We start from the raw sequence: 122,100 nt of genomic DNA on the forward strand, positions 1-122,100 counted from the left end.
TCCCTTTTCCCCAGGGAAAGGCTGTGATAGTGCTGGGGACACTGGGGACAAGCTGTCTCTGTCTGCAGTTTCTTCTGCCCTGGGTGCCTAACTTTTAAGGTGCTCACGTTTGCTGTTGTCAAATAAGGACATTTTGGAAGTGGTTGGATGGCAGGGCAAGGGCTGCAGCAGCTTCCCATTGCACTGATGAAACGCTGCCAGCCCACCGAGGGAAGGAGCAGACCTGCTCGAGTCCCCCGAGGAGCGAAGATGCTGAGTGTGTTCACGCAGGGTGGGTTTAAGCCTGAGAGGGAAAGTGCACTTTGCAGAAGTGGCTTTGCCTGGCATTGCAGTTCATCTTGTTAATAAGTCTCGTGTAACAGAGCCCCTCAAGAGCCCAGCTAACCGGGGGAGAGACGAGATCAGAGATAAGCCTCCTAATCCATCATCAGCAAAAGCAATCGGACTCCATCTGCTAACAAAGGCCCCTGCAACCAGCAACTGGGAGCCAGCATCCCCTGCCTGCCTGCGCAGATGCTTGGTCGCCGCTGTGCCTTTGCTGTCTCTCTCTGGGCTCAGCCTGGTGGTGTCTTAGATAAATGAGCCTGTGTTCAAAGCTTCCTCTTGGAGAGCCAGGTAGAGCTGATGGGCTGAAGTGACCACATGTACCTTGGTTAAGAACCCAGTGCTGGGTGGTTTAGAGGCTTGTTCAGCTTACTGCTGTCTGCTCCAGGGTATAAATAAGATCCCCTTCTTTGCCAGGATTGCTTTTGGAATGTCTGCAGGAGACAGCACTCTTGTGGTGGATATTTACTAATGATGTGGGTGGGAGCGCTTGCTTTCCTTTTCTGCTCCCTCCATGTCCGAGCTCAGACCTGTTTGGATGGGAGCACCAGCGCCCTGCGGTGTGCGGCTCCAGCACGTCAGCTCTGTGGATGCTCACAAGGCAGAGTCCTGCCTCAGAGGAATCCCTGGTCTGAGCTGAGGACCCTGTTTTGCAGGTAGGGCACAAAGACGTCCCCTGACTTCTCAATGGCACCTCAGCACAGAGCTGAGATCTGCAGGTAGGGCTGTAGTGGGCAGAGTTGCCTTTACTACAAGACCTTCTTTCCTGCTCTCCTGCTTCTTGGGTTCATCCTAGAATCACGGTTTGTGTTGGAAAGGACCTTAAAGCTCCTCCAGCTCCAAGCCCTGCCACGGGCAGGGACCCCTTCCACTGGAGCAGCTTGCTCCAAGCCCCTGTGTCCAACCTGGCCTTGAGCACTGCCAGGGATGGGGCAGCCACAGCTTCTCTGGGCACCCTGTGCCAGCGCCTCAGCACCCTCACAGGGAAGAGCTTCTGCCTAAGAGCTCAGCTCAGTCTCCCCTCGGGCAGGTTCAAGCCATTCCCCTTGGCCTGTCCCTACAGGCCCTGATGAAGAGTCCCTCTCCAGCATCCATCATCATGAAGAGGGCCTCTGGGGGTCATCACCCCCCGCTGAAGCAGGGCCCCCCCCAGCAGGTTACCCAGGACTAGCTCCAGGTGGGTTCTGTGTGCTTCCAAGGATGGAAACACCCCCACCTCTCTCCTCAGGTGATCGGCATCAGCTGTGTCTGACTGCATGACCTTGCTCACGGCACTGACCCTGCTTTGTGCCAGCTCTGCGGAGGCTTTGCCTCCATTGGTGCCCCTCATTTATCTTGGTGGTACCAATGGAGCAGTGGTGGGCTGATTTACTGGAGATCTGTCATCAGGGATAGAGCCGTGTGGGCATGTTTCAGTTTATTCCAACCACGCCGTGCTCCCCTCCAGCCACATATGACGGTTTGGGGACCTGCCAACACTTCCTTCTTTCCCTCTTCCTATTTCCTTTGAAGCATTCATTATTCAGAACAAAACCTGTCCCAGGTAGTTTCAGGATTCAACTTGCTGCATAAAACGAGCGAAAGAGCAAGAAATAACAGCGGGTAAAGAATGGTTGAATTCAGTCCCTAATTCTCTATGAAGTAATTATTCCTTTAAAAACCTGGGATTTGCTAAAAGCGCCACAATTACTTCTTCCATTATGGCTCCAGAATGAAGCACCCATTTAATTAGTAAACATTTGGCATGCCTTTCAATAGGTTTTTAATTACATTAAAGGACACTGTCAAGGTGGCTTTCATCATTTTTAATAGCCCTGGAGGTTTTTTTCCCCTCGCAGCCGAGTGCAGTTCTTTGGGTTTCATTGGCTGCTCCAGACAAAGGTGGGAGAAGCCTTTTCCCTAGGAAAGATAAAATAGGAAAGGGCTCATGTGTAGGTTTGGAGCTGAGCTGTGGTCCTCCTGCCTCTTGTCTCGCAGCCTGCAGGCAGCAAGGCTTGTAGCCCGCTTTGTGTTGTGCTGCAGGGAGGTGGGGGTGTCCCCATCCCTAAGCACTGTGGCAGCTCTCCAAGGGTCCCCCCGTGCTGTAAACCCTGTTCTAAACCAGCTTAGGGCCTGTAGGGACAGGCCAAGGGGAATGGCTTGAACCTGCCAGAGGGAGACTGAGATGAGCTCCTAGGCAGAAGCTGTGGCTGCCCCATCCCTGGCAGTGCTCAAGGCCAGGTTGGACACAGGGGCTTGGAGCAAGCTGCTCCAGTGGAAGGGTTGGAGCTGGGTGAGCTTTAGGGTCCCCTCCAAGCTATGCTGTGATTCTGTGATAAACCACCCCGTGCTGTTCACCGCTGCTCCCTGGTGAAGCAGATGCCTTTACCACAGCCTTATGGCTTGCAGCTGCTCCAAGGAGTAGCTCTCCTAATAAATCACCAGTCCTGTAACCAGGCTTGATGTGAGCTTCCAGAGGGAGCTCAGCTCTGGGTGAGTCCCCAGGCTCCTGTTTGCTTTCGGATATGCAGCGTGCTCTGAGATGCTGTTGGCAGAGGCCAGCCTTGATTAACCCCATCCAGTGATGGAGGGGGGGTGCTGGTCCCCTGCTGGGGCAGGGAGCCTGGGCATGCCCGTGGCGCTGGTGGATGATTAATGAGGCTCTGAGCAGCAGCCCCAGGCATGGCAGAGGCTGTTTGTCTGCATCCCCTGCTCTGCTTCAGGACCTGAGCTTTCTGGCCCTTTCTTGGAAGGGTTTTCTAATTGCAAGGGATGGACGGAGGCTGCTGCAGGCAGAAGCAGCCTGGCTGGAGCAGGATTCCTGGTGTGTCCCTGAAGGGAAGGAACAACAGCACAGAGTGTGCTGCTAGGGAGGCAGCAGTGCTGGTGGCATCTCCTAGGGATGGCGGGCACAAGAGCTGCCTGGGGACGTGTGCTGCTCCTTTCTGCCCCTCTCTGCTCTGCTCCCCAGGCCTTTTACAGGCTGAACAACTCAACTGAGATGCCTCTGGTTTAATTTCTGTTTGTGTTTCAGACACTGTTGCTGTCCTCTGGGGAGCAGGAGCTGCGGGGAATTAACATACTCAGTGTCTTTGCTTTAATGGCATTGGCTTTCTGCTCTGCCAGGTACCAGCAAGGCTTCCCTGCAGCCACAGCCTCCTCCAGCATGGTCTGAGCACTTCTCCTTGGGTTCCTCAGGGTTTCCCCTTATTCCCACCTTTCTCCTCTACCCCACCCACAACCTTCCCCTTCTCCTGCTCCCCCTTGGCTCCCCACAAAGTTCTTTGCTTCTCCTGCAGTGACTGTCGCACCCCTGCATGGCCTTGAGTGAAGGCACCAAGTCTTCCTGACCCTAAAGCAAAGGGAGATGTGGAACAATGGGGAGATGTAGGGATGGCTCATGTCCCCCCACAGCCTCGGGGGCTCTGAGCGGTGTCTTGCCCACCACCCCTCAAGGCAGGCAGCAAAGGGGCCATGGCCTTTCATCCATCCCCCTTGTTGGAAGCAATTGCTGTGCAGCTTGTCCAATCATCTTTCCTACAGGGAAGTGATGCCCCTTCCTGTCTCCCACCTCAGCACTGGCTCAGATCCCAGGGAGACATCCTCTGGGAAAGCCATGGAGGGCTGGAGCTGGCAGGACTGCAGAGCCCAGCCCCAGCTGATGGGTGCCCATGGGGGCCCCGCTACCCCAGCAGGAGCAGCTCCCAGGAGCAGCTCCTGTCTGTCCTGCTCAGCATCACTGCAGGAACTGACCCTTGGGTCCCTCCTTGGGGCCATGGAGCCTCTTTGCCCTGCAGGATCAGCCCCAGAGTGCCTGGCCCTGGAGGTACTGGGGCTGGATGCTGGGATGGAGGGTAAAGCACAGCCTGTGCTGGTGCCCTGGCAATGCGGCTGCCCTGATGCTGCTCCGTGCCCTGTCCCCACTGCCATGGGGCACTGAGGTCTCTGAGGTGTAACCTGCACCCAGGCCTTGTCCCTGCACCCACCACTGATGGAGACTTCTGGAAGGGAGCAAACGGTTGTGAATACGATACCGGCTTTGCAAGACTTCCACCAACTACGAATGCATGATAACGTCTGCATAAATTATTCAAGCTAATCAGCACGGGGGATATTTCCCTGGCAATTTCATGTGGGCCCCTGAAGCTTGATTGTCGCTCCTGCTGGCTGTGCTCCACCTCCTGCAGCACCAAGGGAAGGTCCTGAGCATCCCAGGCCTCCCAGCTCCTCCTTAAGGCTGCAAACTGTTCTCCCTCCTGCCTGGATGCACTTCCCCCAGCTCCCAGCGCTATTAACACCTCTAATTAAAGCTGCTTATTGATGTAGTGCTGTTTGTGTAAGTGCAGCTGATGAAGGCAGAGGAGCCATCAAGCTTAAGTGAATCACACCTCCCCACCTCGCAGCACAGCAACCTGCACACCCATCACCCTGCGCCTTAGGGCTGGGGGGGACAAGGGGACAAGAAGCCAGGTAGGAAAGAAAGCACAGAACAAGTATGTGCTGCCAGCCATGGCCTTGCCTCACCTCTGTGTAAGTGGCTCCAGGTATTCCTGGCATATCGCTGTGTGTGCAGTATCCACTGGGAGAAGGGTGTCCCTTGTGTGTGTGCCCATGTTCAGTGTCCCACCACCAGGACTGCCTTGTGTCAAGGAAAATACCCATCAGTACAGTGGGTGCTCCGAGGAGGTGTGTTCTGGGCACTTACAGAAGCACCCTCGTGCGGTCACCCAGAAAGTGGACCCAGCACCCAGGGATGGATGGATGGACAGACAGCTGGGTGCTCATTTGCAGGGCAGCCAGGAGCACAGGGGGCTCATGGACATGAGCATCAGGGCAGGATCCAAACTCCCAAAAGCAGCTGGGCACGGGGTCTACCCCCATGGCTGGGGGACACGATCCTGCTCTCTCCTCCCAGCCCAGGTATGTGGGAGAAGCTTGGGTGTTTGCCCTTCTGTTAATGTCATCCCCAGGTAAGAGCAGTTCCTGGTGCTGAGGCAGTGCTCTGAGGATGCCTTGAGGATACTGAGGATGCTCTGAGGATGTGCTGAAGACTCACTGCTACTGATGCAATGAGAGAGAAAGGAAGGATTAACATAGCACCGTGTAAACACGCTGGAGCTGGCAGAACTGCACAGTCCAACCTCAGATCACGGCTGCCCCTCTGCCCCAGCCTGTATCCCACCCAGGTCCCTCCTAGACCACTCACACTGACAGCACTTGCCAAGCAGCTGAGTGCTGCAGGAGGCAGGATGCTGCTGTCCCTGGAGCACCCGCTGGTACCTCAAACCATCAGACATTCCAGGGATGAGGTGGAGAGGGTGATGCACTCCAGAAGGAGCATTTCCCTTCCCCCTCGCCGTTGGGTTTTATTAATTCCTCATGCAGTGAAGTCTCTATTAATAATGGCTCCAGGAGCTGGCTGCTAAGCTGGGTAATGAGATTCTCTACCTGCTGTTCCTGCGCTGCTGTGATTGTGTTTGGAGGACAAAATTCTATGTGGATTAATTAAAATGAAAAACAAAAGGAAAGGAAAAAAATAAAGCGAGGGTTTTGTTTGAATTATTTACTAGTTTCCAGGAGACAAAGCAGTAATTGCAAGTGCCTTATTGCAGGTGTTTGGAGGGGGATGCTCCCTCCTCCGGGCGAGAAGCAATGTCTGGTTATTTACTGATGCTGGAGGAGATGTATCAATCCTCACGGATGCCAAGCACAGCCCCGTTGCTCCTCGATTTGCTGGTTCTGATTCGCTCCTCTTGGTTTTGGAAATGCAGAGGAGACAGGCTTCGAGACAGCTTTGCCATGGGGGAACGTAGGAAGCTGTGGGGAATGTGCCAGCAGCTCTTCCCTCGTGTGTAAGGAAATGTAAGGGGGAAAAGCTGGAACCATCATACCCTGAGGAATGACTGCTCTTGGTCAGCTTTCCATCCCTGCCAGGCCCCTCTGGGCCACACAAATGCTGCTGCGTGTTCCTCATGGTGCCCCTTTCCGGATGCCCATCGTGCTGGGGGGATTCTGAGCCTGAAGCAAGGCGAATCCCTCTGGGATGGGGACAAGCACCTGAGCCTGGTTGAGTCTGAGCCTGGCTGAGGTCTCATCTCTAATGGATGTGTCTGGGTCCCTAATCCATGGCTGGATCCAACCCCAGGGACAACCCACTGTGCTATGTCACAGCTCTCCCACTGTTCTGGGGTCTTACTGGGGGAGCTTCAGCATGGCCCAGCCTCTGTGGGGTCGGGATGGAGGGCTGGTATCAAACCAAGCATCGAGGTCCTTCACAGACCCTCTCAGCTGATGGATCAGCAGCATTTTAGGGAATTGCTCTGCGGTTTTAGTGCTCTTTTACTCAGCTGCTTCTCCCCCCGATTGCCTTCGTCCACCTCCTCTCACCAAGGTCCTCGGGAGCTGCCCAACTGACTTCAAAGGGAACAGGATTTGCTCGACATTGCATTCCTCAGCCTCTGTGACAGAGTGCCTGGGGACCCCAGCACCAGCTCCCGCAGCACTGCTTCTTCACTGGTTTGTGATAGAAGAACAATAGAAAGAAAAATGAAAGGAAAGAGTGCAAAAAAGTCCATTCCATTGCGTGATCAATTTTCCTTTGTCTCCACATTCAAATTGTGAACCCTGCTGAGGAGGAACAAGTGGAGCTGCCGCGTTGGAGATGAGAAGGCGATCTTTGAAGCCAATAAAGATTTAGGATGGTGTAATTGCTTTAAGATTTGATACTTTAGACTGTTCAAACTTTCAGGTTTGAACCCAATCGCATAGACCCTTGGCAACGGAGAGGATTCAGGATGTGAAGCAATGACACGTTGGTGTCCTGTAGGTGATGCTGTGCGCCTTGGGATGCGCACCTCGAGGTCACTCGTGGCTCAGTGGTGGTGGGGAACATGTGATGTGGATGCTGCCTGTCCCCAAAAACATGAGCAGGGAGTGAAGGTGAAGAAGAGTAAGATGGGAAAGAACAGAGAGAGGTGAAGGAGAATGCACAACGTGAATGGAGGGCAGACCCATCCTGGGGCATCGAGGATGGAGGAGGCGGAAACACTTTTCTCCCTTTGCCATTGTCTCCAGTGGGATGAAGGGGCAGGAGCCATCTTGGAATCAAACCACACAGCAAAGCAAAGCTAACGAAGCCTTTAGTGAAGGGCAGCCCCGATGTTCATCGTCAGCCCAGGCTAAAGCATCCTGCTGTGGAGGAGAAGGCTGGGATCTTGCTCTAAGCACCCTCTAAGAGGTGGACCAGCCCTAACGGGATCACTACAGCACCCTTCCCTTTCCCCTTCCCCTTTCCCTTTCTCTTCCCAGTGGGATAGAATTAAATCCCAATAATCTCTGCCTCTGTGATTTTACAGTGTTTATATGGGAAGGCAGCACATTAGTGATGAGGCCCATCATTATGTGCTTATATTATCAGCAGTAAAGCAAAGTCACGTTTAATCCCTAATTCCACCGTTGTCTGACACATTTCTCTCTGAGTTTTCTATTCATCCATATGTTTTTTTTTCCCTGGGTCTCCACTAATAGGAATTGCTTTGTTGCTAAACTCAATTTCACTCTTGACTGGATCGGAATATGCTTATTTCCCTCCTAAAATAATAATAACAATCTAAACTGATTTCCACTCATTGTGTATGAAAAGTGAACATTTCTCTTCCTATGGCCCTGTCAGGCTTCAGCATTGAGGGTTTCAGAGGTAGTTTTTAATGGTCTCAATTGCCTGATCTCAGCCCGTAGCTGGGGGCTTCCAACTGTTGCTCTCTGAGTTTGAACACGACAGGGCAAGATCCGATTTCCTTGGTGTCTTTGGGGGGAGATGCTGCAAAATGAGACTTCTCCCACTTTCTGCCTCCCGCTGGAGCAGCATTCAGCACAGCTATGGGTTGGTGGCACCCAAAGACACCGCCTTGAGCACCCTCCTGTGCTGGCTGTGGGCTGATGCCCCCTCCTGACCCCAATTGCTCTGTGCTCCGATGATCCTCAGCACCACCAGCTCCTGAGCTCAGCTCTGGATGGGGCTCAGAGGGTGAGGAAGGTGCTCACCAGGTGCTTTGTGTGAAGAGGGGTGGTTGAGCACAAAAGCAACCTGTGCGCCGTGTCCCCGTCTACCTCCATCAGCTCTGGGCTGGGTGCTTGGTTTGCCTGGTGCAATCCTGCTGCGGTGCTCAGTGCCCAGCGCGGCTGCTCTTGCTGTGGGTTTAGGGGCTGTTGGGGTTCAATAGCTTGAATGAGCCCTATGAGATGTGTCTGGGCAGCACGGCAGGGGCTCTGTCCATCCCGGCTCTGTCCATCCTGAAGGGATGACTGGAAGGAAAGCCCAGCAGGAGGTGGGCACCCCCAAACCCTGCTGCAGGCTCCTGATGCAGACAGGGCAGCCAGGGAGCTCTGCCTCATTCTGGGCTCTCCTCTTCCCCTGCTATGTCCAAAACAGGACCCATCCCAGCGCAGGATTGTCCCAGGTGTCCCCAGGATGCATCTCTCTGAGTGAGATGAGGCTTGGCTCCTTCCTGGAGCCAAGCACTGGCATTCCCGCTCGGCTCTGGCACACTCGGGCTGTTCCTCCCCATCTCCTCCCACCAGCCCCCAGGGATCAGCAGCAGCTGAGCCCTTTTCCCATTATCCATGTGAAATGGGAGCCAAGAGGGGAGACGCTGGGGTCAGTGCTGCGGAGATGCCGTGTGTGAGCTCTGTGATAGTTGTCCTGCATTACTAAGCAAGGCAGGAGCCTCTGGAGCTGGGCTGCTGGCAGGGCTGCATCACCTCCCTGTTATAATGTGCTGGGCTCTGCACCCTCCCCTGCTCCTTTCCAGCCAGGGAGAGAGGAATGGGAGCTGCCATGGAGCATCCCAGCGCTGCATCCCCCCCAGCTGCTTGGGATGCAGCAGCCAGGGCTTTATTAGCCAAGGAATAAGGAGGGTGGGTTGATGAGATGTGAAATGAAGGGGTTCAGCTCCAGCACAGAGGGATGTGCTTGCTGCTGGGTGCATGAAAGCAGAAGGGCTTTGCCTGGGGACTTCGGGGGAGCTTTGGGGCTGCCTTGGCTGAGACAACAGCGCTTCTCTCCCCTCCGATGGGATGCAGGAGATGGGCTAGGGGGGCACAGGGACACCTGCAGCTCCCCTTTGGGTGTGCAGAATGCGGCTGCCGGGTTCTGGGACACTGTGAATGGGGGCAGAGGCAGCGAACCACAGAGCCCCCAGCAGGAAGGGCTGTGAGTGCTGCTCTGTGGTGCATCTCCTGCAGTAATTGAAAGGTTGGGGCAGCTCTTGCTCCTCTAACCCCTGACTTTATTGTCTGGGCTGAGAGCTGAAGCTTGGCTTGCCTCGTCCCTCTTCATGTGGCTGATGCTGGTACAAGCCTTATGGCAGCGCTGCTAAATCCCAGGTGTGTTGCAGAGGGTGCAGGTGTCCTGCCCAGGCTCCTTTGGACTGTCAGGGTGAACCCTGGGTCCCAGGCTAAGGCCAGGTACATTGAGGGGGGGTTACAAGCTCTTTTTTATTCCCAGCCCTGTAGTGCACCATTGTGCATCCCCCCTCTTTCTTGAGCTCAAACACTTCTCCAAATGGTGTGTGTTGGTGCCACCAGGTCAGTGAGCTCCTTCGGCTGAGCCTCGGGGCCATGGGGATATAAAACCCATCCAGTGGGATGGCTGGGAGGGCACTGGTGGTCCCTGGACCCCCCCTTCCCAGGCTGGAGGAGCCTCCCAGGCTTATTATCACCTTACACTGAGCTCCTGCCGCAAGTGCTGCCTCCCCGGCTGTTTCCATTTGAGAGCCGTGGTTCAGCATCTTCCTCCCTGCCCTTGGCTTGGTCCCTCCTTGGTTTCCTCTTCCCTGGAGCTGGGCAGAGCTGCCCGCAGCAGGGGCTGTGTTCCAGGGGAGCTGCAGCCCCCTCAATGCACCGCAGTGATACAAGTGCACCTCCAGGACCCACCGCACAGCTCTCCCTCGCTCCTCAATTCTTCATTGCTGCTCCTGTTTCCTCTGGGCATCTCCCTTTGCAGCACTCGGGAACCGCTGCTGCCCGATGGAGCTGGTTCAGGCTTCCCCGTGACCCTTTTGAGGTTTATTCATTGATGGTTTTAATTAAAACTGTGACAAAAATGCACCGATTTCTTTCGCCAAGGAAGAGAAAGGGGAATTCAGCTTCCGTTCTGCTCACAAAACACTTAATCCTACGGAGAGCTGAGGAGCGATGCTTACGTCTCTTTCCTTCACTGCAAGTGACTTAGCAGCTAATGGAAGTGAAGGATTCACAATGCTGACAAGCTTGCAAGGGCAGGAGCTTCTCCAGTTCCCCATGCAAGGCTGTGCTGACACTGCCCTGTGCTGATGGGAGCTGTGGAACCCTGTGTTTTACACCTGACCTGCCTGTGCACCTCCAGCAGGTACCCAAGCACTGGTGCTACCGGCCATGCAGAGAGCCCCAGGGCCCCCGGAACAGCCCCAGGGCCCCCAGAACAGCCCCATGGCCCAGAGAACAGCCCCAGGACCCTCCTGATGGGCAAAATACCCCCTGGGTAGTGTCAGGTGCCCTCTCACTGCCTTTAGCTGAGCAGCACTTCAAGCTTTGAAGGGGAATGTTGCATCTTCTGGAGGCTGCAGTCACAGGGACTCACAAGTCCTCAACATCCACGGCTTCAGTGCTGTGGCAGCAGCAAAGCCATCCTCACTGCTTGCTGCTGGAGATATCCCATCAGCCACAGTCCATCCCAGTGTCGCTTGGTCCCTTTCAGCAGCCTTATGTGTGTAACGCTAATGTGGCTCCTGAGCACCCTGTGCATAGGGATGCAAAGGTGGCTTTAGGATGCTGCCATCCCCTCTCTGCTGTTTGCCTGGTGCCCTCCCCAAACACCAACATATGAGCAAATTTAAGGCTGGTTTTGCTGTCCCTGGGAATAGGCAGAAAGCCTTGGTGGGGTGGTACAGTGAGAGCATGCTGTGGCACTGGCAGGCAGCTCTGCACCCGTGATCATAGAATCACAGACTGGTTTGGGTGGGAAGGGATCTTAAAGATCACCCAGTTCCAACCCCTGTGATGCTTGCTGGCATGGGAAACTGGTACCAGGCTCAAATCCTTTCTGCCTTGTTGCTCAGAGATGGACAGAGGCGTGAATGCAGTAATTGAGGCTGAGCCAGTGATGGAGCTAAGTTGTTTTACATCAATAAAGAGCGCCTTGTACCCAGCAATGTCGCTTGAGGGGGATGGAGAAGTTACTGTGACTAAGTGATCTGATGCCCAAAGCATTTGGGCATTGCAGCTCCTGCAATCAAATCGTATTGCTTTATCTCAAGGGCAAAACTGCCTGTGGGGAGAAGTTGAGGAAGTAGCTTGTCATAGCACATTGCAGCTTGCGTGGTGTGTGCTTTGTTTGCTGTGATCCTCCTCTGTGACCATTATTTTTCCATGAAGACCCAGTATCCTGAGGCTCAAGAGGAGGCTTCAAGAAGAAGCAAGAAGAGTCGAAGCCCCAGGCTTTGGGAAGCATTGAGGAAGGGGGCTCTGGAGGGCCCTGGGGTAGCTGTGGAGCCTCGGCAGCACTTGGGCATCGCTCACCAAAAGCCAACAGGAATGCCGTCACTGGGATATGTCTGGAGATGCCCATGGCTGTGCTGCCTGCAGCTGAGCAGTGCTGACTGGCGTGACATTTTAAGCTTTATCTATGGTGGTTTACAGCCCACTTTGCAATCATAACCCCTTTGCTCCAGTTGTGGTGCCCTGAACCGTCATGTTCTGCCCAGCGATGGCGGAGGATGCTCTGGTGTTGGAGCTGGCACCGTGGCTCTGCCCTGGCTTATGGGCAGTACCATGGAGGTGGCTGTATGGAGCCCATCCTGAAGATGCTCCATGTCTACCTCTGGCCAGGGAAGGGTTCTGACTGGTGGAAAGCTGGTTTATATCGTATCAACCAGCTCCTGAGTTGGTTCCTTCCATTCCCTGCTGATGCCTGATTTGTAATAACAGCACACACGGGCGTTGTGTGTACGTATAACTTCAGCACATTGATTTTTGGGGCCATTGCTCCTCGGCTGCCGAAGAAGATAATTCACAGTTTTATTACCATCCTTGGATTTTAGATTTATCCCTCTAAACAGGCACTGAACTGGTAGTTAATTAAGCTTTTGTTTCAAGCAGCAGCACAGGGAAGGGACTGTGCTGCAGTGCTTTTCCTCAGGGATGAGGACCCTGGCTGGGGCAATGAATGCCACGTTCCTGCCTGGAGGGTGATGGATCCTGTTGGACAGAGCTGAGAGCTGCCGAGGCACCGGGCACTGCTCCCTGCTGACCCCAGGCCCCTGCCAGGACGTGTCTATGGGACAAACCTTCCAGCATCTCCAAACACCCCTCTCCCAAGTGGCCTTGTGGACTCGGGATGAGGCTGAATGTCCCACAGCAAGGGGAGCAGGGGGCTCTGGTGGCCTCCTTTCCTTTCCTGGCCATGGCGGTGCCCCTGCACACTGGGGTTCCCCACTAATCACCAGGTTTACAGGGGTTTACACATGGCTAATGGGGCTGTTACAGCACCACTAACGCCCATGTGCTGCCATGCAGGGGAATGGAAAGCTGCTGTCTAATGTGGAGGCTGGAGCCAAAGTATAAGCTTGTTGAATGGAGGTTGCCAAAAGCAGATTTCTGCCTTTTATTTGATTCAATTTTGTATTGTTTTCCTGGCCGGAGCTGCAGCAGGTGCCTGCAGGAAGCCAAGGCTGAGCTGCTTCTGCCTTTGGGGGTCTGTTTGCAGCCCAGGGTCAGCCCTGGAGGGAGGTGGGGGGAAAAAACCACCTCCTTCCCCCGATACCCTCACCCCTGAGTCTTACAAAACTGATGTGTTGGGTCTCGCCATACCCCAGCCTCTTCCTGCTGGGATGCTGCTGCCCCAGGGAAGAGCTGCCCCTTGGCACGACGCAGAGCTTGTGGGATGCGCAGAAGGACCTTGTCACCATCCTCATGGAGATGAGAGTCTGGGCTCCTGTCCAACAGCCAAACTCTCCCCGCACTGGAACTCCACAGCCCCCTGCTCTGCACTCCCACGATGGGATGCTCTGTTGTCCTCCCAGGCTGGCTCCTTGCACACGTGAGGCAATGATCTGGCTGCTCCGTTGACCGCTTCATGCTGTGTATTTACGTGCATTAGGAAGGTTTCCAGCCCATTGTGCTGAACTGGTCTCAGAGCGAAAGGCTCTGGCTGCAGTGGTGCTCTTGAGAGCAGCAAGTGGGGAAACACCGGGCTTTAAGGTGGTTTTTAGAGCTCAGAGGACTCGGGGTCTCGTGTCAGAGGCAGTGGAATGGGAATGAAGGGAGCAGGCAGGAACAAGATGGATGGCAGGATCCCCACAGCACCTTCATTATTAGTTTGCTGCTTCCCTCCTTGCCCAAAGGCTGGGTTAGGAAAACCAGGTGGATTTTTCAGAGAGGGTCAGAGATGCGCCAGAAAGCTCCCAATTGTACCCAAAACAGCAAAGGCCGAGGCACCCCAGCTGGGGTTTGGTGTCTGTCCATCCCAGCAGGTCTGCATGGCCATGGCCATGTGGTACCCATGGGATGAGCTCAGGGAGCGGTGTCCTTGCCAAGATGTTGGCTGCCTGTGCTGAAGATCAGGGGGAGCCGACCTCAGGGTCGGTAGATCTGGCTGCTGCTTCTGAGGCACACTTTCTGCAAACCCTCTGTCTGGGCGTCCATCTGCCTCAGCCTTGTGCTATCCTGCTCAGCATCAGTGTGCCAACCACTCTTTCCCTGTCCCCTGCCCATGAAAAGTGTGGATGAACACAAAAATCCTTTGGTGTTTATGAAACCCTAAAGGATTTGGGTTTTTCTCCTCACTTCTCCTTGGCAGAAAGTGCTGCTTCATGGAGAGAAAATGCTGTTTTGTGGGAAATTTCCAGCTGTCTTTCGTCTCTGCGCTCGCCTGTGGCTGATGCTGTTGCAGCATCTGCTACCTGGAGCTCTGCTGCCTGAAGCTAACCCTGGTTTACAGCAGGGAGAAGGAAGCAGAATGGGATCCCTGTGGGAATTGGAGTTACAGTATCACAGCAGTCGCAACACAGCGTTTCCTCTTCATCAGCCTCATGGGAAAACACCAGGATTCTGCACGAGCAAAGGAGCCCATGGTTGGTCTATAAAAGGGCTGGTTGGCTCCTTGGTGATGGGGAGGCTTTACCCTGACAGAGAGGAGACTGAGCTGAGCTCTTAGGCAGAAGCTCTTCCCTGTGAGGGTGCTGAGGCGCTGGCACAGGGTGCCCAGAGAAGCTGTGGCTGCCCCATCCCTGGCAGTGCTCAAGGCCAGGTTGGACACAGGGGCTTGGAGCAAGCTGCTCCAGTGGAAGGGGTCCCTGCCCGTGGCAGGGGTTGGAGCTGGAGGAGCTTTAAGGTCCCTTCCAACACAAACGAGACTGGGATTCGATGGAAGACCATGAAGAAGAGTGGCAAAGGAACAGCTTTCCCTCAGTGTCACCACTTTACGGTGCCAGCTCTCTGTGATGTTGTGCTCACCCCATGGGGTGATGCGTCCCCTCCCTCACCACCGGTGGGGTGTGCCCGTGCTGATGGGTGCCCTTGGGTCAAGGGCTCGAATCCGGTGTCCTCTGGGCTCTGTACACATTCGGCTCCTTTAAGTCCCAAGCTTTGGGAGGGTTTTTGTGCCTGTCACCGTTCCTGAGCCAGGAACACCTCTGCTGAGCTCAGCTTCTCCTGCCTCAGCTCTTATGGCCCCTTTGTCTTCCCAAGGGCACCTCCCTGGCCCTTCCCACAGCACCCAGGGGTGCCTGGGGACACTGAGAAGCCCCGTGGGCTGTGACAGTGACCCCCCTGAACCCAACACAGGCTGATGGGGAAGCAAAGCTGCAGGCGGCTGCTGTCACAGCCAGACTCCAGACCCCCTTTGCCCCTTGCCCTGCTCCTTTGTAGCCCCCCCAAAGCCAACAGCACCGGCGGGGGCTGCGCGGTGCCGGCTCCGCTTTGACCCCCCCCCCCATCCCCACATCACCTTTCCCCAACGAAGCCACCACTCCAGGGGTGTCACCTGCCCCCCGAAATGCGCCTGGTGGGGGGAGCCCCTCGGTGCTAGGGGCCGCTAGATGGCACAGCGCGCCCGGCGCAGCCTCCGCGGGGCGGTGCGGGGCGGTGCGGGGCGGAGCTGGCTCCGCGGGGCTGCGCGGAGCGGTGCGGGGCAGGGCAGGGCAGGGCGCGGCGGCCGCACGGAGCGGCGATGGGCTCGGCCGGCTGCGGGTAGGGGTAGGGCGGGCGGGGAGTTGCTCCGCGCCCCGCCATGCGCCCCCGCGGAGCTCCGCGCTCCGCCCGCTGAGCCCCGCTCGGGGGGGACCTGGGGTGGGGGGGGGTGCGGGTGTTCGCCCCCTCCCCGCTCCTCCCTCAACTTCGAACGATGATCACAGTCAACGCGGATGGGAAGATAATGGTCAGGAGATGCCTCGTCACCTTGAGACCCTTTAGGTAAAGTTGATGTTTTCTCGCCTTCCCCCCCTCCCCGCGGGCTGGGATGCGGTCGTCGGAGCACGTTTAGCTTGGGGCGGTGGGGCTGAGCCCGCATGGGCATGTCAGGGTCCAGGTAAGTTTGCCTCCAGGTCCTGCAGCGCTCGCTGCCTGGCGGCCCCGATGCACTCCTCACACAGTATATTGGGGGGGTTAAGTACGGGGCTGTTCGGCACTGCCATTTGTGCGCCTTTCTGAGAGCTGTTGGTACTTAGGGAAAGGGGGAATGGGTTCCTCTGGTTTAAATCTGCTAGTGCTGACGGGGGCTTTGAAACCCACCCTGAGCTGGGGCTGCTGTCCAAGCCTGAGACCCTCCGGCTCCAGCATGCCCGTGCCCACCTACTGCCTTTCCCCCCTTTTTTGCCTCCATGCATACGCTTCTTCTCTCCAGCCCTTTCTCTCCAGCTTCCTTATCGCACCGGAGATGCGCTCTGGTTGCTCCCAAGCTTGAAACCCACGGGAGATGCTCGTGATGGCTTGGATTTTCTATAGGGAGAGGGACCAAGAGCCCACAGAAGAGGATAGTGCTGGAGGGCAAAGCACAGGGTGAGCCCAGGCCAGTGGCTGCCAGCACTTCCCTCTGTGCTGGGGAGCTGGGGATCACCTGGGATCACCGGAGGGATCTGCCTGATGCCTTTTTGCTCAGCCCATTCCCGGCCGGGGCTGGCTGCAGCAATGGGGCTGTGGTTGTGCTGTTTGCTCGTGCTCACACTTGGAGACGTCTCCCTCTCCCTGGGAGCTGCCCGGCTCTGCTCTGCTTGCCTGGAGGGGTTCCTGCTGCTGGACCCCGAAGCAGAGCCTTGGGGCTGGGGAACTTGGCCAAGGGGGTGTCGGAAAGAGGTGGTGGAGCAGGAGCATGAGGGTCTCCACAGCTCGGGCTTGCTCCGAGCGTGGGGAATGGCTGTGAGAGAGGTGGGAAGGACTCGTGCACCCCAGGGGTACGCTCTTTGCTTGGCTGTTTGCTTCCTTGAGTGGATTTAAAGTCTGGTGGGGAATTGACTGTCTGGAGCATCCCTCTTCCCCCTGCCCTGGGCATCACCCCTGGGGCAAGGGAAGCCCCTCTTGAGCATCAGGATGGGGGAGCACCGGGAGTGAGCTGCATGGTGGTCTCAAAGTCCCATTGAAGATGAGGATGTGTGCGGATGAAGGGTTTGTGATAGCAGGAGAGCACCAGGCTGGAGGGTCCCTGGTGTCTGTAGCAAAGCACCTGCACCATCCTATCTGCATGCCTTAAGGTGGCTTCTGCTCTCAAGCCATTGCAGACCCACTTGGGTGCCAGTGGAACCAGTGGGGTTACCCTGCTGTTAACAAGTCAGGCTTCCCACCTATGAGAGGAGAAATTCCCAAGGCTCTTTCCTAGCTGTCCTGCAGCGTCCAGCCCTGCACCTCCTCCATGCTGGCGTGATGCTGAGCGTGACCCCTCCACATCACAGCCCTGTGTCACCTTGTTCGCAGCCCGTTGACACTGCCCAGCTGTGACCTGGTGCAAATCAGTGCTGCTCCTCTAAAATCAGCACGGCACATTCTCAGCTGATGTGAATCAGAGGTGAGCTACAGGAGTGCGAGAAGATGCTGTCAGCCAGGATGGGTCCTGTAAATCCAGCGCTTGTTGATGGCCGGGTAAAGCCTAGGGAAGCTGTGCTGTGGTCCCCTGCCTGGTAGAGGCTCCTGGCAGCGGTGCCATCAGCAAACAGCCATCAGGAAACCTGACCCTTTGCACCAAAACATTTCATTAACCATGCTCCAGACATGCTTACAAAGCAGAGCAAAGCCCTGAGCTGTGAAAGCGCCTGCAGCAAACTGAAGGGGAGAGAGAACAAATCAATGTAGAAACCATTTGTGGAGATGCCCAAGGATGGCTCTGACTTCACCTCAGCAGCAAAGGGGGTTTCAGTTGTGACAGGGCTGCATTCGGGCAAGGATTCAACTGTGGAGCCCTGGACCCAGCTCTTGGGTTTGCAGAACATGGGGAGTTCAGGCAAGTTTGCAGCTGGAAACCAAAGCCAGGCTTTGTGTGTGTCTAGAACACCGGCCAGTAAGAGAATTCACCCTGGTCCCCTCTGTGGGGGACGATTCCCATGGCTGAGCATCGCTTTGGCAGTGCTGTGGTGGTGTCGGGCTCTGAGCAAAGCCAGGTTTGTGGGAGAGAGGGAGCATCTTTTATTAGCTTGGCTGCTGCTGCTGTGAGAAACCATGGCTGGGGTTTGGGGCTTAAAGAGATCTGGGTGTTGAAAACTTGTCCAATAAAAGCTGTTACCGGTCTCTGTGGCCTTGGTTTCCTCATGCACCTGTGTAATAGTCCCCTTGTGTGGGTCCCTGCTGGGTGCTGCAGCCCCAGTGTCACAGCCCCATCCCACTGGGTGCTTCTGGCCCTCCTTCACCTATTGCCTCCCCCTCATCACTCAGACCCTCCTGTCCTCATCACACCTTCAGTTCCATGGGCCCAGATCTGCAGTGACTGGGCCATCACTTCCCATTTCCACTAACGACTCAAAGAATTTGGCTTCCTCCTCCTTCCGGCACCAAGCCATGCCCGGAGCTGTGAACGTGTCAGTTTGGGGAGGATGTGGAGGGGGACTTGACACCAGAGCCATGTCTGGGTGATGAAGTGAACGTGACGAGGGATGGCAGGCAAAGCCAGCAAGCAGAGGAGATGCTACTTGGTCATTGGAGCTCTGTGCTCTTCAGCGGGTTGGACTGGATTTGCGGGGCAGAGGACCTGGTGCGTCTGATGGGCGGTTTGGAAGATCTGGGGCCTGGTGTGTTCTACCTCCTTCATGGTATTTGCTTTCTGCATGAGGAGTTTCTGCTCAGCTGAAGCTGGGCCAAGCATTTTTATTCACCTGGTGAAGATCAGCACTAACTAAAAGAGATGGGGTCCTTACACTGAGAGCCCATCCCTGCATCCTCCCTGCTCCTGGAGCACTGCTGCTGGGATGGTTCTGTTCTCCTAAGCACATCAATCCCAGTTAGGCTCTGATCCCTCTTTTCTACTTTTTTTTTTTTTTTTCCAGGGAAAAAGCATCCTGTGTCTTTCCTGCTCTCTTTGTAATCCAGTCAAAATGAAAACGATTGTGCCTCCTAATGAGACACCTCTGTGTCTCTTTCTTTCCTTCATCCTTTTCTTTCCTTCCTCTTTTTTCCCTTCCCCTCGCTGTTTAACCATCACTCCTTGCCAAGGTGTAATTACGAAGATGAAAGGTCTTGCATAATGATGAAGATGTCAATAGAAGGGGTAAGAATGAAGAGCAGCATCAGATCTGATTATTTCATCAGGTGATGCTTTGTTAAAGTGCCCCTTGGGGAAGGGGCAGCTGGCAGCAGGAAGGCGCCTTTGGGTGGGTTTTGTGCCATGAGGTGCTCCTAGGGAGGACCTTTGGTTGCAGGGCATGGCTGGGCTGTGACCTTGTCTCCAGCTTGGGCCTCCTTCACTGTGCTGTTGTCCTCTCCTGACGAAGAGGTGCCACAAGGACAGTGTCCCCCCCTCCTGCTCTAAGGATAGATTCAGCCCTCCAAGGCCAAGCTGGATGCTGCAGGCTCCAACAGTCTCTTCCAGATCCAGCGCTGTGCTGTGTGGCTGAGCACAGGGTGTGATAATGGGAACAGACTAATGTCCCCAGATCACCCCCTCTCCAAGCCATTTATAGGCCACCACCTTGCTTTGCAGCATCAGGGATGCTTGGCTGCCTCTGCAGTCACCTCTTTGCTGGACCACAGCCCTCTGGAAACCCTTCTTGAGGTCTGCTTTGGGAGAGGGGCTGAGGTCTGGAGTTACCTGTGTGTGCAAACACTGCCGCTCTGGGCTCACCAGCATCTGGGGAGGGAATGGCTGGATGAGCCGAGCGCATGATGCTCTTCAGAGCTGATTTCCACCTCCCAGGGCAGGCTCATTCAGAAATAAAGGGACTTGAGCTGCTTCACTCCCCAGGTGCCTCCGCAGGGATGCCGGGCAGTTCTACTGATGCACTTGAGCATCCCCTCTCCCTGGCTGTGGCTCTCCAGAAGGGTTTGTGCTGGTGTTGGGGGTGCTGCTGGCAGAGCAGGTTGGTGCTGGTGAGCACAAGGTGTTGCTTCTCCTCTTGAGTAGGTGGGAGGTGAGAAGGGGGTGAGGAGCTGCAGGGTGCTGCTGGTCCAGCACCCATGGCCAGGGGACCCTGATCTGCTGGCACCCAGCTGGGGATGGGGCAGGGCTGCCCTGGGGTGTGGATGGGGGTTCCATGTCTGTCTGTGGTGGGCAGGGATGATCCTCCTGGGAGCAGGCAGAGGAAACCCTTTGCTCTTGAGCTGCCCGATGCTGGGAGCGAAGCTGCCCTGGGTCTGGTGTGTGCTGCTGTGTGAGAGCAGCATTGGAGCTGATGGGATGGAGGTAGGGAGCTTGTGAAGGCTCCACGTCTTGTCCAGGAGATGTGGGCTGGCCTCTCTATGCCATGCTGAGACAGTAGTGACCTACCCTGGGAGCTCCTCCAGTAGATCTCCTTGGGGAAGCCCAGTCCTTGAGCTGCTTGATGCAGCTAACAAGTGCTTTAAAGCAAGTTACTTTGTCTGCCAGCCCTTTCCAGCAATAGATAATTGCAATGCTGGCACATCGTAGCCCAGGCTTAATGGTTGGCTCCTAATCCTCTGCCTTTTAGCTGCACAATAATGATTAGATGGAGGGTTGTGGTGTTCCTTTCTCTGGAAAAGCCCTCTCTTGGTGTTGGGTGGCTGTGCTGTGTTTCTGTGAGCAGCTCCAGAGCCCTGTGGATAATGCTGTGAGCTTGTAAAGGAGCGTTACTGATTCCTGTCCTCAGTGGCTTGCTTCCCTTTGGCTCGGAGCCCTAAGGGCTTGCTCAGCTCCTTTATCCCACATAGATTCATCTCCTTCTCTTTCTCCTTCTTGAGTCTTTCCTTGGGTTTGGCTGCTGTGATTGCTGGTACAGCCGTGGCTCTGAGCGCTGTTGTACACGGTGCCTGGCAGCAGCACTGCCCATGTGCCTGCTGGAGGATGCTGCACCTCTGTGGAGACTTGGAAGCAGCAGCAGCATCTCCAAGAGGTGGAAAGAGGCCAAGTGTCCGTCCCTCCTTTGTGCACAATAACTCTCCTCATGCGCAGAGCTCCTGCCTCCAGCCTTTTCACCCCCAAATAAAGTTACCAGCCTGAATTTGGCCTGAACAGGAGCAGTGCTGAGAGCTCCTGCCTCTCTTGTAGCTGGGGGTGACCATGAGCTTGGCTGGGGATGATGTGCGGGTCAGTATCCTGGCTGGTGTGTCCCCATGATACCGCTTTCCTGCCAGCCTGCATGAGCAAAGCAGCAATGGGATGCTCCCAGGTCACTGTGTGTGCCACCAGCACCGGTCCCTTCTCATCATGCTGTGCACAGGGCTGCCTGTGCCATGCAGGCGATGCCTCACACAATGGCAAATACCAGTGGCCTAGTTACAGCAGGAACAAAAGACTTTTCTTCTTAACAAAGATGTAGTTTGGGGTTTTTTTTAGATCCTTTTGGAGGAAGGCAAAGTACAAGGTCTTCTTTTCTCTGGACTCTCCCAGGAGGAAGATGGATATTGTTTATTGTAGTGGTTCCTGTGGTGTGTGTTATTGGGCTGGGTCTATAGAGCATCGTAAGGGCAGTCTTGGTTTGACTCAGCTTCCCCACCTAAGGTGCAAGCCCTCTGCTCCCCCTCGAGGCCTGCCATAGGAGCAGGCTGCAGGGATTTTGGAGGGTGTTCTCAGGCAAAACCCCCCTGCTCAGTGCTGGCGTTTGGGCAGAAGCATCTTGGGGCATCTTTCCCTGAAGCCTGTGTGGGTCTGGCTGTCATTGGGGTGAGGTGCTGGTGTGCTCTGGCAGGGCTGCGGCTGCAGAGGTGCTCCTTGGCCAGGCTGGATGGGCTCAGCCACAGGGATTGAAGCAGGGATTGTCCTGGCTGCCTCTTCCAGACACCCCAAAGAGCAGCTCCTGCTGCAGTGCAGAGGGGTCACCGCAGGGAGGTGAAGGATGGGGCAGCACCAGGAGCGAGCCAGTTCCTTGTCACACCTCTCTACAGCTCTGCTTTCCCTCCCACAGGATATTTGTGCTGGGCATTGGATTTTTCACCCTGTGCTTCCTAATGACGTCGCTGGGAGGGCAGTTCTCAGCCAAGCGCCTGGGGGACTCCCCCTTCACCATCCGGACCGAAGGTGAGCCCCGATGCCCGTCCTATCCCACAGGATGCTCCGTGCCCCCACGTGCGTGGTCCAGCTCTGACAGGCACCAGGGATGCAGGGAGGATGGTGCTCGGTTGCCTCCCTTCCCAAGGCTCCCTCCTGACCTGTTTCAGCGGTGTCAGGACAGCTTGGGATCCTTGTTTACATGGTGCGGGCACTTTGCAGCCGTGTGGCTAAAGCCTGGCTGTGTTCGCATCCAGAGGTGTTCACAGTGGGGATGTGCATCTGTTGGAATGTGGATGCTGACCCCGGCTTTGCAGCAGAGGGATGGGGAAATACCAGTGAGTGGGGCTGATGGCATTAGACCTTCAGCTGGAGGTGGTGTGGGTTGCATGGGCTGCACCAGGGCTGATGTGCTGAGGATGTGGCTTGGGTGCTTGGAGCGCTTTGGGCAGTTTTGGGCAGTGTTTTGGGGCAGTTTTGGTCTGCAGGGAGTGGAGATTGTCCCTTAGGGATGGGAAAATAAAAGGCATTTGTGGTTTCATGGAGGTACTGAAATGTAGAAAATAAATACCCTGATTTTTAGCAAGTGTGCTTTCTGGCTTGGTCAGCACACCATGGTCTCCTCCTCCACACCAGAAGCATGAATGGATTTGAGCTCCCCAGTTCACCTGCAATGGGATTTTCGGGCAATTTCCTTGCGATGCTGGAAGTGCTAGCTGCTTTCCTGCAGAAAAAGAAAACTAACGTGCTGGGTTCTGGAAGTGGAATGGTGCTTGTAAACTGCTCACTTGACTTCCAGAGAGATGGATGTGCAGCTGGCTTTGTTTTCTCCCCCATGGATGGAGCACATGGCAGCTGGCATTGCTCCCCCTGTGCTCCCCTAACTGTCCCCATCACCAGCTCCATTAAGCCCTTCTCCAAGGGACTGGTGCTTGCCTGGCTGACCTCAGGATTGGTGTTTTACCATGGTCGGGGTACCTGCTGTGTTAATGTCCCTGTCCCCATGCCAGGCACAGCTCCTGGGATGGCTGGTGGGTGAAGCCTGGTTATAGGGGCTGAGAAGCAGCTCATGAGGAGGGGGGAGCAGAAGGAGCCCTTGGACCACCACTTTCTCCAAAGCTGGCTTTTGAGGACTTGAGAATTGGGAAGATTTCTAAGTTCAGGATGAACGGTGCCGCTTGTTGCAGCTTCCCTTTGTCCCAGGAGAGCCCCAGTGCTCCCAGGGGGGTTGCAGACAGTTGGAGGAAAGGCAAATGGGTCCTGATTAACTGTGGGGCCAGCCTGAGCTGGGATGGCACAGGTTGTGCTGCAAGCAGCAGCAAAGGTTTCCAGAACCCCCTGGTCCCACCCCAGAGGACTCTAAAGTTGTGGCACCATGATGATTATTCAGCTTCTTTATCCCCTTTCTGGATGCTCTGGAGTGGAATAACTTTTCCCATCCTTATTCTTGTCTTCAGCTTAACCCACATTTTACTCCACTCATTCCCATCCTTACATGTCTCTTGTTTACTGGGCACAACGTTAGCACAGTCCTGGAGCTGGATCCAAAGAAACCTCCCTTCTCAGGCTCTCACACCTCTGCATCCCCCATGATTACTGCTTTTGCGATGAAATCAAGGGGTGTAAGTGGGTGTGAGGTGTGAAAACTGCCTTGCATCTGAGATGTCAGCCCTCTCCCAGCCCCCTTGGCTCTGCTAAGGGATGTGCTTTGTTGGGAAGCACAGAAATTCAATGTGAAACCATTTTTTCCCCTTATTGAATGGATTTGCCAAGCAAGGAAGTGCTTCCAGATGAATTGCTGCCAATTTGGCTGTTGCTGCAATTCTTGTTGGGGAAGGTTTGGTTCATTCATGGTCTTGCACACAGTTTCGAAACACGAAGCATCCTCTCTCCTGTCTGTGGAAGAAGGGATGCTGTTCTGGATGGTCCCCAGGTTCCTTGAACCCAGGAGTAACCTGAGAGGCCTTTTTCTAGCTCTGTAACACCAGGTTCAGGCTGTTGGGGATCAGCCTTCCTTGTCATACTGGTACACAGGGACAATGCACACTGGTCCCACTGGGAAATATGGAGTCAAAGCCTCCGGGAAACTGGCAAAGTGGAGAAACTCCCTCCTTGGAGACAAACACATGAGGCTGTGGGCAGGTCTAACCCCAGCTCTGCTCTGTGTGGAGCAGGAGGTTGGGGAAGGGACTCGGAGGTCCCTCCTGTCTGATGTGGTGCTGATCCCACGTGGAGGAGCACTGGATGCACATTGAAGCCAGTGCAGGTTGATGGGAGCAGAATTGGACGTGCTGCTTATTAGTGCTGTGATGTCTTAATAGGTCTGTGTGGATAACAAACTGGCATTTAATTAACACGTGTTATGGATCCCAAGGAAAGCCAAGAAATGCCGCTAGTTATTGCTGCTGGTAAGTGCAGTGTGGTCTGAAGGTGAGCGCAAAGGAGAGGGCTAATTTTGCCCGGTTGATCAGCTCTTGATGTAGGTAATGGTGGGAATTGGGCCAGTGCTCACACAAACACGGACACGTTCAGGGCTGTTGGCTTTGGAGGAGTTGTTGGGTGCGTGGCCTCAGGCCTGCCGTGTGTTGAAGGCTGGAGCATCTCCTGGTGTGAAACGCTCTGGAGTGCACTGGTGCTCCTGCCTGGGGAAGGAGCCTGGTCCCTGCTGCCGCTCTCCCCTCCACATGAGCTCATCAGGTGTTGGTTTAATGGGCCCTTTTGAGCATTATTCAGTAACTGATGAATTCTTCATGAGAAGCTCTCCCCGTGTGCCCTGGGTGTGGGCTGCCTTGCCCACGCAGCTGGTGTATTTAGCTGGGTATGCTGTGCCTAGCGAGTGTCGGCTCCAGTGGTCCTTCCTGGGGGGGGTGATCCTGGCTTTTGTGGCTCTTTGCTCTAGTCCTTGCTCCCATGAGTCCTGCCTGTCTCAGCAGTGATGCTGTGCAAGTGGAACTGCCCATGCCCTTAAATGTCTGCATTTGGGTTGGGTTGGGGCGGCTGCAAAGAGCTGGGGGGTCAAATCCAGCACCGAAGGGCTTAGAAATCATTTGCATCCAAGGAATACCATTTGTGGACAAGCGGTGAAGCTCATGGTTCATGGTCCCATCTAGGCTCGGGCTGTTCCTGTTTCTCCCTCGGTGTCCTGACCAGCCCAGCAGTGAACCTTGGATATTGCAATCCAAGGGGAAGCTGATGAAAATGCCCCACACTTGGCTTCTGAACTGGGTAAGCAGCCGATCAAAACCAAAATGAAGATGGATGCAAAGCAGGAGCCTGGAAGGAAGCAGTGGATAATGTCGGAGTCCCAGAGTTAATCCCATTCTAAATTTTACTTTTATATGTGAATCCCCTTCTCAGAGGCTCTCTCCAAAAGCCAACTTTCTCGGTGTGTGCCAGAAATCATGCCTCAGATGGGCTCTGTGCTCGGTGATTCGATGCAGCAGCAGCTTAAGGTCTTAACAAGAACTAAAGCACCCCTTCTGAAATGCGAGTTATTTTATCCTAATCCGCTGCTGTCAAGTAAACACAGACAAAGGTTCCTTTGTTTTGAAATGGCCACCGAGAGAGTTTGTTCTGCAAACAAAGATCCAGATAAAGGGGAGCAGACAAGTCGGTACTTTTGGGATGCGGGAGGTGCGCTGGGAAGGGCTCTCATTGAGTTTTCTGTGCCCTTTTCTCACCTCTTCCTTAGAAATTAAAATGTTTGGTTTTGGTTTTTTCCAAGCGTTTTTTACTTTTGTTTCACTGCTGGAGTCAAGCAGAGGCAGGGACTGATCCCCCCCAGTCTTTGATGGTGGTGCTTGCAGCGTGGCTGGGGAGAGGTTTGGCTGTGGTCCCTCTGCCCAGTGCTGTGCCCCAGGCTGGTTTTGGTGGTGATGTACATCCCGCTAGTGGGGCTTGCTGCTGCAGGGGTTTAGTGGAGGAAAATGGGTTGTTAAGTGTTAAAGCATGGTTAGATGGGGCTGGAATATTGCCTGCAACTGCAGTAGCTAGTTTAAAACATGGAAAGACTTCTGGTTTCTCCTGATCCTGGATGGTGGGGTAAGAGCTGCTGGAGGAATTTGCTGCAGGTGCAGGGGATGTGTAGGATAATTCCTGATGTCCCGAAAAGGCTGGAGCTGAGCTCTGCCCTTGCTGATTCTTGTAGAGAGGGCTCTGATTTCATTTCAGCTGACCTTGGTGGTACTTGGCTACAAGTGCTTTGGGTGTTTCATACAGATATATATGCAAGGATGCTGGAGAGGGACTCTTCACTGTAGTGATAGGACAAGGGGTAACGGGTTAAAACTTTAACAGGGGAAGTTTAGATTGGATATAAGGAAGAAATTCTTTCCTGTGAGGGTGCTGAGGCGCTGGAATGGGTTCCCCAGGGAAGTTGTGAATGCTCCATCCCTGGCAGTGTTCAAGGCCAGGTTGGACAGAGCCTTGGGTGAGATGGTTTAGTGTGAGGTGTCCCTGCCCACGGCAGGGGGGTTGGAACCAGATGATCTTAAGGTCCTTTCCAACCCTGACTATTCTGATTATAGATATATATAGATATATAGATATATAGATATATAGATATAGATAGATGAATAGATAGATAGATAGATAGATAGATAGATAGATAGATAGATAATGTTCCAACCCCCCTGCCATGGGCAGGGACACCTCACACTAAACCATCCCACCCAAGGCTCTGTCCAACCTGGCCTTGAACACTGCCAGGGATGGAGCATTCACAGCTTCCCTGGGCAACACATTCCAGTGCCTCACCACCCTCACAGGAAAGAATTTCTTCCTTATACCCAATCTAAACTTCCCCCATTTAAGGGGAATATCTAAGGGAATATGTTAAGGGGAATTAAGGAAATAATGTTAAGGGGAATAGATATCTATATAGATAGATATAGATACAGATATAATCTCAGTGTTTGGCCTGTTTATGCTGCAACAGCAGCTCTCATGCTGAGGTCCTTGATGCTCAACGCCTTTGGGAAGTGGTGGCCTGCTGAGCACTGGAGCTGTGTGTTTACTCTTCCCATAACTGCCTTTTCAACCTGTTTTCAAGTGTTTCCTGCCTGGGTTGCTGCTCAGCTTGAGCACTCAGCACCTGCCTTTTTCCACCCAAAAGCAGCTCCCAGCAGCATCTCCACCTGGTTCCTGTTGGTGACCACACTCCGGCTCCTGTGTTGTGTTTCCTCAACTGCTTTGGAAACAGGGTCAAGCCAGTACAGGGGACCATGAAAGGGCAAGGCTGGGGGAGAGCTGATTTCAGAGCACAAGCCTGGATATGCAAGAGAGCAGGGATGAAGCACATCCTCTGCCAGGCTGCTCATCTTGTCCTAGGCTGGTAAGAGGTGTTTTGGGATCTGAACTCCTCAGCACTGCAGGATACGAACCCTGATGGGATATTAAACAGCTTGTGGGCAGATTTCCTAGTCCTGTGCCACTGGGATTTTCTGCACCTGGGCAATGTTAACTTCTTTGGCCTGAAATCTGCCTGGAGGTGGGCAGCGAACAGCTTCTGCTGCAGAAGCCTCTGGGATTTGTCCATTTGCTTTCATTTTGTAGGGAAAGGAAAACAACTTTCACAGGTTATGGAGAAAGCCTGCTGGGGCAGCCGCCCTTGCTGCCTTGGGGCAGCTTGTCCTGAATGCAGGCTGGGGGAGAAGCTGAGCATCGCTGCTCCCTTGGGGAGCTGGAACAGCTCTGGTTTGCTATGTCGGGACTCAGGAGAGGTCCAGCAGACAGCAAGCAAAGCATGATGCACTGGAAACGGTGTTCAACACCCGCTGGCAGAAATCCTGCCCTGCTTTCCCAAACCCAGCACCCCATCTGTGTTCCAGCTATTGGAGTGCTCTGCCTTTCCCGCGGCTGTTGCTTGCTCCAGTTCCTGGAGTCTCACCTGCATAGAGCGATTTCTTCCATCAGTGAACACAGAAGAGGAGAGAGGGAGATACGGCACAGCTGTATCCCTGGGTGTCTGTGCTTCTGTTTCATCCCAGAGCAGCGATGTTCGTGGAGGGGTGGGAATTGTGCTGCAAGAAGGTAATGTTCGAGGTTGCTGGGGGTTTTGTAGGGCATCCTCACCGTTGCAGGGCCATAGTACCGTGAAGCAATGGGATCTCATGTTATTGCAATTCCTTGAATTGCTCCCCGAGGAGCAGAGCAAAAAGGGCAAATGGAAATGCGAGAGCCTACATAATCTCCTCGGAGGGGTCCTTTGCTCCCACTCCTGTCTCTGCTGGTTTTCCTTTTGCTCCAGCAGCATCCCCGCTGGGTTATCATGGCCAGGTACTGTCGCTGTTTGTTCTCTCTGAAGATGCAGAAAGGTCAAGCTCAGATTTGCTAATGATCAGAGGGAGCTTGAATAACCCTGCGCTCCTCTCTCACAGACACTGTGCTGGGAAGGGAGGAGGAGAAGGGGCAGATCTGTGTGCATGATCCTGACCCGCTGCATTCCCTCTGCGGGCGGCTCATCGTGAGGGAGGACAGCAGAGGAGGGAATGGCTTGGTTCAGCTCTGCCTGAGAGGTCTTGGCTGCAGTGAGATGCTGCTCAGCCCAGAAGAGCTTTAAAGCAAAGCACAGATGTGTTCATCCTCACATCCCAGTTCCTTCTGTCTGGGGAAAAGTAATTGCTGGACCCATTTGCAAACTCAGGTTTCTGCCACTTGTGGTAGATCCCAATTTGCTCCTGAGCTGTTTTTCAGCAGAGCACATAGTTCTGACAGGAGCTTGGGTTGCTTTGCCAATCCCTTTTCTTACCTGACCTTGCTGGAGAGAGTACCCTGGAGCAAGGGACTAGGCTGCTGCCTCCTTGAGACGTGATGCAGAGATGTGGTTCCAGGGATGCTCCTGTTCCCTTTGCTTTCAAAAAGTCAGGTGATTTATAAATTTGTCTTATTGCCTTTAATGCATGGTGAAGGTGACAGGAAAACCAGTTGCAAAGACTCGTGTAAGCAAGCGATGGTGATGAAGGGGCACGGGCAGAGTGACAGAGGGAGATGGGCAGACCCTGTCCTGCAAACCCAGCACTGCTTATTCCCAGTTGCATCCTAAGTAACCAACCCTCTCCCGGGCTGCTTGTGCTATATTTTGGTGTTGTCTGATGGGCAGCTCTGGATAATGTCTGCAGCAGCTTGGAAGCAGCTTGTCAGGATCTGCTGCTTGAGCGTGCCTCATCAGGCAGTGCCGGGATGCTTGTCCAGGAGCAGGGATGAGGCTGTTCTCGTAGTCTGGATCCAGAATTTGCCTATGGAAAACCCTCTTATAAGGCAGTGGGAGGTCTCCTCTCTGATCCCCTTTTCCTGCAGTGCCTGTGGGGCTGTTATCCACAGGGACTCTACAGTCCCCATGGAGAAAGTGTGGGTAAGTAAGTGCCTGTCACCCCCCTGAGAGCTGCAGATCCTGCACATCCCCAGTGCTCCATTATTCTGCTCCTGCATCCAGAGCTGGATTAGGGTCTCCTGGAGCCTGTGTGCTGCTGGAGGGGTGGCAGCCAGGGACACCCATGGGGAGGAGCATGCTGTGAGCTCTCCAGTGCCTGGGGCTCGTTTCCAGCCTCGCTGCTTCCATCCCATCCAAAGTGGCTCCAAGCAGCCTTGGGGCCCGGAGCAGCCAGCTGATGCTGTCACAAGTTGCCTGGTCGGTGCCAAGCCAAGCTGGTCAGTGCTGGGAGCACCTCCTGAATGAGGAGCTGTGCTGGGGAAATCACAGGCCTTTGATTTTTCCTTCGCTATTAAAATGCTGGGGCTGACTCCAGCCGGGCCAGAGATGATGTGCTCCAGCTCCTGCTGCGCAGGACTGTTCTGCTGCTTCCTCATGTCCAAGCATTGGTGGGGAGTAGGGGTTAATGGAGACCCCAAAGCAGAGCCCAGAGGCAGGGTGAGGACTTTCTGCCCATCCCCAGCCCTGCTCCCTGCCAGCTCCTGCCAGATGCTCTGTTGCTACAGGGGCTCTTTTAAATGGACAACAGCGCATGCAGCAGCAATAACAACTTACTCTGCTCTTCCTGTTGAGTACAGGGAGGCTTCCTTAATTACGGGCTAAAGTGTTGCTCCCTGCTGAGCAACGGGTGTTGGTGACCACGATGGGTGCTGCTGTGGGTGTCATCTACACCCTATTGTCATGGTTTAAGCAGCACCGTAGGGTTCAAGTGCTGTAACATGGGCAGCACAGGGGTCCCCTTATTTTTCATGTATTAGGGAGCAGACCATTGCTTCGCCTCGGTAGAGAAAGTGAGGGTTGTTTAAAGCCGCGTGTCATCTCCTGCTTCTTCTGGTGTCCCCATGGGCCACCCCGTTTTGGTCCCGGAGCGCTGCATCCCCCATTGGGTTGGTGAACGTGCAGTGTGCTCCCATCTCCAACCCACACTTGGAAAAGCGAGTTTAAAGTGGAAGTGTAAAACTTTACTGCTCTGATTAAATCACTATTGCAGGCAGCGAAATGAGTGCTGTTAAAATAAGGGAAATAAAGGGGTCTTTGGGGACTTACTGGGGTTAGTGAGGGGATGTGCTGGGGGGTAAATGCAGATTGGAGCTTTGCAGGGTACGGAGGGGTAAGGGCTGCTGTAGGAGTGCTGTAGCAGTGCTTAATCCACCCTGGGAACCGCTCTCTTCCTGCAGAAGTGCCCATTAGATACAACTGATGCTCAGAATTTCATGCCTGCAGGCTTGAAAACAAAACCCATAATGCCACCAACGTGGATGGAAAATGGAAGTGGGAATTCACCAGTCTTCAGCTGGTGGAGGGGAGAGGAAGATCTCCTTGCCCCCTTCCCTGCTGCTGTGTTGGAAGAGGGAGGAGCAGCATCCTGCTGGCCCCCGGCACTCCGTTATCTCCATAAGCAGCAACTCCCAGGGAATGATTAAATCAATTAATAGATTTTCTATAGCTCGTAAGGAAGTCAAATGGCATTTCCATCAACGTGTGACGAGCAAACACCCCGCCAGGCCGGGAGGAACGGTAACGGCTCTTTATGCTTTTATTGTCCCTTTTCACTCCTAAATCAAAATTCATCCCGAGCCCGCCAGGCAGCAGGTACTTCAGAAAATAAAACTAGCACAGTGGGAACCATAGCAGCCTCTCTAAGAGCTGGTTTTGCCACTGATTTATTTGTTTCTTGGGCTTAAATGAGAGACCAGGGCTCAGTTCGGCTCAGGTAGAGATTAGCCAAGGCTTGTCCTATGCTGCTGCCAATGACCTCAGCTCCTGGGGGCTCTGCTTTGGGCTGCTGCCCCACTCGGCTGCTGTTGGAGGGATCCAGCCACTGGGCTCAGTGGGTTTGAGGTTTTTGTCCATGGGGTTGGAGCACAGGGATGGTTTACCCATCCCTGGAGCAGAGTGGCAGGATGCCCGGCACTGTTTGGCCGATGGGTTTGGCTGAAGGAGAAATGGTAATAATTTTGAACATGTTAAATTAGTGAGTTCTGCTGTTCCTGAAACACAGCGTTTTGGGGCAGCTGTAAATAAGGCTGTGGGCTCCAATGCTGGATGTGCAGAGCCAAAAGAGCCCTGGTGGTGCCCAGCTTGCTGAAGCCTTCTTCTGCCTGATCTTGGGGTGGGCAAATCGTAGAATCACAGTCTGGTTTGGGTTGAAGGGACCTGAAAGCTCCTCCAGCTCCAACCCCTGCCACGGGCAGGGACCCCTTCCACTGGAGCAGCTTGCTCCAAGCCCCTGTGTCCAACCTGGCCTTGAGCACTGCCAGGGATGGGGCAGCCACAGCTTCTCTGGGCACCCTGTGCCAGCGCCTCAGCACCCTCCCAGGGAAGAGCTTCTGCCTTATGTCTAGCCTAAATCTCCCGTCTACCAGAAGAACTACTGGGGTTGTGCTAGAAGAACTAGAACTATTTGAGTTAAATACCCATGGAGAGGCACCTCTCTCATAAAGACAGGGAACTGAGTCGAGGGTTAATGATGGAGGGGTCTCCATCTTGTGGGGTCTGTGGAGCTGCTCTGGGACTGGTGCGTGCTGCTCCTTGCCTGGAGCCGGGGATCCCAGTTGCAAAGCTGGGTTCCAGTTTGCTCTCAAAGCCATCAGCATCCAGCCCGTGCAGGGTCCAGCTCTGCCCTGGGAGCACTGGTGTCTTCAGGGCTTTGCTACCACCAACTGCCCTGGAGCCAGCCTGTGCTGGAGCCGTTGTGTTTTAGGAAGCAATTTAAACTTGACGTTAATCTTGTGCTTTGAAAGCGTCGTCTGCAGCGTGAGGTGCCTGGAGCACTGCAGAACAGCTTTAAAATGCAATTTAAACCAGTGCTGGCTGGAAATAGGGGAGCAACTAAAAATACCCTGCTGGTACTTTGAAAGAAAACAAGTGACGGGGGATGAGGAGGAGGGAAAAGATGGGTTAAAAAGAGGTAATGAAATAAATAAAAGCTTGTGCTGGGGTTGTGTGCATCCATCACCTCTTCACCAGCCCATCTCCTGGGGCTGCTGGAAGAGGAGACCATAACCGAGATCATTTTGCTCACTTGCAGGATGATGGCTTGTGGCAGGCCCTGTGGCACTGTCCCCATGTCCCACAGGGGACACCAGATCTCTTATGTGTGTGTGTGTGGAGGTAAGAAGTAACGAAAGTTGGTGGAAGAGCCCTGCGCTCTCCTTTGCAGCAATGAAACCTTCCTGTCTGTGAATGTAAGTGTCTGTATTGCTGGGCTTCCTGCCTTTTCTTATTTATATGGAAATGGGGAGCAAATGCGTGTTAGGGTAGAGACGGAGCTGCAGCCTGCTCTTACAGGCGTTTCCATTCAGGTGGTGGGGCAGGGGGAGCTGCATGGGGTGGAGAAGTGGCAGAAGCCCCTTCTGCAGGCTCAGCTTGGGGTCCTACAGCCAAAGTGCTGCCTTTAGGGAGGGACCCAGTGGGGCTGGTAAGGGGGCATGGGGCTGGCACCCTCCATCCAGGCTGGGGGATGGCTGGTGGGACCTTGGGTGGAGACTGAGCTTTGCTCAGGACCTCTCTGGCCTCCCTCTAACCAACCTCCCCCATGAAACCTATTGGGGCATCATCCTTCCATGGGGCATCATCCTTCCATGGGGCATCATCCTCCCATGGGGCAGGACCTGCAGTGTGCTGGGGCACGGAGCCCAGGGATGTGGCTTTGCCGTGGCTGTCTGGAAGCAGAGTGGCCAGAACGGTGTCTGGCTATAGGGGTGCCATGGCACTTGTGGATGCGGTTTTTGTGGCTGAGCAGCACTGCTTCCCATCTGCTGGTGCTGGTCTGGACAACATGAATGCCACGGCACAGATGGTGCTCACTTTCAGCCAGGGGACTTCTGCAGCTCATTGGTCCCCATCCTGTGGTATTTTGGCTCTAGGGAAGCTGGGGGGTCTGTTGCACCCATGGCATGGTTGTGATAAGAGCCTGGATGGGTTGTGGCACACGGCTGATGGCCCCATGGTGCCGGAGCTGGCTGTGCAGGGCGCAGCAGGACCTGATGGGCTCTGCCTGCTCCTGGAGGCAGTGAGAGGGAGAGAAACACCACTGAGGCTTCATGTTTGCTGCTGATTGCAAGGCAGTGATGAGAGGATGGATGAATCCAGGGGGTAGATGATATCAGGCAGCGGGACATAATCTACTTTACCAGCCGATGACTTAAGGCTGCTTAAGTTGGCTGATTACCAGGGAACCACTCTGTTGCCAGCCTTTTGCAGCGGCTCGGCAGCACATCAGTGGTGTAGCTGGAGCTGTACTCAAGTGTCCACTTCACTGGCTGCTTCTTGGGGCACCCCCAGATGCTGCTGGTGTGACAGGTCCCGGTGCGGCTCCTCGTGCTCTTTGTGTTGGGGCATTGGCTAAGCAGGTCCATATTTTTTCTGTATGACTTAGAATCATAAATCCATAGCGGTTTAATGGCAAATGTGGATGGGTTTGCTGTAGGCAGCAATGGGCTGTGAATGGGTGCCCTGGAGCGGTGCAGGCACCCAGCAGGGCCCGGTCCATCCCTGGAGCAGCATCCCCCAAGCTGGGTGCCAAAGGGATGGAGATGGGAGGTAGAGGCCAGTTTAAGCCAAGCCTGGCCTTGGGCTTTCTTGTTGCTGGTTAGTGCTGTGTCCCTGGGCTGTGATTGTCATGGATTATGTGTCAGGGTGAGCCGGAGCCCGTGGCTAGTTGGCTCTTTGGTCTTTTAATCTGTTTGAACCAAAATCAATAGTGAAAGTAAATAGAGGAGTTTGGGAAGGGAAGGGAAATGAAGGGCTGGTGCTTTGCTCCCTGGGAATCAGGGAGGTGCCGGGCTGGGGTCCTCCCTGGGAATATGGGGTTCCCCTTGAGATAATGGGGTCCCCAGGCCAGCCCTGGATCCCAGCCACCCAAGGAGCAGGGTGGTGAGGTCTGGGTCCAGTTCCTTCTTCAGGAAACCTTTCATTGTCCTTTTGGGGGGTGTAAGCAGCCTGGAGTTGTCCTTTAAAGGAAAAAAACAAAGCAAAGCAAATGATGCTTTAGAGTGAAATTAATTCAGCTGGTATTTTCAATGGACATAAGTAATGTCTTACCATCTCTGAGCAAATTCCCTCCTTGTACCAGAGCACTCGGCTGTTAAAAGGCAGCCAGGCAGGGATATGAGTTATGTTTGAAAAGCGGGAGGGGGGGAATCAACAACAAGTCAGACATGTATGAACAGTGGAGGTAGATATATTGTAGAATTGCATTTTAAATGTCACAGGGATGTTTTGGTGCTCTCCATACTGGTCTGTGGAGCCTTGGTCCCCCCCCTCCCCTCCGGTATAGTTGGTGATGGGCTCACATGGCTGCCTGCACCCACTAGGAGGAAAAGACAAGGGATGTATTAGACTGAGCAGCAGTGTGCAGCTCAAACACTCTATCTACTGCTTGTTTCTCTTCCCCGTCTTCGTGTCATGAAGCTGAGCAGAGTGAGACTCCTCGAGCGGGATGGAGCAGCGTGACCCAGGGGTGGGGAGCTGCCATCAGGGTCTAGCTACATGGGGCAAGGAGGTTGGAATCAGTCCAAGTGGCCAATGGGGACATGCCCCAAAGTGCTGGGTTTTTGTATCTCCTGAGGGGTTTTAGCTCCGTTTGAAAACCTCAGCCTAAGTGTCCATATGACAGGGTGGCATCCTGCATGCTCCATCCGTGCTTGTGAAGCGCTGTTGTCCAGAGGAGGCCACAAGGATGATCAGGGGACTGGAGCACCTCCCGTATGAAGACAGGCTGAGAAAGTTGGGGCTTTTCAGCCTGGAGAAGAGAAGGCTGCGTGGAGACCTCAGAGCAGCTTCCAGTACCTGAAGGGGGCCTGTAGGGATGCTGGGGATGGACTCTTCATCAGGGACTGCAGTGACAGGACAAGGGGTAACGGGTTAAAACTGAAACAGGGGAAGTTTAGATTGGATCTAAGGAAGAAATTCTTTACTGTGAGGGTGCTGAGGCACTGGAATGGGCTGCCCAGGGAAGCTGTGAATGCTCCATCCCTGGCCGTGTTCAAGGCCAGGCTGGACAAAGCCTTGGGTGAGATGGTTTAGTGTGAGGTGTCCCTGCCCATGGCAGGGGGGTTGGAGCTTGATGATCTTAAGGGCCTTTCCAACCCTGACTATTCTATGATTCTGTGAGATGGCTCTCAGTGTGAGCAATGGTGGGGTGTGGTGTGTGTGTGTGCACTGGGGAGGATGCTCAGCACCCTAAACCACGATGCCTGAGCAAGGAAACTCCTTCCCATCTGCTCCTTCTCCAGTGGCACAAACTGGCCTTTGCCAGCACCACTTAACATCATCTCCACTAGTGCCAGCAGTGTTGGACTGCCTGCAGGGAGTCCCCAAGCTGTGGCCGTGCTGGAGATGCTCCATGGAATGAAATGCTGCTTTCTCAGCTCTCCACTGCTGTGTAGTTGCCCTGAAGCATCTGGCATTGAGCTTCATGCTTGTGTCCAGGTCTGCACATGCCGCAAAACTTGTCCGTGCTCTGTCCTGGCTCCCATTCCTGGAGGCTTCAGTGGCAGGGGTTGGGATGCCTGCCTGAGGATGTTTTAATCCAGGAAGGTGTTTCAAAGACAAGTGCATCATTAGAGAATTCCCTTGGGTTTTGACCAAATTTGAGCATATGGGCTGTTGACTGTGCCACTGGTTTCACAGAGAAACCATTCCTTCTTCCTGCAGACATCACCCTTAGGGGATGCTTTCTTTTTTTCCCCTGATTTCATCCAATTACTTAGCTGTATGCTCTTCTGAAGCACCATAAATAATTCTCCTCCCTCTGCTGTGTTTACCAGCATGTCTCATGAAATCCAGTAAGATATGATTGATTGCAATCATTATTTCCTAGTGCTGCTATGAAAACCTCCATCAGGTTCAGTGATTGCCTTTAAAGAGTGGCTGCCACTCAAGGAAACTGCCAGAAACCTGCCCTGCTTTAGCAAACTCCAATTAATCTGTTGATCAGTTTTAGCTGGATTTTCTTGCCCATCATTGCTGCTTATCAAAGGTAATGAGAGTATCTTTCCTTTGTGATTAGCAGCTTGCTTGCTATTTAAGAAGGGGTTCGCAGGAGCATTCCATGCTCTTGAGCTGGGGTTGGGTTTACCCTGCCTGCCTGCAGTGCTGGTTGTAAGTCTGCTCGGGATCTTTGTCACTGGTTTCAGTGGGCAAAGCTGCGGGTACCGGCCGGGCTCTGCCATCCTCTGGATCCCCATCACGCCCCAAAGCAGCCGTTCTCCGGTTGTCTGGGTCTCTGCTGCAGGTTAACAGATTAATCCTGGTTTTAAAAGAGCCACTTCAGCACTTTCCCCCCTCTCTTTTGGTTTTAATGAGACGCGGCTTTCCCAGAGACGTAATAATCATTGCCAAAAATGTCAACTCATTCCTGTTATCCCCCTTAAGCTTCTGCAACAACAAAAACAACAGCGGCAAAGACCAAGAACTGAAAAAGAGAGGTTTTGATGAGGAAGGGCTTCAACTTTATCTCCAAGAGCAAGGGGAGGGCTGGGGGGAGCCGTGCCCTCGCCTGCTCTGCTCTCTGACAGGGTACTTGGAAAGATAACGCAGGGAAGGCTGAGATTTACTTATTTTATTACTGTTTTTTACTTAGGATTGGGGCTGGGTTTTCATTTCTTCACTGGAGAAGGAAAATCTCTGCTCGCTGTTGACAGCAAAGCTCAGAGCTTTGAAAAGCTTTGAAAAGCATCCTGGAATTGCTCAAAACCGGCTGGGAAATTGGATGGTGGCAGTGACACGAGGGGAAATCTCAGTGAAGGCAGCGGGAGAGCGGGGGGGGGGTCAGCTGTGGGGCTGGGGCTTGCAGCCTGAGATCCAGGAGGAAACTGTTTCATTCCAAGTGGGAATATCCTCGTCCGTCCTTTGTGATTCGGGAGCAGAGCTGTCTTGTTGGCCATGCTTCCATGGTGAGGGCTTGGAACAGGCATCCTTGGCTGGGTTGCCTGGGGTGTGGATGGAGCCCAAGCAGTAGGAAGTCTCTATTGCTTGCTCCTCACTGAGCATGGGGCAATCCCTAGGGAGCTGGATGCATCCCATCCCTGGGTGGTAAGGATGCAGTTGAGCACCCCGGGGGGCTCTTCATGGGCATCAGCTCACTGCTGCTGCTGGAAATGTGAGCCCTGTGTAGCCCCGTGCCTCAGTTTCCTTCATCCCCCTGCCCAAGCAGCATTGGGCTGAATGGGCTCGCAGGACCCATCCCCACAGGAACCCCCAGGTTTGTTCTGCAGGGATGAGCTCTGTGCCTGTGTCTGGGTTTTAATCAGGGCCCAGAGCTGTTCCTCTGCCCAGGCTTTTCAAGCAGCCATTTCCATTTCAAATGAGCTGCACGACTACACAGGCCTTTGTGATTAACCCAATGCAGCCCTGCTACAAACTGGGGCGACAGCGGCAGCAGCAGCTCTCAGTCCTCTCCATTGCCTTCCTAGGCATGGTCTTACATCTTCAAGCATGTTCAAAGCATGTTCAAGGCCAGGTTGGACACCGGGGCTTGGAGCAAGCTGCTCCAGTGGAAGGGGTCCCTGCCCATGGCAGGGGTTGGAGCTGGAGGAGCTTTAAGGTCCCTTCCAACACAAACCAGGCTGGGATTCTATGCTCTTCCTGGAAAACCAGCATGGGTTAATCCCCTCTCCCCTCCCTGCCCAGCCGAACAAGCTGAGTCCAAATCTTCAGGCCAGGGGTACCACTCCATCCGTGGAAACGGGGTGGTTGTGGTTTAAGCCCTTCTGGGCAGCTCTAAGGGCTGTATTGGGTCCTTTTCTGACCTCCAGACTGACCCACGGGCACAGGACCATGCAATGGGGAATGCACAATCTCTGTCTCATTCAAAACCTAACCCCCCCATATTTGCAGTACTGATGCAGACCCCTCCAGAGAGCTGGAGAGCCAAGCGCAGCATCTGGAGCTGGAGTTAGTTGTGATTTACTGGGAGAGTGGGGAGGGAGCCGGGGCTGCATCTCTGCAGCAGTGGGAGCTGTCGCCATGAGCCTGTTCCCACCATAGACATACACATCGCTCTCATCTGGACACCAAACCCATCCAGAGCTCGCACTTCGTGCTGTTTGATGTGCTCAGCAGCTTGAGTTGGCTCCTGCGGCGAGGAGAAGCCAGTGCTGGGGCTGACCCTGGCACATGATGCCATCGGGAACAGCCCCCCTCCATCCCACTGCCAGGGCTGAGCTGGGTGCAGGGTGCTGGGGGGAGACAGCCACCCTCTGGCTTTGCACGACCTGTTTTGGTGTCTCTTTGGAGATGGGTGACGTGCCCCTCATTCCCCACAGCCACCGAGGTGTCCAGCACCGCCTGCCCAGCTCCTGCTGCTCCCTCAGTTAAATGTGTGCTGCTTCTGAAACGCACATGTGAGCGGAATGGGGGAGATGAGCAAAATGGGAGAAGTTCAGGGGATTATGCACTGATTAAGTTATTACCAGTGTGAAATGAGCAGCGCTGAGATGAAACAGGAGCTTTATTTTCTGTCCTCTGGCTTCAGGCTCGGGGCTCCTGTCACTAAGGCCACCCATCAAACCGGGAGCCTGCAGCTCCTGTATCCCCGGGCGCTTTCAGCGCGGCAGTGGGTCAGTGCTGTGCAAACCCATGCAGAGCATTGCATGGGGCTGGGAACTGGGGGCCGTCCCTGCTGTGGGGGGTTTGCAGAGGTGCAGTGCTTGAGGCAGAGCTTTACCCAGTGCTGGGGCACCCATGCTGTAGCAGATGTGGGTAGTAAAGAAACTCCCTGCGACAGGAAGATCCAGTGCTGCTGGGAGGATGTGCTGGGGGAGAACCACCTATGTGCTTTTGCTTAAGCATCCCCAGCAGGCTGCTGGCAAGGCAGGATACTGGGCTAGGTGGGTCTTGGAGAGAGGGAAACAGAAGTTCAATGTGAAAGGCTGGGTTTTGGGTTTGAGAATGAAGTTGGTTTCCTGTGAGCACTCGGGACAGGCTGGATCTGGGGGACAAGTCAGGAGTTAATGCTGGAGAGGCAGGGGAGGAAGCTGGATCCAGAGCTGGTTTAACCACTGCTTATCAGGAGCTGCAGCAGCCCAGCTGGATGTGGGCACAGGCAGGGAATAACCCATGCTTGGGCAGGACGATGGGGCTGTTGGCAAAGCCAGGACAGCAAGGCACCAAGATGGTCCATAACCCACCGATCCCATCAGTGGGGCTGGGAGCACAGGACCACGGGCAGCTCTGGGGCTGAAGCTGTGGGGAGTGGGATTTTCTCGATGTAACAGAGCAGTGCCCAGCCCGTGATGTGTCTCGCCTTGCTCTTTGTGTGCCTGCAGTGATGGGTGCGCTGGAGTCCCGAGGGGTGCTGCGGCGGATGAGTGACATGCTGGAGATGCTGATGAAGAGGATGGACATCCTGGCCAGGCTGGAGAATAGCACTGACTTCCACAAAGGGGATGAAGCACGATTCTCTCTGGACAGGTCAGTCAGCCGTGCCAATGCCCCATAAAGACCCTGTGGAATGGCTCAGGGGGGTTGCAGGAGCAAAAGAACCCCAGTGTTCTCTGAGGTGTTGGGCTGAGCTGCTCTGTGAGGATGATGGAGCCCATGGGTCTTGGGCAGAACTTCTGCAGGCTTGTTGTTTGCCATGTCTGGAACCCTTTTCTTTTGGGATTTCTGAAATTACTGTGATTTTGGAGGTTTCCTATAGCACCTCTCCCAGCTACTACTGCTGCAGGGTGTCTACTAGCTACTGGTGTGGAACTCAAGGTGGGACCCACTGGTGGCTGGAGCAGTACCTGCTGCATGGGCTGCGCTCTCTCTGCCATGAGGATGGTTTCTTTGTGCCCATACCCCTTGAGTAGCTGTGGATGTGGTTGTTGTTTGGAATCCAGGGCTGATCTGTTCAGCCTTGGAGTCAAGCAAGGCTTAGAATGAACTGCAAGCAAACTGTAGGGTCCCGAAATGCTTGCTGGTGTCCTGATGCACACATCACATCCAGAGAGCTGCTGTAAGACCTCCCGTCATGACATGCTGGTTTGCTAAAGAGACGTTTCCCTTTGCTTTGAGAGTCTTTAAACATTTATTAATCCTAATGTGGCTGTCATGTTAAAGCCTGCAAAAATGAGAGCTAAAGCAACTTGAAGTGATGTGGACTTGTGCCATCCAGAGGGACCTGGACAGGCTTCAGAGGTGGGACAGTGTGAACCTCGTGAAGCTCAACAAGGGCAAATGCAAGGTCCTGCACATGGCTAGGAGCAATCCCAAGCACAAACACAGGCTGGGCCAAGAATGAATGGAGCAGCCCTGAAGAGGACTTGGGGGTGTTGGGTGATGAGAAGCTCCCCATGACCTGGCTTCAGTGTGCGCTTGAGCACCGAGCTCCCTGTGGAAAAGAGAAAGCTCCTGAAGGGGAGACCTGAGAGCAGCTCCAGTGCCTAAAGGGGCTGCAGGAAAGCTGGAGAGGGGCTCTTTAAAAGCACATGTAGGGACAGGCCAAGGGGAATGGCTTGAACCTGCCTGAGGGGAGACTGAGCTGAGCTCTTAGGCAGAAGCTCTTCCCTGTGAGGGTGCTGAGGCGCTGGCACAGGGTGCCCAGAGAAGCTGTGGCTGCCCCATCCCTGGCAGTGCTCAAGGCCAGGTTGGACACAGGGGCTTGGAGCAAGCTGCTCCAGTGGAAGGGGTCCCTGCCCGTGGCAGGGGGTGGAACTGGATAGGCTTTAATGTCCCTTCAACCCAAACCATTCTATCTGTGAATGTGGAAGGGCAGAGATGAAAAGACCGAGGGGCAGCGCTTGGGCCAACCTTTGCAGTGCAGAAATCAGTGTAGGTTCTGCTCAGGTGGAGTCACAGCTGACGTGTGAGCAGTGGGTGGCAGGGACGTGACATGAAATGGTCACACTGCCCTGTTCCATGTCACCGGAGCTGGAGTGCATCCTGATGGCTCCCACCTCTCATTCCCACCTCTGCCTCCTGCCATGGCTGCTCTCTGTGCCTCCCTGTTTCCATCATCACTTCCATTTCTCTCTCTGGCTTTCCTTACGTGGCTCTTCGGCACCTATGATGGAAAATAGTGTAAGTGAGCCTGTAATTAAAGGCTGTGCTGTGCCATACTGCATGCACATGTGAGCTAGCTCTGCACAGGCAGCATGGAGCGCATGGTCTTGCCTTTTAAGTAACATCATTTCAACCCCTAAAAGAATATAATTTACCTTGGTGCTGAGGATTTTGTCATTTTGAGACTGGATGGTACCCAAGTGTGCAAGGAGGACAGCAGTAACCCGGAGAGGAACGGGCAGGACTTTTATAGCCAGCGACTGGAAGGTGATCACGCGCATTTGATGATTTTCTTGGCCATTCTCATATTGAAGGAACCAGCAATTTCAGGTGACGGTGACTCTGTGCCGCAGCAGATCAGAGAGAAACTTAAACACATTTGTGTGTGCTGGCAGCAGGCACTGCAGATGGGATCTTGAGATCTGCCGTCTGGCTGGTGACTCCAGGGCTGTCACTTGGAGAGACTGCGGAGGATAGGAGCTTATGGATCCAGCACGTCAGAACAGCCTTGGGTTTGTGTATGTGCTGAGATGGGCTGGAGCGGTGAAGGTTGTCTTAATTTTCAGGAAGAGAAAACCAAGGACAACAGCTTTATCACCATTTGCTCCTTATAAATTACCCCTAAAGTGCATGCAAGCCCCTTCACTCCATCCTGCATCAGAACTGACCTGCGTCATCTCCTCATCTAGAGCCTCCGAAGATCACGTTTGGTCATGGGGCAGAGCAGCTCTAGATGAAGCAAGCATTGTGGGTTCTTGTGGATGGATTTTCGCTGTGATGTTCTGTATGAAGCACTGACAGCATCTGCAAGTACTTGTGAAGCGTTTCCCAAGTGTTCCCCTCCTTCTCCAGGAATGTCCAGGATCTGTGGCTGGCAGGGATATGTTGGAAGTGTTAGAGCTGTGCTGGGTCTCAGTGGGTTTGAGTGGCTCTATCTACTGTCATGTTCCCTCATCTGTAGTGCCCATTCTTGGCTCATCCAGTCCGTGACCTCCTTTGTAGGGTGCACGAGACAGTTGGAAGGATGCAGGGTCAACACACCCTATCTGCTGCCTGGCTCTGGTCTGACCTGCTGCTCTGATGGATGATGCTCTCCCGAGCTGCGTGGAGCATCCCAGGGGAATCAAGTAGCAGCTGGTACAAAACCTGGGCTGAGACCCTGCAGAGTGGGGTGCTGAGGTCCCTGTCCCGTTGGGGGTAACCCCCAGGGACCCCTATGCTGAGGGGGATTGGGCATCACCAACTGCACTGGGACCAAATGGTGTCTCCTGAACCCAGGTCAACCCCATTGCAGCAGAGACACCCTTGTGCTGTTCAGTATTAGGAGCATGGGACTCCACCGAGGGCTTGTTTCCGCCTTCCCTCCCTGTCTGTGTCTCTTTGATCACCAGTGACCGACTTGAAGCTGTCAGCAAGAGATAATACAATTAAAGGGTGCTGATTTCACAGGGATTTTATTCTTTAAAGCAGCTCTGGTTAGCACAGCGGCCGCCTTCGTCTCCCCTGCTCAGCAGAGCCGCGAGCATGGGCTTTGCAATTGCACTTCCACAAAAGTGGATTAATCCTTGTTTTCACAAAGCACTGTCCTGCTTAGCACTGGATCCCTGACACAATCAGGAGGGCTTGGTTTTGCAGAGACCAGATGAAGAGGAAGGAGGTGAAGGCTTCTGCGGGCTTTATGGAATAACCCATGAGTGCTATCCCTTTCCAGCACTGCTCCAGCCGAGGGCAGGGGTGGCTTTTCCCCTTGGAAACACAACGGAGGAGTTTAAATATAGGGGATGTAATTAATGACCTGCCTTGGAAAGCCTTCCAGCTGCCCAGGCAAGCAGCTTTATGTGGCCAAAAGGTGATCCAGGATCTTCCTTGCTCTATAGATGCTATCTGATTGAATACTGTACATGTGCCTCTATATGTAACCTACCAGCCCCTTGCAAAGCTTTGGATAAAACTGTTGGAAAACCTAAACATCCAACATCCTCCTTAGAAGAGCTGCCCAGGGGGTCTGTGGGATGTGATGCTGGGGTAAGGGGACACAAACTGTACCCATAAATCCACTTGCTGTGCCCCTGGTGTTGCTGCATCCCTTCTCCAGCCCTCCCTGGGCTCCCTGCTGCCTGCACCCTGCCCGCCCTGGGAAGGTAAGTGATGGGTTCCCTAATGACAGGCAGCAGCCTGCCAGTCAGCTGCAGAAAAATCAATGCCACTGTTAATTGAATGCAACCCTTGTAAGTCATCAGAGGAAAGAAAATTTGAAGTACTTATGGAAGCCTCCTGGAGAGCTATTTACTGGGCTAGGGAAATATTAGTTTGCAGTGGAAGTGTTGCTCTCCTGTTGGAAAGGGCTTAGGAGGGAGGGAGGGAAGGAATCCAGAGTGGCTGACCCAGCCAGTGCTGGGGCTCGGAGAAGCCCTTTTCCAGGAGCTGGGATGTTCCTGCCCACCCCATGCCCACAGGGATGTGGCAGAGGGGAAGGCTGGGGTCTGCAACGCTGGCATCCCTGGTCATCCCTCATCCTCACATAGTGGTTAGCCTGCAGAAGGTGTTATTTGCTAACAACTGATTAATCATCAAGCTTAATTACTGCCAAGGCTCAGTTAATTTCCACACACTTTAAGTGTTTGTTCTTGTAATCACTACATGACTCCATATTCCCCCAGTAATTGAAAGTTGCCCAATATGATACTAAATGGGTGATGTTCCTGCATCCTGCCAGCCTAGCTCTATTAATTCCTGGATCGTTGCTGTCGGTGAGCCGGCTTTAGTGAAATCACTGCCAGATGCTGCTGTCACCTGCCATCCAGGTGAGTCCCAAGCAGTCTTGGACCCCTCTGTACATAGTCCCCTTGGTGTGCTGCAGGTATCAGTGAGGGCATCTGCAAGGTGAGGCTGATGTCTGTGGTGTGAAAGCTGGTGCAGGCAGAGCCTGTGGGAAAGGTAAGAGCCTTCCTGGCTCGTCCCATTCCATCCTGGCACACGTTGTGAGGTGTTTCTTGTCAGCTCCTGTAGGCGTCTCCAGCCCAGTCCTGGCTGCTTTCAGGATTAGCATGGGGAGATGAGCACAGAAAAGGGGTTCAGTGAGGATCCCTCAGTTTGGGATCCCCACCAAAGTCAGGGGAGGACATGCAAGGGGAAAGTCATGCTTGGACAGTCAAGATAAGGTGCCTTTCTCTTTAAGGCAGAGCAGAGAGGTGGCTGTGTACTATGAGCAGGGTCTCTCCATGTGCTCCCACCTTGCCCAAGGGGCTCTGGGCTCATTGGGAGAGACCTTCGGCTGGAGCGGCAAAAGCCCTGCACCATCTCCAGGCATCTTTCCCTGCCGCTTTCTGCTCTGCCTTAGGTCTTCGGGTAGAAACCCCCATCTTCAGAGTCAAATGTCAGCACAGACATTGTAATGAGCAAGTTGAAATCCTCTGGTAAACTGCTCTGTGCAAATGTTGCATTTGTTGATGTATTAGCTTCAAAACATCTGCTTTTCTCCACCTGTATTGGCCTTCCCAAAGTCACTGCTTTCACCAGTTAATAGCAAGAAATATCAGATGAGCAAGCAAATATGTTTAGGGCTTGTATTACGGAGACAATGCACAAATAGAAAGAGATTCATCTTTTCATAATGACACTTTTATAAAAGGCAATAAAAATACAGTGCCTTGTAAAGGGATAAACAGGCTGAATCTGAGCTGCTGCTGAGGGGTCGGGGACAAGAGACAAAGTGAAGGGAACCAAATTAATGCATGAAAAAGTAAAGGAAAACTCAACCTCCAGCTATGTTATATGGCAAATGATCTGCCAGTGGGGAAAGATACATCTTAATAGCAGTTTTTGAAATGAGATGAATACTGTATACGGTGCATTATAAGGCACAGCGTGATCTGAATTCTAATCAACACGGGGAAATATAAATCTGAAAATAATAAAGAAGAAATCAATATTGATGGTTGGAAGTAAAAGGACTGTATTTGCTGTAGTAAATGGTTTTAAGGTCCCAGGGAAAAAATTGTTCCAGAAAACCCATAGTAATTTACCATAGTTTCAATGGCTGGCACAGCCCCAGTGCATTTTGGTGGCGTTTATATTGTCACTATAGAAAAGTTTAAAAAGCAACAAGAAAAAAAGGGAGGCAAAATAAAGCCCATTACTGCTCCGTGGGCGATGGTAGCACTGGAAGCCAGTGCTTTCCACTGGGTTGGAGGAGGCCATGCTGATATCTGAGGCTGGATGGAGACACACGGTGGGATATTCCCCTCCTGGTTAGCTATCACTGAGCAGAATGTGCCACTTACCTTGTCCTGCTCCGTGTCTCCAGTTACTAAGAACAAAGCTGACGAGCTGCAGAAAACCTTTTCGCATTTGAGGTTTTAAGTGTCTTATTTTCTTGTCCTCTGCCCAGGTGACAGACGAGTGTAATGGCAGGTGATGGAACTCCTGCTTCACTTTCTTGTCATCCCTTTAATATGTTAAATGAAATTTGCTGCTCAAGTGGTGGCCTTGTTTCCCAGCAGATAAAAACACTGAGGTGGCTGACTTGGTGCTGCCCATGTTAGTGCTAGCACTGGGGTCCATCAGTGCTCCCAGTGTGGGAGCAGGGCTCTTCACGCATGAAATTTTCAGCCTGGAGAAGAGAAGCTGCGTGGAGACCTCAGAGCAGCTTCCAGTGTCTGAAGGGGGCTACAGGGATGCTGGGGAGGGACTCTTCATCAGGGACTGTAGTGACAGGACAAGGGGTAACGGGTTCAAACTGAAACAGGGGAAGTTTAGATTGGATCTAAGGAGGAAATTCTTTCCTGTGAGGGTGGTGAGGCACTGGAATGGGTTGCCCAGGGAGGTTGTGAGTGCTCCATCCCTGGCAGTGTTCAAGGCCAGGTTGGACAGAGCCTTGGGTGAGATGGTTTAGTGTGAGGTGTCCCTGCCCATGGCAGGGGGTTGGAACTGGATGATTTTAAGGTCCTTTCCGACCCTGATTCATAATCCTTGCCTGAAGTCCTGTGGATTTGGAGAACCATAGAATCCCAGCCTGGTTTGTGTTGGATGGGATCTTAAAGCTCATCCAGTTCCAGCCCCCTGCCATGGGCAGGCACACCTTCCAATAGAGCTCCTTGCTCCAAGCCCTTTCCAGCCTGGGCTTGAACACTGCCAGGGATGGGGCAGCCACAACTAGTGGATCCAAGTTAGAAACTGGTGTGACAAGTAAGGGTGACCAGCAGGCAGCTGGTGGGAGATTTGAACCTGGCTCCTTATTCTGGAGAGATGTTTCCCACTGGTTTTACATCTTCTTAATACATGCCAAGAACCACGGCGGGCATTCTTTGTGTCACTTTGCAGTAACCCTCTGCAATTCAAGCAGAGCCTGGCAGCGCCCGTGCGATGTGGCTGTCTTGCTTGGGAGAACTGGAAGAGCTGTCTGTGATTGTCAGACAGCCATTTTACATCAAAGGGCTCTGAGGGGAAATCTGCGTGTCTGGGGGCAGCTGTGGCTTACAGGAGCTGGGCAAGATGGCCAAAATGCTGGGCCAGGTCCATCACCTGGTGCAAACCTGGCTGTGGCTGGAGTTTTGACAGGGCCTGGGCTGGGTGTGAGGCTGAGCCTGGAAGAAAACTGCTTGTTTAGGATAATGATCCTGATTTGAGTGTGTTCATGGGTGCCCAGCGCTCTGCTCTGCCTGAGCTGAGGTCTGGAGATCATCAGAGAGCAGATGGGGACCCAGGCTGCTGTTGACTTTTGAGATTCACCTGATTACTTGGCTGTCAGGGAGCAGGTTTGGACCCAAGCGAGAATTAGGGTAGCTTCTGGAAGGAGAATTGAACTGTGGGCTAATCAGGGTGCTCTGAAATGCAGGAGCAGGGCTGCTGTGGGTATCCTCTCTCCTTGCCATGAAGGACGGAGAAACGTGGGGATCATCACCACGCCAACATCCTGTTGTTCGAGCAGGAGGTTGGCCTCACCGGCTCCACATTCACTGCATCCTTGTGACACTTGCTCCTGAGCTGCCCATCCCAGCCATACCCTGGTTACTGAGTGCCTGTGCATCGCCTGCATGGTCTCATGGCTCTTGCTGGTGCAAAAGGCTTGCAGGAATGGGAGTTGTGAGCTGACCGAGCTATGCAGCCCTTAGACCAGGAGCATTCTGTCTTCTCGGAGCCGTGCTGTCAAGCAGAGCTTGTCACAGGTCATTTCTGTGCCTGTATTTTTCCATGGCCTCATGAGCAACCTCCCCGCTGCAGCGGTTGCGGTGGCTGGCTGGATACCTGGGGTTTATTCTCTGCAAAGGTTGAAAGTTACTCGGGGGCAATGATGTCCTCTGCATTTAGTTATTGTTTCTTAAAAGCCGAAGATCTGTGGCTCTCTGTGGAGGTATGCAGGCTGAATATTGATGGCCATAAATCACTCCAGGAGGAAAAATGTGGGCTGCTTGCTGCTAGCGAATGGACTTTAAATCAACAACCAGAGCAGTATCGGTTCATAAACCATGGGGGATTTTAGCCTTGAAGACAGAGGGACTTTAAATCCCAGCCTTCAGGTTCACTGATCTGCTGGAGAGCAAACGTGAAACTTCACTGGGATGGACCTGACATCAGCACATATTTTTTGTGCCCGGAGTACTCCAGGTAGCCCTTTCGGATATGACATTTCCTTGTGTTATAATGATCCCAGCAGCACCAGCAGCAGGGAAAACTTATGACCCAGATGCTGCAGAAGGGAAATTATTTACTGCTATAACAGCACTCGTTGGGACGTGGTGGGTGGTTGTGATGGAAATGGCAGGCAAGATGCTGGAGGTGGGGAGCCTGCTCCTTATCAGGGCACTGCTGCTGCTGGATTGAGTTCTCTTGCCCTTTTGTATATTACACCAGGTTTTAATTGACACCCGGCTTCTTTCCAGTGCTCAGGGTGTTATGTAGATGAGTTTAATGGTGCTGTTTACCCAGGCCGGTATTGATTGCAGGGTTGAATTCAATAGATGGCTTATGCAGCGATTCGGACCGGGGGAATCTGATCTCAAGCCTTAGTGGAAGGTGCCTGTGGGCTTTGCTGGGGCAGCAACACCCGACTCATGCAGTGTTGGTGACACTTATCCTGGCACTCTGCCCCTTGCCAGGAGACCTGGGAATGCTCTTGCCTAAACCGTTGGTGAATGGGCTGATGCCATCCATGTGTCCCGGGTGTTTTGCATCTCTCTGCAGCCAGCTCCAGGCACCCAAGCTTCCTCAGCCCTCCTCCAGTTTTGCCTTCCTTTCTCTTGTGTTATTTTGTCCCTCCCCTGTTTTCCCAGCACGGCTTCCACAGCAGAGGATTTTCAAACCCAGCACATCTGAAATAAGGAGAACAATTTTTTCCAGCCTATTTAACATTTCCCCGTGTCAGACGCACAGATGCACCCGTGTTTATCAGCACACTGTGAAAAAAAGGCAGAACACTGAATTGCACGGGTTTTAAATCAAACCTTTTGGAAGGCAGTGAGTTCTTTGGCCAGTACGCACTGGACCAGGCATTCCCATATTGCATCCTGGAGCCAAGTTCAAGCCGTTTTCAGCTCCCCAGGGCAGCAAGTTTGCTATAAGCATCCCTGGGTGTCACCAGTGGAGGGACATCAAGTTTTTGAGGGTTGATTTGGTTTTGTTTTCCCAGGTTCCAGCCAGCAGCTGGCCTGATGGAGAGGATCCAAGCTATAGCTCAGAACGTCTCAGACATCGCAATAAAAGTAGATCAGATTCTCCGGAACAGCCTCCTGAATGGGAAAGGTGAGTGTCCCTGGGGGTCCCCGTGCTCCAAGCCTCCTGCGATAGGGAGATCCAGCCAAGCCTACCATGAAAAGTCTGGCAGCAGCACAGGGGTGCGGATGCTGATCTGAGGTTACTCATTCCTCCCAGTCTGCAGGACAGAGGAGGGCACCTGAAGCTCTTTTGCAGAGCTCCTCGGGCTGTTTGTGTCCGGCAGCACATGGTCACACCATCTTCTTGATGGAGAGGAGGTCCAGAGCGTGGTCTGAGCTTCCTCAGAGGTTTCCAGGACTCTCACCTTGCTGTTAGAGCCAGGAAGGCTGGAAAAGCTGGAGGCTGCGCAGGGAACCCCTCTCCATGGTCTCTGACAGCAGGAGTCTTCTCCTATGGGTGGTGCCTCGATTGGGCAGGAGGACTTCGGAACAGGGAAGATCAACCTGGAGAGGGAAAAGACCCGGGGCACTGCTGCCTGCAAGGGGCAGGAATGGTGACAAAGCTGAACTGCTGTCAGAAGGAAATGCTACCGGATTAAACGCAGAGTTAAAGAGGAGGAGCAGGGCCAGCAGAAACACCTGGATAGAAAAATGTGGTGGTTTGGATCCAAAGCCCAGGGGGTGGGATCGAGCACCAGGAGAGATGTTCGCATCCCGCTCTGGCAGTGCTGGCAGAGCACCTGGGGCCTCCAGATGTTTCTCCACATGGCTGCAGGGTTCCCAGGGTTTGGGCTGGCATCCCAAGTAGAAGATGATTCCTTGCCTCTTTTAGCTCATGCTTTTTCAGTTATAGGCTAAGGCTTATAGGGAGGGTGGTGTCTTTTGTTAATCCAGCCAGAGGAAGATAAGATTCTATTACCTTTTTAGCCTTTTCTGAGCCTTATTCCAGGGCTGACTGCAGGGCTGAGTGTTCTCTCAACAGCTCAGCAGGACAATTTTTATTGCAAGTTTACAGTGTGAAGGCTGCCAAGCACTTCCTTAGATACTGCAGCCTGTTTAAGGATGATTAACAGGAGCATGGAGAGCTGGGACCTGGGGTCTAGACCTGGCTGGAAGGAGCAGGGAAGTGTTATAGAGAGACCTGCTGAGATTTAGGAAAGGGGAATGTGATGTTGGCATTGAAGTAGGGCCGGGGGGGTTCCTCTGTGTCCTCCCTGACCATGGGGAAGATGCTTCATATCTTGGTGTCCTGCTCCATCAAGCGGGATGGGGCTGTTTGCCTGCCCAGCTGTGATGCCTGTGAATGTGCTCTGGGGCAGGCAGCTCCATCCCATCCCATCCCATCCCATCCCATCCCATCCCATCCCATCCCATCCCATCCCATCCCATCCCATCCCATCCCATCCCATCCCATCATTTGTAGCTGTTCTGCTGGCACATCTCGGCTCTCCCCACACCCAAATTGTCTTTCTCAGTGGCGGAAGGCAGGAGGGACCAGTGCGAGGTGCCCAGGGACCCCAAGTACCCTGACTGCGCTGGGAAAGTGGAGGTGAGTCGGGATCCCCTGTCTGTGAGAGGGTCTCGGGCTGGGGTGGAAGCTGCTGGGAAGGGCAGAAAGCAACAATCACAGGGGTTGAACTGGGGAGGTCAGTGGGGAGGGGGATGCTATCGGGAAGAAAACTTCTTTAAAACAGGAAAAGTGCAGACCATTGCAGGAGCAGAGCCAAAGATGTGGAAAGCAAAGCATGGCTGTGCTGCGAGGAGAAAACACAAGGAAGGTGTCCAGCCTCCTCTAGGAGCCTTTGCTGTATGAGTGTGACCGCTTCCCATCAATCACAAGGCATATACCTTTAGTTCTAGTGCACGAAGCGCTGAAATCACAGTACCCAGGGGTGTGCAGGCAGCAGCAGAGTCAGCCCTGTGACACCACCTCTGCCTGCAGCTCTCCTTGCCTGTAGTTTCTGTGTTTAATGACAGAAGCACAGCGAGGAGAAAGCACTGTCACATCATGGTTAAGTGTCTGGAGCCTTAGCCAGTGTCAGGGGAATAATCCGAGCATCAAACAGAAGAGCATCTTGTTAGGGTGGCCAGGACCTCTGTCTCAAACGAGTTGTCCTGCCTGACCCAGCCTGCTCTTTACACCTGAATGCAGCCTGGCATTTGGCCTGGAGCATGATCGCTTTGTCAGAGAGCATATTTATATGAACTAATTAAAAACACCTCCCTCTTCCCTCCCATTGCCAGTCTCCTGCTTCAAGCTCAGGCTGAGTCTCCCTGAAAAGATGTGAATTAAAATGACACGGGGGGGGGGTGGTGGTGTATTTTCCTCTTCCCCTGGTGCTGGGCATCCTTTCCTTCCCCAATTTGAGTAAATTCTGAAGGTAATTTGATTATGGACGGCTGAATTCGATCTCCTGTCCAGGTGATTGCTGCCTTTTACATATTGGGCGCAGCGACCTGTCTCCTGAGTAGATTTGTTTTTGTAGTTGAAGCGGCTGGCAAGAGCTGTTGTGGGGGATGATGAATCACTGCTCTGGTCGCTGGTTATTCTTCTTCACGTGAAATCATCCCTGGGGACCAGGGGTGGATCTGTCTCTTGCCCTGCTATGCCCAGGGTGGTGAGATCAGCAGCTCAGCTCGCTCCCTAGCAAAGCTATCGAGGAGAAAACCCTGTGGTATACTATTTCCAAGGGATTAATGGCTGTGTCCCAGGGGAAGGCTCGTGTTGGTGCTGGAACCAGTGCTAGAAAGCTCAGCAAAACCTCCTGGCTCTTCCTCTGCCCCATGTACCCTGGAGGCATTGGATGGGCAGACATCAGCATCACTGGTGCTGGGTGTGCGCTGGTTTGCAGCCCTTTCCCACCCTCTGCCCTTGGTTTCTAGCCCCCAGCTAGGGAAAGGTGATGGAGAATAGGGGTTGCCCATAGCAGGGCTGCTGGAGGATGAGCCCCACGTATTTCTTTGCCCCTTGCAGTGGATGAGGGCCAGGTGGACCTCTGACCCCTGCTATGCGTTTTTTGGCGTGGATGGCACCGAGTGCTCATTCCTCATCTACCTCAGCGAAGTCGAGTGGTTCTGCCCTCCCCTGCCCTGGCGAAACCGGACGGCGGCTCCTCCTTCCCCCCCGCCGCAGCCCCGTGTGCAGGTAAGGTGGGAACAGCCTGGTCCTGCCAGTCCCCGGGGCTGGGGGAGACGCTGGCTTCAGGGATGCTGGACATGAGTGCTCCCAGAGCCAGCAGCGCCAGCAGGGCTGTGATGGCTCATGTGGGGCTTCATAGCATCCCAGCCTGGTTTGGGTTGGAAGGGGCCTTAAAGCTCCTCCAGCTCCAACCCTGCCACAGGCAGGGACCCCTTCCACTGGAGCAGCTTGCTCCAAGCCCCTGTGTCCAACCTGGCCTTGAGCACTGCCAGGGATGGGGCAGCAGTGCCCAGAGAAGGGCACCCTGTGCCAGCGCCTCAGCACCCTTGTCATGAAAGATTCCTTCCTTATCTCTAGTCTGAATCTCCCCTCTGTCAGTTTAAAACTGTAAACCCTTGTCCTATCACAACAGGCACTACTAAAAACTCTGTCCCCAGCTTTCTTATAAGCCCTCTTTAGGCACTGGAGCTACCCTGTGTCCTCCTGTGCCGAGGAACCCAGGATGTCATGAGATGCTCTGGGTGCAACAGGGCCCCTGGGATGGTGCATTAAGTGGAGGAGCTCCGGTGGCACCAGGGGAAGCTGCCCATCCATCACCAACCCATAGCACCTCAGCTGTGATGGGCAGCCCTCCACCAGCCCCCATGGCATCAGGGGCTCCTCTCGCAGCTCCTTTCCCTACACCCAAATCGCAGAGCGTGCTCCTTCCCTAGGCAGCATTCCAGAGTGACCTGGCTCACCTCCTGGAGCTCATTGGCACGGGCAAGGAGTCCCTCAGCTTCATGAAGAAGCGGATCCGGCACTTGGCCCAGCAGTGGCTGCGGGCGGCTCGGCGCCTCGAGCAGAAGCTGAAGGGCCGGCAAAGGGACCAGAAACAGGTATGGGCACATTGCAAGGTGGGGGGGTTGTGGCGGGGAGATGGAAAAGTTGAGCCTTTGGAGACACGGAGACTGGAGGCAGCTGGGATGTGAGCGAGCTGGGAGGAAAAGTCCTTTATGGAAGCACGTGGGTCCGCAGGGTTGGGCTGTGGTTCATCGGCACAACTGCGCACGCTTTTGGGGTGCTGCTGAGCAATGGGATGCATTTTGGAGGTGGGTCCTGATGGTGGGAGACATCACCTGCTGGCAGCAGGCAGGGTGTCTGGCGCCTCTGTCAGGGTGCCAGGGTTGTTGGCCCTCCCATTTGTGTTTTGTGGTGCCTTGCCCAGGAGATCCATCTCTGGTCCACGGGACAGACTGTGATGTACACCGGGAACATGATCCTGGTCCCAGGATCCAGACTGCCAGCCAATGGGAGCTGGTAAACTCTGGCTATTGGGTCTTTGCTAGTTGGACATAGATCACTTGTCTTTACATCCAACTGATTTCCCTTATTAATTTCAGTGAGCACAAGCAGCTGGAAGGAATCGAGGACCATAACTCATTTTGGGCTGGAAACCCCAAATTGTCCCTTTTCCCCCGCACCACTTTTCCCGGCGCTGACCCCTCTCCTTGTGTCTCCAGATCTTGATTCACATCGGCTTCCTGACGGAGGAGTCGGGGGACGTGTTCAGCCCGCGGGTGCTGAAGGGGGGCCCTCTGGGCGAGATGGTGCAGTGGGCTGACATCCTGGCTGCCCTCTTCCTGCTGGGACACAGCCTGAGGGTCACGGTCTCCCTGAAGGAGCTGCAGAGGTGGGTCCATGGTCCCCTCCAAGAGGGTCTGCTCCTACATGTGGGGGTTACATTGAGGTCTTCCATGACAGCACAAGGTCTGGAAAGGCTTGGGGGGGGCTTTTCACCTACCTGCATCCTGGGCAGCACTGGTGCTGTGCCAGTGCAAGTGTTGGGTGGGAGCAGACCACCAGCATCACAGCTGGGATCAATCCCATCCCTTCTGCATCCCGGGGAAGTGGGAAGGATGGGTGCAAAACCAGGCTTTGCAGCAGGGGTTGGCATGGGGTGCATGTGGAGATGTCTGGGGCAGGATCCGGGTGCTGGATCTGAGCAGTGTTAGCCAGCATGCAGCATCACCCATGTCCCCTGATGCCTGCCTAAGAGGTGGGTATTGGAAAGGCTCCATTTTAACCCCCATACTCCAAGGATGCTCTCTGTGGGGCTGCTGGCCATGCAGCTGCAGGATGCAAGTGTCCTGCAGGTCGCTGGCTATCCCCACCATGCATGGCTGTGCTCAGCAGCTGTGGCTTCACCAGCGTTGTTTGAGCAGTGACTGTGCTCCCTTCCTTCCTTCCTTCCCTCCCTCCCTCCCTTCCTGTTCTGCCACAAGGAAGCTGAGGTGGCTGCCAGAAATAACCAGCACCCCTTGCTGGGGGTGGCAGCCACCAAGGGGTCCCTCCTCAGGAGGTGCTGGTGGGGGCCTGGGGATGCAGGGGGGAACTGGCTGCTGCTGGGGGCACTGCCCGCAGAGAGATGGGCTTTTTCTGCCATGGGATGTGGGGTGGTGCAGGGTGAGGGTGTGCAAACAGCTCCACTGCACACACAACAACCGAGACAGCACGGAGACAGCTACAGGTGTCTCTGCACAGCACCCTGTTCTCAGGAGGGACCAATACCAGATGGAACAAGCGAGAGGGAGAAGATAACGCTGTGCCGCGTTCCCATCCTGTTCCTACTGGGCTGACGCTGCTGCCTCCTGTAACCTCACAAAGTTTTCTCACCTCCTGTGAGACATCTGGAGTGCCTGGCAAGTGCCATGGAAAATGCACATTAGGATGGGTTATAAGTCGAGAAAAGCCTGAAGCTGCCTCTGGGACCGGGCAGGTTTGGGGTGATGCTAAGCCAGCATCGGCCACGTACTGAGCTGTGCTGCAAAGGGAGTGAAAAACCCCAACGATCCTGGAATGAAACCAGCAAAACCCCCAGCCCAGCCCCTACAGCGTTCAGAACTAATGAACAGAATTAGCTCCCGATTAATTAACTCACAAACATAATCCTGGTCCTAAGGCAAAAGGCAGCAGCTTCTCAAATAGGCGGGCATGCAGCACAGTGATCAGCTTGTGGCGTGCTGAGCTAAACTGAAGGGCTAAATAATACCCGTGTGCTCAAGGATGAAAGGAGCTAATGGCTGGGAGGGGTGTGTTGTTGTGGTGTGGTGTTCTTGTTTGTGGCTTTTAATGAAGAGCCTCATGGTGGTAGTTTAGTGAGGGGAAGGAGCTGCAACGAGCAGGTTGCAGCATCCCTGTGGAGTGGCTCTGGGGAGAGCTGTGTTGCTGCTTGTAGTATTTGGCCTTCCTCAGAAGCACAGGGGCTTTGACATTGGTTGGCAGTGACGAGACCTCCTCTTCTGACATGGGTTTGAATGTGTCCCCTGGGATGCCTGGGAACAGCAGCTCCATCTCTTCCCCTCATTGCTGCCATGGGGGATGAGCGAGCCAGGCTGGAGATGCACATCTGGCACTTCTCTCTGTCCCAGTAATAGAAACCATCCCCACCTCCCTGAGCACATCCTGTGTGCCTGGCTGTGATGACGTTTAAATGCTGGACACACATCGTGAGCTCACATCCATGTTGATGGGGCTGGGGCAAGCGGAAGCAGGACCTGGGGCTGTTCCCCTCTGTCCCTTTGCAGACTGAGCCCAGTGTCCCGTGGGACCCTCCTGCAGCCCATCAAGAGATGGGTTAATGGGGGTGCTGGAGGGGGACCAGAGGTGTGTGTGTGCCCCGGGGGGGCAGCAGTCCTGCTGGGTGCTCACGGATCTCTCAGCAAGGTCCCTGCGCTCAGGCTGGTGCGGTGTTAGTGGTGGCTCTGAGCAGTGCTGAGATAAGCTGTCACCCAACCACGAGCGTGTGGGAGGCTTAGCGGAACACGTGTAATTAATCCTGAGCTGTGCTAATAGTTAATCTTGGGCTCTTTGTTAAAGCCTGGAGGGGACTTCACCTGCAGCTGCAGCTTCGGGCCGGGGTTGGTATTCAGAGAACCAGAGGATGTGTGAGGGACTGTCACTGAGCTGCAGGGAGAAGCAGAGCTAAAGCCGTGTCGCCATGGAAGGATCAGCCCAAATACTCTGATTTCCTACCCCTCTTGCCCCTGTGCAACCTCCTGAAGCAGCAGAGCTTTGCTAAACTTGTCCTCTCCCATCCCTGGTGTCTCTTGCTGAGCCTGCAGCAGTGTTGAGTGGGGGGGGGGGCTTGGGGCTATTTTACTCCAGCGATGTGAAATGCTCAGTCCACTTGTTCATTTTCCTTTGGCACCCCGTGCTCCTTTCATGGCTCGGAGCTGTAGCTGCTTTTGCCCAGCACGGCCTTCACAGAGCAAACACTGGTGCCCATAAATTATTCAGCAGGGAATAACCTCCCTCCCGGTTTGTTCTTTGTCTCTTCACATTTCTGAGCTGATTTTTCTATGCATATTGATCATTGGCAAGGGATCACTGGCGGCTTCGCCTGCATAAGCTTCAGCCGGTAGTTATCTGAGAGCTGTTCATTATTAGCATCTATATTGATTGCAATGCAGCAGTGCCTGGAGGCACTGGTCGGGATTGGGTCAAAATGCTGGGGATCAGGGATATACAGAGGAAAAATAAGTCCCTGGCCCAAAATATCTGGTGATGGAGGGTTGGGGATGAAAACAGGTTGGGAGCATGGCTGTGGTGTGCTGAGCATCTCTCCCTGCTGGTGGGCTCCAACAGGGAAAGCAGCAGACACCAAGCAGTGAAGAGCAGGGGCGTTCAATGGGTCTTCCCCTGTTTGGGGATCAGTGTTAACCCAGAGCAAAGCCAAGCATCTCTGGGATCTACAGGCTTGCTCCATGGCTCAGCTAAGCACTGTCCAACTGCCCCTGTGAGGTCTGAGATGGAATCCACCAAGCTCAGCCCTGGTTTTCCAGGGTTAGCTTATCTTTTGCCCACTGTAGACCTCAAAGACCTGTGAATTCTGCTTCTATGTCCTACCAGAGGCTAATTCTTCTCCTAGTGGAACTAAGTGCAGGTTTTTGTCCTCTTGCATTTCCTGGTGAAGTTTTTAACTGCTTCTGATGCATCTTGAGAAACAAGGGGTGAAACATGGGGTTATCTGGTGGCTGGTGCATGTGCAGCTCCCTGGGAGGAAAGCAAAGCATCATCCTGGAGCACGGAACTCTGCTTCTCCTCAAGGTTGGTGCTGGGTGGGTAGGGGCGGTGGAAGGAACCAGCAGCATTTTGAACCCTGTTTTGAAGCAGCAAGGGAAAAAAACATCCCACATCTGAATGCAAACACTGCAGCCTTGCTGAAGACCCCTTGTGCTGCTTTGGTAGCCAAAATGCGTTTCCAGGGAAGTGGGAAGGTGTGTATGTGTGTGTGTGCTGCTTGGTAAAGGACAAGTGGGAAGTGCCTGGAAGACCTGAGCTGGGTTGTTAATGAGGCAACTAATGATTAGGTGTTGGACAATTACAAACAGCTCTTCAGAGCCGTGGCAAAAGCCTCAACAAGCCAACCCTCTTCCTCTGGAGCACCCATGCCCCATGGGGAGGGATGTACTTGCCCTTTCCCCCTTGGAGGAGGGGTGTGCTGGGACCTTCAGCTCCTACCTCTGTCCTTAAGTCATAGGAATGGTGATGGTGGCATCTGCAGCTGCTGTTGTGGGGCTAAGGCATGGGGAGTCGGGATGCAGTGCTGTGAGCTGCTGGAGCCACTGGGAGTATTGATCTCAGCAATGCTGAGAGGTGTTTTTTGCAATGGTCCCCTTGAAATTAACTGCTCATAAGGCAGGACAGAAAGTCGAAGGAAACAGGATTTGATGCCTCATGGGGTCAGAGCTTTACAAAGTGTTCTCGGAGCTTAATTGCTCTGGTGCCGAGCTCTGGACTCCTAATAACGGGCCTGGCAGGGCACCTGATTTCCAGCACGTGCTTGTATCCCGTGCTGGCAGCCCTTTCCCTGCCGAGCAGTGGCTGTGGCCAGCGTGTGGTCTGGGCAAGGGGCCACCTTCTGCATGCCAGGGCCAGCATCGTTGTGGGACAAAGCTGAGCGCCCGCTGCCACCACTCTCATCACAGACACCAGGGTGTATCCAGGCTGCACAAAGGGCTGTTCAGATGGAATCACCATGTCCAAACAAAGGGATTCCTACTTATTTCCTGGCAGGTAAAAGCCATCTTTCCTCTTGCCTCTGTTCACGTGCAATGCCCAGGCTCCCGGCTTCACCTTCCCTCGCCAGCTGGCAAATACAGTCCTGCCATTGTGTGGGGAATTCCCTGTGGAAGCAGCCAGAAGTGACCTCCTGTGTGTGGTCCTGATGGAGCTGTGTGGTGTGGCTGTGGGATTTCTCAGCTCCGCACTGGTGGGGAGGAAACCTCAGTCTTTCATCTTTACTCAGATGTTCCCATTACTGGAGAGCAAGTGTTGCTGTAAGCTGTTATGGCTGCTGGGTTGTTCTTTTTCTGGCCAGGCTTTGATGTTCATGCTGGGACATGGTTATGGATAGGATGTTGTGAGCTTTAGAAAGGCTGGATGTTTGGTTACAGGTCTCAGTGGGAGCTGAAGATGGGGCCCCTGACTGCAGGTACTCAACCACTGCAAACCCTTGCGAAGGCAGAGATCACAGAATCCCAGCCTGGTTTGTGTTGAAGGGACCTTAAAGCTCCTCCAGCTCCAACCCCTGCCACGGGCAGGGACCCCTTCCACTGGAGCAGCTTGCTCCAAGCCCCTGTGTCCAACCTGGCCTTGAGCACTGCCAGGGATGGGGCAGCCACAGCTTCTCTGGGCACCCTGTGCCAGCGCCTCCGCACCCTCACAGGGAAGAGCTTCTGCCTAAGAGCTCAGCTCAGTCTCCCCTCGGGCAGGTTCAAGCCATTCCCCTTGGCCTGTCCCTACCTGTGCTTTTAAAGAGCCCCTCTCCAGCTTTCTTGTCGGCCCCTTTAGGCACTGGAGATGATGGAAACTAAACCAAGAGGTTGCACAAATGCTGGACACACCACTGTCTGTCTGGACTTTATTGGATTCTCCAGTCTGTAGTTTAACTGGGGCACGTTTCCAGCAGACAGATCTTACGTAGGGTTAGGCAGGCAGCCGGGATGCTAGTGGGCGTTTATTTCCCTTTCCTGGGAAGTTTCTTCATTATTTGCTGAATTTCTGACCTGGAAGAGCTGTTTGCTCTGGTACCCTCCTGTGCATCTTCAGGGGCTGACTCTGCCCAGGCAGGAGGGCATCTCTCATCAGAGCATCATGGATTCCTTCCTGCTCCTCCTCCCCTCTTCACCCAGGTACCACTGCCTGCAGAGTTGCAGCCATGTAGCTCTGCAATTAAAAGCCAGGTCCACTGAAAGGAGACTGCAAAAGCTGCTTCATTTAATTCCAGCAGCTTCCCAGCACCTCTGTTGGGGTAGCTCAGGGCTTTGCTGGCAGCAGCTACTGGAGGAATAGGGATGAGCCGCCCTTCTGTGTTGAGGAGGGGCTGAGATTGATTTCTTCCACCTTTGAGGGCTTCATTTTGTAGGAGAGGAGGGTGCATAAATGAGCAGGAATTACCGGGCTGTTAAGCTGTGCTCCTTCATGAAATATGTTTATTTTGTAGCCAGATGATGACTCGCTCACTGGCTTCTTTGCTATTGCAGAAACCTCTGCTTTGTCACACAAAGGTTATCATAACCTTAGAAATTGCTGGGTAGTTTCCATAGGTGAGAGAAGGTTACGCCTGGAGTGTGTGGGGGGGTTGATCTGGGACGGCAAGGTCAAGGAGGATGGAGGTTTCAACACACCCAGAGATGCTTCAACTGGGAGACCCTGGATCAAACCCAGCCTCAAGCAGGACTCTTGACTCCCCATTTCTGGAGGCTTTAAGTCTCCCTATGGATGCGAAGCATCCAGCAGTCTTCGCTCCACAGGGCTTATCTTTGCAGCCCAGACAAAATGCCTTCCCATGGAACTCCCTGCAGATGGGATCTCCTGGCAGAGCCCTGCCTGGACCTGCTGCTGCTCAGATGAGCAGCAAACCCTCAGCATTAGCTGTCTTCTGGGGACGCACTGCAAAGGTTTCCAGCAAGGGTCGTGTCCTGCAGTGACAGGAAAACAGGACTTTGTTGGACCTCAGCTATAAATGCATTGATTGCCGAACTTCACCCCCTGGATGGGTAGGGCTGTGTCACACAGGATCGATGATGGGCCAGGGAAACAGTCCAGATGTGCGTTGCAAAAGTAAAACCAATGCAGGTGGCTTAAAATTACTTGTAAAACCTCACTTTTGAGGTCTTTATGTCCCTTGTAGCAGGAGGAAAGGCTGGGAGCAGAGGCTGGGCAGTGCACATTCATCTCTTGGGCTCTGGTTTGCACTTCAAATTGACTGTGATGGGCTTCTTGCAGACCCCTGGGAGCTGCTTGGGCTCCTTTCACCCCCTCAGTAATGGTCCTGTGCTTGCTGGGCTCTTGTAAGACAGGGAGAAGCCAAGGGAGCAGAAAGGACAGAGCCCTTCTGCAGTCTGCCTTGCTGATGACAGCAGATGTGCGCAGAGAAGATGCAGTTAAATATAATATAGGCTATTGGCTCAGCCTGCCAGCAGATGCCCACGAGATCCATTTAGTGCTGGACTTTTGAGCCCCAGGAGTGATAACATGGAAGGAAACATTGGGTTAATTTGAAAATGGGTCAACGGGATGTAAAGATAACCCTGCAGTCATCTGATTTCAGGGAGCCTGCACCGCGCTGGGGAGGGGAATGCGTCCCCTGGTTGATTAAAGTACCTATAAGGGGAAAATAGCAGGACAAGAAGCTGCTGTAGATTTATTCTGGAGTAGGCACAGCTGGTGGAGGCAGCTGGTGCAGAGGCGAGCACGGTGCCTGCATCCGCTTGGATTGAAGCTGCTTCGGATGCTGCCTCCCAGAGAGGAAAGAGGGCTGAGGCGATGCATTAATCCGGGATGCTGGGATGGGACTCTGGAGGTGCTCAGCTGGTGGCCAACCTTGGCTGGTCTGGGAAGGGAGGTTCCTTCAGGAACTGGGATCAAGCAGTTTTCAACCCCAAATCTCTTGGCTGCACTGGCTGAGGAGGAGTCATTTGAGCTCATCAATTTTGTTTGCGTAATTTCAAGCGCCATTAATAGTACATGGCACAAGGAAAAATCAGGGAAATTGCACTCCAACCATGAGTGAAATTGGGTTTAGCAGAAAATTAGTTGACTTAACTGGCAAATGATGAAAGCTTGAATAAAGAATGTTTAAATAAGGAGGAATGATAAAAAAAGTCGTCACCGTCCCCCCCCTCCAACCTTGGAGGTGCAGCCTGTATTTGCATGAACAGAATATTAAAGTGATTATAAAGTGGTTAGGAAGGATAAGGGGATAAATGAGAGAGATGCTCGGCTTCAAAGATCTACTTTTAGATCTACTCCAGGGAGTATAAATGGACGTGGCAAGTCCTGAGCACCCGGAGAAGGAGCACGTGGCAGATCCCAGTGATGAGGGAGAACCAGGCCTGTTTCACCTAACCATTGGAAAGGCTTTTTGGAGGCTTCAGTATGAGGTACACTGATTGTCACCCGCAGCCCCGCGCCAAGTTTGGTTGGGGCTTTCCAAAATTACAGATGATTTTGTAATGCAGCAGCCTGGGTGATGGGTACCAGCTAGAGGATGAGGTGTGCTGCAAGAGACGTGTTACAGTTGGAGGGTCTGGCTGATGAGTGAAAACAGCATGTATGTGAGCAAATGGGATGGGTAGTATTGCATCCCTTTAAAATCCTGCCTTAAAAAATCCCCTTCAGCCTCCCTGGGAGGGGTGGCTCTCCTTGTTGCCCTATTTATTGCACTGAGGTGAGAGCTTTTCCATTCCTGCCACCTTCCCAATGAGCCATGTCATCTAAATTGGGCATAAAAGCAGCAAAACTGGAGCATGTTTGCCCTGCAGCTGACCCGGGCAGGTGCCCTGAGCTCATATCCCTTGTGACAAGAGCAATGAAGCAGCTGCAAATGCAGCTCTTCACCTTCAGTTGAAATCCGATGTTTTTCCTGGCTTTGCTGAGCGATGTGGTTCCACATTCAGTCGCTCTCTGGAGTCATGGTCAGGGTTTTGGGATGACCCTTCACTGGTTTCAAGTTGGGATGGGGCTGGAAGAAGGATCAGGGTGTCCAGTGCTCAAGGGCTTTCCAGCCATACCAGAAAAGGGAGGCATGGTCAGGAGCAGACCAAGAGCCCTTTATTGTTTCTATAATGGCCAACCAATTTCAGTGACTACATATGATCCCTTTTGGTAACGTTGGTGAAGGGTAGGGAGAGATTGCAGAGCGAATGCTTGTGATAACTCTGTCACTTGGCTATTCCTTGGGTGGGAGAGCCACGGATTTCCTCTGCTTCCAAGATGAGATCAGTAGAGGAAATGCTTTTTGTAAGTCTGGGTAAGGGATGAGGGCCTTATGGAAGTGCTCCTCAGAGGATGGACCCTTGGACTGCAGGTTCATTTGAGGTTCAGCTGAGCAACAGATAAAACCCACGGGCTGGTAGGAGGCTTCTCAGGTTCAGAAAGGGAAATGAAGAGAAATTAGGAAAACCAGTAAGGGAGGCCATGTAGAGGGAAAGCTCCAAAGCTTGGGAATGTAAAACCTGGCTGGAAAAGGAAAATACAGGGATGGCTGGGATAAATTCCCATCTCCACATAGGTGTTAGGAGTAAGTGAAGAGCCCAGAAGAAAACAAAGACAGACATCTTGGCAGACAGGAGCTGAGGGTGAGATTCCAGACTGTCTGAGCTCCGGCTTGCAAAGTAAAGCAGGCATTCCTCAGCCCTGTCAGAGGGACTCAGAACAAAAGAGGGCAGTGAAGCCGTGGGAGTGGGGCAGAGCCCGGCTGGACCGAATCAGCTCAGCACGTTGGATTTCCATGGGGATGTTGCTGTTGCTCTTTGGATGCGAGTGAGGTTATGAGGGTGAGGATGAGGAATGAGTCTTCAGGAAGCAGGAAAACCACAGGAACATTGAAGGCGAGGATGGATCATTTGTATTTCTGAGCGAGCTGGCACTCGAATCCCAAGTACGAGTAGCGAGGATTTTTGAGCAACCTGCTGAAGCTGGAAGGCGTCACAGGGGGGTTCTTTCTGAGAAGGAAGAAACATGGGTCCAGGCAAGCAGATGGGCTGTCAGGCTGACATCAGTGGTGCACTTAGCGCAGCAGCTTTGGAGAGAAGGATTCATCAATTCACAGAGGTAATTGAAAGTAGAAGGAGACATGCCACAGGTTTACCAGCCTTGTATCATGCCAGATTAATCACACATCACCCTGGCAGCAAGGTAACTGACGAACTTGATAAAGAGATTGCAGTCGATCTAGTTCATCTGGACTTTCATAATGCATTTTAGCTGCTGGAGCAGGGAAGAGGGGCTGAGTATGGCTGTTGGAAGGAGCTGGCTGAAAACCCACTGAGACCCAGGGTCCGGCTGCTCCGGCTTCATGAACTATTCATAAATGGGACAAAAGGTGAGAAATGTCAATGGAATGTGCGCAGCATCCAAGGACAGGCAGTGCCCGCAGAGTCAGGGGGAAGGGAAGCTGAGGCGCTCTGGGATGTGGTGGGTACCTGTAAGGACTGGAGTGAGAGGAACGGTGAATGGGATGTGCTGGGAGAGGTATGGGGCTGGGAACACGGAGATCTTGGCTAAGCTGGGAGCCTTGCAGGCAGGGTGGAGGAAGATGTGGCTTCACAAGTCTGTCACTGATGTGACTGCAGTGAAAGCAAACGAAATCTGGTGTCTGCAATGAGAGAGGTCCAGGGGGATGTGTGTGTTGAATGAGAAGCTGGTGAGCCCTGGCTGGGAATGCTGTGCAAAAGCCTCATCTTCCACACGGGAGGAGCAGGCACCCAGCTGGAGTAGGTGTGAAGATGGGGGGGGGACACCAGGGCTGCCTAAAACCTCAGAATTTTGGCCCAGGAAATTAAGACTGGGGAGAAGAGAACCATCTGCGTCCTCCTCCATCAGCTGGAGAGCTGGTTGATGGTCCCTGTTAACTCCCTGCAGGGAAATGAGTGTTTGTGCTGCAGGGCTGTCGTGGTGCTGGGGCTGATCCCTCCTGCTTCTCCCCAGTCACTTAGGGGTGCCTCCAGGACGGGGAAACTGCCCCTTGACCAGTCCCTTGCCTTTCGACCTAATCTACACTGATTACCACGGTCTTCAACAGATGAAGCAGCACATGGGGCTCTCCTTCAAGAAATACAGGTGAGCAAAGCCACTCCCTTCTCTTACTCGATTACATCAATTAGCAAGCAAAGAGTAATGACATTGAAGGATAGTCCCCATGTCCAAAGAGTCAGACATTTAGATTTGTGCCTGGCTCTGCCTTGCTGTACCCCCCGTTATCATGGCTTGAGGCCTTCTGCTCACTCTGCAGCATCACATGGGTAAGATAAAACCTCATTAAAAGAGACTGAATTGGGAAAAGAAATCCCTGCATGTGCCTGCAGTGTGTGTGCTTCCACGTACTGTGCCTGCAGTCTGCAGCCAGGGGTGGCCACACCACAGAGGGAGACATGAGCCTTTTGTGTTTGCAAGAAGCCTCGTCCCTGGCTCCTTCGGCATCAAGACAAATGTCATCATTCCCTGGTACATCACCAGCCAGGAAAATATGCAATTTAATTCACTGCTGATAGTCCTGCTATTTATTATGTTTTCTCCCATCTCTTCCACTATCCTACACAATTTTATTAGAGAGAAAAATGACAAGTGGTGTTATTGCTTTTATTATAAATACATTTGCTCTTGCATTCAGCTTGTTTTGCTCTTCTCTTGCTTGGTGTTTCCCTTCTCTCCTCAGTCTTGTGCTGGTAATGCCTGCCTCAGCATTCCCAGGGTACTGGGAAAAGCATTAACAAGTCTTCAGGAGATGCATCATTCTCCTGACCATCAGCGAGATGAAAGCCCGCAAGGGGAAATTGCTCCTTCCAGGAGGGAGCAGTGGGTTGGGAAGAGCTGCTTGGCATGTTCCTGTACCCTCTGCTCAGGGAGCAGACAAGGGATGAGCTCCTGGAGGACACCACATGTCCCTGGTAGTGGGACTTGGTCAAACCAAGGCCCCTGGGTCCTCTTCTCCCTCCCAGATGCCGTGTCCGGGTCATTGATACCTTTGGGACGGAGCCAGCATACAACCATGAGGAGTACGCCACGCTGCGCGGGTACCGCACCAACTGGGGCTACTGGAACCTGCAGCCCGCCCAGTTCATGACCATGTTCCGTAAGTGGGGCATGGGGGCATGCGGGGAGGTTTCGGGGGCTCACAGGGACCGCAGGGGCAGGTCTCACCTCCATCAGGAGGTGATGCATGGGCAGTGCTGTCCTCCCCAGCTCCACTCCTGCTTCCCCCTGCCTGCCAGCAGTTCCCCCATCTGCTTGGCCATCTATTGGCTATAGGAACGATCCAGGGAGAGAGACCTGGCTTCTTCCTCTGCAATGGATTGCTGGCTCCAGCACAGTCATGGCCAAACACAGGGCACAGCCAGGAGCTTCCAGGTCCTGGGAGGGGAAAGCTTTGTAACCTGGCTTGCAAAGCCTGGTTTTATTTCAGCTGGGGTTCTACAGGTGAGAGGCAGCTCAGTGACTGGTATTTGCCAGTGGCATGAAAAGGAGATGCGTTTGTCTGAAAGGAGCCCAGTGATGCATTGGGTACTGGGTGGCTGAAACGTTGCTTTTTCCTAGATAAAGCCCATTTGGCAACCTTAAGAATGTCTTACTTCTTAAAGAGTCACCCAAATGAGTCCCAAAACCTGTATTTTATGAGCTGCTTGGATGGGGATCCATGCCATTTTTCCCTCAGGCTCCAGCAAGGCTCTGCAGCTGGGCTAATCTCAGCCCCGTGCTGCAGTGGGGCTGCGTTCTCAACCCTGATGAAGTGCTAGAAAACATCTGTCCAGCCGCATGTCTTCTCCCCTTGGTGTCCACAGCTCACACCCCTGACAACTCCTTCATGGGCTTCGTGTCAGAGGAGCTCAACCAGACTGAGAGGCAATTCATCAAGTCCAACAAAGTGAGCAGCATGGCAGTGGTGTACGGGAAGGAGGCCAGCATCTGGAAGGTGGGTGCACCCAGGCAGGATGGGGCAGTCGTAGGCCAAGCTGTGGGGCAGCAGCAGCCTCTGGCTCTAACAGCGAGGTTTTGAGGCTCCGATCTCAACGTGTTTGTGTGAAACATCCTTGTCCCATCCATAGAGGGGAAGCTGAGGCTGCTGCAGTGGTGTGGCATGTCCAGCACCTCCAGACAAACAGGGCAAAAGCTGAGATCCTGTCTCCTTTGCTCTGGGTGATGCTTCCCCCCAGCAGGCTGCTTAGGCTGAGGATTTCACATCGGGGATGTTATGCAGTTGATTACAGTGATTGCTGTTAGGTGATGTCCTGTGCTATGATGGGGATGGTTGGTCTCTGCTTTCAAGTACCCTGTGGAAGGGGGATGTGCTGCCCTCCCATGTCTGTAACAGTGTGGAAAAGGGGTGGGCAATGCATGGGGCAATATCCCTGAAAGAAAACATCCTCCCTGCATCCCTATAGCAGCCAGGGGACATGTGTACTCCCCCCTGTCTTACCCGGAGCTAGCCAGCTGGTTTTCCTTCCAGGGCTTAGAAAAAATGAGGTAATTCTTGCTGTCTCTTGATTTATTTCTGTTTCTTTCCCTTTGTGCACCACCTGGGGCTGCTCCAGTTGCAGGTACTGTACCACACACTGCTGGGCTTTACCTCTGCGCATCCGCTTGTGGGAGAAGAGGTTTTGCTGGACTTGACTTTGCCTTGTTACAGGCTCAGTCCTCCTGAGCTGCTGGATCAATGCAGCCTCCTCTCCATCCCCATCACCTCACAGGGGTGCCTGTGGTGGGCCAGGGTCCAGCCACATTTCCTGTTCGCTGGTGTCTGTGGCTTTTCCATCACCTCCTGTGTCTGAGAGAAAACACTCCAGCATCCAGCTATCTCAGGGTCTCCATAAGGACCTACTAAAACCCACTTCATCTCAGTTTAGGGGAACTGTAGTATCGTATCTTGTCTTTATTTTCTATCATTCCTCCACCCTTTCTTATCCATTTGGGCTTAGTTAGGTTAATTTGGGAAGGTACTAAAGAGACTTAAAGCCTCAGACCTGACGTTTCCCTCCACCCTTATTGCTGCAAACATCCTATTAGCCTGAGTTCACAAACAGCATCAGTTTTGCCCAGACTGAATATTTGGGGTAGTTTCTTACTGGGTAAAGGGGCTGGTTCTTGCTGGTCACTGTATCTCGAGGCCAGGCTGCCTGAATATTGCTTTGTGTGATGAAATAAGTGGGAAGAGGAGCTTCTTATTTTGAGTGATTTTGAGGTCTAGGAAGGAAAGAAACTACCTCCATCTTCTGGAGCTGGGTGCTTCTTTACAAGCACTGGACCAAGCACTGTCTCCAGAGCAGGATCTTTTTGACGTTTGGGAACATCTCATGAAACATCCTTTCCTGCTGTTTCTCATTTCCTGCCCCTCTGAACTTCTTGCCCCTGGCTTGCAACAGGAGCCAAGGTTTTAATAAGCTGGGAAAGGCCATTTTCATCAGATGCTGCCCAGCTCCCATGGGTTAAAGCAGCTCTGGTGCAGTGCTTGGAAGGGAGTCTCCTGTGCCAGCCCATCTTCTGAAGACTTTGTGTTAGGGAACTGCTGTCCAGCTCCAGCAAGACCTTAGAGCAGCTCCAGTGTCTAAAGGGGATACAGGAAACCTGGAGAAGGGCTTTGGACAAGGGCCTGTAAGGATCTATACTACTGACCCCCTTAATGTTCCAGGTAGTGAAGCAGGATTAAACCTGAGTTAGGAAGTCCTGAGGACTTGTTGGAACATCAGCAAGCTTTGGTCTTTGCAAACTTCCCTCTGAGTCCCACGAAACCTTTCGTTCAGTAGCTCCAGAGTGGAATTTGCCCTTGGAGGTGGCAGGGGAGGCAGGGCTGGCGGTGCAGGGTTCAGGGTGCTGGGTCCTGCAGCCATCCAGGCTCACTGGGAGTCTGGGATGATCCAGGATGCGTGTCCAAGGGAAGCAGACGGGAGGAGGTGGGGTTTGCGCTGCTGTGGGTTTGCTTAAAGCATCACAAGTGCTCCAGGACAGGAGTTTGAGAGTTAAATCTCCTTCTCATAACCACGGAGGGGGTCAGGTCCATCTTCTGGTGCAGTTCACACTCTGCCTTCCTCCCCAGGGCAAGGAGAAGTTCCTTTCCATCCTCAACAAGTACATGGAGATCCATGGCACGGTTTATTACGAGACGCAGCGGCCACCCGAGGTCCCGGCGTTCGTGAAGAACCACGGGCTGCTGCCCCAGCACGAGTTCCAGCAGCTGCTGAGGAAGGCCAAGGTGGGCAAGTGTCGTGGTCTGAGCCCAGCCAGTAACTCAGAACCGCACAGCCACTCGCTCGCTCCCCTCTTCTTCCCCTCTGCTCCCAGAGGGATGGGGAGGAGAATGGAAAGAATGTAAACCTCATGGGTTGAGATAAGAACAGTAACTAAGGTGTAACACAAACCACTGCTGCTACCACCAATGGTAATAATGGTAAGGGAAATAACAAGGGGAGAGAATACAACCGCTCACCACCCACCGATCGATACCCAGCCTGACCCGAGCAGTGATCTCGCCCTTATGGGTAACTGCCCCCAGTTTATATAGTGGGCATGACGTGCTGTGGAATGGAATACCCCTTTGGCTAGTTTGGGTCAGGTGTTCTTGCTTTGCTTCCTCCCGGCTTCTCCTCCTCCCTGGCAGAGCATGAGACTCAGAAAGTCCTTGGTCAGACCAAACATTACTGAGCAACAACTACAAACATCGCTGTTATCAGCGCTGTTCTCAGACTAAAGTTGAAAGCACAGCACTGCACCAGCTCCTAAGAAGGAGAAAAAAAGGTTACAGCTGAACCCAGGACAGCAAGGGGCAGTGGGACAGATCCTGTTAGCCAGCGGTAGTGAGGGCTCAGCTGCCTTGAGAAAGAAAACCCAATTAAAGGAGGAGGCAGGCTGGGGAGAGGCTGTTATCTGCGCTCTTCGCAGGCACTATCAGCAGGGCTAATTAGCTGGGAGCAGAGCAGAGCACATCGTTTCAAATGAGGATGTGTCTGATGAGTTTCTCCTTGCACACTGTCTGCAGATGGAGCACAAAGTTCCCTGATTAATTCATTTATTGCTAAGGAGGGGGGAGGTTCCCCCCACCCCAGCTATGGTAAGAATAAATGGGATTCTTGGAACGAGTGTGCAGGTTATGGGCACATCCTGGTCACCTTCAGTTCTGTCCAGGGGAAATGTTGATTCACCAGCCCAAATGGTGTTGGCAAAGCTGTATTTCTCCGTATAGGGCCAGTTATAGCCACTATGGGGAACTTGCAGCTCCTGATCACCCCATTGCCTTGCACAAGTGAGCTGTGGGGCAGGGGGAGTTTTAGCCCATGTAACCTACAGGGTGTAGAACTGCACGGAGCTGTCATAGAGGCAGGGTGAGAGCAGCAGAGGGGGATAATGGCAGGTTACTTTAGGGACTATCCTATGGGTCTGGCCATGTTTGCTCACCGGCACATGGGTTTCTCCTTTGCAGCTCTTCATTGGCTTCGGGTTCCCCTATGAGGGTCCTGCCCCACTGGAGGCGATCGCCAACGGCTGCGTTTTCCTGCAGGCGCGTTTCAACCCCCCGCACAGCTCCCTCAACCACGAGTTCTTCCGTGGGAAGCCGACGTCCAGAGAGGCAAGTCTGGGAGGAGGCGGATGGATGGGCTGCATGGGGCCGGCCCGGCGGGGAGCAGTTCCTAAACTGGGATGTCCAAGGGAGCATGTGAGGCTGGAGCAGCTCTGCTCTGGAGCCAGGCTGAGAGAGCTGGGCTGGGGCAGCCTGGAGATGAGAAGACTCCTGAAGGGGAGACCTGAGAGCAGCTCCAGTGCCTGAAGGGGCTGCAGGAAACCTGGAGAGGGGCTTGGGACAAGGGCCTGTAGGGACAGGCCAAGGGGAATGGCTTGAACCTGCCTGAGGGGAGACTGAGCTGAGCTCTTAGGCAGAAGCTCTGCCCTGTGAGGGTGCTGAGGCGCTGGCACAGGGTGCCCAGAGAAGCTGTGGCTGCCCCATCCCTGGCAGTGCTCAAGGCCAGGTTGGACACAGGGGCTTGGAGCAAGCTGCTCCAGTGGAAGGGGTCCCTGCCTGTGGCAGGGGCTGGAGCTGGATGGGCTTTAAGATCCCTTCAACCCAAACCAAGCTGGGTTTCTATGAGATAATTTTCTTCTCCAAATGCAGAAGTGCAGATACCTGCAGATGGGGTCCCCTCTCCCATCCTCGCATCATCTCCATCTCAGTGCTTAGATGCAAGGGGCCCTGCCTTAGATTTGGGGTTGCAAAGGTGAAGGTGGTGCAGGAGAATTCTGCAGAGCACAGTCAACAAACCCCACCTCCTTCTCTTTCCCCATCAGCCCAGATCCACACACCCCCCATGCCCTGCTTCCAAACCAGGGTGATGCTCCCCTGTTCATCCTTCCGTAAACCCAGGGGACACCAGGACCCCGATGGTGCTGCAGGGGTATGAAATCCCTCCAGGCTTGCCTGTCACTGGGAATTCGATCTAAGTAAAGCAGGAACTCTTTAAAAGTTAAAGGGTTGAGAAAATTGCCTCTTTTATTATTAATAAAGTAGATGCGGATAATGCAGAGCAATGCTCACTCCCACCAAGAAGGGCTTTCCTGGGGGACTGTGTGGCTCAGCCCTGCCACAGCTCAGCTCAGCATCACCCGTCACGGAGAGGGGTGCACTGGGATGTCTTGGACTCCCATGTCTGTCCCATGCACCCCCTAATTTGCTGCTGGTGTTATCCCCCATCCCTGCTGGGTGCTGTAGTTGCATTTCAGCCGGGAGCCAGGAGGGAAGCTGGGGATGAGGGTTGTGAATTGCCCCAGGGTGTTTATACATTGAGGGGAAGGAGGTGATCAACTGCCAGGGAAAAAATGGGAAAGGATAGCAAGCTGGAGAATGGAATACAGAGCGAGCAGTGCTCTCCTCCTCCAGCTGGCAGGTTTTCAGGCTCCTCTTCAACACTTCATGGTGCCCCCGAAACACCTCCTCTGCTCAGCATCCTCTCACTTCCCTTTCCAAGAGCAGATCTGGGCTCTGGCTCTGCAGCAGCGTGGGGCTGAAAAGACAGTTTAGGGGCTGAAACAAGAGGTAGATCGCCCAAAATCACCTGGTGAGAGGGGGGTGACGGTGGGGTACCAGTGTGTGGGGCTGCTTGTGCCACTGGGGTGATGTGGCTTCCAGCCCTGCTTTCTCCCAGTGCCAGGCTTTCCCCAGCCCTTGGTGGTGATGGGTTTTCTCTCTGCCTTGCTTCTGGAGCTGGCAAACCTGGGAGACGTGGTGCCTTCACAGACCTTTGCTGGCTTGGTCTATTTTTGCCACTCCAGACCCACAAATGGCTCAGGTCAAGGTTAAATTGTACCCATATTATGCAGGTCCTCAGGGCTGCGGAGATGATTTCGGTGTTGGGAATGAGCATCCCAACCTAGTGGGAGTTACAGACCATCAGCCTGAGGTTGGGGGGGTGCGGCTGTGTTCAGGGGAAACCTTTTTCCAGCACGTCTCTTTGTGCAGTGGCTTAAACCCAGCGTGTCTGTGCCTGAGCCTGCTGCTCCTCTGCTGCGCTGCCTGTGAGTGGTAGACAGCAGCCATTCTGGCAGGGACTGCAGAAACCAGCTCGTTCTGCTGCGGTTTAGGTGTCCTCCCAACACCCGTATGCTGAAGACTTCATCGGGAAGCCACATGTGTGGACTGTCGACTACAATAACTCTGAAGAGTTTGAAGCTGCTATCAAAACCATCGTGAGGACGCAGGTACGGCTCAGAGGAGGTGGCAGGGCTGGCTTTGAAGGGACGGGTATTGGTTGCTGGTGCCTGATCATCCCTTTTGAGTGTTAACTGCTTGTCCTCCCTTGCCTCCCTTTTGAACACACTTGTGTGTACAAGGCAGAGAATCATCCTCTCATGTAGCCTCAGGGGGACGCATGCTCCCACCTTGCTTTGGTGCTGAGGTTCCTAGGTGTTTTCCCATGGTAGAGCCATGCCTTTGAGGGATCTCCTGGGAATCCTCCAGGCCGATCCAAAGCAAGGGGAAGCTGAGATAAGGGAGATGAGGTTTGGGAGCAGGAGGCTGAGGTTGCTGGAGATGCTTGGCAGTGCTGGGGCCTGGTGTGAAGCAAAGATAAACCCTGAGTGCACTTCCCTGCAATTACCCAGAGAGCTACAGACCTCTGCGCCTACCATTTCCCCATTTCACTGCTCATCATTATCATTAGCTTTGAGCAAATCAATAGGAATAGCTCCAGGAGTTGCCTCTCTGAAGGATGAAGGGATGTAAGGAAGTGGGAAGCAGGGACCCTCCAGGAAGGCAGCACTCCCACTGTGCCTGCCCTGGAAATGCTTCCTCATGAATATTTCCCTCCTGCCCTGTGGCAGGAGCCTTTCAAGTTGTCCAAATTATTAAAGTCAATTTTCCTGGAGGGGAGAAAAGCGCTGATACCCATTTTGCTTGCGATGTGCTTTGCTCGGGATGAGCCTGATGAGGACAGTGATGCACTGGGAAATGGGGCTCCGCGTCGGGCTTCACCGTGCTGGGTGGGATTTTGGGGTGGGCAGGGATGATGCTGGAGATGCCATCCTTGCTTTTCCTGCGTTAGAGGCTGCAGAGGTGTGTGTCTGTGACAGTCCAGGGACTTTATCCAGCTGATGTGGCCATGCCATCTGCCCGGGTCTTGTACCTGATTGTGGCTGATGGCCGCAGTACTTCACCTCAAGCTGAATTTCCCTATGAGTTCACAAAGCCAGAACAAACCCAACTTAGGGAAGCAGTTGTTGTTTGGCACATTCATTCCCATAGCTCGATTAAAATGAAATTGAAAATCATTACCTCCCTGCTGCTGTGCTGCTGGGCCAGCTGTCAGCGCTTGACCCTCCACCATCTGGCCTGAAGAGATGGCCTCAAGGCGATGGGCTCTGTTCAGGAGAGAGAAGGGAATTTTCCCTTCTTCCAGAAAGGAGAAGGAAAAGAGTGAAGCCTGGTGCTGTTCAAATAATTAAGGAATGATTGGAGAGTTCAGGGAGGGAGGGAAAGGGCTCTGCTGGCTCCCGAGCAGCTGTGCTGCGCTGCAGTGTTGATGTGCACCAGGTCATTTAGATGCTTAATGATAACCTCTGGTTAAAAATAGAAGGAGAAAAAAGGATTTTTAGGGGGAGATTTGGTGCTGTGATGGGTGCCAGGCAGGAGGAGCTGGGGGGGGACCCCTGTCTCCAGCACTGGGTGCCCACTCAGAGTGTGCCGCCCATCGCTGCAGGACCAGGGACCCTCATCCCAGGGTCCCTCTGGCAGAGCATCCCAGCTGCTGTATTTACCCTCTGCTGCTGGGAGGTTGAAATTGGCCTCAAATGAGTAAAACCAGATGCTGATGTCCTGTTTGCATTGAAAACATGCAGTTGCTCTGCAGAGCATCTTCTTCCCACTAAGAAACGCACTGGGTTAATCTCACAACTCACCTCTCTGGTTTTGTTTTAAACATATTCTATAAATCCTCCTGAAGCAGAGCAGGGAGTGAATGTGAATAACTTAGAGCTATTTCTTTCTTGTCCCCCTTTTTCCCCCCCTTTTTGTCTTTTAAATAGAAAGGTTTGCTTTATTTGAGATGCTGTCAAGGGAATTGCCCTACCTTAGAGGTTTAAAAGCCTTATCATGGGCTTTGGCTTCAGGGATCCCTTGGTATCTTGTCTTTAAAATGCTGTTTATTACAGCAGAGGAATGGAAAACAAGGGCGTTAGCAGCAGAAAACACAGGGGCTGGGCACTTCTATTCCCAGCCAGGTCCTGGAGCTCAAAGAAGCTGTCTAAGTGACTCCCTTTTATTCCTCCAAAGGCAAAATGGGGTGTTTTGTTATCAGAATATCTAACAAATTTGTGTGTTATTTCTGAATACCACCATCAGTTTAAATTTCTTCAGTCAAAACATTTCATTTCAACGTCACTGGAATGAAACAAGATGGTTTTGTTTCCCATCTGCCTGCCTTTAAAAATACCCTGCCAGTTTATTGAAAGGAAGGCTTGTATCCGAAATGATGCATCTCACCGCCCCAAACAGATTGCCAAACCTGAAACACAGCATTTTTCCCCTTCCGATGGGTGGAAACATTAGAAATTGAAAAACTGACCTGAAGGAGATTCTATTTTCCTGTTGTTGTATGACTGAAAAATCCCTTTTCCCATAGCTTTCATTTTGCATCTTCCAAGCAAAACTCAATGAGACATTTCTGCGGATATGGGATGTTGTGGGAAGCTGTGAGATGTCTCCTTTGCTTTGCCATCGGCTTTTCCTGGCAGCAGCCATGCCGGGTGCTGGGACCCAGGGTGCTGGAAACCCCTCAATGGCTTTGGGAGGTGGTTTCATGACCCTGGCAGTAGTTCTGCTCCTGCCGGGCTGGCAGAGCTTCCTTTGGTGTGTTCCGAGCTGGGCTGGCTGCTGTATTAGTGCAAATGAAGCAGTTGAGATGCAGCCATGTCCTTCACCGACCTAGATTTGTTTGAAAGAAACCTCTTCCTTCTGGACAGAGACCTGAGTCGTGGCTTGGGCATGGCTTGGGTTTGCAATATGGGTTTTCTCCCCCACAAAAAGTTCTTGTGTTCTCGTCCTTTTGGACGTGGCATCTGCTCCAGGTCACCCTGCAAGTGCTGGGGAAGGTTTTTGGCAAGCTGTGCCTCTGCCATTCATCCTGCCTTGGAGCAGATTTGGGTTTCCCCCATGGATCCCATCCCTCACCTATTTATAAGGAAAATTGAAATCGTGGAAGCACCAAACCCCTTCTGCCCCAGAGATCAAATCCTGGCGCAGTCGCATAGGGCCAGGAGACAAATTGTGTCCCCGTGGGAAAGGTGATGCTGGAAGGTTTGTCCCAGTGATGGATTACAGCCATTAACCAGGGGTTAGAAGCATCTAATTCTTGGAGAAGGAGAGAGGCTTTCAGGCAGCACCATTTTCTTGGCCTTCAGCTTTTTCCATTGTCAAAAATAGTCCTCAGACAAGCAATTCAATAGTCCCAATATTCTGATGTAGTGAAGGGAGAAGGCTTCATTATATTAAAGTCAAACATACAAGAATATAATGGGAAATTATACATTTCAGACCATGCTTGAAAGAGTGGCGTATTAAACATCACAGTGAAAATAGCTGGTTAAAATGTTCCCAGCCTGTGGTACGTGCCAGCTGAGAATTGCATTATTTTCCTGCTTATTTGTCTGATGACATTTAGGTTTATTTTTTTTTTTTCCTCTTTCTTTTCCTTTTGAATGAGGGATACTTACTGCTCTCCTCAGCTCTGGGATTTCTGCTGCACGCTCAAAATCCAGGGCTCTCACTGCAGCATCCCCATGAGGCACCAGTAACTCCCTGTTTGGCTGATGGGGAGCACTGGGCTGGAGAGCTCTGGCCCTGTGTCCCCCACTGATGCCCAGGGGAAAGAATGGCAAAGTCCATCTTCACCAACCCCTCTGCTCCCTCCTGCGCATCCCATGCACGGCTCCACTGGGCAGTGGGATGCAGTGGTGCTCACCTCAGATCCTTCTCCTTCTTCCTCGCAGGGCTCTGGGGAGATGCTGAGCTCCCAGCATGGGGAGTGACATTAACGCTGTGGCTGTCAAGAGGAGGCCAAGCCTGTCAGATTTTTAATTAAACAATTATCTTCTTGAAATTGTAATTTTCTATCAGTCCTGGGCACACGAGCTGAATCCCAACGAGTCCGGGAGAAGGAAGCAGTGAGGAGCAAGAGCCTTTGGGGGAGCCCTGGAGGGGAAAGGGGCACATGAGGGTGCTGGGGCTGGAGGCTCAGGAGCTGCAGTGGGTTCTGACCTCAGCCTCCTGACCTGATAGGGCTCCGGGGAGCCTGTGGAGCATCACCTCTGGGTACACATGCAGACACAAGGCGGTTTTCTGCCTCCACCTGCTGTGGATGTGCCGCATCCCACTGGGTACCATGGGGGTGTTTTGGGGTACAGAGGCTGTTTTATGGAATTACATCTGCACCTTGTCTGGTGATAGGGGTCCTGAGAAAAGCCTCCAACGCTGCAGCCACAAAAGCAGTGGTAAGATGAGAATGAGCATTGCTGATGCTGAGCACGGAATTGTTTGACTCCCCCAAATCAGTGCCATGCAGCATCCACCCGCCCAGCTTAGGCTTTGTGTGACTGAGATGAGAGGTTTTGCTTCGTGTAGGGCTCTGCCCCAGTTAACTGAGAGCCCATCAGCAATGCAGAGGCAAGAGCAGTGCCTGTCATTGTGTCAGCCCTGATTAGCGTGCACATCTGTAATTAGACGGAGCAACTGTGATTTCCAGCCTGGCTGAGATCTCAGGTGGGATATTTATGGCAGGGAGATGCTCGGAGGGATCTTCTCATCAGACTGAACCTTTGAGCTTGGGTTTGACGGGTACTTCAAAAAGTGATAGCTATTTTGGAGGTGCAGAGCTCAGAAAATAGAAGCAGCAGTGTTTTCCAGGTGAATTCTCTATGGGTGTTTTTGCCTATAACCCTTTTGCATGAAGCTCTGCAGAGGTTCATGGGGGAAAAGGGGATCCCAGGACCAGCCCCTTCCATGCACCAGCATCCTGCTGCTCACATAACATCTCTCTGGCAAAATAAGGGGCATGGAAAAATCTGTCTTCCCAGGGCAGAAAGTTCCTTTAAAAAGAATTTGTTCTGGAGGGAAGGGATGCATCAGTGATGCAGCCCTCATGGAAATGCTCTTCCAATGGGGAAGTCAGTGCTGACCCCAGGACAATGGCCATGCACCAGCCCTGCTGGAGGATAAGAGCCTGGCTGCCTGCTCCTGCCTGCTCTCCCTGGAACCTGTGCCACTGCGTGCCAGGGACATGCCTGTTTTGGGGCAAGCTGCTGAGCTGCTTTGCAAAGGAAGGGGTTTGCCTTGCACCCAAGGATGACTCCCAGGACAGGGAGATGGGATGTTGAGAAGTGAGCGCAGGCAGAAGTCTCCCAAAGACCAGCAGCGTTTCATAACACGCGCTAAAAATACTCTGTGGTCCAAGTGCTGCTGGCTCTGTATAAATAGCAGTTATCAACGTGGAGGTGCAGTGACAGCAGCATCAACGTGGGCATCACTGTTTGCTCCATCCTGGTGTGCAGCCAGGTGCTGCCTCCCTGCCCCATCCCAGTGGGGAGCTCTGGGGCTGGGAGAGGCCCCATCACAGCCATCAGCACTGGGCAGCAAACCCACGGCAGAGCGGCAATGGGAAAAGAGATTTGTTCCTATTGTTTTTAAGCATCTGAGGTTGTTTTATTTATTGACCTATTTGTGCACAGCCGGTCACAGCCCTGAGCTGGTTTGGTGGGTCACAGCACTGGGGCAGCAAAGCCTGGACCTCCCTCTGAGTAGGCAGAGCCATGGCAGGGGCAGGGGAACAGAGGATGCCAGACCAGACCCAGGGCATGGCTGCAATGCTCTTGCTCTGGATTATCGTTGCATCTTTAGCAGTCCTAACTCCTCCCCTGTATTATTACTCCCCCCACTACCTGCCTGCAGCTGCAGAGTGTTTCTTGGGCTGAGCCAATTCATACTTTAATTGGAAGTGACCTTTTGCATGAAAACCGACTTCTAATTTTACAACTTAGCAAAAATGAAGAAATGCGAGACTAGAACGGAGCAGGGGGACTTCATTCTCATCGATACATGTGCTGAACCCAGGTGAATCCTTCACCTCTTTCCGTAGCACTTTATGGCTTGTGGAGTTTTCCCAGTTCTAGTTTTCTGCGCTGCTTCCTTTGGTGGACAGACACAAGCTGTGGGCTTCAGCGGGTGGGGAGAGCCATTGCACAGGGGGAGGGCAAGATTGTCCCCGCTTCTTGCCTGCACTCTGCTCTTCTCCTTCACAGGTGGACCCTTACCTGCCTTACGAGTACACCTGCGAGGGGATGCTGGAGCGGATCCATGCCTACATTCAGCACCAGGTTGGGAGCATCCCTGTCCTCCCTGGGGAGCCATCACTGACCTCCTATGGGTTCTTCTGGGCAAGTAGAGCCTATCCATTGCAGGTCCCCAGCAAGGGACCCCAGGTCCCAGCCAGTGGCCTAACTGCAGAGCAAACCAAGAGATGGGGAATGAGGGAGGTTTGTTGTGTACCAAGGATGCTGGAGGGTTGCTGGAGGGTCTCTGGGGATGCCAAGGCTGGGTCAAGGCCATTCTGTGGAGAATAAGGGCGCACTGGGAGAAGAAAAGAAGAGGTGGCCAGTGCCTTCATCTCCTACAGCGTGAGATGCTATCTGTACATGCAGGTGACCCCAACCTGAGGAGCAAACTCAGCATCCCCAGTGTCCTCTTGTCCCACCAGCAGCCTCCCTTCCCCATCCCCAACATCTCGCCCTGTCCCTCCAAGCACTGACCCATTGTCTTCTCTCCCACTAGGATTTCTGCACCACCTCATCCTCTGCTCCGCCTCCCAAGGCCAAGAGTCCTGCTATGCAAAGCCCTCCGAGCGTGCTGGCGCTGTCCCCCAACGCCACTCACCTCGTGTGGTCCCCCAGCGCCAGCCGGGACCCCCGCGCCTGGCCGCCGGTGGGCTCGCTGCAGGTGTGGGTGTCGGAGGCGCGGCACTCGTGCACCGAGACGTGCCGGCGGCGCGGGCTGGTCTGTGAGCCCACCTTCTTCAGGTTCCTCAACAAGAAGGACGTGTTTCTCCAGTGAGTTGTGACCCTCCCTGTGTCCTCCCATTGCGGTGCCTTCGTGCCCGAGATGATGTAGGCAGGGCCTGCCTGCAAAGCAGCCCATTATCATAGAATCCCAGACTGGTTTGGGTTGGAAGGGACCTTAAAGCTCCTCCAGCTCCAACCCCTGCCACGGGCAGGGACCCCTTCCACTGGAGCAGCTTGCTCCAAGCCCCTGTGTCCAACCTGGCCTTGAGCACTGCCAGGGATGGGGCAGCCACAGCTTCTCTGGGCACCCTGTGCCAGCGCCTCAGCACCCTCACAGGGAAGAGCTTCTGCCTAAGAGCTCAGCTCAGTCTCCTCTCTGGCAGTTTAAAGCCATTGCTTTCATGTGTTGGCCTTGACCAGCTTCACACTTCAGAAGGCAACGATAGCCTTTCCAGGCACGTTTCCGCATCTTTCTCACCCCGTTCCTCTCCACCTCCCCCATGCTCTCTCCTAGTCTCTCTTTTTTTATGTCTTTCTCTATAAAAGTGCATTTGGAACACAGAGCAGTGAAGTTTTAATGGAGTATAAATCTGCCACCATGCTCTGTGCTGCTCTGAGGGCAATTAAAACGCGAGCATCACCACTGCTGTCAGGCAGGTGCTGTGAGTCCCACTGACATTTTTATATGATAAATTAGATTTCACTCTCTTCCCTCCATTCCCCCTCTGCAGACTTTAAACTGAGCTGCTCAGGGACTCATCAGTTGAGCGGGGTTAGTGGGAGAGCAGTGTCAGTGCTGCTGCTCCATCTGAAGACACAGGCATGGGTGGGATGAGCAGGATGTTCAGATCGACAGTGGCCATTTCTGCTGCTCCTCAGGGTGTTTGCTGATGCCCACCCCATTTTTGCTGGTTAGCAGGGGTGATGTGGGCATCCACTGAACTCGTGTGCCCTTCCAGAGGACATTGGCTGCTGAGGGAGGTGTCCATGGAGAGCATAGACTTGTTGGTCAGTGGGGGATATAGAAGATCTGGGTGGATTTTTGTGTGTGGTTTCCTGAGCTATCCATGGCCAACGCAAGGGTTGGGGTGGTCTCTGGGCTGCAGGGTTGATTTGCAGGGCTCACCCAATCCTGCATGGTATGTTAGGCTGCTGACAAGCATTCGCATCTAGCCATAGTGCTTACGGTTCCTGGTGCAACCAGCAAAGATCTGGCCCAACACTTAGTGAAGGAACCTCTCTGGGAAGGACTGAACAGCACTAAAACCCCTTCAGTGAAACCCAGGCAGCCTCTTCACTGGAACTGACCCAGCTCTGTCCGCGTTCCCAGGCTCAGCATCACCTGCGACAGCACCGAGTACGAGATGAACCATCTTTACCCAGCAGTGGCCGAGAACGTCCACGAGTGCTACCTCCAGAAGGAGCCGCTGCTCTTCAGCTGTGCGGGCTACAACACCAAGTACCGGCGCCTCTGCCCCTGCCGCGACTACCGCAAAGGACAAGTGGCTCTGTGCAGGGACTGCTTGTGACCTGGGGGTTGTGTCTGCGGCACGCAACGTGCAACGAGTGGCTTTTTCTCAAAGCTTCTGCAATAGCCGAGGGAGGTGGGACAGGTCCCTCCCGGCGGGGGTCAGACCCTGGGGTTGTGTCGTCCACCAGTCAACTGTGAATGACCATGTCCTGACCTTTGGTTTCATTTTCTCCTTGAGGAGCATCGTCCAACTGCATCCGAACCCGCCTGGACCTGGTGGTGCTGGGACAGGGTGATGGGGAGGGGGGGGTGGGAGCATCCTTCCCCTCCTCTGGCAATGGGACAAGCCACCAGCAGACTGCAGTTTCAGGGGTTTCATCCTCTTCGAGCATCCGAGGTTGTTTTATTTATTGATTTATGTCTTTTTTAACCCTCCCCCCCTGACAAGTGGTGAATTAAAGGGGAAGCGACACCCAGCCCTTCTGTGGGAGTCCTTGGGCAGAGCTATGTTGGGGGCATAAGGGGTCTGCCAGTGTCCGCTTTGGTTGTGGAGCTGTGGGGGGAGAAAGCCCATATGAGCAGATGGGCTGGATGGACACAGAGGGGTCTGCACCAGCGCTGCCCCCAGGATGAGCCAGTGGGAGATGGTTGGGCCCCAGGAAGAGAAGGATGGGGCTGGAGAGGGCTCTCAGGAAGGATGCTGGTCCCTTGGGCGATGGTGCTGGCTGGGCAGAGGTGCCCAAAGTGAGTCCCCCAGCAGCCCTCAGGCTGCTCTGTGCCCTGCTGGGCTGTGCATGGAGCTGTACAGCATGGAGCTGTACGTCCCTCCAGGGACCGAGGTGCTGGAGGTGGCAGCAGGGGTATGGGGAGCGCTCCGTGTTCGAATGAGTAATGTCCTATCTCAGCATGCCCCAGATGTCGCAGACACAGGAAGAGCTGAGCTCCAAGCAACCATCTTCCATGATGGGCTTCTGTTTCCTTCGCGCCACTCGCCTCACTGCAGGGGGGGTTTCTGCTGCTGGTGTTTCCCCCTTGGCTGGGTTAGTGCTGCCTGGGGGCCCTGGTTTGTAGGGCTGCTCACTGGAGCAAGTGTCAGTGCTCAGGCCTCCTGTTGCTTGGAAGCATTTGATGGTGAGATTCCTGCATCCCACAAAACGCGTGGCTTGAAGGTTACAGGCTGGAAACTCCCTCCTAGAGCATCCCAGCGTGGAACAGATCCCAGCCAGCAGGCGAGCTGGGGTGCAGCCTGTCCTGGCAGTGTCACCACAGGGTCCCAGGCCCTCGTAGGCTTGACCCCCTGGCTCGAGGTGGCTGATGGAGAGCAGTGGCATGGCAGGATAAGTGCATGAGGTTCCCCCCTGCCATCCGGCCACTCGCTGGGTCTGTGTCACGCAGTCCTGGCATCTCCAGCCCATCTTCCCTGTGCCTTGATGGCTTGCAGCCAGGTTTGGGGAGAAAATCCCCTTCCTTCCACTGTGCAACAGCACTGGGCAGATCCCAGCTCCCCTTTGCCATCTCCCTGCTCTGGTCCCAGGAAGGGGAACACCACAACGTGCTCATGTACTGCAGGCATCCCTTCACTGTGCCATGTCCTGCGCCAGCTGAGGCAGGAGCTGAAGACGCTGCCATTATCCCAGAGCAATTTGTCATCTTCAGCGCAGAATTGCACAGGCAGCCTCCATCCCTCGAGGGGAAGGATTGATTAAGTAATTCTTGTCTTGCAGCCAGCGTGTGTATAAATAAAAGTGCACGAACCTCTCTGCAGAGCTGAACAGCAGCACCCGGTGCCCCTCTAACAGCACCTTTCATCTCAGTCTCAAAGCCTGGCAAAGGCTCCTGCTGCGGGTGCTGGGTGGGCAGGAGCCAGCGCAGGCTGTTTGTAAGCAGGAACCAGCAGTGATTCACTTCCCGGGGCTGTGAGGACCAGATAAAGCCTGGTTTTATAAGGGATCTAAGCGAGCTTTAAAGACCAAGAGGCTCAGAATGCCTCCCGGGGCAGCGCTTACTGCACAGCAGCTCCTTGGGCAGGTTTCTTCAGCGGTTCTGCTCAGATGCTTTTAAAATAGGCTTCAGCCCAGCGCCTGCCTCCCACCACGGAGTCCCAATTATCCCCTGGCAGGAGCATTTTTCTGCAAGCTGGAATAAAAGGCGGCTGGCTCACCTTGGCTGCTGCCATGGGGAACAAGGATCTGTCTGGAACCTTGCTGGATCTTGAGCCAGCCTCCAAATTTGGGTGATGGGGCTGAGTAATACGCTGGTATCGCCTGTCGCTTGTGGATGCTGGATGTAACAGGGACCGGAGTGTGGATGCTCCAGCCTTGTCTCGTGTGGAGCATCCCCTGGGAGCAAGGGGTGCCTTGGTCTGTAAAATCCCATGTAGGGATCCCCCACGTAGGGGGGCTTGGCTGGTTCAGTAATGCTAAACTGGGAATTAATGGTGCCTTTGGGTGCAAAACTGGCACCTAATTGTGTTGTGTGGGGGGTGCATGGCAGGGCTGCCTGTGGGGCATATTGATTCCTGCAGCGCTGCTGGTCCTGGGCTCCCTGACATGGAGGCGGCTGCAAGGGACAGAGCTGCCGGGTGAGCAGCAGCTCCTGCAGGATTTGGTGTGAAAGAGAAGGGACTTTGTCTCATGGAAGTGCTTTTTCTCTGCCTGTTTCTGGCCCTGGCTCTGTCCAAGCGATTGCTGGAGCATCCTGCTGCCTTCCTGAGCTCTTGCCCGAGCAGGTCTCCAGCACTTGTGCTGGTCTCCCAGCCAGGACACATTTCCATCTGGAAGAGACGTCTGAGAATAACAGACATTAAATTCACTTTTTATTAAATAGAAGCATGGAAGAGATATAAAGGGAAGCCGAGGCGCTGCCATATGAAAGAGATTCTAATTACCATAGCTAATTGCAAAGATCAAATCCTCAGATGGGAGGGGGACACAGTGTTAAAGCTATGAATAAAATCAAACCATTCAATATCAAATGAGGTGCTGTCAGCTACACCCCGTGATGCTGGTGGATGGGAGAGTCTATTGAACAACCAGAGTGTGTGTGTGAGGAGCCCCTGGGGTCTCCTGGAGGCAATGGGTCCTGACCTGTTGATGGCATCCCTGGTGGCATCCATTGGGCAGAGCCTCCCGTAGGGTTTTATTCTTCAGCCTGTTTTCCTCTTCTGGCAGCACTAAGACCAGGACAGGGGTGTCAGAAGAATGGTACTGTTGTGGAAATCCATTTTCCATACCTAGAAATGGAGCCGAGGGGATTTTTGTTTCTGAGCCTCACTCTTGTTAGTAATTCCACTCGGAACTTTGTTTTTGGAGTCCGGGTGAGGATTTTTCCCCCTGTTTCTAATGCTGATGGTGTCAAACCCTTCCCTTGCCGGGGAAGCTGGAGGGGGGGACTAGCGAGAAGGTCCCAGCCCCGGTGTCCATGCACAGCATCCTGCTGCCGGCTGGACACCTCTCCCTGCACCAGCACCCTCTGCTGCAGAGGCTAGGCCGCTGTTGCCTCCCAGAACAGCAGTTTGGGCTGTAAATCACAGCCGGAGGGAGGTAATGGGGCTGCTCCGCTCTTATCTGGGGCTTTATTAGGAAACCTTTAAGTGGCTTTTCCCTCCTGATCCCTCACTTATCGGCAGCCGGGTAAAGCAGCAAATTTCATCCACGATGTGGACAGTGCGGGCAAAGAGAAACCCATTTATTTCCCCTAACAGGTTTATCGCTAGATCAAGGAGCTGCTGAAGATGTAAGCACCAGTGGTTATTTCCCCAGGTGATGGATCTAGCTGCCACACAGCCTGCGGTAACCAAAGCACGCTGCCTGACAGGGATGTCTAATGGACCTACGGTCAGGACTGCTGGCTCGTGTATTTCAAGGTCTTGATTTAATTGAGTCCTGTCTCCCTGGTGTCAGGCTTTTCTTCTCTTTTCCTTTTCTTTTATGATTATTTCCCCCTTTCGAAAGACTTCCCGAAATAAACTCGCGCGTTTCATCTCCTGCCCCTTTCCTCACCGCTCGCTTTCAATTAGCAAATTGAAAAGCTGTCCTCAGACCCTGACTGAAGAGAGCAGTGAAATCTTCTGCCTTTTTTCTGCCTTTTTTTTTTTTCTTCTTTTTCCTTTCTTTTTCTCTTTCTCTGGTAGAAAGGACTTGGGGGGGGGGGGGGCGGTGAAAACCCCTCTCAGAGCTGTGGGGCCGAGCGTTCCCTTTGTTATCAGCTCAAGCAGTGATGCCCAGTGACACTCACTGCAGCTCCTTAGTGGAAAGCCATTAAAACTCTGGATCAATATTTTCTCGGGGGAGAACCCCTTCAGTGTTACTCCCCAGGCAGGCAAACGCCAACGAGCCATCCACAAAGCAGATGAAAACTGCTGAGGATGCAGGTTCTCCCACCAGTACCTGTGGGGGAAAATGGGATGTCCCCGCAGCCCAGGCAGCGTGGGAGCTGAACCAGGATCCTGCCCTCAGCATCCAGGTCTTTGGAAAAGGGGGAAAAATTAAAGGTTGAGAGGATGGGGAGAGGAAGAAATGTATTGGGGGGGGGGGGTGTATTTATAGGGCTTGACTTCCAGCCAGGGCCCCCACTGCCTGCAAAGGGCTTCAGGAGGGCAAAAATGTATGAATAATGTGGCCATTCCCAACACATGGCTTCTGGCTTTGGAAGGCCAGGAGGACAGGGGGTGGTGGGATGTGCAGCCCCTCTCCTCACTGCCTCTTGGACAGTTCCTATTACCTCTCCACTCTCAGTAGAGACCAGTTGGAAACAGGACAGAGGTTTGCTTTCAGTTTTAGAGCGAGCCATCAGACGTATCAGCTTTTCTATAAATACAAACCAGGAAACAGGAAATAACCATCTGCCCTGATTTAGTTCCTTTCATCTAAGGATTCAAAGCAGCTGACAGCATCTCTAAGAACTAAGGAAAGACTTCGCAACCTGCCAGCGCCAGTTCCTTCCCAAACGACCCCAATTTCACGTCACTGAGACCAGGAGCTGGCGTGTCAGCCTGGGAGTGGGTAGAGTGCTTGCAGCCTGATGTGGCAACATCTGGATCTGTTTATTTACTCAATTAACAGAATTAATTAATTCTCAAGAGAGTGTTGAGACAAATAACAGAAAGCTGTTGCGCTGTGTGCAGTGGTGGGAACAGGGCAGGATCCATGCATGGGAGTGAGGGGAGCCCGGCCGTGCAGTGCTCGGGCGGATGTGAATCATAGAATCCCAGGCTGGTTTGGATTGGAGGGACCTAAAAGCTCATCCAGTTCCAGCCCCCTGCCATGGCAGGGACACCTTCCCCGCTGCATCTCCCTCTCGCTGGCACTGCCAACCCTTTGCGCCTGCTGTCCACTGAGCCCCTGTGTGTGCTTTCCCCCTTGTCCTTTACTCTCACCAATTCCTTGGGAATTCCTTGCACAGTTTACCCTGGAAACGAGGGAAGATGTTGCACCAGTTCTACCTGCCAAGGATCCTCCGTCACCAGCCCCTCGGTGCATCAGCTCTCATGTAGCTGCAATGAAGATGGCCCTCGGCCATGGCTCTCACAACGTTTCTGTCCTTCTTCAAAGGCTCGTTCAGTTTAGGTGTTGCAGTTTGAGCCGCCTCAGTTCCTGTCCCCAGACCTTGCCATCTCCCCGTCTAGGTCAAATGAAGGGTGCTGAAGCAGAGCCTGGCTGGGTGTCACCAGCAGGAGCAGCACCACAGCTATCTCCCCATCACATACAGCAGTGACCAGTCCTCTGCCCTTCCAGATGTGGCCAGAAGTGGCCAGACAGAGGCTGGGCTTGGGAACAAGAAGTTCCTAAAAGAAATCTGGGAGGCAACGGATTTCCACACTTAATTAACTCAACAAATTAATCCCAATTAAAAGCTGTAATTGGGATTATAGTGGTTAATCATCTTTCCCCCCCAAGCAACAACCGTGCTATCTGCCTTCACTTCATTATAAAAGCAGAGCACGTGGAGTTCCATGGCCCTGGCACCAGAGCTACCACTGACACCACCCTGGAGGGGGTTGGATCAGGTCTAGTCCCCTTGACATGCTGCTCCCCAGGATGGGGGGCATGGAAGAGGCATTGGGGTTCTGCTGGGTTAGGGAGCAGTGGGGGGGAATAAATGTGATCAGCATGTCCGACCCTCCTGTATGACTCTTGATCACATTCATTGTCCCATGGGTGCCAGTGGTCTCTGGACCCCTTGGAGTATCAGCAGCAGCTCAGGACTGAGCCCAGCACTGGCGCCAAACCCATCCTGTTTTCCCCCACTGTTCATGAAGCCAGCGGAGCCCCAGTGCCCCTTCCCTGCACCCCTCTCCTGCTCCTGGAGCTATCATGGGAACATCACAGAACAGCTTTGTTACTTATATAATGATAGAATCCCAGCCTGGTTTGTGTTGAAGGGACCTTAAAGCTCCTCCAGCTCCAAACCCTGCCCCGGGCAGGGACCCCTTCCACTGGAGCAGCTTGCTCCAAGCCCCTGTGTCCAACCTGGCCTTGAGCACTGCCAGGGATGGGGCAGCCACAGCTTCTCTGGGCACCCTGTGCCAGCGCCTCAGCACCCTCACAGGGAAGAGCTTCTGCCTAAGAGCTCAGCTCAGTCTCCCCTCGGGCAGGTTCAAGCCATACCCCTTGGCCTGTCTCCTTGGGGAATTTGTTTTCGGGGCTGTGGGATCAGAACCATGCCTGGCAGCCACAACCGCACTGGGAAAGATGCTGCCAGTGCCAGTTTGGCTTTGAATCCTTTCCTGCCCCGCTGAGGACTGGCCAGCGGGCTGAAAGGGGAACTCCTGGAGATGTTTCACCCCAGGGGCTGGCTCCCAACATGGTCCTAAAGGGATATTGGATTCCCAGTATCCAGGATGCACAAAAGCAGCTGGGCAAAACACTATCAAATGCCCCAGAGAGGACAAACTGCAGCAGCCCCCGGAATCATTACTGCCAACATTTAGCAGCACACAGAATACAGGATTATGCTTCTTACATTTGGCTCAGCTTTATCCAGAGCCTCAGAGAACTCGTGCACCGCAGATCCCGGGGGCTATCATCACCAGCAGCGTGTTTTGCTGCAGAGGAAGGGTGATGCTGTTCGCATCCTCCTCCAGCCGCCCCGCACGCAGCCGGTGCCTTCGCACCTCCCCACCTCCACCTCCTGCCACGAGGGGCTGGGTCCGGTGCTGGAGATGCTATTTTGGTTGGGTGTTTTTGTTGGAAGTGTTGGTGAACAGGGAAAATAAATCTCGAGGACCTCGGTGGTATTTTTAGCCCCCGTATTGGTGACTCGCTCGTAATCAGTGCTGTGAAATAAAACTCATCTTCATCTGCTGCGCATCATCTTTACCAAGCTTGCCTCCTTCTCCTGCCAGAGGGACGGTTTACAGCCCTGCTTGTCTGGTGCGAGAGAGCACCAAGTACCTGCCCAGTGGCCCCAGTTACAGCACAGGGCAGTGAGAAACCATCAGGGATGGGAATAATGAGGGAGATGGGGAGGGGGATAAGGATGGGGAATGGCATAGTGTGGGCAGAAGGAAGAAAAATTGATGCTGTCTCTTGTTGAGCTCACGGGAAGCCTGCGCCCCATCTCGCTACTCAGGTACCTGGGCAGACGTGGTCTGTGCAGCTGCAGTGAGCTGCACTGGTTGTACTGGTTTGCTTGCAGGGTAGAGCTGCTTCGGGGAATGGAGGAAGATGCTGGGGACCCCGAGGATCTGTCCAGCTACTGTGGGAACCCCTGAGCAACACCTCACCCCCCTGGATGGGGAGGGAGAAGTGTTATTGCCATAGAGACTGATGAGACAGTTGAAAACTGGCTGCCATGGAAACCAGTTTGGAAGTCTGTGGGCCCATCCCACCGGGCTGATGCCCAGGTGATGGGGATGCTGCTGGTCCATGTGGCATGGAATGGCTGGGACAGTTGGATGCTCAAGAGCAGGGCTGAGCCCCACTGCATCCCCCAAATGGGCTACTAGGGAGGTCCAACTGAAGTTACACAGCCCCAAACTAGGGAACTGAGCAGCCCAAACTGGAGTAATGCGGGCTGGTGGTGAAAGAGCTGATGGATTTTTCTGGGCTCTCGGCCACAAAACCTGACTGTGAATTCCACAGAAGCACACACATTAAAGGGGCCGAGGATGGAAATGCAGCGTGAGCCACATCTCCCAAGAGAAATTACATGGAGCTGGGAGGGAAGAGCAGGACTGGGATGAGGGGCTGGCGGGAGCAGCAGGAGGGACAGGGGATGCTCTCAGCTTGGCAGCAATGAAGAGCTCTTCCTCCCCACCCAGAACCAACAAAGCATCTCCTGTTTGGGTCTGTGTTTGTTTTGCTTCCTTTGGGAAAACAAGGGAGGCCTCATCACCCCTCCTGAGCCTCTCGTTTGCGAGAGGTGCCCTCAATTGGACCTGAGGTGGCTTTTACCACCCTTCCCACTCTCTCTGTGCCATGCAGCACGTTTTATATGTCCCAGGATGTCTCCGTGCCCTTCCAGCCTTGCTTCTGGCACAGACCAGTCTGGCATGTGCAGGCTGGTGGGGGTGAGGGTCACCTCCTGACACCCACTCCAGAGGAGAAACAGCTCTGTCTTCTTCCGCTGTGTCCCATGCTCTGCATCCAGCAGCATCTCCTAGGAGAAGGATGCTCCACACGCAGGTGATGAGCACCTCACCACGAGCTGGTCATGGTGACAGCACAAGACCTAGAAGGGGGAAATGAAGACTCCTCACAGCTGTGGTCCTAAAAGCACTTTTCTGCCCTTGTTACCTACCCCCAGGGGTCCAGAGGCAGCAGCCTGGAGCCAGCCTGACCCCTGCAAGTGGGTGCAGGGAGGGTGGGAGGAGCTGGAGCCTGTAAAGGGCTGTTGGAGGTGACTGGGGCTGTGCTGCTGCAGGGGCTCTGGGTTATCCATAGAGGAGCGGTGTTTGGGAGCCCCAGGGCTGGCTCGGTGAGTTGATATCCCCATCCCTGTGGGGAGGTTGGGGTGGTGTTAGCAGCAACATGGGTGATGGTTTGGGGTCCCCTCCCTCCTGGTAGCCAGCCTGAGCCTCAGGAGCCAGGCTGGGCTGGGCAGGGCTTGTGGCTGTGAGCCCCATGTTTAAGGGGTAGAACCTCCTGTTGCTCCTGATCCCCAAAACCTCATCTCTGCAGCAGGGGGAGGGATGCAGAGGCTGTGCCCCCCCCCCCCCCAGCTGAACTGATGCCCAAGAGCTCAGCTTCCTCTTCCCCAGGGCTGAGCACAGCTCTCACACTTAACTGCAACCTCAGGATGCCCTTTAAATTTTTAATGCTTCAATAAAACAGTAATTACAAACACTGCAATTTGAGTTTTTAAGCAGAAAGCTTCCCAGGGTTTAATTATTCAACAGAAATTAGTGAAAGTGCGGCTGGATCCCGCTGGCTCTCTTGGCTTTTCCTAGTGGGTCTGGCGTGGATCTGCTTTGCTCTGGGGAGGATGAAGCCCATCTCTCGTGCCTTGGGGCTCCTGGGTGCCTCAGCAGCCAAGGCAGGGATGTGTGGGAGCCTGGCTGTGAGGGCACCAGTGTGCTGGGCTGGGGGGTGCAGTGAGGTTCCCCCATAAACGTCTCTTCCTCTCATCCCTGCGGGGTTTCCAGCTAAGGCAGTGCAGGGCCCCAGCTCCAGGATGGATCCTGCCTGGGACTGAGCTCGAGTCTTTGTTTTCTGGAGCTTTCTGCAGCTTTCTCTGTGCTCCGAGCTCCCTGAGGAGACTTCAGTGCTGCTTTTACCTACCCTGCTACAGCACAGAGTAGTTCAAAACCACCTTGACTGGCGAATGGGGCTGTTGAGACCAGCAGTGCTCCCAGGGCTGATTAAATACAGCGAAACCACTGGTGTCTTGGCAAAGCTTGTGTATTCAGACTGGCTGGTTGGGAAAGCCTTGATGGAGCGGGGCAAGGCATGGGGGAACAGGGGGATAAAATGCTCCTTGCCAGGAATGGGGTTGTGCTGAGACAGGACCTGTCAGGGTTCTCCTGTTCCTTGCAGCCACATCAGCCTTCTTCCCACCTACACAAAGCCCCTTTTCCAGAAGGCACCAGCCTGTTGCTTCATCCCGTCCTCAGCAGCGTATTCACAGGGCAATGGCCTTCAGCAGCTGGCATCGGATAAGGTCTCGGGGAAGCATAGAATGATAGAATCGTAGAATAGTTAGGCTTAGGAAGGACCTCAAGATCATCCAGTTTCAACCCCCCTGCCATGGGCAGGGACACCTCACACTAAACCATCTCACCCAAGGCTTCGTCCAACCTGGCTTTGAACACTGCCAGGGATGGAGCACTCACAACCTCCCTGGGCAACCCATTCCAGTGCCTCACCACCCTAACAGGAAAGAATTTCCTCCTTAGATCCAATCTAAATTTCCCCTGTTTAAGTTTTAACCCGTTACCCCTTGTCCTGTCACTGCAGTCCCTGATGAAGAGTCCCTCCCCAGCATCCCTATAGGCCCCCTTCAGGTACTGGAAAGCTGCTCTGAGGTCTCCACGCAGCTTCTCTTCTCCAGGCTGAACAGCCCCAACTTCCTCAGCCTGTCTTCATACGGGAGGTGCTCCAGTCCCCTGATCATCCTCGTGGCCTCCTCTGGACTTGTTCCAACAGTTCCATGTCCTTTTTATGTTGAGGACAGCAGAACTGCACACAATGCTCCAGGTGAGGTCTCACAAGAGCAGAGTAGAGGGGCAGGATCACCTCCTTCGCCCTGCTGGTCACGCTCCTTTTGATGCAGCCCAGGATACGGTTGGTTTCTGGGCTGCGAGCGCACACTGCAGCCGGCTCATGTTCATTTTCTCATCGACCAGCACCCCCAAGTCCTTCTCTGCAGGGCCGCTCTGAATCTCTTCTTTGCCCAGTCTGTAGCTGTGCCTGGGATTGCTCCGACCCAGGTGTAGGACCTTGCACTTGTCGTGGTTGAACTTCATAAGGTTGGCATCAGCCCACCTCACAAGCGTGTCGAGGTCCCTCTGGATGGCATCCCTTCTGGCTTGCTAGGAAAGCAAGTTGTTGTCGCCGTTATTAATAGTCAACTGTCATGACTTCATTAAGAAGCAGACTTGCCTGATGAACCATCTGCAGCGAGGTGGTAAGAGCCCAGCAGCAGCCAGGGCTCCCTGTGAGATGGAAGTGGCTGGTTTTACTGGGTGCGCAAACCGGAGCGAGCGGAGGAGGCGGTGGCGAGGGCTGGTGGGGAGCGGGGTGGAGATGACGGCTCTGCTGAGGAGGTGCTGGGGATGGGGAGGGAACGGGGCCTCATTTGCAAGGGAAATTAAGGCATCATCTGCAGAGCCTGATGAGCTGTGCGGGAGATGATGGAGTGGGTGCATGGAGCACCCAGCACCCCGGTACGGGAGCACAGCCTGGGGGAGCAGGTCTTCATGCAGAGGGGGCTGTGGTAGACCCTGAGGAGCCGACGCATAATCTGCTGCCCATGGCATGAGTTCTTTATCTCCTCTTCCATCTCTCCGCTCATCAAAGCCTTGTCTTGCACTGTTTGGGATGCTTAAGGAAGGTGATGGCAGTGAATGGTGACCAGGCACTCCTGAAATAGGAGTGGTGGGAAGAGGTGGATGGGAAGGAGAGATGATGATGCTGATCAGGATGCGGTCTGTGGTGGAGCAGGTGAATCCTGGTGCGGTGGCACCCAGGGCGCTCGTGCTGTGACACTGCTGTCCCCCACATTTGTGTCCCTAAGTGGGTCTCATCACATCTGGGATGGCTGTTTTGGCCTGCCCACACGTGATGAGAAAGCTGGGGGCTTTGCAGGGGGTTTCTGCCTGTGGTTGGGCAGCAAGTCTGTTCCCTGGGGCATGGGGCAGTGCAGGCAGCCTGCATGAAGGACACGGTATAACCAGCTCCATCCCTGTGCTGGGGATGCTCCTTTTCCATGAGTATTTGCTCATTCCCATCCCATTACACACAGCATCAGTGGTTCCTGGATGGAGACGCAACTCCCTGGTCTCTGTCCCCTAGGCTGTTGTCTGCTGGGCTGGAAACAGAAGGGAACTGGGTTTCCATGAGGGGCAAGCCAAGGAGTGATTTAACTGACTCAGTTAATCCGTTGCGGCACTGCTGGTCCGGGTGACAGACCCTGCTGCTCCCCGCCAGCTCCCCAGGGAGCGCTCAGAGCTCTGACAGCTATCGTTTGGGGTGGTTTATTTGGGTCTTAACTTTGATTTCTTTACAGTAGTTTATAAAGACAAAAAGTCATTCCCGGGCACTTTATTCAGGGGAAAAAAGGAAAAGCCAAAATGGGGCAGTTTGAAGCTGTCAAAATGATTTTCCACCCCTTCAGAATAATCTCACAAAACTGACCTAGATTTTACAAGGCACTCTGGCTTTCAAAGAGCTGCCTGTCTCTGCAGAAGATGGGGCTGTAAAATACATATTATTTCCCTTCTCCCTTAGTAGTTTTACGAAACCTGTACCTTGCCTCATTCCTGTAGGGTCTGTCAGGGCACGATGCTCTGCGGGAGATGTGAGGCGGTGTGGTTTTAGGGGGAGGGCTAGCAAATACGGCAGAGCAACGGTGCTGTGGGGCTGGGCTGCCCCATGGTCACTTGAGATCTGTGAGATGTTCGGTGCATGGATGAGGCACTGAACAGTGTGCGGATCACAGAATCACAGAATCCCAGTCTGGTTTGGGTTGGAAAGGACCTTAAAGCCCACCCAGCTCCAACCCCTGCCACGGGCAGGGACCCCTTCCACTGGAGCAGCTTGCTCCAAGCCCCTGTGTCCAACCTGGCCTTGAGCACTGCCAGGGATGCTCTGGCCTGCCTGGGACTCAGCTGTAGTTCAACAAATGGATGTAGTGAAGGAAGGAAAGAGCAGCTCTCTCCTGATCTGAGATCAAATGCTCTGAAACTCGAACCCAGCATGAACAAAAGGTCTTGTTAGATCCCAGCAAGCCCCAGGGCTGGATAGGAAAACAGATCCCACTGGCTGTGATCCATCTGTGTGCTCCTGGTCTTCCTGATCTCAGTAACCCCTTGCCCCAGTACTGCTCAGCACCCATGACGCTAACTGTGCCTCCCAGACCTGGGGGATGCTGAGCGCTGCCTAGGCCATGTGCCATGGTGGTGTGACCAGATGCAGGGGCTCGGCCAGCTCTTGAGACCACCTGTAGGCACTTGCATCCATGAATGTCCCCAGGCTGTGAGGTGCTGGGAGAAGCAAAGCTCTTTAGGTCTGATTTCATTTAAAAGGTATTTACTGGGTGCGTTGCGGTGAGGGCACAGGCTGGAGGGGCTGGGGACCACAGAACAGATGGGATGCTGGAGTGGGGCAAAGGGTAAAAAACGATGGCTGATTCTGTGCCCTTGAACTGCCTGGAGTGGCAGGGAGGGCTGTTAGCATTCACACCAGGGCGGATTGCAATCAGGGTGATGGAGAGGCCAACGCTGGGTTAATTGCTGCTTCCTTGTTTATTTAGTTAATTGGTTGGGTGCTGGAGAAGAAGGCAAAGGCAACGCTGAGCTGTGTATGTGGAGAAAGAGCTGGCTGCACTGAGCTCCCAGCTATCGGCTGATGGACTGCGCTTGGCTTATCCCCATTTTCTGATAGTGGCCATGAGTTAACGATGACCATGAATGGATCTTGCTGATTGTCCAGGATTCCTACCAGCTACAGGGACTGGGAGTGGGGAGAGCTACAGGAGCAATTGTCATATCTCCCATCCTTGGATGTCCAGGGGTAAATGAGCAGGTAGGAGAGATCTTGGATCAGCACCATCCAGTGCCTGTGGCTGCTGCTGGGAGCCATTCCTGCCACATCTGGATTTGCATGTGGCACAGGGCAATTCAGGTCTAAATCCTGGTTGTGGGATGCTCGTGGTCCCCGCGAGAGGCTGCAATGGGTGCAGTTGGACTTGCTCTGACAAAGCTCAGCAGTGAACAGCCCCCAGGCCATGCCCCAGGGGCTGGTCCTGCAGTGAGCAGGGAGGAGCAGGACCCTGACAGGTCTCTTCATGCTCTGCAGAGCCCTCATCCTCTCTTCTTGCTCATTCTCTGGAGCTGAGCCACTCATGAACTGGTAATGGAAGAAACTAGATTTGAATCTGAGATTTGGTGGGGGGGGGGTGTTAAACAATTTTTCATCTGACCCAATTAAAGAGCTGCTTGTGCTGCATTTTGGTTATTCATTCCATCCTATTCTGCTTGGGCACTGCACTGGCTTCAGGTAGCAGCAGAGCCCGTGACTGCAAGAGTTGCATCCCAGCACTGGTCCTGTCCTTTTTGAAGGTCAGACCTTGCTCTCATTGGAAACTATGAAGGTCTCAGCCCTGTTTCTATTACCAGTGTGGGTGGGGGAATTGAATGTTACTGTCTTGCAGAAAGCACCAAGTTCGGGATGGGGTCTGCAAAGGTGCTGGGGGGCAAAAGCTGAATGGAGGAATGGTAGATCTGCTGTCTCCTTGTGGGAAGGGAAAGGAAAGAGATGTCGAGGTTCAGGCAGGGTAAGTGCCAGTCCCAGGCCATACTGGCTCACAGCCGTGGCAGGGAGCTAAAGGAAGATGCTCACAGCTCTGCCTGCTTCTGTCTGACAAGAGGCAATGCCAAATGGGAAGAACAGTCTCTCCAGGACCCTCCTTCCTCCTGGGATAGGACCCTCCCAAACCCTGCTGCTATGTCTGGGCCTGCTTGAGGGCAGCATGAGCAGCCCTCATGGACTTTTGACCACCCAAAGGCCTCAGGAATAAGAAATGGACGATGCTCATGTCATGGAGGATGTCTCCCCAAACCCACAGCCACCCTGTCCAGATGTGCAACTGGGAAGAAGCAAGAGCTCTGGTTTAGGTACTGGTTTGGGACATCAGAGTTCTTGTAGCTATCAAAACAGAAGTATTTTTTTCCACTGAAGCATAATGTGCAAAAATTGGCTGTTTTCTTCGATGGGTAATTAACGATGAGGCAAAATGGGCCCATCTGAGGGGTGGATGCTGCACTGCCTGATGCTCCTTGAGTCACAGTGCTGACAACCAGGGCTTTGGTCCGAGTGAGAGCCTGTGTGAAGTGAGCTGCAGGGCGGCTCCAAAGGCATGGGAATAAACAGGACATTCCCAGTTTGGACCAGTTCTTAATTCATGTCCTCCTCAAAGCTTAACAGCTTCGCAGTCTACACAGCAGCCTCCCAGTGTCTGAAGGGGGCTACAAGGATGCTGGAAAGGGACTCTTCATCAGGGACTGGAGGGGTAAGACAAGGGGTGATGGGTTCAGACTGAAACAGGGGACGTTCAGGTTAGATATAAAGAAGAAGTTCTTCCTGGGTGAATCCCTCTGGCAGCAGATGGAACCCAAGAGCACCAAGGGGCTCTTCTGCCTTGAGGAAAAGAAGATGCATGGATATTTCCAAAGCAGGTTGCTGTAGGCAGGCTGCCTGTGAAGTAGGCAGTTACCTTCCAAAAATGGGGAGGTGGGGGAGAGAGGAAGAGAAAAACAAGCCAGATCAAAGCAGGGACTGTGCCAGAAGTGCCTTCTATTTATGATTTCACAAGGTCAACAATAATCCCCGCAGCTACAAGCACATAAAAATTGATTCTTTCCTGAGAAGATTGATGGATTCATGGTCAGGGCATGTTCTCTGATCCTGCTGCCCTCCAGACATCGCTGGAATTTATGGAGATGCTGCGTGTTTCTCTGCAGAGGACTAAAGAGCTCCTCCAAAATGGAGCCAACGCTTTCTGTTCAGACCTGCGGTCCTGGGATGTCGCTGTATATAAGGGAAATGTTTCCTCCAGCTGCTGGGCTCTATTTCCACAGGGAAATGGCTTCACTTTGCGGTCTGCCTGCTGTGGGTCGGAGGCTCTCTGTCCTGCTCCATCCCTTGGTGCGGGGTGAGCGGGGCTGATGTTCATCCCATGGCACATGCAGGAAACCTCAACCCTGCTGGTAATATCCCACTGGAGCCCAGTGTGGAGCGGGGTGGTGCAATGCAGTCCCCATGAGGCTGAAGGCTCTCTCAGTTTGTCTTCATGCTCTCTCAGGAGGTAAGAAGGGATGAGCACTTCTAAAGCCTTCAACTCCTCATCACTTCCCAATCCCGCTCATCTCACTGCTCACGCGTCAGCTGGAAACCTCGGATTGCTATTATTCATTTAACTTGAAAAACACCCAGCTTTTAAAGCAGTCGAAGCCACTTTGCTTTCCACAAGTAGCAAGAAGCCACCAAACAAACCCCATTTATTTGTCACAGCTTCATCCCTGCAGCCATTAAATCCTCGGTGCAGCTGAATTCCTGGGAAGTTTGCCGGGTAGCGACGGGGCTTGCGCACAAGCAGCACGCACGAGCCATAAAATCACAGCCAGCAGTTTGTGCTCTTTGAATCCCCCTTCTGGATAACAAGCAGCCTTAGGTGTGCTCAAGAGATATTTCTGCGAGTCCTGCCGCATCGCTTCATCATATTGAGTGTGTTGTACAGTGCTGCCACACAAAGGGATCCGAGGCTGGGGAAGCAGTGGGTTTGGGAGGTCAGGGAGGGATGGGTTGCTGGAGATGTGCAAGAAGAACTGATGCCAGGCCTGCTAACAACCATGCACGTATCCAAGGCAGCTTTTTAGAAGCCTTGCAGACAGCAGCAAGCTTTCTCCTTACAGTGTGCTGGGATTTATCATGCCAGAAATAGGGAGATGAGGAAACGCTGCCTGCTGTGCTCAGAAAGTGCTTGGTGTTTGGCCTTACCTTGGTGGTGGTGGGTCTCCAAAGTGCAGAGTGAGGCTGGCTTTTGGCACTGGTGAAGCTGCACTTGGCTGGGGCCATACAGCCTGTGGGGCCATACAGCCTGCTGATGGCTCATGGAGGGCAGAGGGACCCCATGAGTTTTATCTGCCTCTGATGTCCATGTTGCTTCCAGCCATCCCTTTGTGTTACTGAAGAGAGGCATGGCCCACCTCTATGGTAAAAGGATGGGGTAGGCAGTAAGCAGGAAGAGGAGCCCAAGGTCAGTTGGGAAAGAGCAGCTTGCAGCCAGGAGAGATGAAAATGAAGCAGCCTGGGAATAGCCAGAAATGTCATGTCCACAGATCTCGGTAGGAAACAGCGTTGTTGCTTTGTAAGGTGCCCGTGGTGCTGCAGGTCCTCTGGAGCTTGATGTGCTGAACGGGAGCAGCGCTCACAATGCCCCTAGGACGCCTTCAGGTGTGGGGAAGGAAGACGGTTGACCCCATCCCTTCCTTGACCCAAAGCAGTGCTGAGCTTCCCCTGCGAGGCCCTTGCAGCAACACTTGCTCTGCAGCTCCCGTGCAGACCCTTGCCTGGAGGCTGTCACTTTCTGGAAGCATTGCTGGGGTTTGCTGCTGCCTCCTGCCTCGCAGCAGTGCTGAGCCCTGCAGAGCATCCCTTGTAACCTGGCCTCCTCCATGCAGCACTGCCCTCCTGCTTCATCCTTTTGGCCCCCAGTTTGTGACCTGCTGGGAAGCACAAACTGGGATTACAAAGCATCAGCTGGAGGGAAACGCCACTGAGCCCCGGCCAACCTTAGGCATTAAGATGCAGCGGTTTTCATCCCTTGGTATCCCCCGGCAGTGCCTTTTGCTCATAACAAACCCTTCTGCTGTGAACAGCAATCCTACACAAATCCTTTGGTATAAAGCTGCTTCCTGGAGGGGTTTTGATAACATTGGATGAAGCCTGGTGGTGTCTGCTTTGGTTCCCAGTGCATCCCAGTACCAAAACACCTCATATTTTCACCTCCCTTGATGGACGAGCTCTTGCGGCAGGGAACACAGGTTATGAACATGGCTCTGCATCCCCTGCCAGGCTTGCAACTGACTCTTGCTTCCAGTTTGACCTCCTCCTCCCTCCTACAAGTGGGTGAACAGAACAGCTATTTTCTCCTTCAGCTCCAGCCCTTGGTCCCTGCACTCTGGCTGCCAGATGGCAGCGAGCAAAGGCTTTTCTGTCCATCCCTTCTGCCTGTGTGTTGTCGCATGGCCGCAGACGGAGGAGAAGCCAGTCCCCATCCATCTTTCTGTGCTTTGTTCCATCTGCAGCAGGACCCTGCAGGGCTCAGCCACTTGCTCCAGGCACTGCCTGGATAAGCAGCATCCTTTGGAAGTGTAAAATCAGAAGCAAGGAGCCCCGGATCAAAGGCGATGGGTGTGTGTAAACACGCTGCCTCCCTTGCGATGCAGCCAGGGTGCATCTCCTCAGCCTTGCTGCTTTTGTTCATCCCCCTTCGCTTCCTCACAGTGTCTTTAGATGGTGTTAAAAGCAGCCTGGCCTCAGAAGACACGCAGCACATAGCTTTTATAGGTGGCTATAAATCGTCTGCTGAAGGAGCCCTAATATGAAACTTTGCTGCCTGCAAATGCTCTTTTTCTCCTTTTCTTTGAGGCTCTTACAGCTTCACAGTGTTTTGATTGACTGGGGAAAACTCAGCCTGAGCCAAAGAGGAGCCATGAGTCCTCCATGAAGGCAGCTTCCTGCCCCAGTACCAATGCCCTCAGTAGTTAAAGGGGCACACAGAGTCCTGCCCATCACCAGCTCAGTGCTGAGCCCCATGCAGGGATGCAGGGATGCTCGCGAGCACTGTTACCTACACTCCACAGGGAGACATTGGGTCAGGAACAACAATGACTACCCAGGGTGAGCAAAATCTGCAGCCCCCTTGGATTATTTCCTCCTGGAAATAAACCAGTTTTCCCCCTGGGGCAAGGCCAGAGGCTGGAATAGTTTTATTTGCTTTAGTTTGAGTATTTGTTTTCGAAGTGAGAAATGGGCGAAAAGCATCCTGCTCTGTGGGGGGTGACTGATGGACCCCCAGCCACAGAATGCTTGGGAAATACGCTGCGTATTGTGGTGAATTCCGAGAGCTGGAATACCTGAAGCTCGCTCATGCCCTGCAAGCAGCCAGTCCCTGCACTGCAGAAAGGATGAGGGGCCGTTCCATGCTGTTTTCCCAGTGTTTAATGAAAGCTGGGATGCTATGGGAGACAGGGATGATGCCTGTAGCTGTGTTCAAGGCGCTGGTTAGGCAGCTCCCATGGGTGAGCCCTGAGGGCAGGGACCCATCACAGAAGCAAAAGCAAAGTCGTGTGTGTAAAAAGCCGGAGCTGAAGCTGCTCCGCTGATTTCCCAGGTGAGATCCCTGCCAATGTTTAAAAAGGATAAATGAGATGACCTGGATAATTACAGTCCTGTCGGCTCCACTTCGATCCTGGGCAAATTGATGGAGTGGCCGATGTGGAATTGATTAATAAAGCATTAAAAGAGAATAACATCAGTAAATGAAAGTAAAGGTGTTCATGTCCAGCAACAGGTTAAAGGCAGAAGCAGCCTTTTGAGGCAAAGGGGGGGCTGGTTTGGGGAGAGTGGGGTTGTGTGAAGTGTTTGAGGATAAGGAACCAGAGGAAGACCAGCTCGGTGGGTTTGTGCTGGCTGTTATCCTGGGGTGAGAAGCCCCTTGCTGTGCCCCATTAGGCAGCCAGTGGCTTTGGTGGATGGGCAGCACTGTGGGTGACCTGGGCCGATATACATGTCATAGAATCATAATTATTTAGGTTGGAAAAGATCTTTAAGATCATCAAGTCTAACTGTTAACCCAGCACTGCCAAGCCCACCACTAACCCATGTCCCTCAGGGACACATCCACACATCTTTTAAATCCCTCCAGGGAAGGTGACTCCATCTCTGCCCTGTTCCAGTCCTGGACAGCCCTTTCCGTGAAGATATTTTTCCTAATATCCAATCCAAACCTCCCCTGGTGCAACTCCAGGAAATGTCCCTGTGGTTAAATCCACATCCCACTGAGAGCTGGCTGTCTCCATCCCACCCCAGCATCAACCACAGCAGCCTGTGCCCCTCTGCCACGAGGCAAGTACCATCCAGCAACCCAGTGGAGCTGTGTCCTTCTGAGACCCAGCACAGAGCTGCTATGAGGTGACCAAAAACCAGAAAACACCAGGATGAGGTGCTTCTGCCCCACTCATCCCAGCATTGCCTATCCCTCCCCAGTATCCTCCTGGACTCTTCGCAGTCATGAGGGTGTCAGCATCCACGCAGGATCTATCCCCGTGCTGACTGCAATGCTTGCCTCTTTTTCCAGTTGCCATAGGAACAGACGAAGGCCTCTAAAGCATCACGGTGGGGTGTCGTGCTCTGGAGCAGGAAACCATTTTATAGCGATAATAAATTCAGGGAATTGGAGAATTTGGCCAAAGTAGCACGTAGGGAAAGGACTTGAAAAGGCAGGATGGAGATAAATGAACAAAAATAAGCTTATGACAAATAGCCATGTGTTGTGCTAGACCTAAATGAAATCCTTTTCTGGAGTTCAGGTGAAAGGGTCTGGGAACATAGATTGTAAGGAATGGTTTGTCCCTGAAGCATGAAGATAGAAAGGTAAAAGCTACCACCCAAAAGTGTTTAAGGACTATTGGATTTCAAAACCTTTCATTACCTGCAGTCCCTGCAATGTCTAGGTGTGAATTACCGCTGGCCAAAGATTTACCATCCCTCCGTTTGCATGGCAGGAACTGGAGAGGCACCAAACCATTGGAGACAAGAGCTGGCCAAGCAGACACAACCCTTTGAAGGTCTTTAAGAAGCTGCTGGAAATGCCTGCGAGGGGGATGGAGGCAGATGGCTCGGTGGAGCTTTGTAGATCCATGCTGAGGTGGAGACCCCGAGGGTCTCCCAAAACAGCGCAGGGCTGTGGGATCTGCTCCTTGGGATCTTGGGGAACGCCTGGGTCAGCTGGTGGTGGCAGAAGGTTGGTGTCAGGAGCTCTCACCCATGTGTTCATGCTTGGCCGATCATCTCCTGCACCACGGCCTCAAGCTGCCCCAGGGCAGGTTTAGATGGAGCTGAGGAACAATTCCTGCCCCAGAGGGTGCTCAGGCATTGGAACAGGCTGCCCAGGGCAGGGCTGCAGGCACCGGCCCTGCAAGCGCTCACACCCCGTGTCTGGTGAAGCCAAAGCAAGCCCCTTGCTGAAATGCTCTTTGCTAACAGAGGCTGCCCTGGGGGAGCCCGTCTGTGTTAACACCAGCTTCAACACATCGACCTTCCACAACAGGAATTTGGTGGCAGGAAAACAGGCGGGCAGTAGGTGTGGGAGATGGCAGCAGGTCACTGGCTAGAGCTGGCGCCTACTGCAGCAGTGGCCTCACTTGCAATAATGGGTAGCGGGGGGGGCTGAAAGCTGGGTGAAATCAAGCAGTCAATGCAGACCCCCTGTTCACCCCGGTGCTGCTGGCACGGCACAATGAGCTCGTTGAAGCCCACACCGATGTTCCCCTCCCCAAACCATGCTCCCTAATTGTGCTGAGATTTGATTTATCTCATCGTGTCCTGTTGGCTTCAAGAAGCAGAATTTCTCATGCTGATTTAATCACTTCATTATGTCGAACAAGTCAGAGTTATTTTGAGGTCCTAATAGGTGCCAAAATTGGCAGCATGAGGCTCATGCTTAGCCTTAGTGCTCGGTTTTTGGCAAGACAAAGAAAGCCTCGAGGTGGTGCTTTTTTCAGTAGACAAGGCTCACCCAGGACCTGGGACATCTGGTGCTGGTTCTTTACAAACACGTCCCTTGCCACAGTTTGCTTTCAGCTCACACCCAGTTGGGTTTAACAAGGAGGTGGTAGGAGCTCAGGAATACTGAGCTGGGATGTGGCCAGAGCTCAGGCAACAGAAATCACAACAGCTTGGTCCCTGCTGCCTGCTCCTGGGGCAGGGAACTGGATGTGGGGTCTGCACCCTCCTGGGGCTGAGCCCTTCTCAAGGTTGAGCAGTGCAAAGGTGCCTCTCACCCTCCCCAGAGACCAAACCTCTGCCTGAGTGTTCCAGTTGAATTCCTGGTGTAATCCTTTGTCCTGGTCCTTCCATCATCCCATCCACAGCAAAGAGCAGATCCTGGGTCCCTGGCTACAGGGTATCTTCTCCATGTTGGCTGTCACCAACCACCTTGTTTTTCATGTGCCTTAGCGTGCCTTCCAGGAGGATGTGCTCCAAGGTTTTGCCAGGCACAGAGGTGAGACTGACTGCTCTGTAATTCCCTGGGTCATCCACTGTCCCCTTCTTGAAGATGGAGGTTATATTTCCCTTTTTCCAGTGACTGGGAACTTCACCTGACTGCCATGATTTTTCAAACTTGATGGCCAGTGGCTTAGCAACTTCATTCGCCAGCTCCTTCAGGACCCGCGGATGGATTCCATCAGGTCCCATGGACTTGTGCACGTTCAGGTTCTTGAGATGGTCTTGAACCTGATCCTCTCCTACAGTGGGCCCAAGGTCTTCATTCTCACAGTCCCTGCGTCTGCCTTCCAAGACTTGGGTGGTGCGGTCAGAGCCTTTGCCAGTGAAGACCAAGGCAAAGAAGTCATTGAGAACCTCAGCCTTCTCCAGACCCAGGGTAGCCAGTTCTCCTGATAGCTTTCGGAGAGGGACCACATTATCCCTCGTCTGTCCCTGCTCAGCCCCCTGCTGCAGGAGGACCGAGTGCACCCTTGCCTCAAGAGATAAGTCGAATAGGGAACATTTACTCTATTCCAGGGTTTTCTTTATTCCAGAAAGCTTCTCAAGCTGCACAGAAATTCTGCACTATTTTGAGGTCCTTTTCCCTCCCCACCATCCCCAGAGGCTCCTCTCTGAGCAGTGGAATAGAAAACAACAGATTATTGCTACATCTTGCTCAGCCTATCTCCTTCATATGAAAGAAAGATGGGCTGGTTTGCTCGGGAGCGGGGGTGTGCTTTGGAAGTGAATCAGAGTGAGAGATGCCAGGAAGGAATTGGAGTTTTTTCCTGAGTCTCTTCCCAGGAAGCTGCAGTGCCATGTCCCCGCGTGGTCTCTGGCAACCCCAGGCCCTCCTAAAATCCAAAAGCATCTCGTCAGACATCTCCCCATCCCTTCACAAAGATTATGCATCCTCAAAAGCAGTGTGAAAGATGACAGGAGCCCAGCATGGAGGGATGTGAAGTCTTTGTTGCTCCCCGGTGGTGCAGAACCTGTGTTTGGTGGTGTGGTCATGTTGGGGGGTCTTAGTGTGGGTGCTCTCATAGAGCTGTATGTACGCAGTGCATCCCTGGGGTCCCGGAGCATCCTTGCAGTGATGGCAACCCATTCAGGCTGGGTTGGGTTAGCAGATGGGATGCTCCCGTGGGGCTGGCATGCATCTGCTGCCTCTTCTCATCCCATCCTGCTTGTAAGACACCTACTTGGGAGGGTCCATGTTAAGGCTTTCCCATAAAACCTGCATATCCTACCCGTATAAAACTTGGGAAGGGATGGATTTGGTGGCTGCTGGATGCCAGGACTCTATCTATGTACTCCATGGCTCTGGGCCATGTTTCATTTCCAAAACATCCTGGGTTCTGCATCAAAATAGAGCATCAACCACTTCTTTTCTAATACCCCTGACTCTTCCCACATCCAGGTCTTCTTTTCTTGACCAATGCAGTCAGGAACAACTATGGAACAAGCGTCTTTCTAAGCATGCAATGCTTGACAGAACTTGAAGACACTTAATGTCTGTGGGCAGCTCTTGGCATTTAGGGTTTTAATCCATGAGAGCTCAGCAGCAGCCCAGGATCCAGCAGATCCCCCGCCACTAGCCCATCATGTCCCACTGCATCCACCAGCATCCACCTGCACGCCCGGGTGGAAAGGGCTTTAAAACTGAAAGACTTTGGAGGTGATTGATTTCAGCCACCCATTTTAATCATGATTTAAGTTAGCAAAGCAGAAAGCTCAGTTTAAATGATCAGCTTTAATCTTGTTCCTCATTTGTATGTTTTTCTTACTTTCTTAACTCAATTATTCTTGTTTGGTAGCCACTAATCTGGAGGTTTACATCTTCTACAACTCCTTTTTTTGCTGCGTAGAAGAAAACACTATGTATGTGAGGTTACTTAAGCAGCTTTGTAGCTTAATGTGCATTTATGGCAATGCTTTGTGTTTGCATTTTCTTATGTTATGATATAGGGAATACGTATTTCTTTTTTATGAGATTATTATTAATTTTATACTCACAACATATGCTATGGTCTATTCAGATGGAAATTGGTTTTCAATGTCAGATACCACAAAACCAGCATCAAACTAGGTTTTTACTAGTTAAATAAAACCATTTTAAATGCGTTAGCTACAGGTTAAAAACTAAGCTTATCTGAGCATGCAGTTAAACCTGGTTTCCTAAACAAGTGAAGCACTCTCCTGTATGAGGGAGCTGAGCACTTTGTTCCTCATTTTTCCTTATAGGTTAAAAATGGATATATTAGGTTTCATTCACAGGCAGGAAAAGGCAAATGACCTTTTCCATCTCCTCTCATCCCAAATCCCTCTGGTTTGCAATGACTAAGTTAGAGGGAAATTGTGATGCAGAGAGGTTTTTATTTTGCCTGCGATGCTGGTAGTTGCCAGAGCCAGCCCTTCAGGTGTTCCAGTAGTTTTAGTGCATCTTTATAGAGCTGACAGCAACCATGCGCTGCTTAACACTTTGGTACAAGCTACTTACATTGCATGAGTGTAGGTCTCAACAATGCACTCCTTGGTTTTTAATATAACAGGGTGCTCAACGTAAAGCAAAACCAGTCTGAAACACTCCAGATATAAAGGTTGAAGCCCAACAGAGCAGGCAGGGAGCACTTCAGCCCCTAATTTTTCCAGACACAGAAATTACTATAACCATTTCCCTTGCTGCAGCACCAAGTCCAGTCCATAGCTTCTCTTTCTCCTTCCTAGGAAAGGGAATCTTTCCCTATTTGCAGGTAGAAGCTGACAGTAATTGGCCACCACTGCCTGGCTGGTGTTTTCACTTTAACAATACCACACAAAATGCATGACCCCATGTTGTTATCAACCGTTATCTGCACACCAGCTCCAGCCGGGGATATATTATCCCATGGAAAAGAATCCTGCAGGGCCAGTGCCACCTTAATGAAAGTATCAGATTGTTAGCATCGTGCTAATAAAAACGTCCTCTTGTGGGAGAGCTCTCGTCTTTTTGGAGAGGCTGAAGCAGGTTTCAGGGCTCATCCTGTAGCTCACTCCTAAAGGGCAGTGATGCCAGCAGGGAGCTCCTGGTGCTGTGGCTCCATTGGGCTCCTTGGGTGCAGAGACCACTACTCCTGGCATCCCAGAGAAGCAGCCTCAGTCCCCACCTCAGCCTGGGGATGCCTCGGAACTCCCCATGTGTCTGGCTGCAGATGCACAACCCCGCCTTCACCCACGAGCATTGCTCACACTGCAAAAAACGTGATAAAAAGGAAGGCAAAAGCAAGAAAACGGGCAAACGAGGCACTTCTGTGCTTTCCAGTCTCCACAACTGGCAGCAGTTTAATGTGTACACATCACCAACGCTGGTTTATGAGCTCCAGTCCTACTGGCACAATTTCTTGTCATTCCCTTTCCCGGTTTAATTGCTGTTTGTTTTGCCATTTCTCAGTGACAATTACAGTTCAGAACCAAGAGCGCCTTTGAAAATCGCAAGCGGCAATGCGGGCTTCATTAATACGCGGTTAATGCACTACAGAAGTGCACTTGAACTCTACGTGCCCGAGGCCTGAAACAGAAAAATCTGGTTTTGAAAAGCAGTGATTATTTGATCTATTTCAAATACTCCCAGCATCAGCCTGGTCTCCTGGGTACATTTCAGAGTCAGCACTTTGGGAGGCTGAAATATCTCCCGCAGGTTTGCTCCATTGCTTGGTCATTCAGAGAAACCCCAGTGCAGCAAAGCATAATCTTTTCTAGAGGAGGGAGAGGGGGAGACAAACCTCCCCGTGGGCTGGTTTGTCCCAGGTGCTTTTCCTGCACCTGATAGAGGGAATGAAGTCATAAGAGGAATAGAAAGAGATTTGATTCAAACAAGCTGCTCCCCAGCCAGGAATGGCCAGGGCCAGGTACATGATGCCTTTGTGAGTGTATTGGGAGACTTTCCAAGCCCATCCTGCTGCACGCCTTCCCTTGGGATCCCACCCCACTTATCTCATCCTGCTGCATCCCATCCCACTGCCCCTATCCCACCACATCTCACCCTGCTGATCCCTCCTTCTGTATCCCATCCACTGCATCCCACTGCATCCCATCCTGCGGGATCCTATTGCACTGCATCCCATCCCAGTGATCCAATCCTGCTGCACAGCATCCTACTGTATGCCATCCTGCTGACCCCATCTCACTGATCCCATTCCACTGCACCGTGAACCCTGCATTAGCAGCTTTAGCTCTGAGCTTTCTGCTCGTTGCTGCTGTATTCGTTGATAAAAGAGAAATGTGCATTTGGGGAGTAAGTCTCTGGCAGTGGTTGCGCAGGTTTGCAGGCTGGGGCTCGGTGATGCTTCCGGGGCTGGATGGCAAAGGAGAATGGAAAACGGAGCTGGTTTAACAGCTGCCATTAAGGCATTCTTTTAAAACTGAAAAAGCTTCCTTCAGTCAACCTGACAAGGTTTGAGAGACTGTGTCTAGCAGGGAGGTGGGCAGCCCTGGAATTACGGCACAGTAATTGCTTGGTACTTAAAGTCCAGGTCTAGAAGATCTCCGAGTAATAACTCATTGGAAAGATATTGAGCTCTCATCACAAAGAGGAAATATGGTCTCTAAACAGGCGGCTAATGGCATGCAATGTATCTGATGGCGAATCACCCACGTTCATTACTGTCTGCGGCGCAGCCAGAAAGAGAAATACAAAATTAGCTGAAGGATAGAGGGAAGGCGGGAAGGACACGTTTCCTTCCAGTGTTTCTCCAAGGGTGGCTCCTGAACTCCTTGCAGCAGCAATTTACACCTGAGGCTGCTGCCAGCACAGCCCAGCCAGGAAAAACCCCTTTATGTGCATCTTCCTCCCTGGAGGCAGAGCAGTATTTACACTATTATTTTCACACTGTTCAGAGTTCGTGATGAGAAAATCCCTCACAACCATCAAGGAAAAACCAGGACTGGTGGAAGTTTTATTGTTCTTGCTCATCTATTTCAGCGCAGTGGCTCCAGGGGTGAACAAAAGCCAGAGACTCCTTTATTCCTTTCCAGCTCCTGAGTGTCGCCGTAACAAGGGTTTGAATGCCTTAGAGCTTCCTCTGCTTTACAGCTTCCTTCCTCCCCACTTCTTTTACTCTCTTCCAGGTAGTTCTGGCGGAGGAAACAGCTTTCTGGCTGCTCCAGGGTTTTTTCCTAAGGGATGGGGAATGTTTTCCAAACAAAGAATGAGGTGGGTGCCCGGTGTGGGGACCAGGAGATGCTGCAAGGAACACCCCAAGAAAACAACCACAAGTTTTCTCTCCATCATCCTTGACATCAATAAATCTCATTTCCCACCTGTGTTTCCTTGTTCACAGGAACCGTGGTTTTCCTTTGCGGTCCCCAGTCGTGGCAAGGTTTCTAAAGCAGATGGGGAGGAGAGGGACCTGCAGGGTTACTCAAAGCCATCAGTGATGGGGACAGCGGGGCTGACAGACCATGGACACCTCTCCTCCTGCCTCAGGGGGATGCTTTCTATTGAACTGTAGCTAAACTCACTGCCTGAATCCAAAACATCCTCAGCAGCTGCTGTCGAAACACCCAAAGGACTGACCCCTGCTCAGCACCCATAAATGATCCAACCCCAGCACAGCAGCGCCTGAGGATGGCTGAGAGCCTGCAGGCCGCACATGCCAAAAGAAACAAAACCTGCCAGTTATAGTTTGCGTTTCTCTGCAAAGCAAAGTAAACGCCTTCATAGAAAGAGGCTCCTTCAGCAAGTACCCTTCATCTTGGGGTTATGGAAAAAGCGCTTCTGAGCACCTACTTTGTCTTTCCTAGGGAATCAGAGGGAGTGGGGTTTGTTTGATTGAGGCTGCTGTTGATTTTTCCTCCTGTTTTCTGATGGCCAAAAGGAAGCTATAAAATCTTGAAATAACCTTGATATTCTTTGGCGGGGGGGGGGGGGGGGGGGGGAATTACTTTGCTTCAAAGAGGACCTTTTCCTTTCAGCACGACCATGAGAACAATGTAGAAACGATGTGAAATCTGATTTCCCGTTGGCCACGGACAAGTCACTGTTCTGTGCTTGCCACAGGTTAGAAATCTGTCATTTTTATGTGACTGGAATCCTGCCGGAGTCTGAGCTGTGAGCAGGACAAATCCCTGCTGGGATCCTCCCCCAGCAGCCTCGGCCTTGGGCTTCTCCGTAAGCGCCTAATTCTTGTAATTGTGTGTCTGGAAAAGAGCCGTCAGCACCAGGCAGGGAGGGGACACGCTCTCCCCTTCCTTTGCTTGGCCACCATCTGTTTCTGGAAGGTGGCTCAGCAGCATCGTTGGTATTTCCTGCTTTTCACCACCTTTTCTCAGATTCCCACAGATCTGCCACCTCCTCCCCCTGGAACTGTTGTGATTTGGTGATGGATGTCCTTGGAGTCCAGAGATGGGAATGAAGAGATCAGGTTAAGTCTTGGGGCAGCTTCAACAGCCTTGTTCTTGGAGACCTTCCTAACGAGGCTGGTTGCTGGCAAAGTCCTGCCTGACTCGGGTACGAACCAACTGTGGCCATGAACGCCCACACGGCACCAGCCAAATTTCCCCAAAGGCTTCACCCACCCGCCGCGGATGCCTCCAAGTTTCATCCCAACCTCAGGATTTCCTGGCATAGTTTTTAGCCATTTAGGAATGCCCATGGCTGGAGCTTAAGGGACATCAGCAAAGGGTGATGCCCCAGCTTTGTGCAGGGCAATAGGAGAGCCCGGAGCCCTGGGGACCACTGGGGAAGGAGGAGGGATGCTGGCACCCATGATGGCTGCGTTCTCTCTGCCTGAGTGTCAAGATGGGCTGGATTCATGATGGGAGCAGTGATTTGCAGAGCCAAGCCAGGAACACCAAGGATAAATCACTCATAACTGGGATGCCGATAATAACAGAAGCCTCTGGGGAAATCTCTGTTGCTGAATAGTGGATTTTTAGGGTTTTTTTCTATGTGAAGTCACTTAATGAACCTTCATGTTGAAATCTTCAGACTCTCCTTGGGAGGGATTGGGAAATACTGACAAACAGTGCTTGGCACTTCTGAGTCTCCCAGTGAGTGGCACAAACACTGTCACAGCAGTTGGACTACGCCTCTCCCTTTTTTACCCCTGCTGTGGCTCTTCCTACCTGCAAGGCACAGGCATGGTCCAGCAAGGGGTGGGCATCTCGTACCCCAGCCCTCTGCTCTGCACCCCCTGCACCCCTTGCTGGAGCCTGCTCCCCAGGGAAGGTGCTGTTTGCTCAGAAGAAAAATGCATTTAGTCCGAAACTTTCCCCAGAAGCAATGCATTAGCTGCAAAGCAGCTTCCACACTTTATTTGCTGGTAATTTACAGCCCTTACTGTGAGACAGTGTAATATTTGCAAGCAATTAAAGAGAGGATGACTCAACAACAGCCACCTCGGGTCAGATCTTCAAGTGTTCATCGCTCATAATTAAGGAGGGATTCGGGAAAGCAGCGGCTCCTGCCTGCTTCCAGGGCTCCTCTGCCCCAGCAGCTCCCGGGGTCAGGCCTTGGGGGCTCTTGCCCAGATTTGCTGCCGGAGTAAGAGGAGGGATTTATTAAAGAGAGGAGGAACGGTCTTAAGGAGCTGTGGGCAAAGCCGCTCATCAGTAACAGGGCATCTTCAGACGCTGCCTGAGGCAGCTTCAGCTCAGCCTTGCTGATAATGGATTGTGCTGGGGCTGGCAGGAGGGTGACTAACGCAGAGGGAGGTTTTAATGAAACCCAGCCTGTTGCCTCTGACAGCGCTGCTCGCTGCTTCCCACCCCAGACAGCGCGGCCAGGCTCAGCTCCAGGCAGTACAGGGAAACAAGGAGGCTTTCTTCAGCCTCAGTAAGCACTGAGCAGGGGCTGCACGTGCAAACCCCCATTTTTTCCAAGCCTGACCATGAGTGGGATTGGAATTCTCCAGCAAAAAGCAGGACCAGGGATTCGGCCCTAAGCAAGCGGGAGGCTGTGCTCCTGCCCTCCTGCCAGCTGGGGTCCGTCTGTCAGAGCCAATTACGGTCTCGTCTTCCCAAGAGGTGTGAAGAAGAAGTGTCTGACTTGGATTTACATCTCTCTGCAGAGATTCTCACTGTACTTTGGATGTGTGACATGTCACTGCTGACTCTGCTGATGGCTGCGGTCAGCCTTCAGGTACAAGTGGGGGAACTGAGCCAGGGCACAGAAGTGATCACTTAGTGTTACCCATCAGAGCCCATGACAGTGCCAGCAGCATCCCTGGATGTCCCCAGGGCTAGGGCCAGGCCAAGCTTCCCAACACAGCACAGTTTGCCTGTTGGATGGTATCATGCTGGTGGGTGCAGTGATCCTAGGCTGCCCTCCTCTTCCACCTGAGGAAACATTGCACCTCCCTTCCCTGCCCACCATGTCTCCCCCGGTCCTTGGTCCTTCAGCCTGCTCCATTTTCCCCTCTGCTGTTTATTCTCCGGGTTAACCTTGCTTTAGAAAATGAGTCTATTTACCATCTGCTTTCTCTCATCATGACCAGTAGCAGCCAAGCAACACCGTGGATAGCAACAGGAGCTAGAAAAGGAAGAAAGATGAAGGGATAAATACCGAGGCACCAGCTCTAGCCATGATTACCTTTTGCTGCCCAGCCTGGCGGCAGCAAGGCTCTGTGGGCAGGGAAGAGTTAATGGTCCCTCCCTGGCTCAGGTGCTATAAAAGAGAGGGCTGGCCCAGGATGGGGTACCCTGAGGGATGTGAATGGATCCAATGGTGCTGCATGAGACAAGGCTCATGCCTGCAGCTTGGGCACTGCTGCCCTGTCCTGCACATGGAGACAGCAAACACACACAGAAGTAAACCACTTTGCTCTACCTCGTGGCTCCTGCTAGAAACAAAGCAGCCTTTCACAGCCAGGGATAAAAGCAGGATCTGGAATAAGCCCCAGTGGACACAGAGGTGGGTGCAGCTCCCTGGCCATAGCAGCTGAGTGGGGACATCATCACTGGCAGGGCTGCCTCGAGTTTTCAAGGTGTCCCTGTGCCATTGCCCTCCTGGGGACCTCTGCTTTTCCACTACCTGGTGGGCCAATGCACCTTGCCTATCAATTCCCAATGATTAAAGAAAGCCAGGCTGTATAATAGCTGCTGATTTATCAGTTTTTCAATAAACCATTATTCATTATCTGTGTTTCGCTGCATAACCTGAACCCTGTTGAAGAAATTGCTATTTCTTCTGCAGTCAGCTGTATTTTAATAAGTTACATTACAGGTAAAACACCCCCAGAGAAAATCCAAGCGTTGTTCCATTTATCAGGACCGGGAAGTTCAGGAAAAGAACTATTCCAAGGTGAAGTAATGGACTGTGCCATTGTGCAAGTTCATTTGTAAAAGAATTAACTGTATTTAGAGCAGTAGGAGAGAGGAAGAAACTGCTTTCTCCAGCAGCTAGTGCTGGAGTGGCCCTAAAATGAACCATGCTGGTAGAAAAGCTTTTGTTCCTTAAGTGATGGGGTTTGGTTTTCTGTTTTGAAAGGGTTTTTTTTACAAGTTCAGATGCTAAAAGTGCAATGAATAAAACCAGACTTGAAGTGGAAATGCAGCAACATGGTCAGGTCAACCCAGGTAACTTCGTGTTGGGTAATTCCCATCACCTGGAACACTGCTACACAGCCTGGTGTCCTTATGGCTGCTAATCAAGTGATGAGAGCTCTGGGATGATAGGGGCTATTAAAGGCTTGTCTGAGCTATGGCATCCTTGTGGGGCTGCCCGAAGAGCCTTGGAGCAGCCTAGGGGAGGAGCACTTGCAGTACTGGGGTGTCCTGGGTATTCAGGCTTCCTCTGAGTAATGCTTGCATCCATTTGGCCATCACAAGCATCCTGTGTACTTCGAGATACCTGACACAAGCAAAGGCTGCTGCAACCTATGGGTACCAGCTCTAAAAAGCCTGGAATGCCATTATCCCAGCTTATTTCCACGCTGTTTGCTGCAGCTGCACTTTCGGGACACGGGATCTCTTCTGGGTAAGTCACGGCACCTCCTCAGGCTCCTCTCCCTTCCCTAGTGCAGGTCCCGCTCCCACTGCATGCACCCAGAGATGCAGACACATCCCAAGGCAAATCCATGATGCCTGGGTGGAAAGGGGCATCACATCAGCCCTTCCTGGTGATGTTTCCCCTGTACTGCAGCGATGGATCCCACACACCCCAGCAGCGGCCAGCAATAACCAATGGAGCTGACAGAGACCCTCCTGGCCTCTTACACCTATGAGTGTTTGCAAATAACTTCTTCCTCCTAAGCTGGCAGCTTCTGCCTCTGTTTTGGGAAGCAGGGAGGAGTCTCTACCCAGCACCGATTTGCAATATAATGATTTATAATAGACCAAGCAAGTGAAAGTGCTGGAGGAAGAGAGGACCAGTGTGGGTGCTTGGATGGCCTAATGAAGTCCCATCGAAGTTCCTGTTTGTTGTCAGCCATCAATTCTCCTCTGATTCAATCCCCAAATTACTTTCCTCAGAAGTGAGTCTAAATATGAAAATCAATTAAGAAGGGAATGAGTAGCTACATCTGGGAGAGGAGGCAAATATAATGACAAATCACCAGGTTCGTTCCGAGCATGCAAATTAACATTTAGAGTGTATTTTGGGGAAAGGGAGCTTGGAAATGCTGCTTCACAGGCAGCACTAAATCAATTTCCCAAGCGTGAGCACTAGAGATGCTTCAGAGTTACCGAGAGCTCTGTCTCGGGATAACAATATAAAAGAGACACAGAAATCAATGGTGATAATTAATTAAACAGAATCTGTTCCGTCCTTTCTCCTTCCAGTCAATGCAAAGAGAAAGTCGGAAGTGGCTGCGTTTTGCATTTCCACAGAGGCTGTGCTGGGACAAAAGGAATGAACGCTCAGAAACTGCTGCTGTGGTGTTGGGGGGGGGCTTTGTAGTTAACTGCAGGGATTTGTCATTACTTTCCCCACCGCCCTCGCAAGGGAAAGCGATTGCCATCCGAAGCGCTGGAACAGCCCAGCCCTTCAGAGATGATGCAATCACAGGCAAGAACGGGGGACTTTAAGCTGGAAAACATCCGTTTTCTGCCCCTTTCTTAGGGGTATTATTTTAACACTGGTTTCAGCTGGTGCCTGGCTTAAGGAGCTCTTAGGCAGAAGCTCTTCCCTGTGAGGGTGCTGAGGCGCTGGCACAGGGTGCCCAGAGAAGCTGTGGCTGCCCCATCCCTGGCAGTGCTCAAGGCCAGGTTGGACACAGGGGCTTGGAGCAAGCTGCTCCAGTGGAAGGGGTCCCTGCCCGTGGCAGGGGTTGGAGCTGAAGGAGCTTTCAGGTCCCTTCAACCCAAACCAGTTTGGGATTCCCTGGATATTTTGGGGGTTTTAGGGTTCCTAAGCAGTTTGGGAGTTTTTCAGGTTTAATGCACAGTGCTGGGATGGGGTCCTGCGGAGCGGCGAGCAGGCACGGCAGCAGCACAACTCCGCTCCATCCAGCAACAGGCAGGCAGCGGGGAGATGGCTTTTAATTATTCAAAACTCATCTTCCCTCCCATTAGAAACAAATGGGAAGCGGATGGATTTTGGTAATGAATCCCCAGTAGGGTACTTTAGGTTTAAAGCAGAACCTGTCCAGTTAAATGTATCCTGTGGAAATGGATTTGATTGCTCTAATCTTCCAGCTTCAATTCGGTGGCAGTGGTAGCATATTGCCAGACAGAAGGGCTGTGCTAAGAATATGAAAGAAAATAAGGAACAAAAACGGTCTCTGGCAGGTTTTGCCTTTGGTCTTTGCTTCAGCAGTGAGAAGTGGGGTTGAGGGGTGAGAGGAGCTGCGGGTCCATGGCTGCAGCATCCATCTGTGTTTGCCTGGCTACCCAAACCCTGCCAAGCAGGGTTTCCCCACAGAGCTGGGAAAGAGCTGCACTGGTTTTTCAGACCCGTTTTGTGTACAGGGTGCTGTGGGCTAAGCCGTGCCAAGGGAGGTTTCCTGATTTTCTATGGGAAACTCAGCCAAGGGTGGTGGCTTGGCTGTCCTGGGGCCTTCATCACCCATCCCGGGCAGCAGGTACCCCAGGGTACCCCAGGAGCTGACATCCCTGGGCCTTTGGCCCGGTAAATCCCAGGTTTTGCCCAATAGCTGAGCAGCAGAAGTGGGATTTTGCTTGGGGACAAAACTTGTGCTTTTCAAACTGTTTGTCTATGAACATAGGGATGGGTCTTTTTGCCCCCAGGGTGAATCCTTTACTTCCTGCATGTGGGGTTGTGCTTCTGGATCCGTGGTTACCTCGCTAACATCCTGGAAGAATTAATACACAATAGCAGTATCTAAAGCATCTGGAACCATGTCCAGAGGATGCCACTTGAAAACAATCAAACCCTTCTAAATCCTCCCCAAACCAGTCGCTGGAGCAGTTTCTTGTTAAGCCTGGATGGCCCAGTGAGGAGCAGCTGTCACAGATTTTCCATCTTTTGTGAGGATCCAGCCCCTGGGATCAGCCCCAGATGCTTCCCACCAAGCTGGAAAAATCACTTCATGCTGTGCCAGGCAGCCAGATCTGCTCAGTACTGCAAAGGAGGAAAAACGCACCCAATGCTTTGGAGTAAGGAAAGGCAGCAGAGGAGAAGTTGCATTTATTATCCTTGTCATGTCTTTTATTAGCACAGTTACAGGCTTTTTTCTCTTCCTGCTTTCTGGCTGTTTTCCCCTAGAAGTGACCAGGCCGTTCCCCACCAGTTGGGTAATAAGGGTGCAAACCCCACTAGTGAGAGCTGGGTGGCATCTTGCCTATCCAGCCTCTTGTAACCCTCACTGCTCTATCATGGACTCATAGAATCACAGAACGGTTTGGGTTGGAAAGGACTGCAAAGATCATAGAGTTCCAACACCCTCCATAGGCAGGGACTTCCACACTAGACCATGTCACCCAAGGCTTGTCCAACCTGGCCTTGAACACTGCCAAGGATGGGGCATTTACCACTTCTTTGGGCACCCTGTGCCAGTGCCCCAGCACCCTCACAGTAAAGAACTTCCTTACATCTAACCTGAACTTCCCCTGTGTTAGTTTAAACCCATCACCCCTTCTATCAGTTGGAGCAAGCTCCCATCCCCAGTTCTGCAGGATGGGCTCAGGCTCATCTGATCCCAGTTCACTTGGTGCAAACCCACACAAGCTCCAGGGCTGTGTTTTGCAGCAGCATCACTTGGAGCAGAACTGAGCCTTGCATGGGCCTATTGGTTTTTCCTCCCTCATTAACAAACAAATGTGGATGATGGCTGTGATGGATATTGGCCATGATCAGAGTAGGGCAAGTGATCATGTCCAATTACTTTAGGAGCAAAACAAGGCTCATCACGGTGACTCTGTGCACTGGCTCTGGGCTGGGTGTGACAGGTCGGTGCTTGCAGTGGGGTTGGATGCTGCTTCAGTCCCATCCCTACTCCCCAAGGCTTCTGAATGCATCTGGAACTGGCCTGGGCCACATGGGAGACGCTTAAAATGAAGGAACTCATATTTTCTCTATCTTGAAATTGAGATGCCACAATATAGGATGATCAAGGGTTTTACGTTCACTTTGCATTCACTTTACGTTCAGTTGAGTGTCAGTTGGAGTTTTTGTTGAGTTCCTGCCCCCAGTTTCCTCAGCATCAAAAGTCAGCATCTTTGTCGTGCAGAAGGAGAATAATAACTGACATTTTTAGGCCACAATCATACACATCACTCATCAAGCAGCTCTGCAGCCGTTGCTGTGCATTTTCCAGGGAAGATGGGGGGACATTCCCTGTACCATTTACATCCTTTTGTCCTGTTTGCATTTAAGCCCATCATGCCCAGATAAACCCCAGCCAGTGCCTGCAGGGGCTGCCACAGCCATTATTGCTCATGAATTTCTTCAGCCTGGAGGGGGATGCAGTCCATCCCTTGGGGGACGCTGCCGCAGGGGCAAGGCCCATGCCAAGGAGCTCTATGAGACCCTTGCAGTGATGGAAACTTGTCTGAAGGCGAAGTGAGCTTGTGCTTTGCTTGCTTTGCACACAGAGCAAAGACAAAGACAAAACCCATGCAGGGCTGTGAAACTGGGGCTGGCTGGACCCAGTGAGACCCACAGAGGAGGAGATAAGGCCCCCCCACCAGCCCTGCTTTGCCCTTTTTTCCTGCACCATCCATCCCAAAGGGCTTATACAAAGCATTTTTTGTCTATTGCTAGCCTCAAATAAACTCAAGACACTGCTAAGCCTCTGAGGAGAGGAAAAACCCTTCCTAACTGCTTAGATCCAAGCAGGGAAGGGACTGCAAGTAGTCCTTCATATTGCCCAGAGGCGAGTGGCATGGAGGATGAGGGGAAGTGGAAGATGAAAGACCCCGTTAGCACCCTCAGTATTACATGTCAGGCACTGCAGCACGCTGAAAGCTGGAGAATTTAACCAAGCAACACGTTTCATGCTGAATGCCATAAGCAGGAAAGGCACCAGGGCTCAGCGTGGTGGTGGTGGTGGTGGTGGCGGCAGTGAAGCCCATCCAGCTGCTGTTGTGTGAACTCCTATTTTGGCAGGTCTGATCCTAATTCTGGGGGTCAGCGGATGAGTGCTTGATCCCGGGGTGAGCAGCCTGGGATCGTGCTGTAGGAGGAGGCAGCTCTGGGATTGTCCCAAAGGGTGTGATGTGTCCCCCCCCTGCGGTGGCAGCATGGAGGGCACAAGTGCCATTTGCAGCTGTTTGCGAAAGAGGAAATGTAGAAAGGATTTTTAAGGGAACAGCCATGGGGGAACGGTCCTGCTGCCACCCAGCTCCTGGCTTGCACCTATGCTGATCCCAGCCCCAGGCTTCCTGTGTGCCCTTCCCTGGCTGTTTCCCACAGCAGTCACAGCACTGTTTGGTCCCAGCGAAGATGCTCCAAGGGGGATTTGCTTCTTCTTTGCTCTGCCACCTTCTCTCCCTGCCAGCTCTCTCCTGTGTGTGCTGGGCTTGAAATTACTCATCCCTCCCCTTGTCTCCGGACTCCATCAGAGGAAAATTGGTTGATAGCTTTGCCTTCAGCTTGAGTAACGCAGTGCTAATAGCACAAATGGTTTTCTTTGCCATCAGGACGCAGGGTTGGGGTGGAGAGCTGACCTATCTGGATCATTAACTGTGCCTAGAGATGCTGTGTGTTTAAGCTTTCCAGACAGCGAGTGTCAGCTCCATCCTCCTGCTTCATTTGAGTGTTCGGTCCCCTGCTGCCACCCCCTGAGATGCTGGGGGAGCATTTGGGCAGCAGCAGCATCCAGCCCAGACCATGCCATAAGGATTTACCTACCGCACGGACCCTTGCAGGGGTTTTTCTGTGGTGCAGCCAGCCCACAGCCCACATTTTCAGGGCATGGGGGGCTCTCAGCAGCATGAGGGATGGATGGAGAAGAGCAGGAGGGTCTCAGGGGGCATAAGCAGAGCTGGTGCTGGCTGCTTAATCCAGAGCAGGCATTTACCTGTGTCTTTTTCAAATGTGTTTGCCCCCCCCCGGTCTTTGAGCCTCTCTCCTTTGGGCTGGTGTTGGGGAAAATCTCTCGGACAAACAGGGGTGTTAGCACAGAGCAGCACTGACTGCGGGTGGAATACCCCTTTGGGAAAAGGGCTGTGAGACCCAGGGCACTGCAGGGGAAAGCAGGCTGCAGTCTTTGTTTCAGGGCTGTGGGTATCCTGTGCCCTCAGGCAATTCACCAAGTGCCTCGGTGCAGCAAAGTCCCCATTTGACTTAGAGCACCCAGGATGCTCCCAGAGCAGCGAGGCAAAGAGGAAAAACCTCTCCTTTACCAAAACTTCCCTGAAAGAGCTTTGCAAGCACCAAAATGAGCTTTTCCAATTAATAACTGCAGGTACTGATTGTATTTGCTCAGCTGTGCCCAGGTCCCCCGTACCTTGCTGATTCCCATCAGTGAACAGCCACGGCTCCTCACTCAGGTGAGAACCACTAAAACTCATCTCTTCATCCCTTCCCCATGCTTGGTTTTGGCCTCAGATCCCAATTCAGCAGCAGGGAGCTGACTATTGGCCAGGCTAAGGTGACAGTTCCCACTTTGGGTGTGGGGTTTGGCTCTGCAATGAAGCTGGATCCTGCTGGGGGACACTGGAGATGGGTAAACCTGACCTGCGGGGACCCCCATCACCCATGGCTTTACTGACACTGGGGGTTCAAGGCTCTGCTTACCACTTCCAACGTTTTCCCTCTCAGGGACACCAACCGGGCTTCAGCTGGCATCTTAGTGCCTGTGCTCAGAGAGAGTAGAAATGCAGCATCTGTTGATGTGCTGCAGAACCTCTGCGTCCAGCCCAACCCAGATGATGAAACCTCCCAGGGCTGAACCCTGCTTGGATCCTGCTTGGACCCAGCTTCTGCCCAAGCCCAGCCACTTCTCTGGCTACTTGTGCTGCCTTCTGCTCAGGCTTAGCTCTGCAGATGCAGTGTGTAGGGAGGAGGGGGTGTCCTGCATCTTAGCCTGAAATTCCTCCTCTTGCCACTACAAATAGCATATATATGTGTGTATGTGTATATATATATGTGTGTGTGTGTGTATATGTGTGTGTATATATAACTGGCAGATTTGCAAGTTGATATCCAGTCATGCACTGTAGAAAACATAGATTTTCTTAACATAGACTGGTTTGTGTTGGAAGGGACCTCAAAGCTCCTCCAGCTCCAACCCCTGCCACAGGCAGGGACCCCTTCCACTGGAGCAGCTTGCTCCAAGCCCCTGTGTCCAACCTGGCCTTGAGCACTGCCAGGGATGGGGCAGCCACAGCTTCTCTGGGCACCCTGTGCCAGCGCCTCAGCACCCTCACAGGGAAGAGCTTCTGCCTAAGAGCTCAGCTCAGTCTCCCCTCGGGCAGGTTCAAGCCATTCCCCTTGGCCTGTCCCTACAGGCCTTTGCCCAAAGCCCCTCTCCAGGTTTCCTGCAGCCCCTTCAGGCACTGTAAGGCTGAACAAGTGGGATTTCCTCAGCTGGAGAAACTGAGGCACAATCCAGCTGGCTGCTACCTGGAGTCACTGGGTGCACAGATGAAGGTTGCTCACATTCATTCACCTACCCCAGCGAAGGGAGCATCCCTCCCAGCTGCCTTCCTGCCTGCTCTGCCTGTCAGGCTGGTCTGCGAATGCCGCCAGGTCACAGAGCCATGCGGTGGTGCTCGGGGGCCATGGGGTTCACAGATTGATGAAGCCAATATCTACTCTTTACTTCCATGTGCAAGCAGCAGCTACTTGACAGTTTATTCTCTGCTTGGGCTCATCACTCATGTCGGGTGCAGCATGAGCTCAACTGTGCAGAGCAAGCCACACGCAGATGGGGGGAAAGCATCTCCTTCTGCGCCCAGTATGCTGCTTAGTCCAATGGTATATGAAAATTGAGCTCTGCACAGGACTCCCATGGGGACGCAAGGTACCAGTGTGAACTGGGATTAGGGTTTTGGGTTGGGGGTTATTTTGTCCTTTATGTCCATGAGGAATGGAAGCAGTAGTATCATGGCTGCAAAAGCAGAGATTCCTTGGAGAAGATCCAGGCTGGTTTGACACTCCATTGCCCTGAATGACAAGAATGAAAAAGAAAAGGGGAAAAAAATAACAAAACCAGAAAGAAAGAAATTCCAGCAGCCACTGCTCCTGCTCTGCCATTGCTAATACAACAGCTGAAGGTTTATTTGCACTGACTGAGCCAAAGTGAGCAACTTAATTCCCTTTTAATTCTCTTCAGAAGGCTTCAGAAAGCCTACAAGCTGGTTTTGTGCATGCAATTAACTCGGAGGCAGCCCCCAGCCCTCCTCGGCACCAGGGATTTGGTGGTGGTGGCTGGGGTTTTATTACCTCTTCCCAGTAACAGGAGCGACTGGAGCCTGGGAGTGGGACTGATGGAGCTGCTGAAGATTAAGCTGTTATTTCAGGAGTGCTTTGTGCATTATATCCTGTAGTGATAGGACAAGGGGTTAAAACTTAAGCAGGGGAAGTTTAGATTGGATATAAGGAGGAAGTTCTTTACTGTGAGGGTGGTGAGGCACTGGAATGGGCTGCCCAGGGAAGTGGTGAATGCTCCATCCCCAGTGGTGTGGTGCTCCATCCCCAGGCCAGGCTGGACAAAGCCTTGGGTGACCTGGTTTAGTGTGAGGTGTCCCTGCCATGGGGGTTGGAACTGAATGATCTTAAGGTCCTTTCCAACCCAAACTATTCTATGATTCTATGATTCCCTGTGAGGGTGCTGAGGCGCTGGCACAGGGTGCCCAGAGAAGCTGTGGCTGCCCCATCCCTGGCAGTGCTCAAGGCCAGGTTGGACACAGGGGCTTGGAGCAAGCTGCTCCAGTGGAAGGGGTCCCTGCCCGTGGCAGGGGTTGGAGCTGGACGAGCTTTAAGGTCCCTTCCAACCCAGACCATTCCATGATTCTATCCAGGCACTGATGGCAGCGCAGCTGCCAGGGCTGGCCTCACTCAGCCCCCATGGGACAGTGAGGATCACTGTCGTCCCACCACATGCCATGGGACCACCCCAGAATTTGTCAGCCAGGGCTCAGCCAACCATGTCTCCTTAGAGCCTCCCCCACCACTGTGGCTCCAAGAGGCATCTGGAGGGGGGTTAATAAACTGCAAATCCCACTTAGTATTTGCAGCATCTCTGTGAGCATCCCCAGGCTTGCTGTGGACGTGGTAAAGCTGCGCAGTGCTGGCTTTTCCTTAACAGCCTGGGCTGCAGAGCCACTGAGACCCTCACATCCCTGCACATGCTGGCTAATATGCCACAAAATCCAGCAGAACATCCTACCTTGTTCTGCCCTGTGCTGCCAGAGATTACTCTAGCCCATCAAACTAATCTCCATCCAACCCTGGTGCATACAGGGGAACAGTGTTCTTCAGGAGGAACTTCAGCAACTGGACCATTTAAAAAGAACCCTAAAAATCAAACCAAAAGAAAAAATAAATACCCCAAAAAAACCCAAACCCCACACTTTTTTATAGTGAAAACCAAGTATCTTTTAATCAGCGTGGGATTCCAGGTGGGTTTCTGTGTGTGGGTCCTGCAATGCAGGGACTGCTCCTCTGCAGCCCTCTGAATGCTGGGAGATGTTTGTAAGAATCTAAACGGGATTGGAGAGTGCTCTTTGGTATTTGTGGGATGTGATGTGTAGGAACTGGGTGTCAGGACTGGAAACAGGGAGGATAAACTGAGCCCCCAGATCTGCATTGAGGAAGGTTGGCAGGAGAATGGGGGTTTTACCCTCCTGTAATATTTAGTATCTGTGAGCCTCCAGCCCCACAGCTAGAGGTGGTCAAGAATGCAATGGGAAGTGTTGGGGTTTTTACTTGAAAATGCTAATTCCAGGGGGGTATTTGTGAGGAACAGGGTTGGTCCTGATGGGGTTTGGTGGGGAGGCTGGGGAGCTATTTCAAACTGTGCCTAAACAATTGTGCACTGGTGGTGGGAAACCACATCTCCTTGGGAGGTTGAAGCCCATGTGTTGTAACTCACTAAGCACAACATCAAATAGCTCTGCTTGGCTCACTAACATCACTTACTCCTCACTTGCCATGAAAAGAAGGCATTTGTTATTTATTTGTTTCAATGCTATGGGCCCAGCTCACTGCAGAGGGGAGCTGCTCCCATGTGGATGCTGCAGTTGGGATGCAGCAACAAAGCTCCTGGTCTGCAGATGGAGGATGCAGGTTCAGCTCGATCAGAGGAGCCAGGTCAGGAGCTGTCCTTTGCCCCGCTCACCCTGTGGGCATCCCAGCTTGGCTCAGGGCTGCACCATGACCCATCCGCTGAGGGAAAGCCAAAATAGCCGTTTGTGTTTAGGGAGAAACCTGTTGCAATGGTAAAGCAAAGGATCTATCAAGACTTGGGAAGGGAAGGATACTTTTAGGAAGATGTTAAACAGTTGACTTAGGAAGTGGGGGATGCTCTTAGGGTGATGTTAAATAGGTGATGCATTACTGCCTGTAGCAGGGCTTTGGGTATGGTGTAGAGTGCAAGCTCGAGGAACAGCTGACCCCATCCCAGCCTGTAGGATGGTCCTCACAGCTCCATCAGAAGCCTTGCATCCACCCCAACCT

General features: G+C 53.0%; 1 protein-coding gene across 1 annotated transcript; it reads left to right on the plus strand.

Annotated features, from left to right (window-relative positions):
* The first annotated feature begins 15,533 nt into the window (after positions 1 to 15,533).
* MGAT5B (alpha-1,6-mannosylglycoprotein 6-beta-N-acetylglucosaminyltransferase B) lies at positions 15,534 to 80,723 on the plus strand. Its single transcript, XM_065693478.1, has 17 exons — positions 15,534 to 15,750; positions 21,834 to 21,946; positions 39,620 to 39,764; positions 48,967 to 49,079; positions 50,467 to 50,540; positions 51,966 to 52,136; positions 52,844 to 53,008; positions 53,633 to 53,802; positions 64,107 to 64,238; positions 65,117 to 65,250; positions 65,957 to 66,087; positions 68,206 to 68,361; positions 69,586 to 69,732; positions 71,736 to 71,852; positions 77,940 to 78,014; positions 78,469 to 78,743; positions 80,026 to 80,723. Exons 1-17 carry the CDS (start codon positions 15,683 to 15,685, stop codon positions 80,222 to 80,224), a joined length of 2,385 nt encoding a protein of 794 aa, XP_065549550.1. The 5' UTR covers positions 15,534 to 15,682; the 3' UTR covers positions 80,225 to 80,723.
* Positions 80,724 to 122,100: the final 41,377 nt, after the last annotated feature.

Source organism: Lathamus discolor, chromosome 13 (genome assembly GCF_037157495.1).
Source record: "Lathamus discolor isolate bLatDis1 chromosome 13, bLatDis1.hap1, whole genome shotgun sequence".
Classification (NCBI taxonomy): domain Eukaryota; kingdom Metazoa; phylum Chordata; class Aves; order Psittaciformes; family Psittacidae; genus Lathamus; species Lathamus discolor.

What these genes read in the sequence shown, in the direction of transcription:
- MGAT5B (XM_065693478.1), top strand. Translation starts at nt 15,683, where the DNA reads ATGATCACAGTCAACGCGGATGGGAAGATAATGGTCAGGAGATGCCTC. An exon ending in CTCTCCTTCAAGAAATACAG is followed by an intron (nt 64,239 to 65,116) that starts GTGAGCAAAGCC and finishes TCTCCCTCCCAG; the next exon opens with ATGCCGTGTCCGGGTCATTG. An exon ending in AGCTGCTGAGGAAGGCCAAG is followed by an intron (nt 68,362 to 69,585) that starts GTGGGCAAGTGT and finishes TCTCCTTTGCAG; the next exon opens with CTCTTCATTGGCTTCGGGTT.